We start from the raw sequence: 143,710 nt of genomic DNA, 5'->3' as shown, positions 1-143,710 counted from the left end.
GCATCAGGGTCTTTCCCAATGAGTCAGTTCTTCCCATCATGTGGCCACAGTACTGAAGCTTCAGCCTCAGCATCAGTCCTTCCAATGAACACCCAGCACTGATCTCCTTTAGGATGGACTGGTTGGATCTCCTTGCAGTCCAAGGGACTCTCAAGAGTCTTCTCCAGCACCACAGTTCAAAAGCCTCAATTCTTCAGAACTCAGCTTTCTTTATAGTCCAACTCTCACATCCATACTTGACTACTGGGAAAACCATAGCTTTGACTAGACAGACCTTTGTTGGCAAAGTAATGTCTGCTTTTTAATATGCTGTCTAGGTTGGTCATAGCTTGTAAACATAAACATAAAACCCTCTGAAAAGAAGCAGTGACACGAACTCCAAGAGAGATGAAATCAAAGAGTTTCCTGAGAGGTTCTGAGTAAGAACTCCACCCCTGAGACCCCTTCAACCCCCTAGAGCTGCAGTAACCCAGTGACAAGGGCTTCCCAGAAGGGCCACCCCACTGCCCCCCACCGAGAGGTGGTCGGGAGCCTGAGCCTCCCACCAAGGCCCAGCTGGGGTCCAGGGGTCTGTGGGGCAGCCTGACTCACACCTCATCTCAGAACCCAAGCTTGGCTCTGAGATCCTCCAACCCTCACATCCTGCTCATCCCCTCGGCCCCTGGTGCCACCTGAGGCCACCGCCTGACCGGGACCCACGTCCTCCTTGGAGCCTGGACTCAGAGCTCCCGGGAGTGAGCAGGTTCAAGGGTGAACTCTTCCTGAACTGGCTGGTCAGGCCTCCACCCTGTTCGTGTCAGGCGGTGAGCAAGGGGCAGGGCAGACGGGTGGCCCGAGCACACGAGGGCTGTGATGTGGGAAGAATGCGTGAGCGAGATGAGCTTCCTCCTCACAGAGAACAAGACGGCGTGTTTATCGGTATCTCCTGGGCCCCACCCGGTGCCTGCGTGCCTTCTGCTCACACCCACCGCCACTTCAGCTGGACCTGGGGGATGCGGCCACCCAGAGTGTCTGAGGCAGGTGTGCGTGTTCCGTCAGGTGTCGGCCCCAGGTGGGAGGTGGGGGGTCCTACGGAACCCGCGCTGAGAGCTCAGCTTCAGGCCCATCACGGGCCTGACCACACAGTTCCCTCTTGGAACACCGGGCACCTTCTGCAGAACCGCCGGGCCTGTGACCCGGGAGCATGTCCATGACAGCGGAGGGGAGCTGGTGGCTGCAGAACACCCCTTCCGTGGCCTGTGCCCCTGCCCACCCCCAGATACCTGCCCCCCTTCCCCTCTGAAAACACCATCCCTGGCTGTTACCCCACCTCACACAAGGCAGACATCTCCACCGCCTGCCCAGTGCACGTCCTGGCCCTCCACCTGAGACCACCCTTGAAGACCCCCTCCATTTCAGGGCCTCCCCTGTTCTTACAGCCCAAAGCCCTAAGCCTTGTGGGGAGGCTTCTTAGGGTGTCTGGGGACTGGGGTGAGGGCCTGGGCCTGGCCCCACAAAGCCACCACTTTGTCTAATTAGGTGTGAAGTGGGCCTCCGTGACCCAGGCTGGGGAACAGCCCAGCAAAAGTGATTCCTGTAGGAAACCAGTTCTGAATACTGAGCCACCGTGCGGAGGCGCAAAAGTTCAGGCTTCATGGCGACTTAGGTGCCGAGCAGAGGGCGAGAGCCACAGCCCAGGCCCAGGGTACCTGCCCTCCATGGGCACCGGCCCAAGCTGCTCTCCCAATGCCCCAGGGCTGCACCCTCACCCTCAGTCTGTATGCTCTGTGCCTCCCGCCACTCCCAACTCCCACTGCAGGTCACCAAGAGACTCGCTGGGCCAACAGAACTTTGAAAACGCGATCGATCCTCACTACTTATAGATTGATCACTTGCTAATTCACCTACTCTCTAAAACATGTTTCCCCCCAAATCAATACTCAGGGCTCTTTTGTTGTCCTTCACGAACACATGCAAAGTGGTGAAAATTGGAACCCTCCGACGGGGACATTCCCAGCTGACGTCACAAGGAGATGCTCTGCCTTCTCATTTCAACCCCCAAACTGGAAACAAGTATCCTTTTAGTGTCTCATCAGCGTCATGTTTTTAGAGTTTTTGTGCTTTTGTGTTGATGATTTCTCGAAGATGCTGCTGACGTGCCAGCAGGTGTTCCTAAGCATAAGAGGGCTGTGACTGGCTTTACAGAGGAAAGATGATCACTGGATGAGATCGCTTCCCTGATAGCTCAGCTGGTAAAAAATCCTCCTGCAACACGAGAGACCTGGGTTCGATCCCTGTGTTGGGAAGATCCCCTGGAGAAGGGAAAGGCTACCCACTGCAGTATTCTGGCCTGGAGAATTTCCATGGAGTCGCAAAGAGTCGGACATGACTGAGCAACTTTCACTTTCAGACAAGCTTTGGTCAGGTGCCAGTTACAGCGAGGCCTGTATTTCTTGTAGCCGCAAAGGTTCCGGGCCTGGCGGAAGCGGTGTGCCCGGATGTCCCCATCCTCTCAGAAGCCTGATGCCAACCACCTGGTCTTTCTGTCCACAGAGTTATATTTCGAGCAGCGCTTCTTCATTTACTTTTGGTTGAGAAACTGCATTTGCCCCGGCTTCAAAACCGGAAGAGCTAGATCAAAGGAGAAAATACACGAGGGCAGACAGCTGCTCCTGCCTGCGGCCCAGCGTCCTGCTACCCGTCCCAGCCGTTCTGTGAGGTTCTGGCGTCTGGCTCGGGGCCACCCTGTCTTCTGAGACTGTGCTCCCCTCCCCGTCACCAGCTGGAGATGCTAACCAGACCTCAGGTGTCACACGTGGGCCCAGGCCCCCAGTACGCTGCCCGTCACAGAGAGGTCCTCCGCACATGTTGGGTGTCTTTTTTAGTATTTATTTTTATTTCTTTAGGTGGCTGCTCCGGGTCTTTGTTGCAGCACAAGGGATATTTGACCTTCATCTCCACGTGCGGGAGCTTTAGTTGCAGCATGTGAGATTAGTTCCCCAACCAGGGATTGAACCCACCCTGCATGGGGAGCGTGGAGTCTTAGCCACTGGACCCCCAGGGAAGTTCCTCTTCTCTTCCCCTTAGGATCCACCTCCTGGGCTTTTCTGGGAGGAAGAAACAAAGACTCAGCCTAGTAACTGCAGCAAAAGAGGTTTTCTGAGAAAGAAAGGCTTTCCTGGAAAAGGAAACAGAAAGGCCCAGGATCCCAGGAGCCAGTCTCTGTCCCTCCCCCAAAGGCATTGGAGCCCCTGCCCCACTCTGCCCAGCTTCCACCCCGGTTCCCTCACACTTGGAGGTTATCTCAGGAGTGCTCCCCGCGGCGCCCTCAGCTAGCTCAGTTTCCGGAATTTTCCAAGGCAGGAACAGATGGGTCTCTACCTGGTCAGGACACAGTTGCTGGCTGGCCAGCCCTATGGGTCAGCCACAGGGGTGGGTGACCGCGCGGGGCCAGCGGCCACCCCGTGCCTTTGTCCTGCAAAGGTCCTCCCACCCAGGTGGAGGGACACCCAGACCTTCGGGAGGAGCCCGGCCCCCCAGAGCGCTCTGTGGGTGGAACAGTCAGCCGGCAGGAGGGTGGGATGGGGTGGGTGTGCGAGAGGCTGGAGCGGGGGTCTCATGTGTCCCCTCTCTCCCCCCTGTCCGTCCCCCCTGACACGTGGAGATCCTCGCAGGGAGGAGCTGAGAACGGACCCGGTGACCTCTCTGGGACAAGCTGGCCCCTCTTTCTCAACAGGGAGCAATTAATAACCACCTGCAGGGACACCTGCTTTTGATCATTCCAGGGCCCGAAAGGCCCCCAGAGGCCAGGACAGGGGCTGGGCCACCTGAGCCCGGTGAGGAGAACCTAACCGTGTATCAGGGGGGTGGCGGCCGCGGGAAGCCCAGGGAGGGCAGCATACGGAATCGTTAGAACCCAGGAGCAGGGGTGTCCGGGCAGGGTTGGGCCCAGACTTCTGAGGTGGGGGCGGGTCGGCTGGTGGGCTTCTCTGGGGTGGCGGGCAGGGCGACGACGCTGGTCCTGCAGCCTGGACTCGCTGCGGCGGCGTGGAGGAGCCCGGCTTCCGCGGGGAGAAGGCGGGGCAGCAGCGCGGCTCGCGGCTAGGACCGGGAGCCAGGCGCCAGGCTCCCTCCAGCGCGCCAGGCTGCTTCCAGCGCCTCCTACCCGCAGAGAGGCGAATCGCGAGCCGCCGCCAAAGCCAGAAGCTGCGTGCCAGTCCCAGACTCCGCGCCTCAGAAGGGGGACAGAGAGAAAACCAGCGCACCGAGAGGGGAAACCTGTTCTCCTGCACGTGTGGGTGTGCACACATCGATATACACGCACACCACACACATAGATACACGCATAGATATACATGCACCCAGCTACACATGTAGATATACACAGAAATATACACAGATATGCACATATACACACACCACACAGAGATCCACACATAGATATACATGCACACAGCTACGCACGTAGATACACACACAGATATGCACACACAGAGAGATATACACAGATATGCAGATATACACACACCACATACATAGATGCACGCATAGATATACATGAACACAGCTACACATGTAGATATACACACAGATATACACAGATATGCACATATACACACACCACACAGAGATACATACATAGATATACATACACACTACACACACTGATATGCACACACTACACAGAGATATATACATACATATAGATACAGACAGGTACACACAGGCACACATACGTCACACACACAGATGTACACACACACAACACACACAGATACACACAGATATGTACACAGTATACACAGAGAAATATACATACACACAGATACAGACAGGTACACACAGACAGGCACTCACGTCACACACACACAGATGTACACATACACAGACACACCAACACACACACACATATACACTCACCACAAACACAGATACACACCACACACAGAGCTGTGTACATACACAGAAACAGATACACACACAGATACACACATACACACATATGGGTACATACCACACAGATACACACACACTGAAACCGCAAGCTCTCTCCCTGCAGCCTGGATTGTGGGTCACACCCCTTGAGTGTCAGAACCAAGTCAGCCAATCTCATGCCCTTGACTGGGGTGGGGGGTACTTTTCTGACTCTGAACTGTCTGCCCCTGGACCCATTACCTCCCCAGCCCCAAAGAGCCCCCTGGTTTGAGATCCTGTATTAAAAGGAAGCTCAACATTTCCATCTCTGGAGGGACATCTTGGCCGATGGTGGGGAAGTGCCCACCCCTGTCCTGGGAGAGAATCCTCTGCATTTAAATTGCTCATTACACAGGAAACACAGGGAGACTCCTCTACCGAAAGTGAAAGCACTCAGTCATGTCTGACTCTTTGCAACCCCATGGACTATACTGTCCACGGAATTCTCCAGGCCAGAATACTGAAGGGAGCCTTTCCCTTCTCCAGCGGATCTTCTCAACCCAGGGATCAAACCCAGGCCTCCTGCATTGCAGGCGGATTCTTTACCAGCTGAGCTACAAGGGAAGCCCAAGAATACTGGAGTGGGTAGCCTATCCCTTCTCCAGTGGATCTTCCCGACCCAGGAATCGAACTGGGGTCTCCTGCATTGGAGGCAGATTACCAACTGAGCTATCAGGGAAGCCCCTACCAACAGGAGGTATGGGCTAAAAGTGTTCTTCTGGACTCCGTTTAAACATCGCCTCCTCATGGAGGCCTCCCCAGCCTGTTCCGTCTGATGGGTCCTTCTGCCACCCTACTGCTCTCCATCCCCTTTGGAGCACCTGTCATGGGGGGAGTTCTGTTTTTTGAGGTGTGTTGCCAGTCTCCTCCCCTAGACAGCAGACCCCCAGGGGCAGGGTCATGTCAGCCCCTTCACCTCTGCAGACTCAGGATCTGGCCCAGTGCCTGGCACGTAGTAGGTCTCTGTAAGTGTCTGTCAAATGACTCGACTTCACAATATCAAGTGGTTCTAGATGAACTGCGATGAACTGATGGATGACGGATCTATGAATTAGCGGTGTGGGTGGCATCGCCAATTCCGAGAAGAATGTCGAGAGAGGCAGTTCCTCTCCTCTCCCACAGACCATTTCCAGATTGAGAGGACGGTGGTCCGAGGACTGTCCTGCCCTCTGTGGCATTTCTGCCAGGCTTGTGGTACACCTGTACGCTCAGGGGGATGAGGGCCTAGCCTAGGCTTCTTGCACATCACCGCCTCACCTCCTGACCCTCCAAAGGCATTGGACTCCTTGAATGTGAGAACTGATGGGACCCCATAGATTCCGAAGACAGCTCCACAACACAACTACCTGGGGGACATTTAAGAACACCACTCTGGGACCTGCCCTGCTGGTCCTGAAGTTAAGACATCACCTTCCAACGCAGGGGCTCCAGGTTCAATCCCTGGTCGGGGAACTAAGATCCCACATGCCTCATGGCCAAAAAACCAGGACATAAAACAGAAGCAGTATTATAACAAATCCAGTAAAGACTAAAAATGGCCCACATCAAAAATATCAGTTAAAAAAAAAGTAAGTAAAATAAAAAGACCAATTTGTGGATCCTGCCAAGAGCTTAAGTCCTGACTCTGCCGCACACTTTGCGAGCTTGGGGAAGCTAATTAACCTCTCTGTGCCGTGATTTATTCACTTCTAAAATGGAAATAGTAATAATCCCAACCTCAGAGGTTTGCTGTACGGATCAGTCAGAAATGTACATAAAGCTCTTGGTGCGACACCTGACTCAGTAAATACTGAATAAACATAGCTATTATTGTCTTGATTATCTCATCACTAGTTAGCGACTGACGTGGGGCGAGCATCCAAGCCTTCTGATCCCGGATCCAGTGTTCTTTCCAACACGTCACTCTGAATGTGCACACGGTCTTCCCCCTGAGGCCAGGCTCACACTCGGCAAAGTGGACATATGGCCGCTGCCCCAGGACCCTTGAGTCAAACTGAATGGAAGGGAGAAACTGGACCTGGGAATGAAGGACAGCTCTGACCCCCGGGGAGCAGGCAGTCGGAGAATGTGGGGCTTCAGCAGGCAGCCTCTGAGTCCTTTGGGAAGCCCTTTGGCTGCTCCTGTTAGCATTTCATTATGGAAAAATTGGGAACCAAAAATAGATGTTCTTGAGGGGAGCTTAATCCTCAGGGCTTTGCAAAACAGCTGCTGGAGAGTTTCACGAATCAACCGCCAGGGGGCACTACCATCCCATGCAAGTGGTGGGCTGTTGGGCCAGAACTGGAGCATAAAAAGCCCAACACCTCAGCACAACCTCGTGCCCCAGCCTGTCCTGTTCAGGACGCGGTGGCTAGCGTCCTGGAAGATCACGCATTCCTGGTCCTCTTTGCAACTCAGCCCACCGCTCTCCTCCTCAGGGACCTGTAAGAGCAGGGTCTTGCCTGTTTTCCTGGCTTCTTTCCTTCACCTCATCCTGCCCCCAGCCTATCCCCAGGCCTACCACAGCCCTGGACACATAGCAGGCGTGTGTTTAGCCACCTGATGTGAAGAACTGACTCATTTGAAAAGACCCTGATGCTGGGAAAGTTTGAAGGAGGGATGAGAAGGGAACGACAGAGGATGAGATGGTTGGATGGCATCACCGACTCAATGGACATGAGTTTGGGTGAACTCCAGGAGTTGGTGATGGACAGGGAGGCCTGGTGTGCTGCAGTCCATGGGATCACAAAGAGTTGGACACAACTGAGCGACTGAACTGAACTGTTGGTTGGTAGATGGATGTGTGAAGTCCAGTGTCATTAATAAATTGTGGAAAGGAAACTGCCTATGCCCTGTGGGAATGGTGAGAGTGTGGAGTGATATGGATCAGAGAGAGGGTTATGGTTGATGATTAGGGGGAGGGTCATGGCTATTTGGGAAAACAGGGTAGAAGGCTTAGGCAAGGAATCATCAGAGGTAGCTTAGAGATCCGATAATGAGAGAATCCTCATTATCGATAGTGAGAGAATCCAGCTTGAATCCTTACCTCAGAGCCCTGGGCGGCGGCACCAGGATTCGGGGGTGATGAACCCAAGCAGCCCAGAACCGCTTAGCTGACCTCCAGGTGGGCATCACTGGCCCCATGACCATCGTTAGCCTCTCCTGCCTTTGGAGTGGTTTGTAGCAGCCACCATTAGGCTGGGAGCTCCTGCAGGTGGCCTGGCCCCCGCTGCCTCCCTCTGGGTGAAGCCCCAGGGCTCAGCACCCTGAACCTGTAACACATGTCAGTAGTCCACAAGTCGCATTCAAGAGACCCTCAAGGATTTGAGAATCTCTGCCTGTAGCCAATCATGTGTGTGCATGCTAAGTCACCTAGTCGTGTCCGACTCTTTGTGACCCTATGGACGGTAGCCCGCCAGGCTTCTCTGTCTACGGGATTCTCCAGGTAAGAATACTGGAGTGGGTTGCCATGCCCTCCTGCAGGGGAGCTTCCTGACCCAGAGATGAACCATCATCTCCTGCATTGCAGGCGGATTCTTTACCTACTGAGCCACCTGGGAAGCCCCCAGCCTAGCATTTTGCATTCTAATTCTACCTGCCCGGAGGTCAGCCTCCTCTGGAAGACTTGATTTTCAGGTAGAATGAGGCTGCGTGGAAAGAGCGTAGGGTGGAAATAGGACTTGCATTGGAATCCCAGTTCTCCACCCGTTAGTTGACTGTCAGAGGTGTGGTTTCCCTGACAGTTTCCTTAGCCTTCCTGAGACCCAGTTCATCACCCAGGACATGTTACTACCTCCTTGCAGAGGATCAGACGAAGAGGCGAATACCCAGCGCATAGCTCACGCCTGGCTCAGTGAACTGCCACTCACGATTGTCACCGACAGCAGTGAACAAGAGGTGCGTGGGGCCCAAGCATCAGTGACCAATGGGGTGAGTGTGCAGAGGAGGTTCGAGGCCAGGTCCAATCTGGAGGGGCGTGCACAGGGTGGGCTTGTCTCCATGGAGGTGACCAAAGTTTGTGGTCACCTCTACAAACTCAGTACCCCAGGAGGGAGAGGAAAGGCGGGTGGGGGGAGTCATGCTCAGGAGTGGGGAGAAGGGGAGCAGCGTGATTGATAGGCCACACACCCCAGCGCACCTCCCGGGCTGAGAGCATCCGCTTTCCCACCTCCAGCTACACTCCAGGCTCTGCCTCTCACCCTCCCCTCTCAGCTGCCCCTCTTCTTCCCTCTCTTGGTTCCACTGCAGCCCAGCTTCCCTCAGTCGCTCTGCCGCACATGCTGCTTCACCCTTCGGCCATGCTTTTCCAGATCTTTCCCAGCACCCTCTGCAGCTCCTGCCTCTGCCTCCCACACCCCAGGGGCTTCCAGAACCTCAAGTCGGCAGGAGCCCCAAGTCCTCTAGTCCCCCTGGAGGGGCCACTCGAGAGCGGTGGGGTCACAGGCATGGCCTAGACGGAGCCGAGAGGAGGTTTTGGCAGGAACAAGGTCACGGACCTGGCTGGAGGGTGGGCTTTGAAGTCCTGGGCAGAGACCCGAACAGTGCGGGTGAGGCCTGGGGTGAGCTCAGCACATGATGGGCATGTGTGATTTTAGGCCTCTGGCAGCAGGACTGGGTCTCCTGCGGGCAGTCCCCCATGAGAGGTCCTGGACGGGGGTGGGGGCGCGGCCGATGGAGGACCCCCAGTGACCCATGGGGCAGGGATAGGGCAGCCGTGTGGGGACGGACAGGGGTGGGTAGTCTGGGCAGAGGGGCAGCTCCTTCATGCATTTCTTCCCTTTGGGCATCAGAGTGAGTGGTCCTCAGGAATTCTGAGAGGAGGGGCAGCTCGATGGGCCCTGCCCAGCCCACACTGGACACCAACACTCAGGGCCCGGCTTCTTCCCTCCACCCTCAGGCTTTCTGAGACTGTCCACGCTGGTTTCCATCTGCTGCGGTGGTTGCCAAGGGAACCACTTATTATTTTTACATGTTCCCACATGACAAGCCTGTGGACAGGCGCAGGCGTGGTGGGTCAAGGAGGGACCTTGGAAGCAGCGATGCCCAGTGGGCTCTGGAGACCTTGATGGGAGGCAGGAGCTGTCGTGAGGCCTCAGGAGTGGGTCCAGGATTCAGATCTACATCCCTGGGGGCGGGGCATACCAAGGGGAGGGGTGCCCCAGGTGTGGGAACACCAGTCCATTCACTCACCCATTCATTTCATCAAACACAGAAGGTGCTGTGTGGTGGGCCAGGTGGGGGAGAGAGCTGAGAACGGGGTGAGTGCATCTCAGCCTGGTGGAGAGATGGACAAACTAAACACAGATGCTTCCACAGGGTACCATGGGTACCATCTTGGCAGAGAGGGATCCAGGAAAACTCCCTTGATGAGAGGACATCTCAGCCAGGATAAGGCTTTGCAGGCGATGTGGACAAGGGGTAAGAGCATTCCAGGCAGAGGGACCAGCATGGGCAAGGGGCCAGGGGAGACTGTGAGTGAGGCACCTTCGAGAACTGAAGTCACTTAACTTCGGCAGTGTGGGCGAGGGTGGAAGCTGGGCAGGGCCCCAGAGCATCAGGTGGAGGTGGGGTGGGACAGCTGCACCACAGCAGGTACCCCCAGGCACACCTGACATCAGGCCTCTGGCAGCATGCCTGGAGTCCACACAATGCCCTGGCAGGAGGGGGTAGGGAGGCGCACGACTCCCCCTTGCCCTTGGGACTCTGGGAGAATCTCCAGGGCTTCCGGGGAACCACAGAATCTGAGCTCTTGGAGGCAGATTCCATCAGTGGAGCTGGGTTACTGCTCATAGTTCTGGGCTGAGCAACTAGTGTCCCGGGAAAGGGCAGACAGAGAGACAGAAAGTGCCATAGCTGGTCAGCCTGACTTCTTCAACCCCAGCCTGTTCCCAAGACCCCAGACACACAGTTAAAGGTTGCTCTCACCTCGGTCCATGATCCTTCCAGAAAGTCCAAGAGGCCATCGTCCTTAAGTGGGGGTAGAAGGGGATGGACACGGGGAGACAAAGTGACACCACCCAGTGTCAGGAGTGCACTCTCACATACGTGCACACCTCATGCACATATGCAACCAAGCCTAATTCCTAGAAGCCTTGTGAAACAGGTATATTGGACCCCACCCCTCCACCCCCATTTTAAAGGTTAGGAAATGGAGGCTCAGAGAAGCTGAATAACTCCTCCAGGATCATACATGTAGGAAGTCATGAAATCAGGATTCAAACCAGGTCAGTCTGATGCTAAACCCTATCTCCCCACGAGATGAGTTACTCTACAAGGGAACTTACAGCTGCTTGCCAGGCACCAAGCTAAGTACTGCAAGCCAAAATGCAGACACCATCTCATCTCCGAGAATCTAATGAGATCACATGGGAGGAATGATCGCAGATTGTATTTTCCCAAAATGGCCCATTGCCCCCTGGAGCCAGGGTGGAACTCTGTGTCTGCCTTGGCAAGTAGAAGTCACGCCGTCTGGTGCTGAAGCTGGGTAATAAAAGGAGGCTCAACCCGGCCACCGCGCTGTGAGAAGTTACACGTGGAGAGGACTGGAGCTCCTGCTGGCAGCCAGGCTCACCACAGGCCCTGTGGTTCCCACTGCGCCCTCTCAGAGTTCCTCACACTGAATCTCTGAGCACTAAGAATAGCTGGTTCACACCACGGCCCCTGTGGTTCCCACTGTGCTCTGTCAGAGTTCGTCACACACAATCTCTGAGCACCAAAAATAGCCGGTTCGTGCCACTAAGTTCTGGGAGTGATTTGTAAGCCATGGTCACTGGAATGAGAGGTTCATAAACTGTAAAGTGCTATACAATGGTCAGATGTAGTTAGTAAACCTAAGTTTGGCATAAGGGGATTGTGTCAACGTCTTAGGAAGTAAATTTTGTCTTAACCAGGGTTCTCCCCCAAAAGCAAAAACGGAGCAGGGGCTTGTGTGCAGGGACCCACATTTTGGAAATGATCCATCGGTTCGCACAGTTCAAGGATGTGTTATGGGGAACTTCCACAGCGGTCCAGTGGTTAAGACTGGACTTCCGGCAGTGGAAGCATGGGTTTGATCCCTAGTCAGGGAACTAAGGTCCGGAATGCTTCACAGTGCGGCAGGAAAAAAAAAATGTACTATGGAGTGGATTCCCACTGTGCACAGCTGGGGCTCAGCATCTCCTAGGACCCCTGAAGGATGGGCCTCAGCGGGTGGGATTGGTCTACTGGGGTCAGCCCTGCTGGTGGAGGGCTGCCCCCTGGATGTTAAGTCCTTGCACTCGCTGTTGGGAATGGCTCGGAGCAGCTTGCCTGGCCGAGAGCCGAGGGGAGAGAGCTGAGTCCGCACTGAGAGCTGACACCACGTGTGCTGAGCTGACAGACTGGGAAGCGAAGCGTGGGAAGTGAACAGCAGCTGCAGCTTCAAGGCAGCGACCACCTCCGCTGCCCCGGACAGAGGCCAGCAGGACCAACCCCTGCCTGGACGGCTTCCCCACCGGCCGTGGGGCAGCCTGCTCACCTGTGCAGCTGCAGGCCCGCGCGAGGCCTGGAAGCCGCTGTCCCGCAGAAGCCTCTGTCTGCTGACAGAGCCCCAGCAGGCCATGCTTGCCAGAGCCTGGGGCTTTGAGGAGCAGCCTTTTGAAGGAAGTCAGTGTACAGGGTGAGACTGCTTTATTCAGACCCTTAGTTTTTCTCCAGGAAGCTTATGAGGTGGTGAGTAGAAACCTGAAGGACGGGGTGTGTGAGTCTGGGGGTCATCTGTCCAGGCTGGGACCGAGGCAGGGTGCCCTCTGCACGACCCCACCTCTCGGAGCTGGCTTGCTGATCACACCCTTCCGCCAGCTCCTCTGTGGGCTGGTCAGCTCCACTGATCTCCGTTATGGGACATTCAATACTTGATAGTCTTCCAAATGGAGAATGAGGTTCCCCGCTCCAGGGCCTTGCTTCCGGCCTGTCCGGCTTTAAGCCTCTTCGTCCTGGTTATGGGCCGGGAGCCGGCTCAGCACCACCTGCAGGGGAGGCCTGGGCAGCCGGGAGCACGCGGAGGGAGGAGGACCTGACTGTGCTCCCCCTGGGGGAGTGTGGAGGGGCTGCTGCTCGCTGGAGGAACTTAGATTTGGGGAAGGACTTCATGAATTACACCACCACCACCTAGCATAGGCCAGGAGCTGAGTGTCCCATCTGAGAGGTTGAACTTGAACCTGTGTGCTTAAGAACCCAGCCCCCATCCACTCTCCCATCACCTTTCCTTTACCTTCACTTCTCCTAAGGCTTGCTTATATGGGAGACCCCGTTTCAGCTCCTGGGTTGGGAAGATCCCCTGGAGAAGGGAATGGCAACCCACTCTAGTATTATTGCCTGTAGAATCCCATGGACAGAGGGGCCCGGTGGGCTACAGTCCATGGGGTCACAAAAAGTCAGAGACGACTGAGCGGCTAACACTTTTCACTTTCACACTCCTGGGTATAGGTCATGGGTCCTTTCCTCCTGCTTCATTCCAGGGTGATGCGTGACCTCCCCACTAGACCTGGGGTCCTCTGCTGGAAGGGGTTCTTGCCTCAGAGGCTGGTGCAACTCTGTCCCCCAGGTCTACTTAGGACTGAGGGGTTTCCTGGGATGCGAGAGTTTCAGTGTAAAACCCAAAAAGTCTGGCAAGTTTGGCCACCCTAGATGTTTTCATGTTTGGAGGAGACAATCTCATCAAAAGGCAATTACAGGGGCTTCCCTGGTGGTCCAGTGGAAGACTAAGACTGAGTTCCCAATGCACAGTGCGGGGCAAGGGGAGGGGAGAGGGTTCAATCCCTGGTCGGGCAACTAGATGCCACATACCACAAGTGAAGGATCCTTAGTGCCGCAACAGAGATCAGAGATCAAAGATCCTGCATGCCCCAACTAAGACTTGGTGCAGCCAAATAAGTACCATAAAAATGTTTTTAAAAACCCGGCAGTTATAAGGTGTGTGCTAAGCTCTACGGGACCCCAGAAGGGAAGGCTTCTTGGCAGAGGTGCATCCCGGCTGAGTCTTGAAAGAGGATATAAACCTTTAAAGTGAAAAAGACATGATAAGCAAATGTGGGAGAAGGGATAAATGGGGCAGCAGGCTTTGGGCTCCAGGGATGTGTGTGTCCTATAGAGGCCAGTGGTACAAATCCTCAGGCCAAGCTGTATCCCCTCCCCGCCTGCACCTCTCCCGCCAGCCCCCACCTCCAGCAAAGCCTGTCTGAGGTGCCCAGATTTCTGTGTGCTCAGCCCTGACAGAGGCTTACTTGGAATCTGGTGATGAGAGACAGTCTTATTCAGAGAAGACCCTTGCTGGGGTGTGGGAGGCGGTCTTTGAAGTGCAGAGCAGGGCAAGAGGCAGAACTGCCCCAGCAGTGGGGATCCTAAGACCCTGATGGGAAACTGTGCTGTGATGGAGGCGAGGGGAGAAGAGAGAAGTGGGGGAAACAGGAGTCCTGAAAAGTTCCCAGGGACTGGGCTTGGAGACCTCGCTCACCCTGCCCAGACGGGGCTCTAAGGAACAGAATCCTAACCCTTCCATTGCTTGGTGATGTTGGCAGTTGGTGGCACGTAAAGCAAAGTCATCTCTCGGGGGTCCCCAAGGACTTGTAACCATTATTATTCATTCACACATCATCTGTTTCAGGGCAAAATGTTCCAGTAGATACCGCCTTGGCAACATGAACAACTTCTTGAATTCCAGGCCACAGAGTCCTGCCTGATAAGGTCTAGACCCACTCCTCTTGGATGGCCAGTAAGCTCCCAGCTTCTTGGCTGGGACCCAGGAGTCCACCATTAGTCTGGACACACCAAAGAGTAAAGCAAAGGTCAAACCTGGACCTTAGTAAGGATGGGGATGAGTCCTCCCCGAGGTGACTGGTGAGGTAGTGCTCCTGAAAGTCCATCTGGGCCCAAGTGTATCACAGTCTCTAAGGGAGCTCATTATAAATGCCGTTCCCAGGCGGCATCCCAGAAATACTAAATGCTAAGCCTTGGGGGCAGGATACAGGAATCAGCATCTTCAACAGTCACCCTCGGAGAGTCTTCTGCTTAGTATAATATTCTCTCTTGAGGTGTAAGTGCTATTTGTTTTAATAAAAGACAAAGTTTTGTGTCAAAGAAATTCGTCTCTGCTATAAAATTTCCAGGATGAGTGTAACGCAGAATTGCTCAACCTGGGCACAACTGGCATTTTGGACCAGACAATGCTTTGTTCTGGGCACTGTCCTGTGCATTGAGGATGTTTAAAAACATCCCCACACACTAGCTACCAATAGCATCCTACAGTTGTAACAACCAAACATTTCAACTGGCAGCTCCAGACACTGCCAAAAGTCCCTTAAAGGAAAAATCCTGCCCTCAAAAGAGTCTTTCCTTATGAAATCTGAGCTGAGTTCAGTGTGTTGCATGTTCTTCACCATCGTTGGAATCACCTCCAGGCCAGGCCCTGTGCACATGGAACCCCCGCCCTCCTTACCACTTTCCAGCTGCAGGTGGGGCTAAAGCCAGTTCACATCATTGCTCTCCTGGTTGTGGCGAGGAGCCAGGCCCTTTAATAGCTCCCTTTCCCCTTCTCCCTTGTGGCTTGTTCCCTGGTGGCTCAGATGATAAAGTATACGCCTGCAATGTGGGAGACCTGGGTTCAGTCCCTGGGTCAGGAAGATCCCCTGGAGAAGGGCACGGCAATCCACTCCAGTGTTCTTGCCTGGAATATCCCATGGACAGAGGAACTTGGCGGGACAAGTCCGTGGGGTCGGAAAGAGTTGGACACCAGTGAGCAACTAACAGTTTCAGCTTCCCCTTCTCCACCCAATGCACCCCCTTTCTGCCACATCTCATGGATGCCTCTGCCGCCTGGCCCCCTCGCTTGCCAGGCAGACAGAAAGCAAGCCAGCAGAGACAAGTGGTGCTAATGAGGCTCCAAGAAATGCCCTGCAGGGAAGAATTCTCCTTTCGCAAAAACAGGAAGTTTATTTTGGTGCTTAAAGTACACACGGCCACAGTAGAAAATCTGACAAGTATAGAACAATATAAAGAAGATATAAAGGGCACTTGTAATTCCACTGCCCAAGAAGCCCCCGCTGACACCTAGGAGGCGTCCCCCCTCGGCCACCATGACCTCCCCGCTGGTATGCAGGCAGGACACCCAGGTGAACAGAACACTTGACCGAGGGTGACGAGAGCCATTCAGCGTTCCAGGTGAGTTGCGTGCTCTGTTCAGAGCCGGTGGTGACCAGAGGCTCTGAACGCCTGTTTTGCAGGAGATCTTGCGTTGGAGGGTCTCCCCACCTTGCCTTCCCAGGGCCAAGCTCCTGACGATCAGAACTCGTCCTTTATGTCGAAGTGGGGCTGGTCTTCAGGCTTGAAGTCCAGGTTGGGGCTGCCGTCCTCATTGAGGATTCTTCGGGCCGTGTAGCCGACGATTGGGTATTTGGCTTTGTACACTCTGGTGAAGACGTCGTCCAGGGATTCCAGCTCCTCAGCTGTGAGGCCCGTCTTGGGGAGAAAAGCCCGAGAAACCCAGGGTTGGGAATGAATGAATTGGATTTGGCCCTGGCCTCTCACACTTCCTCCCTGCTTTATTCTCCCCATATCCTTCAGGCAAGAGAAAAAAAATCTCTCGAAAATCAAATCGCGGACAGCTGACTTTTTAAGAGGCCAACCTGTGTGCTCAGGAGTGTTGGGGGGGAGGAGATGGGGGAAGCAGGGGCCACATCAGGGTGGGGGGTTTGATTGATGTGGGAATGAAAGGGTCCAGAGAGCTCCCATGCGGTGCGGGGGGCTCCCTGTGCGGTCTGCAGCCACCTCCTCCCCAGAATGACTCCCACTGCTCTCTACCCTCCCCCCATTACAGATCTGCACACCCTCCCCACTCCACAATTTCTTAATTTGTTTCTGTAATGTTGTCACTCAAGAGTTTGACTCATCTGAGTGACACTGGAGTGAATGCCAGCCTTTCTGTCAGGATGATTGAGATGACCCTGAAATGGTCTTTGTTAAGGCTTTTGTCTCCTTCACAGAAATATGAGCATGGGGGAGCCTCTGCTTCATCCCCTGAGCAACCAGGAGTGGCTTGGGAAGTGGGTCTCAGAAACGAAGAGCGAAGAACCCAGGGGCTTGGGGTGGCGGGGGCAGACTGTAAGGGGGATGGCACTGCCAAGGTAAGCGGGAGCCAGACTGTGAGGATCACTGAGCTTGATCGCAAGTGCCCAAGAGTCTGGCCTTGACTCTGCAGGCAGTGGGGAGCCATGGAGGATTTTTGAGCAGGAGTGTTAACAGTGAGATCTCTACTTTAAGAAAACAACCAGCTATCACACGGAATGGACTGGAATGTAAACAGACTAGTTAGGAAGCTTTGCTATTGCCCAGGGGTGTGTGTGTGTCAGGGGGAAGGCCATGGCCAAAGAGGTGGGGCACTCTGACAGAGGCTCAAAATCTGGCTCACAGTGTCATGGGTGAGGTCTGCAGGGTCCAGGGACATCTTGGCCACCCCTCTGGTGGAGTCCTTCCCGGTCAAGGCGTTGTAGGGGGCTCCTCGTCCATAAAACTCTGCAGTGGGGAGGACGGAAGAGGATATGAGCGGGTGTGCAAAGAGCAGCTAGGAGGGGGTGTGGGGGGGCTTCCGAGAACCTCCCCCTCCCGAGTCCTGGAGAGACTCCGGCCTGAGGGGAAGGTCGGCAGTGAGGAGGGGAAGTCCAACAAGCCACCCCAGCCATCTGCTTGAGTCCCACAGTTCAGAATATGGAATAAGTTATACATGCTGGGCCGACAGGTGACTTTTTTAAAAAATATAAGATGAAAACAATATCTTGAAAATATCTAAAATGTAAATAAGAGGAATGTCCTGTCTGCTAAATGCTCATGGAAGCCAAGTCTATTTCCATACATCTTTGGTTTGGTATCAAATAAACAATGAACCATTACAAGATAGCTTCCATGATATCAGCTACAGTTTCCATTACAGAAAACACAAAAGGGCATTAAAAAGTTCTACAGTGTTCTATGATCTCAACCCTTTGCTAAGTAAAGGGTTTTTTACTAAGGCAAATCATCCATTTTGACTCTGACTCTACAGGCAACAGAGAGCCATAGAAGACTTTTGAGCAGGAGCATGATATTATTAGAAAAACACTGCTGAAGAACAGCACCGACAAAGACAATGAGCTCAGGGACTTCCCGGGCAGTCTAGCCAGGGTTTGATCCCTGGTCGGGGATTTGAGATTTTGCAGGCCACACAGCACAGCCAAAAAGAAAAAAAAAAAAAAAATTATGAACTCACTCTGGAGGGAAAGGACTTGCCTGTGTTCCCTCTGCTCCCTCACTCCTAGAGCGCCCACTTTGGCCACCACACCCCCCAGAGGTAAGGGTACATGAAAGCAAGCCACTTACCCTTTCCAGAAGTGACATCGAACACCACCCCCTTGACTGCCATGTAGATGGGCTGATCTTCCTAGAAAGCAAGAGGGAAGGTGTGAGGAGGAAGCAGAGAGCCCTGCTCTTTTGGCTCAAGTTAGTAAAATCTCTTCCCATCAAGGGCAGTGCAGGGGGCGGTGGGTGAAGTTACAAAGCAGTCGCTGTCAGTCAGTCCTCAGCCAGCATATGACCCTACCTGCAGAATCATGCCTGCTCACAAAACCTGGGAAAAGTTACGAAGCTTCATGACAAGTCTGTGGCAATACCTTTCTTTTAAAGAAAAATCAGGAGCTAAAGCAGCTCAATTCAGATAAAAATTCAAAAGAATATTGAAGTTACTTAAATCAGTTTAAATTTCCTTTCATTTTCACCACACGTGGCTGTAATCAGTGCCAATGATCTATGATATGTTTTGCTTCTTATAGGTAATATTACTTCATACAAACCTTGTCATGTGTTGAAATAACTACAACAGCTGTCACTTAAACAGCTCTGCCGTATTTTAGTTATGCTGGACCTGTTTCCTAGTCTCCTATTCTGGCTTATCTGGATGGTTTCCAATTCCTTAGAACCACAATGGCAGCATTACGAATACCTTTCAAGTTACTTTCTAATGTGTTGAGCTATTTCCTGGAGGCCTATTTCAATATATCGAATTCTGGGGCCCAAGTAGATGAACAACATAATCACTTTTTATATTTTACCAGTTTGTCCTTCAAAAAGCCATCTATGGTGCTGAAATATACAAGCAATGCCGTTTCCTTGCAGCTGTAACCATGGGTTTTATATTTTACTTTTTGCTATATTTGTGGGTATTCAAAAGGAAGGATAGAAAATAAAATGTAGTTCCTAAGTGACAGGTAAGGACTCTGGAGGAATTTTAAGTTAAAAACAGATATTGTATATTAACACATATATGTGGAATCTAGAAAAATGGAACATGCTAAGTCTTTTCAGTCGTGTCCGACTCTGTGTCCCTTTGAACTGTAGCCTGCCAGGCTCCTCTGTCCATGAGGATTCTGCAGGCAAGAATACTGGAGTGGGTTGTATGCCCTCCTCCAGGGGATCTTTCGGACCCAGGGATCGAACCCGCATCTCTTGTGTTTCCTGCGTTGGCAGGCCAGTTCTTTATCACTAGCGCCACTTGGGAAGCCCCCAGAACACAGTAGGTTCTGTGAAAGACCCCAGCAGCCGGGACCCCTGTCTTTTGTGATCTCCAATCTGAAGCGTCCACCGAAGATTCTGTGCAGCTCCCTGCTGGGGGTCCGAGCTCTCAGCACAAAGTGCACTGCAGAGTCTGGGACAGGCAGGTCTGCCCTGGCGCACAACCAAAATGATTATCATACAAATGAGACCTCATCGCTAGGTGTTTCAGAGTGACTTGTTTACAAGGTCCACAATCCCACAGCAGAAACTCTTGGGGGTCAGATGTGTTTTGCAATTCAGAACTTGTCAGATTTAGAAAGGTGTCATGAGGCACATACCAGAACACCTAAGGGGGTCTGAGGAAGCACCCCGTCATCAGGGATATCAGTATTTCACAGTAAAGCATAAAGGTGAATAGTCATACTAGGTGAAGTGAAGTGAAGTCGCTCAGTCGTATCCGACTCTTTGTGACCCCATGGACTGTAGCCTACTACGCTCCTCCGTCCATGGGATTTTCCAGGCAAGAGTACTGGAGTGGGTTGCCATTTCCTTCTCCAGAGGATCTTGCTGACCCAGGGATTGAACCCAGGTCTCCCGCACCGTAGGTAGGATAAATAAAGTCTATAAATAGACTTGCGTAGCTCCAACAAGGTTCCATTACCAAAGGCGTTCAGATCAGGCAGGGTTTTGCGGTCAAATGATATTAAAAAAAAACCTTCTGCTTTTCAAAGCTTCTTTTCTTCGATTTCTGAACTGCGTAAGAGGATTACGGGTCTGTTACACTGCCTCTTGTTTGTATCTTTAACAATAAACTAATAAAAATAATATTAATACCAGCTAAGATTGTCTAAGGTTTACTGTGCGAAGACTACTCCAGGCTTCAGCTAAGCAGTTTGCACACCACCATCTCATTTAATTCTCACAAAACCCCCACACAGAGTAGAAACTCTTATTATAGCCAGTATGATGGCCAGTTTTATGTGTCAATTTGGATTGGTGACAGTATCCTTATTCAGCACTTATCTAGGTATTGTACAGAGGTATTAATGTAGATGCGATTAATATCTACAACTGTTGGCTTTGTGTACAGATTATCCTGGATAATCGAGGTGAGCCTGATACTATCAGTTGAAAGTCCTTAAGAGCCTTTGAGGTTTCCCTGAGGAGGAAGAAATATACCACCAGTGGACTGAAGAATCTGTTCCTGCCCAGAGGTTTCTCGCCAGCCCTTTCTGACAGCCTGACCTACTCAATTCAGACTTACCTAGCCAGCCTGCACAATCACATAAACCAATTCTTGCAATTAAAAAAAAAAATTATATATATATATATATATATAGGGATTTCCCTGGTGGTCCAGTGGTTAAGAATCCAAGCTTCCACTGCAGGGGGCATGGATTTGCTCCCTGGTTGGGGAACTAAGATCGTGCATGCCACGTGCTGCAGCCAGTGTATATATATATATATATATATATATACACACACACACACACACACACAATATATATATACACACACATACATATATATATATAATTTTTTAACTGGTTCTGTTTCTGGTGGAACCCTGACTAATAACAAGTATCACAGATTTAAAAAAAAAAATGAGATTTTCGCTATTTGCTCAAAGGGACTCAAACCCAGATATGATTCAAACGCCTAATGCTCTAATGAGCATTATACAAACAGTTAACACTTCTGACAGTGAAAGGGGATGCTATTAATAATTATCCCGGGACAAGAGGCATAAACCAGAACCACCCAGGGCAAACCTCAGCACAAGGCAGTTAAAACCAGCTGCACTGAACTGCTCTTTCCCCTCTTACTACAGACATCCTCTGGGCTCCATACCCGGAAACAATTTTTCCCTTAATCTGCTTCCATCTCAAGTTTCCCTCTCTCCTTCCAGCAGCTGAGCACCCATCAATAATACCTGCATAAAAAACTAAGGGTCTTTATCTTGCAGCCTAGGCATGACTGCTGGATATGATCGCCACTTAGAACTCTTTCTTCCCTTGGGTTCTGTGCTGGGGGGTCCCTAGGATTACCCCTAGATTTGGAGATTCATGAGAAGGACTCAGAGAATTTGGCAGAGTTGGACTCTGTTCCCAGGCTCCACAACCATCACACTGGGCCCCACCAACCAGAATGGTCTGGTGACTGTGAGCGGTATCCTGGAGTGCTGACCGGCTGAGGAGGGTGGGATATCTCTGTTTCTAACCTCCGATCTCCCCCTCTGCCGGCTCCCCCAGCTCTGGTCTAGCCGCAAGAGCACAGGTACTAAAAACCAGTTTGAGGAGTCCGGGGATACGGAGGCCAGAAGACAGAAGAGCAGGGAGAGACTGGAACACCCCTGGGCCTGCCCCCACGCCCGCCTAGCCCAGGGAATAGGCCTTGCTGCCCTCTCTCCCTTCCCCGGAGGAGGCAGAAGTGTCTGTCCCCAACTGATGCTCACACTGAAAACAAAAAAGTTTCTCCGTTTCCTGTACTGACTGCGAGTCAAAACGCGTCTCAAGGAAACAGCTCCAGGGAAGAGAGAGGGAGAGGCTCGGGGTGGGTGTTTCGGCCCGGGAAGCGGGGAGCCTGGCGCCCCCCCGGCTGGGGACCTCCCCGTGCCCCCAGGCGGCGATCAGGCCTGGACAGAGGGGCCGGGCAGGCCTCGCGCCCCGCTCGGGGCCGGGACTCCGGGAGGGGGCGCCCCCCGAGGCCTGTGCCTGCTCCCCCGCACCCCGAGATCTCTCCCGCGCGCCGCGGCCTCCCGGGGGTCTCCGCCCCCATCTCCGCTTGGCCGGACTCGGCTCAGTCCCCGGGCCCGCGCTCACCTCCTCCCCGCCGTAGCGGGCCAGCTCCTCCTCCGTAAAGAGCCTCACCGGGGGACCCCGCTCGGCGGGACGCGGCGCCTGCCCGGCCCCGGCTGTGGGGAGCCCCGCGGCCAGCGCCACGATCAGGGCCAGCGCGACCAGCCGCCGCCCGGGCGCGGGGCCCGCCATGGTGAGCGCGCCGAGCCGGGCCAGGGGCGGCCTGGGCGGCGGAGCCCTAGCGCGCCCGCCCCGCGGCCCCGGAGCCCCGCCCCGCGCGCGGCGGCCCAGCGCCGGGAGCCGAGAGCCGGACTCCGTGCCTCCCGCGCGCGGCGTCCGGCGCTCGCCCACCCCGAACCGGAGACCGGAAACTTGGAGCTGGGTTGCTGGGGTCTACAAACTACAGACTGAAAATTTCGCCAAAGAGTGGCACGTGTCACAACAGTCCCTTGTAATCTTAACGATTACAGAGTTGACTCAGCCCAGCATTCCAACACCTAGGAAGATGTATTTATAACCTAGGACCCCAACTTTCTTAATTCATTTTTACTTGGGGCTGATTTTTTTTTTCTTCCCAGTTGTGTTTAAATTTCGGGTCTCCAAAGTATTTTTGCAAAGGTGGGGCACATCAAAGACATACCCTGAAATAATAATTGCTAACATTTGTGCTAGGATGTCTTCATTAATTTATTCAGCAAATGCTTTTTGGGGTTTCCACATACCAGGCCACTGAAGACACATAGCTGAAGAAGGCAGATCCACGCCCAACGGAGTCTACCTTCTATGGGTGAAATAGACAAAAGGAGTACAGTTAGGTGGTGATGAATGCTAGAGAGGGGAAAAAATAGGCAACTGAACAGGGAGCATTGGGAACTGGAATTTTAAATAGGCTGTCGGGGGAAAGCCCCAAGGAAGACAGTATTTGTATAAACGTCTAGAGGAAATATGCTCAGATGGTAAAGAAAGTGAAAGTGAAGTCGCTCAGTCGTGTAGGACTGGTTCCGACTCCGTGGACTGTAGCCCACCAGGCTCCTCCGTCCATGGGATTCTCCAGGCAAGAATACTGGACTGGGTTGCCATTTCCTTCTCCAGAGGAATCTTCCCTACCCAGGGATCCAACCCTGGTCTCCCGCATTGCAGGCAGACGCTTTAACCTCTGAGCCAAGAATCCGCCTGCAGTGCAGGAGACCCGGGTTTGCTCCCTGGGTGGGGAAAATCCCCTGGCAAGGAAATGGCAACCCACTCCAGTATTCTTACCTGGAGAATTCCATGGACAGAGGAGCCTGGCAGGCTACAGTCCATGGGGTTGCAAAGAGTCAGACACAACTGAGTGAGGAACACACATACGCACTATGGGAAATGAGGGAGGTAGCTTGGGGGTGCGGGGAGCAATCCTTGCAAAGGGAAAACTGCAGAAATGCTGAGCAAGGAGAGTGCCCTGCTTGTTGGAGGTACAGCAAGGAGGGAAGAACGGTAGGGAGTGAGGTTGGGGGGTAAGGAGGTACAGGGGGCTGGAGGCAAGGGGCAGATCTTGTGAGGCCTCACAGCTTTTTTTTTTTTTTTTTTTTAATGACTTTGGCTTTTAGGCTGAGTGAATGCAACAGAGGAATGAGTTAAAATGTTCATGGAATGACTTCAGCTCCTGTGTGGAGAAGAGACAGAAGCGGGAGCTACTGTTATAATCCAGGCGAGAGATGATGGTGCTTTGGCCCCAGCCCATAGCAAGGGAGGTGATGAGAAGTGGGTGGATCATGGATTTGTTTTGCATGTGTGGCTCACAGGATTTGCTGACAGATGAGACATGGGGTCTGAGAGACAGAGAGGAGCCAAGGATGACCCCAAGGGTTTTTGGCCTGGGCAGCTGAAGGATGGAGTCTCCACTTACTGAGATAAGGAGAGACAGTAGGAGGAGCAGGTTTGGGTGAAGATCAAGATTAGGCTTGTTCACTCTGAGAACACTTAGACAACCAGGTGGAAGTATCAAATAGACAGTTGGCTGTATGAGTCTGGAATTGGAGGGAGAGCTCAGGCTAGAGAAAATTTGGAACCCTTGACATTTAGTTTGTATTTAAAGCCACCAAATGGATGAGATCATCAGGAAGGGCATGTAGATTGAAAGGAGGCAGGACTGAGGACTGAGTTCTTGAGGCTCGCCAACATTTTGTGGTTGAGAGAACCAGCCACCAAAGATGGGCTTGCTGTGTACTAAGCACTTTTACGTGTATTAGCTCATGGCACCCCACTCCAATACTCTTGCCTGGAAAATCCCATGGATGGAGGAGCCTGGAAGGCTGCAGTCCATGGGACCGCTGAGGGTCGGACACGACTAAGCGACTTCACTTTCACTTTTCACTTTCATGCATTGGAGAAGGAAATGGCAACCCACTCCAGTGTTCTTGCCTGGAGAATCCCAGGGACGGGGGAGCCTGGTGGGCTGCCGTCTATGGAGTCACACAGAGTCGGACAGGACTGAAGTGACTTAGCAGCAGCAGCAGCAGCAGCAGCAGTAACTCTGTGAGGCTCCTCTGTCCATGGGATTTCTCAGGCAAGAATACTAGAGTGGGTTGCCATTTTCTTCTCCAGGGCATCTTCCAGATCCAGGAATCAAACCAGGGTTTCCTGCATTGCAGGCAGATTCTTTACCGACTGAGCTACGAGGGAATCCCATTCCACGTAGTAAGTAAGAGCTGTTATTACCACCCATTTGCAAATGATGAAACTGAACTGCACAGACCTTAAGTGCCTTGCTCAGTGTCACACAGTAGGTGGAAGAGCCAAGATTCAAGCACGGGCCCTATGTCCCCGAGTCTGCCCCTGACCACCAGCCTATACTTCCCTTCCGTGAGTGTACCAAGTTCTCAGCCCTGTACTTCTTCAAGAGTGGGCTTTGATTACAGAGCAACCTAAACAGGACCTGTCCACAAACCATCTGAATCTTAATTTCCACATCAGTAACATACCAGCCTACCTCCTAGATAGGACTGTGCTAAAACTAAAAGTGATACAGATGTGAAAAGCTGTGCAAGCTGTGCAATATCCATGTTACACCGTGTCACCAGGTCTCCGGGTTAGAAGAGGCCCTGCTAAGCCTAGAATATCACCCCTTTCCTGATGCATCCTGTTCCTTGGCATACAGGGTGCAGCATCTCTGCTTGAGCCCTTTTCTCTCCCTACAATTGTATTGTTAGGAACTGCTTTGGGCCCAAGGAAACTCCCTATAATTTCTACTGATAAGATATAGCTTCCCCGTCCCAGAGACGCTGAGTGTGAGTCTATAATGGAATAGCATGTTCACATGCCCTTGGATTTCTCCAGGCATCCTCCTGATTGCTCTTTCCAGATTGAAGAGATTTCTACTTGAACCCAGATTTGTTTTCCCGAATGAATCAGCCAGTTACCTTCAAGGAAAACAGAAACTACTCTACGGCTGTACTGTAGGGAGTTGGTTATATAGGTGATGGAAGAGGCTAAGAAGCAACCCTGAGGGAGCCCAGAGATTAGCAAAACAGGAAGATTGGTAACATCCGGGAGTGTTTTAGAGCTTAGGAGCCTGGGTCACCTGACTGAAGCTAAAACCACACACACACACACACACACACACACACACACACACACAACGTTTGCATCGGGCCTAGAGCTGTGGAAGGGAAGCTGCTGGGGCAGAGCGCAAGGGAAAGAAAAACCCTGGCTTCCCGTTTGCCCAGTTCTGCTCCAGGCTTCCAGCAGAGCTTCCTCTTGGCTGAGCCCAGTGGAAACCCAGCCTTCAGGACTAGTCCCTGTAACCCAGAGCAGGAGAGGCAAGAATGGGATCTGAGAGCAAACAAGCCCAGGATCAGCCCAACCCAGCCTCCACCGACCTGGCTTCTACCTGCTCATCTTGTTACCAAGTCCAAGCTCTCTTGGCTCGCCGCACGACAGGCCAGTGAATCTGAGAGACCAGAGGTTGAGGCACGGAAGAGACTTTAATCGGGGAGCCAGCAGACCGAGAAGATGGCAGGCTAGCACCTCCAGATAACCATCTTATTGGGGTCTGGATGCCAGGTTCTTTTGTAAATCAGAGAGAAATGTCAGACTAGTGTATGCTGCTCCGTTCTGTCTTATCACAACAAAGATTTGGAGTGACGGACATTAAAGCCCCCTCGGCATGTCACAGCTCTCAGGTCTTGGACAGTCCATGTTATAGCTCTCAGGTCTCGAACGGACCGTGTTATGGCTCTTAGACAAATCAGTGTTATAGTTCCGTGTTACAGCTCTATTTTATTTAGATAATAGCAGGAAAATCCATCTTTGAGGCCTGAGGGCATGTCGATCCAAAGACGCGAAGAGAATGCCCCAGTGCGCAGGAGAGAGAGAGTAAGAGAGGGAGAGAGAAGGAGCGCAGGCAAGTGGGGTGGGTGCCGGGAGCCGGCGAGAGACATTCCACTCGTGACAAAGGTCATGAGGAAGGAGGCTCGACATACGCAAAGGCGGGATCGAGCCTCGGGAGTGCCCCCGGATATTCTCGAGCATCTACCCCCAAAAAACCAGAGTCTGCCTACTTTATTGCCTTGTGCTCTTACCTCTGACTTTACTGGGGGTTGTCCCCCACCACCATCTCGCTCTCTCTGTCAAAGAGTTAACTTACAGCTCCAATTAATAAAGTTCCTGGGCAATTAGGAGTGTTTAAATCCAAACCCCTCAGATGGCTCTCTAACTCGCCTGACAAGTTTACCCGGACACCTACAGCTATGCATACGATTGTTTACAGTCTCCCAGCCTCAAGAGGCACAGGAAGCTTAAGATATTCAAATAACTTAGAGCCTCTCAGAGAGTTAGAAACTGTCAGAATAAAACTAGTAAAAGATTTCATTGATGAGCCAATGTTTGTTGCCAAGTTTCCACATCCCCTGAATTGTATCCTTGAATGTGTATTAATTAATATAGTTGCTATGTAGAAAAAATAAGTAGTGGCCTTGGTGTTAGTAACTTTAGACCCTTAAGGTAATAAATTCTTTCCTTTGTAAACCCATTACACATCCGCCCTATAGGAATGCAATTTTATCTTCGAAAGATGGCGCCAAACCTTAAAATAATTACTCTTAGAGAAAATAAGTCTTTGTTGATAAGTCCTTGTCAAGAGTCATAAAATGTTAATAGGCCTTCTGTCCAGAAGATGATGTAAATCACCTAAACCATTTGTATACGATAACTTTGCAGGAAAGAAACCCTGGTTTTTGATAAGCATCAAAGACTGCTGACTTTGCATCCCCTATTATCCTCTATGTGTAACTTAGGGTATAAAAGCCCCTGTTGAAAATAAAGCTACGGGCCTTGCTCACCAACGCTTGGTCTCCCCATGTCATTCTTCCCTTTAACTTCCAGCTGAGTCTCCATCTGGAGCACGGAACCCACCATGCTTACTAATTATGCCTGGGCTTCTAAGATCCGACTGGGGAGGCCTCAGTGTCTCCTCTTCTTCGGGAGAACGGAAGCACGCCTGCGGCCTACGTAAGTGGTGCAAACTTCTTGTCTTGAAGTTTTATTGGTCTCCCGCGTAAACCAAGCTACTCAGCTTCTTTTCTCCACTGAAATTTCCTACTGAGCTATCCTCATTCTATTATTCTTTATATCTCTGAATAAATAAATAAATAAATAGGTCGCCTACTCCGTCTCCCCTTCGAATACCCTGGATCAGCCGGGGCTGGACCTCGGCAGGTGGGGGTGGGGGGCGGTGCAGGGAAGGGGGAGAGAGAGAGCCCTCTGGCTCTTTTTATATGTCATTTTCTTCCTCCTGGGCCTGAACTATGCAAATTGGGTTTAGCCCGGAGTGCTGTTCTACCTGAAGTCCTCACTCAGGTCCTCGGACCTTCCTTTGACCTTCCTTTGCTCTATTTTCGCAGGCTTTTCCCTTCCTTGTCTTTTAGCCACCGCCATTTTGGACTCCTGTTTTCTATTCTAACTACCTAACAGAAAGAAGCAATGAGGAACTAAAGTCAAAAGGCAGAGCAAAGAGGGAGAGGCAGTGGGGAAGTAAAGTGAAAGGGTCTACAGTCTTGCAAAACATCTCCAAGGGAATGGCCAGCCTTTGGAAGGGGTGTGTTAATCTCTTCGATTCACAGGTGGGCAGGGACAAACCATCACTCCAGGAGCTGAACAGAGGCGCTTTAGTTTACAGTCAGGCCGGGGGGCAGGGTCCCCCAGGAAAGCCAGGAAGTATAATTATAATAACAAAAGCAATGAAAAGCAAGTCAAAGGAACAGTTTCCAACACAGAGTCAGAATCGGCTTCCTTCCTGCAGCCATCTGACTGTCTCCTAAGGGCCCCTCCATCAGCCTCCTCCAGCCACATCACCTGTTTGGGTCCCAGCCTGGGCCTCTGTACTTGGGTACAAGTCCTCATGGGCCTGGGGCACAGGTCATCATGACCCTCTTGTCACTCAAGTCTCAACTCACAGGAATCTACCGTCTTGAGGCCTTTCTGGACTCCCCATGATCAGCACCCCCTCCCACAGCTGCCCTGGCACTCGCTATGCTATCCCATATTCTCTTTTCCTTTATTTAGAGGTCTGGTCACTATGTGAAATTACTTTGTTCATTTCTTTATTCAACTACTCTGGGTACCAGCAACTGCCAATCATATCCTTGTCGGAGGCCCTGGGATACAGAAATGAGCCAAACACATAAGCACCTCATCTTCAAGGAGCTGAAACAGTACAAGGAGGCTGAAAATATTGGTGGCCAAAAAGTTCGTACGTTTTTTTTTTTTTCCAGAATCTGCTACAGAAAAATCCTGTCGACTTAAAAGTACTCACAACCTAAAAGTTGAGAGTTATGTTTTATTCGGTGGGACTTTTTAGGACTTCCAGCCCAGGAGATAGCATCTCAAGTGACCCTGGGATAGCTGCTTTGAGGAGGCGAGGGGATGAGCCAGGTTATGTGGAAGTTTTGCAACAAAGGGCAGGTAGTGAACATCAAAAGATGATTGTTAATTAAAGAAAGCCAGATAACCCAATTAAGGAATATAGCTCTTTACTGTGTATGGGAAGATGCAAGATCTGGGCTCACTGAAATCATTCCTTTCATGTGCCCTCAGCTATCTGGGGCCAGTTTCGGTATTTTCACATCCTATGCTTTCTTTCCTCAAGGTTTACTGTAGGAAGAGGCTGCAGTGTGATGGCTGCTAGATGGCAGACACTCTTCTCTTTCCTGAGTTCCCTTAGGACTCACTGGCTCATTTGGGAGAGCTGGAATGGCTGATGACTATGATATCCTTGCATTCTTGTTTACTGATATAGCAGGAAATATTCAAATTTTCAAACCCAATATAAGAAACTCAGAAGGTGGTACATACTAGGGCAAAATTTAAAGCCGTGTAGGGGGATGAGCTGGCCGTGGGGTTTGCTGTTTTAACAGGATGCTCAGAGGAGGTGATACTGATATAGGTAAGGAGATATTGGGAGAAAGACCTGAAGACAGTGAGGAAGTGAGTCATAGAACTCCCAGGATTAGAGCAGTCCCAGAACAGGGAACAGCCGCTGCAAGTCTCTTATGCTCAGCATGTTAAGGTAAGGAGAGACAGAGTGAGGGGAGGAAAAACAGACAAGGTAGGCACTGCAGGACAGATCCTATAGTGCCTGATAGGTCCCTGTCAGGACTCTGGCTTTGGAGGAGGCGAAGCAGAGGAGTGACATGATCTGCCTTTGTCTAGCAGGCTGTCCCTGACTGCTGTGTTGGGAATTGGCCATGGTTGTAGCCAGGGTGGAAATAGAGAGGACCAGCTAGGATGCAACTGAAAATAACCTACAGGAAATGCTGGTGGTTTGTACCACGATGGTGATGAAAAGGGGCCAGATTCTGAATACAGTAGAGTTGGCAGGATTTGCTGATTTAGATGTGGAGTGTAAGAGGAAGAAAAGAAGCAAGGATGACTCCAGATTTCACCAAAGCAAATGGGAAGATGGAGTTTATGACGCTGAGGAAGCCTGAGAGGGGAGTGGGTTTGGGATAGGAAGATCAATAGTTCCCCTTAAAGCCTGCAGTAACCACTGACACTACTACACCGTATCCTTACAGTGTGCCTGGTGGCAGTCCAAGCACTTTACAACTGATGACTCAGTTAATCCTCTCAGAGCTGTAGGGATAGGTAGTAATATTCCTATTTTTCATGGCAGGTAATGGATGCACAGAGAGATTAAATAAAGTTCCCATTCAGTAAGTGGCAGAACCAAGACTTAGAACCAGGCAGTTTTTCACAGCTACCCTCTGCTGTTGCCAGGTGGACATCCAGTGGAGAAGTTGCTTAGGCACCTGGACGGGTGAGCCTGGGCTCAGGGGAGAGCTGGAGGCTGGAGATATGCATTTGAATTCATTTGGAATACAAAATTCACACTAGAATTGTGCTCTATTCCTAAGGCTGCTATATCAAAATGCCACAGACTTGGCTGCTTAAAATAACAGAAATGTATCCTATCACGATTCTGGAGGCTGCTGCTGCTGCTGCTAAGTCACTTCAGTCGTGTCTGACTCTGTGCGACCCCACAGATGGCAGCCCACCAGGCTCCCCCGTCCCTGGGATTCTCCAGGCAAGAACACTGGAGTGGGTTGCCATTTCCTTCTCCAATGCATGAAAGTGAAAAGTGAAAGGGAAGTCGCTCAGTCGTGTCCTACGCTTCCCGACCCCATGGACTGCAGCCTACCAGGCTCCTCTGTCCATGGGATTTTCCAGGCAAGAGTACTGGAGTGGGTTGCCATTGCCTTCTCCTTCTGGAGGCTAGAAGTCCGAAATCAAGGTGTAAGCTAGGTCATGCTCCCTCCAAGACTCTAGATGGAATCCTTAATTGCCTCTTCTTAGCCTCTGGTGGTGGCTGGCAATCCTCAGAATATTGCCCATTGCCAGGCTAAGGATGGAGCCTGGCCTCCTGAACCATGCACCAGCAGGTGAATTACAGCTCACCATGGACTATAGCTGCATCAGGCATTCTCCTGGGGTGTGTATCTTAATATCCTCTTCCATCTTCTTGTAAGGTCACGGGTTATAATAGATGAAGGGATTGCCTTGCTCAGCACGACCTCGTCTTGACTAATGACATCTGCCACAATCCTATTTCCAAGTAAGGTTACATTCTGGGATATCAGGGGTTAGGACTTCCATGTACCTTTTGGGGGAACGCTATTCAACCCATAACAGGAATTTGCAGGGTATAGGTGGTAATTCAAGCCATGAGACTACAAGAGACCACTTTATTAGTTCCTCAGGAGTGAGAAGAAAGATCAAAGACCTAGCTTGAGGAAGGCCACCCTGTAGAGTTGAGGGGATGAGGAGAAATCAGCAAAAAGGAGTCTGGAGAAGGAGCAGCAAGTGAGGTGGGAGGCAAAATGGGAGTACGTGGTATCCTGAAGCCAGAGGAAGAAAGTGTACAAGGAGGAGGGAGGAAGAGCTAGGCCAATGTAGTCGATAGATCAAGAGAGAGGAGGATGGGAAAATGGCCATCTGATTTGACAATTCAGAGGTCAAACCTTAAACAGCACCCTCTCAGTGGAGTGGAGAACATAAAAACCTGATTGGTGTGTGCTCATGTGGAAATGGAAGGAGAGCACTCGGGGACATCAAGGATAGAAAATTCCATTTACATGCACACAGCCTGTTTCTCAACTCTAGCATGGAAGAGCCACGAGAGCAAGGACTCTGGAGTACCCTATTCATGTCTATATCCCAGTGCTGACCACACTGTATTTAAACCATGTCAAATATTGTATTAATCAGTATCTCCTTCAAATGCAGGAACCCATCATTTTCCAATTTGGTCATACGAACAGAGTAGAGAGAAATGATAAGGCTGAACTAGACTTCTCTGGTTCCTTCTAGTTCTAAATTTCTATGATTGCATGACTTGTTCTATCAACCCCCCTTGGAGTAATGTAGGGCATTTAATGAGTTATTATTGTCTATTTGTTTTAGTAAGCTGTTAAATGAAATGGCTGGAATAAGTGTTCCATTCATAAACTTAGCACGTTTTTGCTGATTGCTTACTATGTGTTAGGTGCTATATATATTGTCCCATTTAATGATGTGAGAGGGGAGTTGGTGATGGACAGGGAAGCCAGGCATGCTGCAGTCCATGGGGTCTCAAAGAGTCAGACACAACTGAGCGACTGAACTGAACTGAGAGGGTCTAGGCTGGGGTGGAGTGGTCAGAAGAGGTGGTGGAGGCCTCCCACTAGGAACACTCTGGAGATTCAGGGCGCTCTGATGTGGCTGGTGCTATGGTGGTTGCCACTGAGGAGGGAAGAGGCCCTGAGTGGCTGCGTGCAGGGGTCTGTAGAGTTGCAGCTGCGTGGAACACAGAGCAAGCATTCACCAAGGCATAAGCAACCTCTATCTGCTGCACCACTGAGCACCCCAGGGCACCACACAGAACAGCTGTTCCGGCAGTGGGAGGAGGGGAAGATGTGAGTCCGCCCAGCTACAGGGCAAACACCCAATTTTACACCACATTCAGGCAGGAGGCTTTTGCTGCTGCAAACAGCACCTTTGGGTTTTGCTGCATGACCTATTTTGATTCAAAGAAGGATCTAGGAAGCAGGTAGCGTTTAGCAGTTGCATTCTAAGGTGAACCGAGGACAGCTCAGACCTGTGGGAGAGGGGCAGAGAGCCAGGATGAGAATCTAGAGGTTCTAACTCCAAGGGTTTGGCCCAGGAATAATGAAAGAACTGGGTTCTGTCGCTTGTTCCTGGGTTAAATAATCTTCATTTGTTCATGGCCTTCTCCCAATCCTTTCTGAAACAAGGTACCTCAGTTTCCTCATCTGTAAAACAGAAAGAAAAATGCCCTCATGGGGTTCGTCGCACGAGATAGAAGGTGTAATGGCCATGAACTTGCTCGGTAACAAATTGCTCTGCAGATATTTACAACAGTTATAAAGCACCAGGCCAGGCTTCCTCTTGCAATTATAGATTAGGATCTCCTACCAGTCTGACTTGGCCCCCTTGTTCCACTTTCCACTCATCTTCTCCGTCCTTCCCCCTCTAATAAAGAGAGGAAGTAAGAGATGAGGAAAGCACGTGCATCTAACGCCCAGGTGAAGCGTGGCTCTGGGTAACCCCCAGGCTTCGCTGTCCAAGGAAAGCGGAGCGCGGTCCCCTGCATCTAGTTCCATCACTTCATGGCAAATAGATGGGGAAACAATGGAAACAGTGACAGACTTTATTTTGGGGGGCTCCAAAATCACTCCAGATAGTGACTGCAGCCAGAAAATTAAAAGACGCTTGCTCCTAGGACAAAAAGTTATGACCAACCTGCTTTATTAAAAAGCAGAGACATTACTTTAACAACAAAGGTTCATCTAGTCAAAGTTATAGTTTTTCCAGTAGTCGTGTACGGATGTGAGAGTTGGATTATAAAGAAAGCTAAGAGCCGAAGAATTGATGCTTTTGAACCGTGGTGCTGGAGAAGACTCTTGAGAGTCCCTTGGACTGCAAGGAGATCCAACCAGTCCATCCTAAAGGAAATCAGTCCTGAATATTCATTGGAAGGACTGATGTTGAAGCTGAAACTCCAATACTTTGGCCACCTGATGCGAAGAGCTGACTCATTGGAAAAGACCCTGAAGCTGGGAGAGATTGAAGGCAGGAGGAGAAGGGACGACAGAGGATGAGATGGTTGGATGGCATCACCAACTCAATGGACATGAGTTTGGGTAAACTCTGGGAGCTGGTGATGGACAGGGAGGCCTGGCGTGCTGCGGTCGATGGGGTCGCAAAGAGTCGGACACGACTGAGCGACTGAATGGAACCGTCCCCCGCCCAGAACTACATTTTCCAGCAGGCCTTTTGCCGCCCCGGCGCCGTGGGGCGCGAGGCGCATGCGCTGAGTGCGGCCCCCGCCTTGGTCCCGAAGCAGCTCCTCCCTCCGAACAGGTTTCGCGTCGCCGCCGAGAGCCGGCGGATCTCGGGGCTGCGGCGGCCGTTCTCGGGGAGCTGCCTCTCGCGAACTCGAGCGGGCTCAGGTGTGCCTTAGCTCCGGTCAAGGCCATGATCCGCCAGGAGCTCTCCACATCCTACCAAGAGGTACACGCACGGCAGTGGCGGGGAGGGTGCTACAGCACAGTTTGCCGCGATGCGGAGCGGGTCTCGGGGGTCCGGGCGTTTTCTGGGGTGCCCGGGGTAGGGGGCGTCCGGGTGGGCAGAGCGCGCCTCCGAGGAGCGGTCGGGGGAGGGGTCCCCCCGCGTGCCGAGCTGCGGCGGAGCAGGAAGGAAGCGGAGCGCGGAGCCTCCTCCGGACGCGGCCGTGGCTGGGCCGAAGGATGGAGCCCCGGGGCCCCGGAGCCGCGACCCGTAACCAGCCGGTGACTGATTAAAAGCCTCGTCCGGACCCGGGCGGCAGCGCGGCCGGCCGGGCAGCACCCCGGGTCGCCTCGAGGACCGTGGGGTTCTTTGCAACAAGTGGAAGCACCCGCGCCCTTCTTTCTCCCCGGCCGGAGTAGAGGCGCGCTGGGCGGCAGCCCACCTCCACGCCCAGGGCCTCGTGGCCCCTCAGCTGCTAGCGGTAGCGATTATCACAGCCCGTCTGGATGGCTAGCAAGCTTTGAAAGTGTGCTTTCTCCCACAGAGCTGCTTCTCGCTCCGCTCCGTTTCTCTCCCGTTTCACCTCCTCCCACGACTGTAACTCTCACTTTCCAGTTCTTTGTCTCTTTTCTTGCCTGTCCTGAGCTACCGACGAGCGGTTCCAGCTCTTTCCCCCAGACCAGCTTCTCCTCCTGACTCCAGCTCTCCTGTTCCTCCTCGAGGGTCCCAAACCCTGGTCATCTCCGGTGCTCTCCCCTCCCCTGTGCCCCTCACCGTGCCCCCCTCTCTTGGCAAGTTCAGGCAGCTTACATCCTCAGGTTTGAGTCCCTAATTCTGCCCTGATCACCTCTCCCTGTTTGGTGTCTCCCATGCTGTGCACATTTGTTCAGGGTCCTACCTTGATCCTGGGCTTCCCTTGTGGCTCAACTGGTAAAGAATTCGCCTGCAATGTGGGAGACCTGGGTTCGATCCCTGGGTTGGGAAGATGCCCTGGGGGAGGGAACGACTACTCACTCCAGTATTCTGGCCTGGAGAATTCCATGGACTGTATGGTCCGTGGGGTCACAAAGAGTCGAACACGACTGAGCGACTTTCACTTCACTACCCTGATTCCAGAGCATCCCTTTATACATACACCTGATGCTGCCACTGGTCTGCCCAGAACAGTCCAGACTTCTTAGCAAGCTCTGACAGCCCTGCAGCCGTATCCCGTCATCTCCTCACCCACCTAGATTCTGACCACACTGGAAACACCATTTCAAAATGTGCCCCTGCTATGCTTGTGCTCACACTGCTTCTTCAAGTCCTTTGGTTAAAATTTCCTTATTTTACAAGGAGGGATCTCAAATCTCACGTGCTCCATGAGGTCTGACTTTCCAGGCTAGTCTGAAGTTTCTATCAGTCTCTCTCATTTGAGCGGCTGCTGCCTTGAGCAATACTGATCAATACTCATGTACATTTCACCCTTTGTAAATGATACTGTGTGGAGTCTGTAAAGCAGATGGCTTCGCCCTATAGTAGAAAGGGAAGTCAAGTTGACAACAGATGATATATTTACCTGAGGTTTGCCATTTTTTAATGCAGGATCCGAGCTAGAATCTGACTTTGGGACAAATTTCTGTGTTTCTCCTACCATTTCCTTTATCCCAAAGGAGCCTGTTGGATTTTAGCCAGTGCTTGGGATTTTGTGGCCCCTAGATTCTGTACCCACGGCAGTGGAGGAATCCTGGGGAATAAGTTGTGTCTTTTCCTGACTCTGCAAGTTTTCAGGTTTATAGGGAATAGAGCATAATGGATAAATACCACGACTTTAAATTTTTTTTGATTTCTTTATTTTTGGCTCTGCCGGGTCGTTGCTATGCGGGCTTTCCTAGTTGCGGTGAGTGGGGGCTACTGTTCGTTGCAGTACACAGGCTTCTCATTGCAGGGGCCTCTCGTTGCCGAGCGCAGGCTCTAGGCCGTGTAGGCTCAGTGGTTGCGGTTCCTGGGCTCTAGAGCACAGGCTCAGCAGTTGTGCACGGGCTTAGTTGTTCCTTGGCATGTGGAATCTTCTCCAACCAGGGGTTGTACCCGTGCGTTGGCACCACCCACTGAGCCACCAGGGAATCCCCAAATACTAGGACTTTTAAGGCAAAAAGCCTGAGTTCCTCCTATCCTTGCCTTGCCTCCTGCTGTTTGTGTGACTTTTGTCAAGTCACTTCTCTGAGCCTCCAGTTCATCTGTAAAATGAAGGTAGTCCTTATCTCATGGGGCTGTGAGGATTAGCTGAGTTGGTATGTAGGGTGCTTAGCTCAGTGCCTGGCAGTAGTGGCCCCTCAGTGAATGCTAGTTGTTATTAACAGGATGTGGGCAGCTCCTGCTTCTGGGAAGCACTGGGGTCCTGGTTTACAGGACCCTGTCGCTCATCATCCGCACGTAAACTCTACCATCCTCGTCTCAAGCAGGGCTCCTAACACGTTTGCTAAAACATAGGCAGTTATCCTGCTTGCAGGGTCAAGGCCAAGGGTGGATTCAGTTTCCGTTTCCCCATGGTGGAAGACACTGGAAGGACCCCTCCCCTGAGCTTCCTCAGTGGCCCATTCTGAAGGTCCTGTCTCTCACCTTCAGAAGAAGGAGGCCTCCTGACTCTTTCTTGCAGGCGTCATGCTGGGGAACTTGGCCAGGGCTGGGCAAGGAGGTGGGTTTATTATGGCTTCAGGTAGTCAGGAGGGGAGCTGGGTTAGGAGCCTGCTAGGGTTATAGGCTGAACCGTTGTGAAGCTTGGATCTGAGAGTGCTGGGCCTTTCCAGGACTTGTACCTCCCTTTTCCTTTGGCCAGCGAGAGCCCTGGGGCTCTCTTGGTCTGTGTTCCCACTGGGGGCCTGGGTCTCGTGGTACCTTCTTTAAGCTTCTAGCCCTCTTTCACGTATTGGTTTTCCTTTTCTTTTGGGCTTGGAAGGCTTTAAACTAGAAGTTTTCCCTGATTCTAAAAGGGCAGGCGTGGAGGAGATGGAAGAGTATTAGGTACGTAAGAGCTTTATTTTAGCTCAAGTCTCCTAGAGATGAATTTTTAATGAAAATGTCTTGAGGGACTTCCCTGGTGGTCCAGAGGTTAAGAATCCACGTGCCAATGCAGGAGACACAGGTTCGATCCTTGGTCTGGGAGGATCCCGCATGCCATGGAGCAGCTTAGCCCGCGCACTGTGACTGCTGAGCCAGTGTGCCTGGAGCCTGTGATCTGGAACAAGAAAAGCCGCTGCCATGAGAAGCCCAGGCACCACCAGAGAGTAGCCCCACTTGTTTCAACTAGAGAAAAAGCCTGAGCAGCAGGGAAGTCCCAGCGCAGCCAGAAATAAAGAAAGAAGTAAAATTATTTTTGAAAAAATGAGAAAAATATTAAAAAAAAAGAAAAAATCTTGAGACCTAGAGTGTTGACACTGGGAACCTAAGAAAATACTGGGACAATCTATCCCTGCCCCTACCCTTCCAGTCCAGGGGATTGCTGGCTGCTACCTGGAGTGAGACACTCTGGTCTTGCTGTTTCTTGCTCTTCTCCTTAATACTGTGGAACCTTGTCAGTTATCACTGTATCATTGTCCCCATTTGACAGGTGAGAACACTGAGGAAGTGAGGTGGAGGTTACCTGCATTAGGCTGCTAATTAGCACCTGTCTCTGGGGTGGCCTGCCCTCCCCACTTTGTTCTGCATTTGCAGCCTGAGTTGGTGGACTTTAGCTCTGATGCTGACTTCACTGTTCCATCCTCTGCCTCAGCAGACGCTAAGCTTGCATTTCCTCCTCTTCCGGAAAGTGATTAAGAGCGTGGGTTTTGGAACTAGACTAACTTGGATTTGGCTCCTGTCTCTGTGGCCATGGAAAGTCTTGTGAGTTGAATTGTGTTCCCTGAAAAGATACATTGACGTCCTCACCCCCAGCACCTCAGAGAATAACCTTATTTGGAAAGAGGGTTATTGCAGATGTACTTAGTTAAGACGAGGTTGTACTGGAGAAAGGCCCTAAATCAGCCTGCTTGGTGTTCTTATTAGAAGGATGACTGTGTGGAGACACAGACTCCATGTAAAGATGGAGACAGTTTGGAGAGTGAGTGCGTCTAAAAGCCAAGGAGCACGAGGAATTGCTGGCATTACCTGGAGCTAGAAGAGAGGCATGGAAGAGGTTCTCCGTCACAGCCTTCAGAAGGAACCAGCCTTGCCGTCACCTTGACTTCAGCTTGCTAGCCTCCATAACTATGAGGGGATAAATTCCTGTTGTTTTCAGCCAGCTAGTTTGTGGTGCTTTGTTATGGTAGCCCTGGAAGACTAACATATAAGAAGTTATTTGAAATTCCTGAACTTGGTTGTGTTCATCTGTAGAGCAGGTATAACATACCCTGCATCATGGGCTTCCCTGGTGGCATTAGTGGTAAAGAACGCACCTGCCCCGTTCAGGAGACGTAAAGAGACACGGTTCTATTCCTGGGTATTCAGGAGACGTAAAGAGACATGGTTCGATCCCTGGGTTGGGAAGGTCCCCTAGCGGAGGGCCTGGCAACCTACTGCAGTATTCTTGCCTGGCAAATCCCATGGACAGAGGAGCTCGTCCATGGGGTTGCAAAGAGTCAGACAGGACTGAAGCGACTTCACGTGCACGCATGCACATACCCTGCAATGTATGATTTTTTTTTGGGGGGGGGGTGATAATTAAGTGAGAAGCAGCCTCTGCTTTCTTATTTTAGTCTAGAAAGGCAAAACTGATGTAGCTGACTTCTTTGTGCTCTTTGTTCCTCCCTTTAGCTGAGTGAGGAGTTGGATCAGGTGGTTGAGAACTCAGAGCAGGCGGACGAGCGGGACAAGGAGACGGTCAAGGTCCAGGGTCCGGGGATCTTACCAGGTGAGTGGATTCAGCGCTGGGGGCGGACGTGACCGGTGCTGAGCCTTTGCTGCCACTGCAGGCCCCAGTCCAGCCGGACACCTGTGTCAGAGGGGTAGCCCTGCCCGTGTTGGATTTCCAGTGTCACCGTCATTTTGCGGCCATACATATTGGATGCAACGGCAGGGACTTTGCATCTCTGCTTTTCTGTTTCTTTTTCCCTGGGAAGCTGTCAGCAGTTGAGCCTCTGATACCTGGGTCACTTCCCAGGGCCCTCTGGGAGATTATCTGATAGGCTCACATCTCCGACAAGAGGCCTCTCCAGTTTCGTTGCCCAGCTAGCTGGTCCCATCAGTAAGGTGGCATCCTGCAGAGCCTGGCAGTGACAGCGTCTGGTACCTCCACCACCTCTTCCTCCTGCCTACACTCTGCTCCCTTAGCTTCCATAATGTGACACTGTACTTCTCCGACCACTCCTTGCAGCCTCTTTTGCTGTCACCCTCCCGCTCTTGGGTGTTAAATATTTGTCAGAGGCCCCCTTCTCTCAGTCTCTGGTGGGTGGCCTTGCCCAGGCCCCCTCCCCTGCTTCAGTCACTGTTTGCACACATGTGTCTGCCGTGGTTTTATCTCTGGCCCAGAGGTGCCTTTTTACATATGCTGTGTACCCTGATTCCCAGGTGATGGGTCTGCCTGGATGTCCTAAAGTTCCCCCGAACTCCACATGTCCAAAATTGACCTCATGGTTTCCCCACTGCCAGTGTGACCCTCTCCCAGCGTTTCCTGTTTCCAGGAACAATGCCATCACCACCCAGTTGGACCCAAGAGTCATTCTTTTCTCCTTCCTTACCCTCTTCCCCGTTTTCACAGCCCCTTGACCCTGCTGGCGTTTTTCTTCAGGCCTCGCTCAGGGCTTTTTTGTTGTTTTATCCCTCTGCCTGGAGTTCTGTTCTGTCTGTCATTTAGTTAATGCATAATCATCTTTCAGCTGTCAGCTCACTCTTTCTTTTTCCTGCAAAGCCTTGTCTGACTGCCTGGCTAGATCATGGCCACTGTCACCGGTAACCTCTGCGTCTCTGGCTTGCAGCTGTGGCTGATGGAATGGTGTAAGAGTTTGCCTGACTGTTGGTTAATGTCTGTGTAGTCTACTAGACTATAAACCCCACCAAGGTAGAGACCAGTCCCTTTTGCTTCCCCACTCAGCCCTGGCCGTGCAATAAGGATTTGTCGAATGAATGCCTGAGTGAGTGAGTGAGTAGAGTCCTGCCTGACTCCAGCTTCTTGGGTGGATTGAGGGAGGTGGGGTTCTGCTCCTTTGGACTCCAGTATTTGGAGGGGTGGGGATGGGATCGGAAATTCTGTGATTGTGCCTAATCCTTAGAGAAGACTTTGTAGAAGGAAGGAGGCAGGAAGGGCGGCTAACATTTACGGACTGCTTCCCCTGGGCCAGGCTCTGTCATCCCCATGGCCCATCTAATTCTCATGACAGCCCTGTGAGGCGGTCATCCTCTTGATTCCACTTGAGGCCCTAAGGCTCAGGGAGATTAAGTGCATTATGGGAGAATCTTGAAGCTGGCCTGCAGACTGACTGCATCAGGCTCTGTCTGACCCCAGATGCTTTCTACTGCACCTGTGATTTTTTTAAAAAATAACTTACGCATCCTTCTATTAAATTCCAATATGCTAAAGGTTGTGGCAGGACTGCGCCGACTCTGACTCTGGACATTGCCTCCGAGGGAGACAATGCCCTGAGGTCCTAGGGAGAAGGTTTTGAAAGCCTTGTGTATTCGTTTCTATCTTTTATGTAACAAATTACCACAAACTTAGTGACGTAAAACAGCTCAGATTTATTATCTGACAGTCCTGGAGGTCAGAAGTCCAAAATGAGTCTCCCTGGGCTAAAGTTAAAGTGTCAGCAGGCCTCAATTCCTTTCTGGAGGCTCCAGAGAAGAATCTATTTTAGTGCCTTTTCCAGCGTCTCAAGGCTGCCTGCCTTTCTCAGCTCATGTCCCTTCTTCCACCTTCAGGTCTTTCTCAGATCTGCTCGTTCTGACACTGACTTCTGCCTCCCTCTTCCATGTTTAAAGAGCCCTTGTGATTATACTGGGCCCATCCAGGTAATCCAGAATCATTTCCGTGTTGTTGTCTTTTTTTAATTAGTTATCGATGTATTTTTTGGTTGTGCTGGGTGTTCGTTGCTGCATGTGGACTTTGTCTAGTTGTGGCAGTAGGGGCTACTCTTTGTTGCACTGGCAGGCTTAGGCTTCTCTGCGGTGGCTTCTCTTGTTTTTGAGCACAGGCTTTAGGTGCATGAGCTTTCGTAGTTGGCGGCTTGCGGGCCCCAGAGCACATGGGCTTCAGTAGTTGTGGCGCACAGGCTTGCGGGTTCTTCCTGGACCAGGGATTGAACCCATTTCCCCTGCATTGGCAGGTGGACTCAGCCCCTGAATGGAAAGTCCCATTTCCCCGTTTTAAGGTCAGATAATCAGCAACTATAAGCCCATCTTTGCCCTGTAACTTGACATAATTATAGGTTCGAGCTTGAGGACGTGGACACCTGTGGTGGGTCATTATTTTGCCTGCTGCACCCTGCACGGCCCTCTTGCCCCGAGGCAGAAGAGGATGGATGGAGGCAGCAGGAAGAGAATGGAGGCCAGGCTTGGAAAGACGAAGTTTCCTGTTGTGCTTCCTTTCAGAGATAAATGCCAGGCAAATGAGGACATGGCCATGATGACCTTCAACCTTAGCAGCCTCTCTTTCTGCCTCAGATTCCTGGGGCCTCAAAGCCTGAGATGAGTCAGAGCAGGAAGCCAGCCACCAGGCAGAGTGGATTTTGGGTAGTCCATTGGCCAGCAAGAGCCTTCCCTGATTTTGGGAAACTCGGCTGGATATGTGTCCTGTTTAGACTGTAGACAGTCCGGTGCTCAGAAGTCCCTTCAGCCGGTCTCAGTAGTGACTTTGACGATGTGGGGTACAACTTTCCGAGCTCATGGCGTGCCTCTGAGTCCCCTCACGGTAATAAAACTAATGGTACTGATGACAACAGCCACGCTGGCTAGGTGCTTTCCTGTACCAGGCCTGGGTGGGGCTTTCTATATAGACTTTATCACTACTTTATAATCCTCCTAGCCACTTTCTGAGGGAGATGTTTAGTCCTAGTTGATAGACAAACCAGGGGCACAAAGGAGTACTGTGCTCCGACTGAATGAATGACGGGGCTCCCAATGAACCCAGGCCTGTCTCTCTGAATGTATTCTGACTCTGGCTCAGTTGTTCCTGGATGAGGGGCTTTCTTGTCCCAAACGCCTGCCTGACATCTGCCAGAGTCACTCACGGACTCCTTCATCTTTGCGCCAGATGCCAAAACCACAAAGAAGGGGAGTGAGACATGGCCTGCTTCCAAGAGCTCAGGCCATGTGGAGAGAGAAGGCAGGTTACCCCAAGAACGTAACCCTCCTTCTACAGAGCCTGCCCTGAACAACCGGATGGGGTCTGTTTCTCCCTGTTGCCTGCTTTCCTGGCGTTCATTACTGTTCTTCTGTAGCATGTAGCACAGCTGAGAGGGCGCATTTACTGACTAATTATTCAGTTGCATCAGCCCCTTGGGCCTGCCCCGGAGTTCTGGGAGGCATGAAGGCTTGTCCCCTCTACTCTCACTGTAATTCCAGTGCTTAGTAGCCTGGCCCTCTCTAGGAGCCCCATGTATATCGGTGCTCTGGGAGAGGGAGGTGGGGATTTAGAGCAGGAAAGCATCGTATCTAAGCCAACTTGAATGGATGAGTGAACGAAGGCCAAAGAAATGCTAGAGACAGGGGCTTCAGGAATTAATGAGCATGGGCTAGTTGCTGAAGGAAGTGGGATTAATCCAAGGGTGATGTATGGGTGGAAAAGAAGGGCTGGCCGGGGAGGAGGGGTGGCATGTGCAAGCACATAGCGGTGGAAATGAAAATAGGGCATTTCAGAATCAGTGGGAAGCACAGTGGTTGGACAGGGTTGATGAGAGAAGCAGAGGGAGGTGAGGTAGGAAAGCCTGGCTGGGTCAGACTGGGGCTGGGGTTTCAGCATTGGTGGTTTGGGCTTTCTCTAGGGAGCAGCAGTATTTAAAGGAATTAGAACAGAACAGTAAGGAATGAAGCGGGCATTTAAGGAAGGTGAGTGTGGCAGGGTGTGGGGCTGGATTAAGTTGAAGCAAGCCAACTGTGGAAAATTCTTAAGGAAATGGGAATACCAGACCACATTACCTGCCTCCTGAGAAATCTGTATGCAGGTCAAGAAGCAACAGTTAGAACTGGACATGGACCAACAGTCTGGCTCAAAATCGGGAAAGGAGTCCAACAAGGCTGTAAATTGTCGCCCTCCTTATTTAACTTGTATGCAGAGTATATCATGTGAAATGCTGGGCTAGACGAAGCACAGCTGGAATCAAGATTGCCGGGAGAAATATCAATAACCTCAGATATGCAAATGACACCACCCTTATGGCAGAAAGCAAAGAGGAACTAAAGAGCCTCTTGATGAAAGTGAAAGAGGAGAGTGAAAAAGTTGGCTTAAAACTCAACATTCAGAAAACAAAGATCATGGCATCTGGTCCCATCACTTTATGGCAAATAGATGGGGAAACAGTGGAAACAGTGTCAGACTTTATTTTGGGGGACTCCAAAATCACTGCAGATGGTGACTGCAGCCATGAAAGCTTGCTTCTTGGAGGAAAAGTTATGACCAACCTAGACAGCATATTAAAAAGCAAGACATTACTTTGCCAACAAAGGTCCGTCTAGTCAAAGCTATGGTTTTTCCAGTAGTCATCTATGGATGTGAGAGTTGGACTATAAAGAAAGCTGAGCGCCAGAGAATTGATGTTTTTGTACTGTGGCGTTGAAGAAGACTCTTAAGAGTCACTTAGGCCTCAAGGATATCAAACCAGTCAATCCTAAAGGAAATCAGTCCTTGAATATTCATTGGAAAGACTGATGCTGAAGCTGAAACTCCAATACTTTGGCCACCTGATGTGAAGAACTGACTCCTTGGAAAAGAGCCTGATGCTGGGAAAGATCGAAGGCAGGAGGAGAAGGGGACAACAGAGGGTGAGATGGTTGGATGGCATCACTGACTCAATGGACATGAGTTTGAGCAAGCTGAGGGAGTTGATGATGGATAGGGAAGCCTGGCGTGCTGCAGTCCATGGGGTCAGACAGGACTGAACAGCTGAACTGAACTGAAGGCAGCTGTGCCATGTCAGAGGCTGGAGGCTGATATGATAGGCTGCTTTGATGTGGGGGAGGGAGAAGCAAGAATCAAAGAAGATTCTGAGGTTTGAAGCCAGGTGAGGAGGAGAATAACATACAGAGATACAGTCCAGAGGAGCAAGTGGCTGGATGAGAAGACGAGCTTCAGTGGGTGTGGTGTCTGGTGGAGTTGGCCCAGAGGCAGTGAGAGCTACAGGCTTGACAGGAGAGAGGTGAGGACTGGACCCAGAGCGGGAGGGTTAGGGGCCTGGAAGAAAGCCAGGACACAGAATGTGGAATAAGCAGGGAAGGGCCATGAGCACGAGAAGGGTCCTCACTTGGAGGCCAGAAGAGGAGGTGGGCTGGAGCTCGGGGTAGCAAGACAGGAAGACAGTACAGGGATGCTGAGTGTTTGGCAGCCGAGGTTCGAGTTAAGCACCTGGCGTTCAGGATTGTATTCCCAGTGTTAGTCTCTGAGGGAAGTAATTCCATGCCATAATGTGGTTAAAGCCTCAGTCTGTTCATTTCCTCTCTAGCAGGGGAAGCACAACCACTTATTCTTTTCAAAGGAAAAGATGAGACAGGATGTGCTAATTGAATAAACAGTTTATGTATTAGGGATGTAATCAAACTGAGAACATTTGGTTAGTTAGTTCTCCACAGAAACAACTGTATATTAATAGAACAGACAAAGATAAGCAACCAAAGAAAAAATAAGGTAAATTGAACCTCATCAAAATGAAAAACTTGCACATCAAATGATATTATCACGAAAGTGAAAAGGTAGCCCACAGGATGGGAGAAATTTTCAAATCATATATCTGATAAAGGACTTGTATTTAGCAATTATAAAAAACTCTTATAACTCAGTGATAAAAGATACCCTAATTAAAAGTGGACAAAGAATGTGAATAATGTTTCTCTAAAGAAGGTATACAAAGGACAGATAAACACATGAATAGATGCTCAACATTGTTAGTCTTTAGGGAAATGCAAATCTAAACCACAGTGAGGTGTAATCTCATACCTACCAGGATGACTACAATCAAAAAGACGATGATAAGCAAGCTTTGGTGAGGATGTAGATAAATTAGAAACCCCAGACGTTGCTGATGAAAATGTATTAATAAAATGGTGCAGCTACTGTGGAAAATAGTCCGGCAGTTCCTCAAAAGGTTTAAATATAGAGTTAGCATATGACCCAGTGGTTCCACTCTTAGCTATATATCCAAGGGAAATGAAAACTGTATGTCCACACAAAAACTTGTAATGAATGTTTATAGCAGGATCATAATAGACAAAAAGTAGAAACAACACAAATGTCCATCCACTGAAGAATGGATAAATAAAATGCTGTGTTCACACAATGGAATATTATTATGCAATAAATAGGAATGAAGAACTGATACATGTTACGACATGGATGAATCTTCAAAACGTTCTGTCATGTGAAGGAAGTCAGACACAAAAGGTCACATATAGTATGATTCCACTTATGAGACTTGCCTGGAATAGGTAAGTCCATAGCAACAGAAAGTAGACTGTTGGTTGCCAGGGACTAAGATAAAGATGGAGTGACTGCTAATGGGTATAGAGTTTCTTTTTGGGTAATGACAATGTTCTGTAATTAGATAGTGGTTGTGACTGTACACTTTGTGAATATTTTAAAAACTACTAAATATATTCACTTTTAAAGGTCCATTTTATGGATATAAATTATATCTAAAAAAAAAACAAAATGAAATTAAAACAACAAACCCGTCACATCACTAAAAAGAAGAAAAGGATAAACCAAGAATTCATTTCTTCTTTGCAATCTGAATGCATCTTAGCCCAGTGCTGTCTGCAAGGTAGAGTTTTGCAGGGTTATGGTAGTCAGCCAGTTTCCTTTCCTGTGAATAAAGGTCTCAACGATGTTTTCAGAAATTGAGTTGTTCATCACACATCTTCTTAATGGACTGACTTACCAATACATTCTGGGACACGTTTGGTTTTTGAAACAGTTCTGTTATGGGTTTTACAAAACTCATAAATTACTTTTCTCAAGAAAGTCCTGTGCATTCCTTTTGTCTTTCTACTACTGTGAGTTTGCATATATATAAAGGATGTATGGGCTTCCCAGGTGGTGCTAGAGGTAAAGAACCCACCTGCCAATGCAGGAGACCTAAGAGGCGTGGGTTCACTCCCTGGGTCAGGAAGATCCTGTGGAGGAGGGCATGGCAACCCACTCCAGTATTCTTGCCTGGAGGAGCCAGGCAGGCTACAGTCCATAGCATCACAAAGAATTGGGCCTGACTGAAGCGACTTAGCACCGACACACGTACTTTTGAAAAGCATTCATCCAACTTGCCACAGAATAGCCAGTGTTTGGTTTTTCTGACTGAAGAGTACACGGGACATTTTATCAAATATCTAGCACCTTTTTAAAAATAATGGTAAAATGTAACAGTGTCTACTTTTAGCATTCAGTGAGTTCAGTCACTCAGCTGTGTCCGACTCTTTGTAACCCCATGGACTGGAGCACACCAAGCTTCCCTGTCCATCACCAACTCCGAGAGCTTGCTCAGACTCTTGTCCATTGAGTTGGTGATGCCATCCAACCACCTCATGCTCTGTCATCCCCTTCTCCTGCCTTCAATCTTTCCCAGCATCAGGCTCTTTTCTAATGAGTCAGCTCTTCACATCAGGTGGCCAAAGTATTGGAGCTTCAGCATCAGTCCTTCCAATGAATATTCAGGACTGATTTCCTTTAGGATGGACTGGTTTGATCTCCTTGCAGTTCAAGGGACTCTCAAGAGTCTTCTCCAAGACCACAGTTTAGAAGCATCAGTTGTTCAGCTCTCAGCTTTCTTTATGGTCCAACTCTCACATCCATGAAAATAGCTTTGACTATGCGGACCTTTGCTGGCAAAGTAACGTCTCTGCTTTTGAATATGCTGTATAGGTTGGTTATAACTTTTCTTCCAAGGAGCAAACGTCTTTTAATTTCATAGCTGCAGTCACCATCTGCGGCGATTTTGGAGCCCAAGAAAATAGTCTGTCACTGTTTGCATTGTTTCCCCATCTGTTTGCCATGAAGTGATGAGATTGGATGCTATCATCTTAGTTTTTTGAATGTTGAGTTTTAAGCCAGCTTTTTCACTCTTCTCTTTCACTTTCATCAAGATTGACTTCATCACTTTTACTTTATCACTTTCATCAGGATGAACTTTAGTTCCTCTTTGCTTTCTGCCGTAAGGGTGGTGTTATCTGCATATCTGAGGTTGTTGATATTTTTCCTGGCAATCTTGATTCCAGCTTGTGCTTCATCCAGCCTGGCATTTCGTATGATATGCAGAGTGACAGTATACAGCCTTGATGTACTCCTTTCCCAATTTGGAACCAGTCCTTTGTTTCATGACTGGTTCTAATTGTTGCTTCTTGACCAGCATACAGATTTCTCAGGAGGCACTGGAGTGTCACATATACCATGTGTGGATGATAAACAGTTCTATGGTTTTTTATTTACATTACATGCCAATTTGTAGATCAGTGAAAGCACTGTAAGACAGTAGGTGTTGCAAGAGGGCATCAGATGGCAGACACACTGAAACCATACTCACAGAAAACTAGTCAATCTAATCACACTAGGACCACAGCCTTGTCTAACTCAATGAAACTAAGCCATGCCCGTGGGGCAACCCAAGACGGGCGGGTCATGGTGGAGAGGTCTGACAGAATGTGGTCCACTGGAGAAGGGAATGGCAAACCACTTCAGTATTCTTGCCTTGAAAACCCCATGAACAGTATGAAAAGGCAAAATGATAGGATACTGAAAGAGGAACTCCCCAGGTCAGTAGGTGCCCAAATGCTACTGGAGATCAGTGGAGAAATAACTCCAGAAAGAATGAAGGGATGCAGCCAAAGCAAAAAGAATACCCAGCTGTGGATGTGACTGGTGATAGAAGCAAGGTCCAATGCTGTAAAGAGCAATATTGCATAGGAGCCTGGAATGTCAGGTGCATGAATCAAGGCAAATTGGAAGTGGTCAAACAGGAGATGGCAAGAGTGAACGTCAACATTCTAGGAATCAGCAAACTAAAATGGACTGGAATGGGTGAATTTAACTCAGATGGCCATTATATCTACTACTGTGGGCAGGAATCCCTCAGAAGAAATGGAGTAGCCATCATGGTCAACAAAAGAGTCCAAAATGCAGTACTTGGATGCAATCTCAAAAACGACAGAATGATCTCTGTTCGTTTCCAAGGCAAACCATTCAATATCACAGTAATCCAAGCCTATGCCCCAACCAGTAACACTGAAGAAGCTGAAGTTGAATGGTTCTATGAAGACCTACAAGACCTTTTAGAACTAACACCCAAAAAAGATGTCCTTTTCATTACAGGGGACTGGAATGCAAAAGTAGGAAGTCAAGAAACACCTGGAGTAACAGGTAAATTTGGCCTTGGAATATGGAATGAAGCAGGGCAAAGACTAATAGAGTTTTGCCAAGAAGATGCACTGGTCGTAGCAAACACCCTCTTCCGACAAACAACACAAGAGAAAACTCTACACATGAACATCACCAGATGGTCAACACCGAAATCAGATTGATTATATTCTTTGCAGCCAAAGATGGAGAAGCTCTATACAGTCAGCAAAAACAAGACCAGGAGCTGACTGTGGCTCAGACCATGAACTCCTTATTGCCAAATTCAGACTTAAATTGAAGAAAGTAGGGAAAACCACTAGACCATTCAGGTATGACCTAAATCAAATCCCTTGTGATTATACAGTGGAAGTGAGAAATAGATTTATTAAGGGCCTAGATCTGATAGATAGAGTACCTGATGAACTATGGACTGAGGTTCCTGACATTGTACAGGAGACAGGGATCAAGACCATCCCCATGGAAAAGAAATGCAAAAAAGCAAAATGGCTGTCTGGGGAGGCCTTACAAATAGCTGTGAAAAGAAGAGAAGCAAAAAGCAAAGGAGAAAAGGAAAGATATAAGCATCTGAATGCAGAGTTCCAAAGAATAGCAAGGAGAGATAAGAAAGCCTTCGTCATCGATCAATGCAAAGAAATAGAGGAAAACAACAGAATGGGAAAGACTAGAGATCTCTTCAAGAAAATTAGAGATACCAAGGGAACATTTCATGCAAAGATGGGCTTGATAAAGGACAGAAATGGTATGGACCTAACAGAAGCAGAAGATATTAAGAAGAGGTGACAAGAATACACAGAAGAACTGTACAAAAAAGATCTTCACGATGCAGATAATCACGATGGTGTGATCACTGACCTAGAGCCAGACATCCTGGAATGTGAAGTCAAGTGGGCCTTAGGAAGCATCACTACAAACAAAGCTAGTGGAGGTGATGGAATTCCAGTGGAGCTATTTCAAATCCTGAAAGATGATGGTGTGAAAGTGCTGCACTCAATATGCCAGCAAATTTGGAAAACTCAGCAGTGGCCACAGGACTGTTTTCATTCCAATCCCAAAGAAAGGCAATGCCAAAGAATGCTCAAACTACCGCACAATAGCACTCATCTCACACGCTAGTAAAGTAATGCTCAAAATTCCCCAAGCCAGGCTTCAGCAATACATGAACCGTGAACTTCCAGATGTTCAAGCTAGTTTTAGAAAAGGCAGAGGAAAATTGCCAACATCCGCTGGATCATGGAAAAAGCAAGAGAGTTCCAGAAAAACATCTATTTCTGCTTTATTGACAATGCCAAAGCCTTTGACTGTGTGGATCACAATAAACTGTGGAAAATTCTGAAAGAGATGGGAATACCAGACCACCTGACCTGCCTCTTGAGAAACCTTTACGCAGGTCAGGAAGCAACAGTTAGAACTGGACATGGAACAACAGACTGGTTCCAAATAGGAAAAGGAGTCCGTCAAGGCTGTATGTTGTCACCCTGCTTATTTAACTTCTATGCAGAGGACATCATGAGAAAGGCTGGGCTGGAAGAAGCACAAGCAGAATCAAGATTGCAGGGAGAAATATCAATAACCTCAGATATGCAGATGACACCACCCTTATGGCAGAAAGTGAAGAGGAACTCAAAAGCCTCTTGATAAAAGTGAAAGAGGAGAGTGAAAAAGTTGGCTTAAAACTCAACATTCAGAAAACGAAGATGATGGCATCTGGTCCCATCACTTCATGGGAAATAGATGGGGAAACAGTGGAAACAGTGTCAGACTTTATTTTTTGGGGCTCCAAAATTATGACTGCAGCCATGAAATTAAAACACACTCACTCCTTGGAAGGAAAGTTATGACCAACCTAGATTGCATATTGAAAAGCAGAGACATTACTTTGCCAACAAAGGTTTGTCTAGCCAAGGCTATGGTTTTTCCAGTGGTCATGTATGGATGTGAAAGTTGGACTGTGAAGAAAGCTGAGTGCCAAAGAATTGATGCTTTTGAACTGTGGTGTTGGAGAAGACTCTTGAGAGTCCCTCGGATTGCAAGGAGATCCAACCAGTCCATTCTGAAGGAGATCAGCCCTGGGATTTCTTTGGAAGGACTGATGCTAAAGCTGAAACTCCAGTACTTTGGCCACCTCATGCGAAGAGTTGACTCATTGGAAAAGACTCTGATGCTGGGAGGGATTGGGGGCAGGAGGAGAAGGGGACGACAGAGGATAAGATGGCTGGATGGCATCACTGACTCGATGGACGTGAGTCTGAGTGAACTCCGGGAGTTGGTGATGGACAGGGAGGCCTGGTGTGCTGCGATTCATGGGGTTGCAAAGAGTCGGACACGACTGAGCGACTGAACTGAACTGATCTGAAAGCCCTGTAAAGAAGTTAAATTTGGAGTCTAGGAGTCAGTATTCCAGGACCCTCATTTGTTGTCCATTGTTGACTGTGGGGCCAGCATCGCTGCACAAGGTATGGAATTGGACCAGATGGCTGTTTAGGTCCCTAACAACTCTTAGAAGATTCTATTCAGATGTTAGGCACCAATCAGTCATTCAGAGTTCCTTCCCTCTCATCTTGTGATCTTAGGATGCAGCACCCTGACGCCTGTTGCCACTGCAGTTACGAGCCACTCAGTGAGCGCGCTTTTGCCTGCCTCATTCTGAAGTGAACCTGTGGTCCCACGTGGACCGTAGGGGCTGGGAGTGCCTTCCAAGCAAAACGGCTGCGGGCGGGCCCCTGTGCACAGACCATCGTACTTTCCGTGGCCGATCAGGGATCAGCACCTGAGCGAAAGGAAGCCGTCTGCAGTGTGCAGAAGGGCCGTGTCTGTGACATGCCTAATGGGGATAGGTCCTATACAGGATACTCTCCAGGAGAAGGTCTGAATGCGAGACTAGAGAAAGACTCTGAGAGTAAAATGGAGCAGAGTTATGAGAGAGACACGGCGAGAAGGCAGGTGGCAAAGCTGTGAAGGAGGAGAAATTGACACAGTCCCTCGTAACAATAAGCAGCAGAAGTAGTATCAGAGAGAACGTAAGTTGAAAACATGAGTTAATTCCTTTTGCAGAACTGGAGCTGCTCTGTACCTTGGCTTCACTCTCAGCTACCCAAGGGGTTTCCTTGGGGCTTCCTGCTTCCTGTTAAACATCCATTGTCTAGAGTAACCTGCTCTTCACGACCTGAAGGAACCACACAAACACTTCTGCGAATTGGCATTCCTGTAAAGGAAGAATTTTTTAAACTTTGCTATTAATAATAAGGCACATCAATTGGTTTATAGTTTCATGTCCCTGAAATGTACTGACCAATTGAGAGGTAGCTAAGTTGGCATTGCACAGCTTAGTTCATCTGTTTTTTGGGCTGTTCATCCATTTAACAGACATGAGAACATTACGTGCCTACTATGTGAAAGACTGTGTTCTGTCCCGCCTCCACTTTATCTTCATGTATTTTTTCTCATTAATTATGAGATGGTTGTTTGATGGTCTTCATCTTTGCTGAGGGCTTCATTTTTTGCGGGCTAGAGGGTACAGTCTGTCTCTCCAATGACAGTAATTCATTGGGCAGGTACTCTGTCATGCATTTGAAGCAGATTTGTCATTTGCTTCTCTCAGAAATGCTAGAAAGCTGAAATGATTTCCTTTTCACATGCAGCAAGTGAGCCTTAGGAGCGCCAGATAGCTTGCTGTGGGCCACAGAGTAGTCATAGTCCGCAGCAGAGCTGGGTTTGCAGCCCATGCTCCCGCTGTGCCTCTGGGCTAGAGATCTGGTCTTCAGTTCACCAACACGTGACTGGTGAGCACCAGATGGTGTCTTCCTCAGAATCCTCCCGGTGCGTTAGTCCCAGAGCTAACGCAGTCTCCTCCACAAAGCCTCTGCTGACCTCTGCCCTGCTCCCTGACTCCCCTCCATCCCTCTGAGGAAAGGAAATCTCACAGTTTACATCTTCACAGCCTTCGGAGTTCTGTCACACTTGTAGCACAAACCATCAATCCTTCTCTCTTGGGATCCTCTCTCGGTATCTCCCTGAAGCACGTAGCACAAAGTGTTACATGTAGAGTTGGTGCTCGATGTTTGTTTGTAGACATAAAGTGAATGATTTCCTTCTTTCTGACCACCTAGGACCCTTTATAGTTCTGTGCTCCTTTTGCTTTTGTGCTTTTTAAATAAAAGAAAATGAGATAGTTAAGAGCAAATACTCTGTGTCTTTGTATTTAAAGTCCATCTCTTAATGACAGCATTTGGTTGGGTCTTGTGTTTAATCCAGACTGATAGTCTCTGCCTTTGCATTGGTGTTTAGTCTGTTTACTCTAAGTGTTGATGCGGTTGCATTTGGTTCTACCATTTTATTGTTCTCTGTCTCATATGTTTGTTGTTTCTCTGTCGCTTCTTTCCTGAAAGTTAGAAAATTTGCAGTATTGTTGTATAATTTTTGCGTTAGATAGCCTTAAATTTTTAAAATTATACAAATGGCTTTTTATATTTACCCACGTATTTACCATTTCCAGGGATCTTTATTCCTTCGTGTACATCTGAGAGTTACCGTCTAGTGTCATTTCAGAGTTTTCTTTAGCATGCATTCTAGTGCAGATCTGTTGGTAAGGAATTCTCTCTGCTTTTGTGTTTGAAAATACCTTTTTGTCCCCTTCAATTTTTAAAGGTTAGTTTGCTGGAATTTAAAAATTCTTGAGTTGATGGAATTTTTTTTTCTTTCAATGCTTTAAAGATGTTCCGTTGTCTTGTAGCAGTAGTGTTAGTCGCTCAGTTGTGTCTGACTCTGCGACCCCGTGGAGTGTAGCCCACCAGGCCCCTCTTTCCATGGGATTCTCCAGGCAAGAGTCCTGGAGTGGGTTGCCATTTCCTTGTCCAGGGGATCTTCCTAGCCTGGGGATTGAACCCGGGTCTCCCGCATTGCAGGCAGATTCTTTACCGTCTGAGCTGCAGGAAGCCCCCATTGTCTTTTGGCCTTCATTACTTCTGATCAAACATTAACCTGTTGTTAGATTTAATTTCCTGTATGTAATATGCTCCCCCCTCCTTTTTTTCCTGGGTGCCTTCAAGATTTTTTTTATCTTTGCATTGGCAGTTTCAGGATGATTTGCCTAGAATTGGTTTATTACTTATCCTGCTTGGCATGTATTGGGCTTCTTGAATCTATAAATTGATATTTTTTTTCCTCCAGTTTTTGGGAAGTTTGGGCCATTCTTTTTTCAAATATTTTTTGCATCTATTTTCTCTCTCCAGTTACCTTTTGTTAGACTGCTAGATATTGTCCCACAGTTATCTAGGCTCTGTTAGATTTTTTTTCAATCTTTCTTTTTTTAGATTGGATAATTTCTGTTCATTTAACTTCAGCTACACTGTTTTTTTGTTTTCCTGCCATCTTTTGCTGTTAAAGACTACGCAGTGAGTTTTTCATTTTATTTGTTTTTCTTTTCAGCTCTAGAATTCCCATTGGTTTCCGTATTTCTTCTCTGCTCATTCCTTATCCACACATTTTCTTGTAAGTCCTTTTGGTGCTGTAAAATTCCTGTCTGCGAATTGCAACATTTGGGGTCATCTTAGTGCTGGTTTGCATGTACTACTTTTTTCCTCAAGTGTGGGTCACATTTTCATGTTTCTTTGCATGTCTAATGATTTATTTTATTGAACACTAGACATTTTCCATGGGGTCATGAAGAGTCGGACACGACTGAGCAACTTCATTTTCACTTTTCACTTTCATGCATTGGAGAAGGAAATGGCATCCCACTCCAGTGTTCTTGCCTGGAGAATCCCAGGGACGGCGGAGCCTGGTGGGCTGCTGTCTATGGGGTCGCACAGAGTTGGACACGACTGAAGTGACTTAGCAGCGGCAGCAGCAGACATTTTCAGTGACACATTATAGAGGTTCTGAATTGTCTTACGATCCTGTGAAAAAATTTTTTTAGCAAGTAGATAAAATAGCAAGACTCCAGTTCTAATCGCCTATATTCCTTGCATGAAGAGCAGCTGATCTCTTCTCAATCTTGCAGTTTCCAGCTGCTGCTTTTTCCTGGTCTGCAGCAAGAACTGGAACATGTTTTGTTTGCAGATTTGCGAGTTCATTCCTCCTTGTGGCTCCCTCCCTTTCAGAGTTTCCCCCTAACTTTCTGGCTGCTCCCCCAGCCTTGGACTTTGTCCACTGTCTGCCTGCACCACACCTCATAGAGACTGTTCAGAGCCCTCAGGCAGAAAGCTGCAAGTTTACAAATCTCACCAGATGCAGTTTTTTTTTTTTCAAAAGGGGTAGATTCTCTTTTGGTTTCAGCTTGCTTTTGATCATTTTCCAGTGCCTTCAAATTATTTTAAATTATTTCATCCAAGTTTGTAATTGTGTTCTGTAGAAGGGTGGTGTGACCACGCAGCCTTGTCATTGTTGGAAGCCAGAAGCCAAGCCATGTACCTTCTGGGGCTTCCATTCCGACCCCGTTTCCTCCTCAGACTTGTGCTCAGCTGCTGGGGAGGAGACAGGCTTTTCCTCAGGGAGCCCACGGTTTCAGGAGCAGAGACCCTCCAGGAGCACTGTGGGAGTATCTCAGCTCGGCCTGTCCTAACCAAGTACCTCAGGCTGGTGGCTGAAGCAACAGAAATGTTTTTCTTGGTTACGGAGGCTGGAAGTTCAGGGTTCCGGTGTCGGCACGTTTGGAGTCTCCCGAGGCCCCTCTCCTTTGGCTTTCAGTCCGTGTGTTCTCATGTGTGACTTTTTCTCTGAGTGTCTGCACCCTCGTGTCTCTCCCTCTTCAAAGTATGGTTAATTTACCGTGTTTTGTTAGTTTCAAGCATACAGCAAAGTGCATCAGTTATGCACATATGTTCTTTTTCAGGTTCTTTTCCAGTATAGGTTATTCCATGATGCCGAGTACAGTTCCCTGTGCTATGCAGCAGGTCCTTGCTGTTTACCTGTTTTTATATAGTAGCGTGTATATTTCATCCCACACCCTAATTTCTTTCTCCCCACAACCCCTCCTGCTATCTCCTTTGATATAAATTTGTTTTCTAAGTGTGTGAGTCTATTTCTGTTTTGTGAATAAGTTCATTTGTATCATTTTTTTTAGATTCCACGTATTAATGATGATGGTGTTTCTCTGTCTGACTGATTTCACTTAATATGATCATCCGTGTGTTCATCCATGTTTGCTGGAAATGGCATTGTTTCATCCTGTTTAATGGATGAGCAGTGTTCCACTGTGTATGTGTACCACATCTTCTTTATGCATTCACCTGTTGGTAGACTTAGGTTGCTTCCATGTCTTGGCTGTTATAAACAGCACTGCAGTGAGCCCTGGGGTGCATGTTATCTTTTCAAATCAGAGTTTTCTCCAGATACGGGCCCAGGAGTAGGATTGCAGGATCATGTAGAATTCTGTGTTTAGTTTTCTGAGGACCCTCAGCAGTGTTCTCCGTGGTGGGTGTAGCAGTTTACATTCCTACAGTGGTGTAGGCCCTCCCTTTTCTCCACACCCTCTCCAGCGTTTATTATCTGTAGACCTCTTACAATGATGCTCATTCTCTACAGGTGTGAGGTGATTATGTCGTCGTGGTTTGATCTTGATCTGTGTTTCTCTAATAGCGATATTGAACATCTTTTCATGTGCCTTTTGGCCATCTGTCTGTCTTCTTTGGAAAAAAGTCTGTTTAGGTCTTTTGCCCATTTTTTGATTGGATTTTTTTTTTTTTATTAAACTATATGAGCTATTTGTATGTTTTGGAAATTAATCCCTTGTCAGTCTTGTAGTTTGGAAATATTTTCTCCTAGACCATAAGATTGCCTTTTCGTTTTTAAGCTTTTAAGTTTAATTCAGTCCCAATTGTTTACTTTTGTTTTTATTTTCATTACTTTAGAAGGTGGATTTAAAAAAATACTGCTGTGATTTATATCAAAGAGTGTTCTGCCTATGTTTTCCTCTGGAAGTTTTATAGTATTTGGTCTTAAGTTTAGGTCTTTTATCCATTTTGAGTTTATTTTTGTGTATGTTAGAGAATGTTCTGATTTTATTCTTTCACACATAGCTGTCCCAACAGTGCTTACTGAAGAGACTTTCTTTTTTCTTTTGTATGTTCTTGCCTCCTTTGTCATGGATTAATTAGCCACGCGTGTGTGGGTTTATTTCTGTGCTTGATATTCTGTTCTTTTGACCTGCGTTTCTGTATTTGTGTCCATACCATACTGTTTTGATTACCTTGTAGCATAGTCTCAAGTTGCTAGGAAAGGTGGAAGAAGGGAGGAGGAGGGGACGACAGAGGATGAGATGGTTGGATGGCATCGCCGACTTGATGGGCATGAGTTTGAGTAAACTCCAGGAGTTGGTGATGGACAGGGAGGCCTGGTGTGCTGCAGTCCGTGGGATCACAAAGAGTCAGATACTGAACTGAACTGATAGTCTCAAGTCAGGGGGTGTGATTCCTTCAACTCTGTTCTTCTTTCTCAAGATTGTTTTGACTGTTCAGGGTGTTTTGTGTGTCCATACAAATTGAAAATGTTTTGTTCTATTTCTGTGAAAAATGCCACTGGGCTCTTCCTCTTCTTTATAGACATTTGTGCTATTGGATTAGGGCCCATCCTTGTGACCTTCTTTAACTTCCTTAGCTGCTTGACCGCCCTGCTCCAAACACTGTCACCCTGTCTTAAATCTTCACCTTAGGTCTTTTGGGGAGGGGATGGCCTCAGGACACACCATTTAGTTACCGAAGGCCCGCTGTATTCCAGGCACTGCCTGAAGGGCTGGGGGTGCAGTGTGGACAAGAATGGCTCAGTATCCACCCACATGGAGCTCACAGCCTGGGGGATAAAAAACATGTAGACGGTGACATTGCAGAGTGATGACAAGGGCCATAGGGTGTCCTGGGAGCACTGAGGATGGGGTGCCAGTCAAGTTACAGGGTCAGGGGAGGCTTCCTTGAGGACCTGCCTTTCTAAACTGAAACCTGAAGGATGAGTTAGAAGGCAGCCGTTGGGAGAACAGTGCTTCAGGCCAGGCTTGGGGTGAGAGGGGCTTCAGGGCAGAGGAGGGCACACTGATAGGGCTGCTCAGGGGTGGGCAGTGCCCATGCTGGGTTGAAAGCGTCCGGGGGAGTCTCCTCCAGCTCGGGTCCCTGTCCTGGCAGAGCAGGAGTGTGGTGTGTGTTGACGGGTACCAGGTGTTGGGCTTTGGGGTGGGGGGAGGTGTGCAGATAGCCTCGCCTCTGGGGTGCAGCAGGTCAAGGGCCTGGAGACGCCCTCTGGGTCATGTGTGTGTTGTTGTCGCTCAGCCCTGGACAGCGAGTCGGCCTCCAGCAGCATCCGTTTCAGCAAGGCCTGCCTGAAGAACGTCTTCTCAGTCCTACTCATCTTCATCTACCTGCTGCTCATGGCTGTGGCTGTCTTCCTGGTCTACCAGACCATCATGGACTTCCGCGAGAAGCTCAAGCACCCTGTCATGTCGGTGTCTTACAAGGAGGTGGATCGCTACGATGCCCCAGGTAGCGTCTGCCCCAGGACAGGCATTGGGTCCCAGGCAGCGACTTCTAAATACCCTGAGCCACCGTTGCATTCCTGGCACGGTGCCGGGCACCATGGGCAGGGCAGGGGAATCTGAGACAGTCTGGGTGTGGGTTGCCCCACCCCATAAGCTGCCATTGGTACCCAGCCAGAGGGTTGTGTGCCGAGGAGGGAGGCAGACCGAGCCTGGAGTGCTTGCTGGCTGCAGGGCTGGAGTGGGCACCGAAGGCTTTGTTCACAGCAGGATTTGAGCTGGGCTTTGGCAGATGGAAGAGTTTCTCTGGGAGGCGGGTCCGTAGGAGCAGAGATGAACTTAGGGAGACAGGGCTTCTCTGGGGAGATGAGTCTAGCCTGGCTGGAGCTGGGGGCCAGTGACCAGGGGAAGTGGGAGTTCTGGGGGCCAGGGGAGGTGCGGCCATCCAGAGGTGGCTGGGGCCTGCCTGGAGTGGGGATCCCCAGGCCACATCACCCACCAGGAGCCATCTCTGCCGAAGAGGGGACTGTCCGCTCCAGGGTGGCGGTGCTGGTGCTGGCTTGTGGTAGCGTGGTGTGAACGGGGGTGGGGGGCGGCGTGAGGTCTGGGGGCTTGGGCTCTGCCCGCCCGGCCTGAGCCCCTCCCTGCTCTGCCCACAAGACGCCCCCGAGTGACCCTCCGGACGGACTGCTCACAGCGCAGAGCCGGAGTCTCGAGTCCTCCCTCCTGGGGGGCTCTTGACAACGTGTACTAGTCCCAGTGTCTTCGCCCGTTTTGTGATTGTCCCTCCTCTCTCTGTGTCCGCTGTGGTCTTTCTCTCTGTGGGTTTTGCTCTCTGTATCCGGCCCCTTTGTCTCTCTGATGTTGCCGGTGTCCCGCGTCCACGTGCAGCGCTCAGTGTGGTTAGAACAGCTGCCATCCTTGCGGCTGGGAGCGCAGCGCCTTGGCTGGGGAAAGGGAGGGACTTGGGAGATGTGACTTGCACGTGTGGAGCTTCCAGTCGGGGAGTCCCACCACCGAGGGCCGCCCGGTGAGCCTGCAGGTGGGCGGCGGTCCCGGGAGCCTGGCCTCCCGGCTTGGTCTCGGGTGCCCCCTGGGGGCACGTGGAGCAGGGCTCTGAATGGGGTGGGTGTTGCTGTAGGCACTGGGGAGGCTGCGTCCCTGGCCAGGAGAGGGGCTAACTGAGAAGGCCCTGGCCGCCTCCATGAGAGCGGGGCTTTCTGAGGGCAGGGCACGGAGCTCCCCACCCTCTGTAAACAGCCCTTTTCTTCCTCCTCTGCAGTCACCCTGGGAGTCCTGGACTTAGGTGATTGATGAGTGTGAAAAAATTCGCATGACATGGTTTTAGGGGTGTGTTCACTTCTCTCTGTTCCCCCTCCAGGCATCGCCCTGTACCCCGGTCAGGCCCAGCTGCTCAGCTGTAAGCACTATTACGAGGTGATCCCGCCTCTGAGGAGCCCCGGGCAGCCCGGAGACGTGAACTGTACCACCCAGCGGATCAACTACACGGACCCCTTCTCCAATCAGACCCTGGTAACGCTCGTCTCCCGGGCCAGGGCTGGGCAGCGCGCACCCCGAGGGCCCTGTCTTCTTTCTGCCAGCTAGCCTCCCTTGCCCTTGGGGTGGGCCCTCACCCACGGCAAATGTGAGGCTGTCCTCTGGGGTCTGGCCATGGCTGGCTCGCCTGCATCCAGGGCGGCAGTGGGCCTCAGCCCTCTCTGCGTGACCCTCTGCGATTCCCGGCAGTGTGACGAGACACCTGGTCCTGGATGGAAGGAGGCAGGGCTGCAGAGTGGAGCTGGTGTGATGTCGCCAGACGGGCCCCATACCCGCGTGCTCGACAGAACTGCCAGGATCGTTTCTGATAATACAGATTCTGGGTTCTACTTGGGCCCACCGGAATCGTGGTTCCTGGGGTCGGGGCCTGGGAATCCTGTGTTCTGGAATAATGGGGGCCAGTGTGAGAAGGAGCGCTGGTCCGGGAACAAGGACCCCGGCCCGGCCATCATGGAGGCTCTGCTCAGCAGGGGAGTGGACGACGAGGGTTCTGGAGACAAGGAAGGAATTCTGTGTACATTTACATCTTCTCCTTTGCATCCCGTAAATTTGTTTCCAAAAGGACAGGGCTGCGTTAAGTTTTCCAGCTCGAAACAAGGAAGGAAAGGGTTTCTAGGCAGAGGAACTCTGCACCAAAACATAAAGGGAGGCAGCGGCATGCTTGTTTGTGCCTCTGAGCAAAATTCCACAGGTGCGTGTCTCTGGAGAGCCAGGGGCCCCCAAAGGGCAGCAGATGGCGAAGCTGTGGAGAGAAGGACCAGCCGGACGAGGCAGCTTGCGTATCGAGTATGGAGCAGGACCTGCCTGCCCCTTGGGTGATAGGGAGGCCCCAGGTGGACCTTGAGATGAAAGAATTCCTCTGAGACTTTTTGTTAATATGTATTCTAGACCTCCTCCTGAAATCCTGCTGAAATGATTTCCACTCCTGCACACGATAGAGTAAGGTACAATATCGATAATAACCCTGTCAACCAAGAACAGATAGGAGGACCAGAGATTTTGAGGAACTGGTGTAAAGTATAAACAGCCCGTTGGATTAGATCGATGGAGCAGGGCCAGGGAAAGCCTGTGCCCGAAAGCAGGTGCCACGGAGTCCCTGCTGTTGAGGTGAAGGCTTTCCTCCCGCTCCCAGCTCTGTTTTCATCACGAAGAGCCGGGCTGCCCTTTGGGCAAGTTGGGATCCTGGCTCCAGGCCTGGCGGCCCGGCTTGCAGCCCCCATGGGCTGCTGGGGACGGTGTTTGCTCTGGGGGAAGGCCCCGGGGCCCTTCTCTGCATAAGCTCGGGGTGGGGAGTCCCTGCCTGGGCACTGGGCCAATGGAGAGGAACAGCAGAACTCGAGACGGGACATCCGCAGCGGAAGGAGGGGAGTGCTGGGGGAAAGGACTCTTCACGGGAGATGAGAACATGGAGTGGGCCCGCACGGCCCACTGCCTCGGGGCGTCTTCCCCGTCAGCCCCAGGTTGGGGTGAGCCTGCAAGAGCCCCGCTTAGCAGGAAGCCCACACCCCAGACCCGCGCGAGTCAGCCCGACCCCACACTCAGAATGGAGAATTCAGGGTCACCGGGAGACCAACAGCACAAAAGGCTGGAGAGGAACTGATAGAATTGACTCCAGGAAACGGGAGCTAATTTAAATGAAAAGAACCGTAAGAAATTTGAACGAGGAGCTGGATAGTACAGTGCAGACACCGTCCGGATGCCCCGCTCTCTTAGTTCTCTGGGTACCAGCCCGTGTCTACTTAGATGGCGCTGCAGATACAGGCTCCCTGGCCTGCCTTCCTCTTGGCTCCCCTCTGAGTGGGATGCTTACCAGGAGTCACTGTGGTCCACACCTGTCCAGGCCGGTTGGATTTGTTCAATAGTTGGGGTTTAACTGAGTAGCATAGAAATTCATGAAATGAGGGCTCAAAAGGAGAGTAGTTTCTGTGCAGACGGAAGCTGACTGCAGTTACTGTCTCCAGCCCAAGGTGGCTCCTTGCTGTCCACGGCCATGGACTAGAGAGGAGGCACCTGGTCCCCGGGCTGCGCATCCCACCCCACACCAGGCAGAGCAGTGGAGAAGGAGCAGAGGCCGCGGTGGAGCTCCCCCGAGAGGCACGGCCGCCTGCCGAGGCCCGGTGATGCCCCCGGGGTCGGACCTGTGACGTGTGTCCTGCCTCGGCCCCAGGGGAAGGTCGAGGTGGGGTGGGGGCCGCCCCTTGGCGGAGACTCCTGCGTCTTGGGTCTCCCGGGCCTGGTCCACTGGGGAGCCCGCCTCGGTGGGCAGGCACGTGTGCCCGGCTCCCCAGGCTGGCACTCTGGTCTCTCTGTCTCTGCAGAAATCCGCCCTGATTGTGCGGGGGCCGCGGGAGGTGCAGAAGCGGGAACTGGTCTTCCTCCAGTTCCGCCTGAACCAGAGCAGCGAGGATTTCAGCGCCATCGATTACCTGCTCTTCTCGTCCTTCCAGGAGTTCCTGCAGAGGTGCCCTTCAGAGCCTGCTTGACCCCCGGGATCTCACTCTAGCCGTGTGCATCCCTGGGCTGGGGGCGGGGGCAGGTGCGGGGAATCGGGATGCTAGGCAGCCGCCGGGCAGACGGAGGGCCCCCTGAGAGAGTCCGGGCAGCCTGGGGGGTGTTCTGACCCCACACACAGAGCTGGCTGTGCCCCGGAGGGTGGGCGCTTGGGTCCCCCGCTCCCTGATGGCACTGCGGAGGACAGGCCAGAGCTGCCCGGGTTCTGTGAGGCCCCGGGCGGCCAGCCTCTGCCCTGGACTATGTTCCCCTGGTGTCCAGGGACTGGGGCTGGCCCTAAGGGAGGTCCCAGTGCCCGCTTGCCACCCGTTTCTAGCAGGAGGGTGCAAGTTCCTGTTCATCTTGGGACACCCCTGTTGCACCATTTCTGGGGCCCAGAGTGGTTGTGGGCGGCGGGAGCGTGTCCTGCAGGGGGGCCTGAGGGGGTGGTGATTCAGATCCTCCAGGTCCAGCGGCTCTGTTTCAAGGAAGCAGGTCAGCAGCTGAGGCTGAAGGGAGGCCGCCCCCCTAACCCCTGGGCTGACGTGGCTGTGAGCCGCCTCCGCCGGTCACACCCGTGGCCCCGTCCTGGGTCTCAGGGCCTCCGCCTCGGCCTCTTCTGCCCCTTCTTCCAGCTGGAGCTCCCCTCCCTTCCCTGCGGACACGGGCCGCATCCCTGTGCCCCTCTGAGCGTTCTCAGCACTGCACTGTGGTTTCCTCTTGGCCGTGGGTGCTCTGTGACCCTTGGGCGGGCGCTACGGATGCCTTTTCTGGCCAAGAGCTCCCAAGGGAACCCTCCTCCCCTCTCCGGGCCTTTAGAGAGGCTGATGGCCAGTGAGGGCGCCCCAGGGCTGCTGAAGCTGAGTTCTCCAGGGTGCTGTGGGGCCCAGCCCAGTCTGCAGGCCTCTTTACTGGGAGCAGGTGGTGGAGAAGACAGGGAGGGGGTGGGTGGGGGCTTCTGCTGGGAGCTCCAGGGACCGCGCTTCGGCCTTGAGGCAGGAGACAGCTTCCCCCCAGCCGCGAGGGGGGAGGGGTGGGCCGGGTCCTGCCAGCACTAGCAGAGGAGCTGCTGGCCGTAGGGGCTGGAGTTTGAGTCTGGCTAAGTTCGAGCCCTGCCTGATAACACAGACCTTCCTTCTCTGCCCTACAAGCCCAGACAGGGCTGGCTTCATGCAGGCCTGCGAGAGCGCCTATTCCAGCTGGAAGTTCTCCGGGGGCTTCCGCACCTGGGTCAAGATGTCCCTGGTGGAGACCAAGGAGGAGGACGGGCGGGAGGCGGTGGAGTTCCGGCAGGAGGTAGGTGGCGCTGGGCTCGCCTTGTACCTTCCCTGGGTCCACCCTTGAGTCCCAGGTGCAGGGAGCCTTGGGAGGGGTCAGCTTCGCCCCGGGGTCTTAAGGGTGAGTGGATGTTCGACAGGAAGCGAGTGTGCCCGCCGCTGGGGGGTTCGCCGCGTGTTTCTTCTGCAGGCTCGGCCTGCCCCAGACCCTTTGCTTTTGTCCCAGCGGCTCCCAGAGCGCACACGGTGGAGCATTTCACAGAGCGGTGCCTGGTCCAGCTGGATCTGAGCTGGTTTGTAGCTCTGCTCCACTCCCTCCCATGCAGCTGGCAGCTGCATTTGAAAAAAAAGACTATTCACAGGGCAGAGGTTAGATGCAGGGATGGCCTCTGAAGTGTTAGGTGCATGGTGACCCATTGGGACACAGGAGGAAAATATCTTTTTATATTTTTAAAATCTCATTCTAATCAGTTTGGTTTTCAAAAAAAAAAACTCATTCTTTCTGTCTTTTTGAGTGTTTTAAAACACAGGTACCGTCAGGATAGTAATAGTAAATAATGTCACTTGTAAGAGAGTGATCAATGTGTTGGGTATATGTTCAGAACGCTTTGCTAATGCGAAGTGTGATACGAAAGCTTTCAGCCCTCTGACCTGAGGCCAGGAAGTATGCCGTGATCCAGACAGGAGAGTGAGAGGCTCCTGGAAAAAGGCGTGGAGCCGAGGTGGAGGGAGGGGACCCTGGGGTTGCCTCGGCTTCAGCCCCTGCGGGGGCTCAGTCCTCCCACCGGCATGCACGCCCAGGCCCTGACCACCCCTTGTGCTGTGTGTCAGTGGCTGGGGGCCTGCAGGGGCGTGGAAGAGACAGCTTTGTCCTCGCATCCTCTGCTCCTCCGTGGAGGGAGTTCCATTTGGGCTGGGCTCTGGGCTGGGCTCTCAGGGGCAGCGTTAGGAAGGGGCCAGGTTGAAGTAGGAGGACCCACTCCAGCTGACGAACGGGCCGACGGAAGCCAGGCACTCAGGGCCTCCTCTGGGTCTGCCCCTGCCCGAACCACGCTCCTAGGACTTCTCCAGGTGGGAGGCCTTTGGGAAAGGCTTGAAGCCAGTTTTCTTTAAAAGAGAGGCTTTTTTTTTTTTTCCTGTCATAGGTGGTGACGACCCCCTGGCAGTAGGTCCTTAAAATATTTCTCTTTTGCAAGATAGTTGTCATCGCCTGGGTTTTTACACCACGCTTTTCTGCCAAGAACTCCACAAGTTCTTTTTTATCTGGCCCCCAAATCAGCTGAGAAAGGAGACTCGGCGTGTCCACCTTACGGTTAGATCTTCACAGGCCTCCCTGGCTCCCCTGGGAGCTCGAGCAGTGATCTGAAACCAGGGGGCCAGCCCCCTCACCCACGAGCCTGTGCGCTGTGGAAGGTGCGCGTGCCTTTCAGCATTGTCTGCATGGGAAGTGTTTGGCAGGAAATGTGAACACTCCTTTGAACAAAAATGTTTTAAAAATTATTTTCTTAATGTTTTTATATCATGTTGTAAAGTTCAAAATGCTTTTCCTTTGTGTTGTTTTACGAGAGCCTCGCTACAGCTCAGTGAGATGGGTGTTTATGAGATGTCCTGTTTATGAGTGCAGAGGAAAGCTGACTCATTTGAAAAGATCCTGATGCTGGAAAAGATTGAAGGCGGGAGGAGAAGGGGACGGCAGAGGATGAGATGGTTGGGTAGCATCTCCAACTCAGTGGACATGAGTTTGAGTAAACTCCAGGAGTTGGTGATGGACAGGGAGGCCTGGCGTGCTGCAGTCCATGGGGTCGCAAAGAGTCAGACACGACTGAGCAACTGAACTGAACTGAACTGATGAGTGCAAAGGAGAGGCTCAGAGCAGATGATGGCACAGCCAGGCTTCTGCCCCTGGGACCTGTCTGCTCTCCATCTCGCCTCCCAGCCTCTGCAGTAGCTGTAACCAGACCTCACCAAGCACGCCTGCTAACTGCTTACAGGGAGTGCTTGGCTGGGCCAGTCTGTGAGGCTGCACTTTGTCCTGGAAGACTGGAAGGGTTGTAACACTCAGCTCTTCAGGTCAAGTATTCTGAAATGTGAGATTTTTATGTTGTGAGTTGAGTCTTACACATTACTTTGAAAATGATTTAATCAGGAGTACAGATATCGGGCTTCCCAAGAGGCGCCCAGTGCCAGAGACATAAGAGACACAGGTTCGATCCCTGGGTTGGGAAGATCTCCTAGAGGAGGGCATGGCAACCCACTCCAGTATTCTTGCCTGGAGAATCCATGGACAGAGGAGCCTGGGTGGGCTATGGTCCATGGGGTCGCACAGAGTCGGACACAATGGAAGTGACTTAGCACGCACAGGTATCTAGTGACAGGTTTTGGTGACAGTCCAAAACACCCACTGTGTGCTCCAGGTCCTATGGGAACCAGGCTGAAGCCTGGGCTCTGGGACCAGTCTCAGGACGTCGTGTAGAGGAGGTTTTTGTCTCTCTGCCTCCAAAAGATGGAGCGAGGGGAGCCGGGGTGTCAGATCCCCTAAACTGCCCTTTCCTCCCCTGCAGCCCTGGCCAGGGTGGCACACAGGCGCTAACACTGCTTTCTCTCCTCTGTACCTAGACCAGTGTGGTTAACTACATTGACCAGAGACCTGCTGCCGAGAAAAGCGCTCAGTTGTTTTTTGTGGTCTTTGAATGGAAAGATCCTTTCATCCAGAAAGTCCAGGATGTGAGTATCACCTAAGGTCTTGACCATGAGCTTCCTACCTGAGTCGTTTAGGCTTTAATCCTCGCGGGCTGCCCTCATCTCCTTCCGTAGCGCTGATGTGCCGCTTGTATTTATGACATGCTTGTTCTCTCTCATTTGTGTTTAATCTCGTCTTCAGCACTAGACTGTCTTCCCTGTGAACATGGGGGCTTCGTCTTTGTTTACTGTTTAAGTGGTGTCCAGCACGGTGCTTAGTCCGGAGTAGCCACTTAGCAGTGGTAGTGAGTGAGTGGAGTAGAAAGCACGAAGTTAATCATCTAGTTACTGCTGCTGGAAGCCGTTTTTGTTTTTTTTTTTTTAATTGCTTCTCTGTAAAATAAGAATCTTTAATTTGTCATAAGTCAAAGTAGAAAGGTACTTTTCAGGGGACTTCCCTGGCAGTCCAGTGTAGTTAAGACTCCATGCTTCCAATGCCAGGGGCGCTGGTTTGATCCCTGGTCGGGGAACTACGATCCTACCTGCCCTGTGGTGTGGGGCCAAAGAGAAAAAAGAAAGGTACTAATCAGAAATTAAAGAGAGCATCAATTAATGTCAGATTCTAGACTCACCGTCTCAGAAGGGGAGGAATAATGGGACAGCTTTGCCAGAACATTCCTGAGACGCCATCCACCAGAGCCAGTCCCGTATCTGATAAGCAATTTTTGTTTTAAGATCATCATAAAGTATCTTGATGCGGTTGTAGGCTGGGGGAAGACATCGCAGAGCTGAGGCTCAAACCCGGAGGGTCTCTGTGACATGGTGCGTGATCCCACCACGCTATTAGCTGTGGGCCTGGCTGGGCCGTGCACACATTAAGTGTGTGCGGACACCCTGAATAAAAGACGCCACGTAGAAGAATGAACGCCTTTAGTGCCACAGGGGAAGTGTGTGATCAGGTATTTTCTAACCTGCTGTGCTCAGTGTTTTAAGTCCTATCCCGGGCCATGTAAAGCCCTGAGCTCAAGGTCTCTTGACTTAAGTCGTCCATCACGTTCACAGCCATCCTGAATGGTGGTTGTGGAGAAACCCCTTTCATGGATGAGCCCGAGGTCCCTCTGCTGAACCGGGACTTAGAAGTGCTGTGTGTTGACCAAGCGGGGAACTCAGACATACAAGCCGTGACCTCGGCCTTGAAGGAGTTTCAGTGGGTCAGAGGACCGCCTAAGCCATAAAGGAAGTAATTGCAGACCGTGAGGAACTGCCAGGGGAGGTTGTGGGAGAAATCTCTCTGCTCACATGGAGAGGGTTTGGCTTAGTGGTCAGTGGGAGCTGTGAAGGGCCTGGAAGGATCAGTGACTCGGGGAAGCGGCCAGGGCAGGTGAGTCGTGGGGCCTGGCCTGCAGGCCGTCAGTGTTGTTTGGAAGCAAGGTCGCGTTGTGAATTAGGCCAGAAATTTAAAACTCAGCACTGATTATCTTATTTGTGCAGAGCTTTTTTGAAAAGTTCTTTTTTCTTCTTCTTCTTTTAGGATCGCTTTATTATCAAGAGGGACTAGTATTTTTCTCCTCAAACTGGAGCTATGAACAAAGTATAGAGTTACAGCAATTTAATAATTTTTTGGCTGCACCAGGTGCCATGCCGAATCTTAGTTTTCTGACCACAGATGGAACCCGTGCACCCTGCTGGGGAAGCATGGAGTCCTAACCACTGGACAGCCAGAAAGTCCCAAGTTACGGTGGTCTTAAAAACCAGTTGTTTTTCTTGTTGTGCCAGTAATTTGGGGGGCTCTTTGACAATAACACTGAGAATAAAAAATGGAAGCCAACTGAGAAACTTGTGTTTGTTTCCATTTCACAGATAATTACCGCCAATCCTTGGAACACAATTGCTCTTCTCTGTGGGGCCTTCTTGGCATTATTTAAAGCTGCAGAATTTGCCAAACTGAGTGTGAAATGGATGATCAAAATTCGGAGACGATACCTTAAGAAAAGAGGTCAGGCAACAAACCACATAAGCTGAAGTTGCCAGTGTTCTTCGTAGAAACTGCCCGAGTTGATGGAAGTTCTCATCTTCCACTTTGGTAAACCAAGGTGCCAACGATCCAGTCCTCACTTGAAGAAAATGGGCTTTGCCGGGGGCCTAGCCTGTCACACTGCAGCTTCTAACCTGGCCCCCCAACGAGACTGTCTTAGAGCCCAGTGGAACAGATCCAGTGGATGACCTAAACGTTATTTAAGTATTTAAATTATTAATGACCATTTTTTGACATATGACATGAATATGTCAAATGGAAGATGGACTCAGATAGAATCCAGTTTTCTGAAGGTTTGTGGAAGCTGTCTTCCTTTCTTCTTGGTTTGGTGTATAGTTAAGGTCTAACAGGATGATTAAGGTTCTGATTTTAGGTTTTCTCCTTGAGATTTTTTTTAAATGAACAGAAGTGTGTGTGACTTTCTTCTCCCCCACTGGTGACTCTCCGGCGGTGGAGGTCACAGTGTGGAACCAGTGTGCTATTCATGAGAAACACAAAACCCATCATATCTCTGGTGCCATGTGCGAGTCTCTGATGCACTCACTCATGTGTTAAATATTAAATGAGACTGTTTTTTAAAACTACTGTGGAAACTATAGTAATTAGATTGCTTGTGGACTGAGCAGCCACCTACCTACCTGTCTGGCTAGAATATTGACTGATGGATGTTATGAGTTTGGTGTGATTAACATGCAGAAGCGCTAGGATATGTGTGCAGAGTAGGTCCCTCCTCAGTGTGTTCTGATTTCATTAACAGGTGAATAAAAGTTAGGTTAATATAGAAGGAATCAGTGAGCCGGTGTGTGCATCTGCTACATCAGCAGGCACTGGTATGCTTTTATCCTGTGACCTCCAAATAAAAGGGGTGTGAGCCTGGACTCCCAAGGTATGTCACAAGCACGTGCAGGGAAGGGCAGGGTGGGCAGGAAGTGGCGGTGAAGCTCCGTGAATAAGCTGGATTAACGCTTCTGTCCTGCAGCCCACCCATCTGAGAAAGGCACCCTCAGCATGGACCCTCAGAGCTTTCAGCCTAGGCTGAACAGAGTACCGTCTGGGTATTTTTCACATGGTAGCCTTTGACTGACTTAAGGTTTTGGAAATTATTTTTGGGAGTTCTAAACTGTTTACATGACCTTTGCATCCAGAAAGGACTTGAGTAGCATTTCTTCAATTTTGTGGGTAGCACTTCAATTTCATAATTTAGCTTTAGGTAATTCAAAGAGAAAAACTCCAGTGTATGAGGGGGCCAATTTTAATCTCATGTCTAACTTAGCAAGAAACTGTGGTTTTTGGTTGAATTATTAAAAGTGAACTTGTGTAAGGGAATATTCTGTGCTGTTTTTTTGTGGCACTGAAGCAGGCATACAAACTTTAACTGAGGTCTTGTAACACCTTTCTGGAAGGCAAATGCAGAGTCTGGTACAGAAGCTTACATTAACAGTACTAAAAAACAAGTGTGTGTGTTTTTAAAGGATTTCTGAAGTTGACACACCATTTTCATACTAAGTATCTCACAAAATTGGCTCCAATGAAGATACTGCAACTGCACTTCCTGTTATTTTAGGAAGTTGAGAGGCCTCTTGAATATGCTTTAGAGTGAGTACCTAGATTGGAAGTGAGCGTTTCTAGCTCTTTAACAGCTATTAACTGCAGCCTGTCAAAACCTGCTCTAGCTGCTCTTAGTAAAGGACAAGACGGACAAGACAAGACATTTAGACCCAGCCTTCACTCTAGGGGGGCTGGGTTTACCTTTTGTGGTGTTCAGCAGTAGGATCCCTTTTCTTCTGCGTGTGCTGCCCCCAGCTGTCAGTAATCCTAGCTGGCCTCAGGTTAGCGTGGAGCGTTGGGCAAGAACACTGGGTCTGGATGGTTGTGGTAAGGCTGCCACTTGTAAACTGTAAAATATGAGCCGTATCCCGAAAGGAAGTTTCTCCTGGGGCCACAGTGAGTGGAATGAGCTGCTTTCGTAGTGACCTAGGAATAGTGTGCTAGAATTTTTGCTAGAGCTTTTTATGGTTGTGAAAGAGCAGAAGCAGTATCAGTAGTTGAAAGCCTGGTAACAGTTTCTGATTCTGCCACAATCTCCCTGCCCCCATAAAAAACAGTGCCATTACTTACAGATTTTGAGATTTTGCTCCTGGGTCTGTTTTAATTAACACTGTCTGTGTATTTGTACACATTTAAGGTAAGTTAAACCCATCCTGTGAACATAAAGGGACATGAAGGAAAATGGAGAGATATCCTCAAATTTAGAATTTTATGTACAAATTCTATAAAATAGAAAACTTTGGTAAATGGCTGGAACACTCGACTCTGGCACACAGTCTTCCTATTTAACTGGCACACAACCTGCAGTTTGCCTTACAGGTTTTGTCTATATAATGTATGTACATATGTATGTACATATATATGAATGAATGGAGGGGGCGGGCTTCTGGATGTCTCAACTCAGTGCTGAAAAAAGCACAGGTGACGTAAGGCAAAATACAAACATAGACTTTATTAAATGCTGCTCAGTCCCCCAATAAAGATCTTTCATTACAAAACAGTTTTCCACACAACTCCAAGTTAAGAGATTGGAATGGTACTCTGATAATAAAATGTGAGAAATACTTGACCAAGTAAAAACATACATGACTTCTACAGGCCGCCTTTTCAGAACCCTACAGAGGAAGCCTACTGCATTTCCTTTACGTAAAGCCAGGCAGTGACAGCGCGCTCTGCACCACCACACCGTGGGAATCAAAGCCTCCGTCCCTGTCGGGAGGGGCCAGAGAAGGGCAGGCTGTGAGGACTGGGAAGGCCCTGCCTTCAGCCTTTGGGAGGAAGAGGAGGAATGAACTGAGAGGCAGGCTGTGTTCACTGTGCTGCCTCCACTCGTCTGTGCTTATCACCCTGGGGAGTTGCAGATGAAGGGGGAGCTGCATAAGGACTGATCTGAAATCTGGTTTACTTTCCCAGCTTTTATTTATAATTTGTGCTTTTGAAAGCCTGGAAATTAAGTTTTTGCTCAAATTCCAGAGTACAGTAATATATCAAAAGGAAGGCTTAGGGCAAGTAGTTCCCTCCATCATACTTCTGGAAGAGATGAAGGAAAGGATAAGAATTACACCTTAGTTTTAGTTTAGGAAATCGTCTTTTTCCTAGGATGTAACTAAGGTCTGCAGCGATGTGAAAAGCACATTATCAAAGGGAAAAATATACAGAGCAGACGACTACACCTGTGTGCAACACAACCCAAACCAGGATTCAAGCCACGACTCCTACCACTCCCGTAATTATCTCACTCATCACATCGATGAGAAAGCTCATTCATTTCTGTGAAACTTCAGAAGTGACACAAATCAATGATTAGACAAGGGTTACAATATACTGTGGCCATGATACAGCACAGGGCTATGTTTAGTCCATATATTTTTTCATTTACAATTGCCAGGAAAAAAATTGGCCTTTTAATTATATTATACTGATGAGGTTTGTTTCATAATTTTTACATATTTCAAAAAAGTGTACAAAACTGCCTAGCCAACAGAGGTGGCAGGCTTTTTTTTTTATCCATCATTTGTATTGCTGAGAATACTGTGCATGTTGTAAGCACTGTTCTGCTTTTCTAGAGCTTTCTTTAGCTTTAGCTCCTCCAATTTTTTCCATAATTCTTCTCGCTCCAATTCCTTCTTTTTCTCCCTGTAAACAAAGCAGGAATTTTGTAGTTAGAAACTTATTTCATAGCTTGAAGAAACATGCTGTTTTGGCAGTTTCCTGGAAATAGACTTACTGACTCACATTTCACTTAAACCCCTCCACCTAAAGCATTTGAGAGTCAGGTTTACCCAGGGCACTGCGTTATTCGCCATTACCCTCCTCAGTGTAATTAACCATGTCCGTGCGTCTCCTGCACCAACTGAAATGTATCAGCATCGCCACGGCCACCGTGTTAGTGCTTCATGGTTGACAAACCACTCAACGTGGACTCAGTCACATAAACCCCGTGCAGTGGCTGTATCGTCACAATTGCTCTTTTGCCAACAGACTGACAGGCTGGCCGCGAGTCGGTCTGGGGCCGTTTCCTGGTGGACCCGTATCCTTCCGCATCCCATCTCTAAGCTACCGACCAGTCTGTGTCTTACAATCTCTTGTCTCTTGCATGTCAGATGGAAAACTTTAAACTCTGAATAATCTCTTAACCCCACAAAACTCAAAACATGTTGCTTCGACTATTAATACTTAATTTCTGTTCTAAAGAGAACATTTTTGAATAATGTGGATCAAACTATTCTGAAGGGCTATATAAATGTGTGAAAAACCCACAGGCTTACAGTTCCACAGTTACATATGCTTTAAGGGGACTAAAGTGCTGATTTACGCAGATAGCGAGATACAAGGATTAGTCTTAGTTATTTGACGCATTTTTCAATGTAAGTTTCATATGATCCCAGTCATCTCTTCCTTCCTATTGCTTCCAGGGCTCCTAATTTGTATTCCTGCCTGCAAGGTGCTATTTAAAAGAAATAACGCATTGAGTTAAGTTATTGATGGACTAGGATGACCTTGAAGAAGAGAGATCCTTTCTCTACTTGACACCAGAACACCAGGACTAGGAACTTACAGTCAAAGTAGATCAGTTTTTCCAAACATAATAGGTGATACAATTATTAGAAATAAATGGGCTCAGGTACCTCAGTTAATGTCCACTTTAAGTTTAAATATTGTGCAAGGAACAGCTAAAGAATAAGCTCACTACGGAAGCCCACGTGGACCAAAGCAATTCTCATAAATGTAAAACTAAAACTGAGTAAAACAGTATTTAAAATTTAATATAAAATGTATTTTACAATGTAGATGTTACCAAGATTGATGAAGTCTAAGGCTCACAATGAGATCAGAATTTATGATCCACATTAAAACCATCTAACCATTAGGAGTTTACCTGCATATGACTTTAAAGTATTTATTACTGTTGTTGTTATCGTTTAATCTCTAAGTCCAACTCTGCAACCCCCTAGACTGCCAGGCTCCTCTGTTCATATGCATTGGCAGGCGGAATCTTTACCCTGAGCCACCGGGGAAGCCCATAAAGTGTTCATTATGCTAAGCCGCTTCAGTCATGTCCGACTCTTTGTGACCCTACGGACTGTAGTCCACCAGGCTCCTCTGTCCATGGGATTCTCTCCAGGCAAGAATACTGGAGTGGGTTGCCATTTCCTCCTCCAGGGGATCTTCCTGACCCAGGGCTTGAACCTGTGTCTCTTCAGTCTCCTGCATTGGTGGGCAGGTTCTAAACCATAACACCACCTGAGATGTTCAAATTTTAATGGCTGATGTAATTGGCTTTTTAAACATAATTTTAACTTAGAATACCTTACTGGACTGAATCACATTCAAGTAACCTAAAATGTACAGTTAACTTTGTAATTAAAAATGTCAAATACCTTTGTCTTTCAGCTTTGTATGAGCTAGTAAGGTCATCGAAAAGCTTGCCGTTCATCTCCATGAGGGTTTTCAGCACATTGTACACCAGTGCTACAATGGTCCTGAAAGGAAAACAAGCCAGTGCTGGGTTACTGATGCTACTAACAGATGGGAAATGTATCACTATCATCTCTGAAATGGCTTTGACACTGATTCAGTCAATCCACTAGTGAGGATAAACTGAAGCTCAAGAAGTTCAGTAATTAAAAAAAAAAAAAAAAGAAGTTCAGTAATTTGTTCAAGGCACCCAGCCAGTGGTAGCAGAGATGGTCTATCTGATTCCAAAATTCACATTTTTCTCACTGTGTCATGCTTGGGTTAAACCCTAAAAATGTTATGGCCAGCTTCCTGTCTGCTCTCGAGTCTGATTTGATGATTTAGTCACCAAGTCGTGTCCGACTCTTGCGACCCCATGGACTGCAGCCTGCCAGGCTCCTCTATCCATGGGATTCTCCAGGCAAGAGTACTGGAGTGGGTTGCCATTTCCTTCTCCAGGGTATCTTCCCAACCCAGGAATCGAACACAGGTCTCCTGCACTGCAGGCAGATTCTTTACCAACTGAGCTATGAGGGAACACAGGGACTACTCTAGAGTCTACTATCACAAACCCTGAATAATAGTATTAAAAGCAGCTGAAAAAGATGCAATTACTATGACTTGTAAGAAGAAAAGTAGACAACAGGATTAGGATGTTATAGAATTTAGAACATAAGCAATCTAAACATCACTGATGTGACCCTGAGCACTGACGCTTCTCCCTGGGCTAAGCCAGCTGAGATGTGAGCCTGGATACTGGCAGAATGTCATACCAGACAGTCCCTAGATTTGCAATTCTAAACTGAAATTAAGAACATGCAGGAGTTCAGAGTTTTTAAGGATAAGCCACCCCATTCTTTTCATTTGGCCCTGCAATAAACCTTTCTCTGCTACAAACAAACAAACATTCAGACCCACATATATGTACAACTTCATAAAACTCACTGCAGAATAGAACCATGTGATGTAAACCTTGGGAGTTCCAAATCTGTATAGGTTTCCTATGTATGGGTTATGAGATCAAATGACAAAGATGTTAGAAAAACAAAAATGACACAATCAACATAAAAGACACTTACGGATTCCAGTGTTCTTTGGAAATTTTGTACAAACTGCCAAACATAATTGGCAGAATTTTATCAATATTCTCCTCAATCAAACTAAGAATATATTCATTGTTCCAGAAGTACAGTGCCCTTTCTGCAACCTAAAAAAGACATTCAGAAACATCAAAACTAAGAAAAGTAATAGTGTAAAATAAAAATGGCTTCACTGAAAACACCATACCTGAAAATGAGAACTGGACACACACTTGGATATCTGCTTAAAAAGAGGCTCTTCAATTTTTTTGAATTGTGTTGGTTCAATGACATCTAAGATTTCTTCAATTTCTCCTAAAAACATCACCTAGGTTAAAAAAATTTTCTTTTAAGAAACATAATATGACAAATTATATGATGTTAATATAGAAAACACAAATGAGAAGATTAACAGTGGACGAAAATACCTTGACAGTATATGCAACTTACCATAATGGACAGCTCTTCCACCAAGTTTCTCTAAACCCCACAGAACAGTGTCCACTTGGTAGTTAGTGGTGGTGATACCCGCAACCCAAGGAAGCACGGTTTATAGCCCTGAGATTGAAAAGTTGTAATAAAATGCACTGTTTTTGTTAAACAAAACTCACCTCTTTCTGACTGCATGTTTTTGGCCAAAATTTCAGCAATCCTCTGATCACCTGCAAAAAAGGGAAAAATTTGGCATGAATTAAGCAATGAAGCTGGCTAACCTCAGGAAATTTTAAATAACTGTGATAATATCAATATTCATTCTGAAGTAGAAGAGAGTATTATTCAATACCTCTGCATCTCCCCTTACTCTGCTCAGCTTTATTTAGGCTTTTACCCATTCAACAGATACTTGTTGAGTGCCTTTGTACCAGATACTGTTCTAGATCAGGGACACACTGATAAACAAGACGAAGACGGTCCCTGATTTTCATGAAGCAGGAAGACTGACATAGTTAGCAATTAAACTTATAAATAAAGTAATTTTAATAGTAGTAAGGGCTACTTCCTACTAAGTATGAGATAATGACTTGGTGGGGGGAGGAAGGGAGGTTATTTTATGGAAAAATTAAGGAACAGATAATTCCTATTTTTTAAACCATCATGAAGCACCCCCCAAAAGCCAGAAAGCTTCCAAATTTATTTCATGGCTAGCACAGTTCTGATAAGCCAAATACAGTGAGACAAGAGGTCATGAATTCAAGTAAACACAGTTGTAAAAATCTGTATTAAACTGAATATAACAGTATATAGGAAAAAGAGTATGTATTGTCACCTTGTTTATTTAACTTATATGCAGAGTACATCATTAGAAATGCTGGGCTGGAAGAAGCACAAGCTGGAATCAAGATTGCCGGGAGAAATATCAATAACCTCAGATATGCAGATGACACCATCCTTATGGCAGAAAGTGAAGAAGAACTAAAGAGCCTCTTGAAAGTGAAAGAGGAGAGTGAAAAAGTTGGCTTAAAGCTCAACATTCAGAAAACGAAGATAATGGCATCCAGTCCCATCACTTCATGGCAAATATGATGGGGAAACAGTGGCTGACTTTATTTTTGGGGGCTCCAAAATCACTGCAGATGGTGATTTGCAGCTATGAAATTAATAGATGCTTACTCCTTGGAAGGAAAGTTATGACCAACCTAGACAGCATATTAAAAAGCAGAGACATTAATTTGTCAACAAAGGTCCGTCTAGTCAAGGCTATGGTTTTTCAGTAGTCATGTATGAATGTGAGAGTTGGTCTATAAAGAATTGATGCTTTTGAACTGTGGTGTTGGAGAAGACTCTTGAGATACCCTTGGACTGCAAGGAGATCCAACCAGTCCATCCTAAAGGAAATTAGTCCTGGGTGTTCTTTGGAAGGACTGATATTGAAGGTGAAACTCCAATATTTTGGCCACCTGATGCGAAGAGCTGACTCATTTGAAAAAGACCCTGATGCTGGGAAAGATTGAGGGCAGGAGGAGAAGGGGACAACAGAGGATGAGCTGGTTGGTTGGCATCACCGACTCAATGGCCATGAGTTTGGGTAGACTCTGGGAGTTGGTGATGGACAGGGAGGTCTGGCGTGCTGCAGTTCATGGGGTCCCAAAGAGTCAGACACAACTGAGTGACTGAACAGTATATTAACAGAATAATACTATCTACCCCATAAGTTAGTCCAGAAATTCCAGAATGATTCAACTCATTATAGGTTAAAAGGGATGAAAAAAACCCCCAAAACTATATGATCATCTCAAAAGATTTTGAACAGTTGTTTGATTGACTATATATTTTGATAACAATTTTGTAAGCTTAAACTAAGAATTTATCAGAAACCATCAGCAATCAACTTATGATTCCTGGAAATAGGCAGTAAACCATTTGGGTGCTTTGGCAGAGGTAAATCTTTGACAGTCTTTTAAGTAAGTTTATAGTTATTGGTCTCGTCCAGTAATGAACACTCATTCAAATTAAAACTGAATTAGAACACTGTTCTGGAGCCGATCCAGTAAGAAGAATTTGATAAATAATGTTGGAAAGGAATACCAGAATTATACTTACTTGCCTAAGTGTATAAATATTAAAAGAACTGAAAAAGTACTAAAATGAATAGGAAAATTCAGTATGTGGTTAGATAAAAGATAAATATATAAAAATCAATACCTTTAAAACAAAATATCAGTTATAATAATCAGATAATAATTAAAACAGTAAGGTATTAGCATGGAAACTGACAGAAAAGATATGACATAGAGGAGTGTCTAGACAGACTCAAGTACAAACAAGGCTTAATATAATGGCACCCCACTCCAGTACTCTTGCCTGGAAAATCCATGGACGGAGGCGCCTGGTAGGCTGTAGTCCATGGGGTCGCTAAGAGTCAGACACAACTGAGCGACTTCACTTTCACTTTTCTCTTTCATGCATTGGAGAAGGAAATGGCAACCCACTCCAGTGTTCTTGCCTGGAGAATCCCAGGGACGCGGGAGCCAGGTGGGCTGCCGTCTATGGGGTCACACAGAGTCGGACACGACTGAAGCGACTTAGCATATAATATATGACAAAGGTGGCATTTCAGTTCTGGAAAACAGCTAAATTAGTCAATGAATTGGTGGTACTTGAACTGGTGGGTCACCAGTTAGAAAAAAAATGTAGCTCCTGTGGGAGGCAGATGCCTGAAACAATCTCCTATGGTCCTGATTTCCTGAACTCACCCTCTTGTGTAGTCGAGCCCTTCCCTTAAGTGTGCACTGGCCTGGGGACTTGCTTCTAACCAACAGAATGTGGCAAAAGGGACAGAATGTCATTTCCATGGGAAAGTTACAAAAGATTGTGACTTCCACCTTATGAACAGATTCTCCTGGGCCTTCTTGTCTTGTAGCTTTGATACAGCAAGTTTGCTATGCTGGAGAGGCCCATCATGCTAAGTTGCTTCAGTCATGTCCGACTCTGTGCGACCCCATGGACTGTGTCCAGCCAAGCTCCTCTGTCCACGGGATTCTCCAGGCAAGGATACTGGAGTGGGTTGTGCTGACCTTCTCCAGGGGATCTTCCCAACCCAGAGATCAAACCCATGTCTCTTACATCGGCTGCACTGGCAGGCATGTTCTTTACCACTAATGCCACCTGGGAAGCCAGACAGGCCCAAGTACCAAGGAACGGAGGGTGGCTGCTCGCCAACTTCCAGTTAGGAACAGCAGTCCAACAGCATGTGAAGAACTGGATGCTACCACCAACCATCATGTGAACTCAGAAGCAACTCCTCCCTCATCTGAGATTTTACCCGTCCAACGCCTTGACTGCAGTCTTATGAGAGACCCTGAGGCAGAGGATCCAGCTAAGTCGTGCCTGGATTCCTGACTCACAGATACTATCCAATAATAAATGCTTGTTGTTTCAAGCCACTAAACTTTGTGACAATTTGTTATGCAGTAATAGAAGACGAATACAATTTCTTACCCTTGTCACATGAAAATTTCAGTTTCCAACAGTGTGGTGGGTTGAATGGTGGCCCGCAATCAGATACGTTCATGTCCTAATTTCTATGAAATCTATGAATGTGACTTATTTGGAAAATGGATCTTTACAGATATAATTAAGGATCTCAAGGTGAAATCATTCTGGGTTATCTGGATGGGCCCTAAATCCAAAATGACAAGTATTCTTATAAGAGATAACATTGGAGGAGAGACAGAAGAAGGGGCAGCAAGGTGATACTGGAGAGATGCAGCCACAAACCAGGAATGCCTGGAGACACCAGAAACTGGAAGAGGCAAGGAACCGAATCACCCCTAGAGCACCTGGAGGGAGAGCAGCCCTGCTGATACCTTGATTTTGGACTCTGGCCTTCAGAACTGTGAGAGAACACATTTCTGTCATTTTAAACCACCAAGATAGTGGTAATTTGTCATGGCAGCTCTAGAAAAACATTATAGATGGAATAAAGTTTTTACATGTAAAAACTAAATCCGTTAAATAACTAGAACATAATACTAGAGAGTGTTTTTATAATCTCAAAAGGTAGGATTTTACTTAGCATGACACCAAAGCCAGAAGCTATAATGATGAATAGATTTCCCAACATTAAATTTTTTTTTTTAGTTCTTTAAAAAGGCAAATATTAAAAACAGTATATTCAAAGTTAAAAGGAAAACTCCAAATGGTTAAAAAAAATACTTACAAAACACAATAGGCAAAGGCTTAAAAGTAGGGAAAGGACACAGAAATATAAATGACCAATAACTTTATAAGAGAATGGCTGTGATAATTTTAAAAATCCAATTAAAATATTTCATACCTATCAGACTAGCAAAAATTTAAAATATTCAGTACCGGCTGATGTGGGGAAACAGGCACCATCACACATTGTACTCTGACCCAGAAACAGGTTTTAATTTCAGTAACTTGGTTTATTAAAAATGTTACATACAGTAAACTTTATCTTTTTTTGGTGTGCAGTTCTGAGGCTATTTAATACATACATTAAGATATATTTGGTAAGCAACACTATAAACAGGACAAAGAATAATTCCAACACACTAAAACATCCCCATACCCAGCAACATGTTAATAACAAAAACTCCATAACTTAAGTGTCCATGAATTGAGGATGAATTAAATATGTTATGTCAATCCATACAATGGAATTTGATGCTACCAATGAAAATATGAAGCAGAGTAATACGGCAAGATATCCATGTTATACTGAGAGGTGAAAAAACCCAGTCAGCATTTCCCACTGTTTAACTTTACACAAAAATATACATGCAAAAAAATTTATAGAAATGTATTCACCAATTTGTATGGTTTATGGTTATCTTCAGGGGAATTTCAAGGAATTCCTTCACATTATACTTTATGGTTTTGTCTTACGTGAATCAAATTAACACACTACTTTGATAAATGGATGTAACAATAAAGTCATTTCCATTCTGGAAAATAAAATAATTTCAATACAAGATCTAAGAACATAAAGAATGTAACAAACCAGCCAAACCTCTGACTTATTTACAATCTATAGGAAGCTTTGATATGAATGCCAGGCTTCTAGAAAATGATTATTAGGGCTCAAACCCAAGTACTATGGCCATAATTTTGGTGCTAGGATGGCCTAGAATAGTAATTGCAAGATCTCTATTATCTGCAGATCTTAATGAATTGAAAAATATTCTCCTTTGTCAACTTGGACATTTTACCTCCTCATGCAGCTCCTATTTCTATTAACTCAACTCACCTAACTCAAATGTCTGGCCCTCATCCCTCTCCCTAACCTTTCACTCTTTAAAAAGAAATCAGCTATCTCCCAAATCCACTCCATATTAACTTAACCATATTTAATGCATATCTGTTTATTAGCCACCAAGCATAAACCATATTATGGGGCTTTCTTTCTCTAAATTCTAATATGTTATCATGGATTTCTGAGTTTTAATCCACTTTAGAGGTTAATGTGGTTTCATGTAAGTACTGGGCTTCTAATTCTATTTGTCTTTAAAAACTGTTTTTAGCTATTAGAAAGAACTGCAAATCTAAAAAGTCTAAAGCTCTAAATATCAGCGAGTGGAAAAATACCTTTTGTTCCTTTACACACACAAAACTCAAGTCAAAGGAAGACCAAGTATGTAATTTTTGCAAGTGCCCCTAGCCTCAGAAAGTTCTAATATGAAGAAAATCATATAATTTAAATCCTTCAAACCCTGTGCTATTTGTCAAGAACTCTTTAACTATTTAGATTTAGAATACCTAGAAAACACTCTCTCAGAATACTTATTTCACCAAGGTTAAAGGATTGTTTTCTAAGTGTTTATCCTTTTCTGTTTCTCCCTAAACTTATCTTTTGTTTTTCTTCAATCTTCAGTTAATTTTCATGGTAATATTTTTATTCTCTCTTGAATCTTAGTAAGCAAGAGAATTCTAAAGACTGAATTGCTATGCTGATTCATAAAGTAAATAATCTTTACTCCAAGATTATAGCTCAGTCACCAAAGACAAGGAAATGTTTTCAATCCCTATCACATGGTTTATCATAAATAAGAGGGAAAATCCTATTCCTAAAGATAAAACAAAATTCAAGGAAATAGTTTTGGAATCCTTACAGTATGTTTTAATGTTAAAAGGTGAATGAAGATGAAAAAGACTACCACTGAAGATAATAAAGGTATAAATGATTTCACTGTAGTCATTTGAGCCTGTCATCACACATCTTAACTACTATATGTTAATTTTAACCTATATTTAAGTTATTTAAGATACACAATTCATGAGAACTTGCCATCCCATTCTTATTCTTTAAATACAGATTAACCTCACTTTTCTTCTTCCAAATGATTTTAATTTAAAATATAGTACTACGACTGTTTGGTAGAGCTCTAAAAGTATTAAGGAAGCTAAAATAAAATGCTATGATGTAGACCAAAAACATAAAAATAAGTAAAACACTTACAGGTTCTGTTAGTGTTGTATCTTTCTCCAGGAACTGTACAACACAGTAGGCTAGCTAAAATGCAAGGGACAGTTTATAAATATTACTGAATGAAATAACATTTAGTAATACAGGATTTTTATATTTAGCTAACAAAACTACTTCATTTTAATAAACTTCAGTTTATGGCAATATATAAAAATAAATATACCCATAATTATGTAAATAACTTCTACTTAAAAAAGATGTCCTTTTTTCAGTATTAACTTCTGAATATTAAGTTAACTGAAATATTAAAGAAAATGTAGTTGGGCATATCAATCTTTCGATATCATTGAGGCAGTAGACCAGTTCTTTGGGGAATTAAAATTAACAATCTTTGTCTTATAAATCAGAAATGTAACCATAGCCCACTAAATAAAGATAGATAAATAAATCTGAGTGAAATAAGACTAGCGCTAACATTTTAGTTTTTTAGCATGTTTCTAACATGTATGCCTGTGCTGATATGATATTCTCTGAGTGTTAATAGAAGAAACCAAAATCATTCTCTAACTAGGTCATGCAGGCTAGACAGAACATTCTGCAAATATGTGGGATGTATTCAAAGTCACACAGTTAATTAGGTCAAGGCCTGGACTAGAAAAGAACTTGATTTTTCCTATATCTATACTTAAAATGCATTGAGCTTATTTAAGAGTACTAAATATCATCATGCTTTAAAAATTATGATATAATTAAAAATTTGCTTTCGGCAACCTACAAAGCAAATTGCTTAAGTATACTTAAAATTGCCACCTCTGTATTTCTCAGTTTCTCTGCCTTTATATTGGTTTTTGAAACAATGTTCATTTCACCTGAAATCTGCTACTTACCTGAGCATGAAACAAAGCTAATCCTTTTGCAGTATGCATAGGAATAAGAACCTTCATTAGAAATTGTTTATGTTCTGCTTTCAGTGGCAATGCAAAGCCATTGATAATACTGGAGGGGAAAAAAAGGCAGGGGAAGGGTTACGTAGTTACTACTTTATTTCTAAGTTATTACATCCCCAAGTACATAGGAACTGCTCTGCTTCAGACCTGGTGTTGAATGACTTATCTGCAACCTAAATTAGACAGACTATCACTAGGAAGCCTGTTCCTCTAAGTCATGCAATGGTCCCAAAAGAAAATGAGAACTGCCAATTCAATGTCCCACTAAGAAATTTTACGTTTTCTATAAAGCCTATCACTTATTGATGCCTTTATTTTTCTTCTCTAAAGTACAGGAGAGTCAGTATCACAATATTGTTATAATTTTCAATATATCCTGAAGTAAATGGGTAGTTTCTCTTACTTTATTGAAAGTTCTGAAATTAAGAACAGTTCTCTCTATAATCATGCCTTAAATATTAACAGAGGAGACTAAAACCATTCTTTAAATACAGGGTCTAAACTCTCAGGTTAACACTGCTATGTGGTGAACAAGAAGGCAACAAAGCTCACAGAACTAAAATCGAAGGATATCGATTCTTCTAAAAAGAACAGATGTACAGGAATGGTCCATCAACATTGGAACAAGAACTCCTGTAACTTCATCAAAGATTCACTATAGCTTATTTCATCCCTTCCCAGTCAGATCCTGTAAATTTCCGAGGCAGTCTGGCAAGATTAGGCATAAAATATGCCACCGTTTCAAAAGCAGGAAGTCCACTCTGAAACAGATGCTTTGTGTGGCACTACTTTAATATGCTGACCCCCTAAAAAGCTACAGTAAGAACTCAGTTGAGAAACTATGCCTTATACTGTATATTCAAATTCTAAAATGTGAAATAATTTCTCTAATCCCAGCTAATATTTTAATACATAAAACATTCAAAGTTACTTAATTCTTAAAAAGAACAAAAAACTGACTTACCTTCCTAAAATTTCAAGGAGTTCAGCAACACCATTGAAATGTTCTGTTTCATATATAAACCTGAATTTAAAACAAAGATATAAAGAAAAACATCAGAAAACTAAACTGAATGAAAGATGCAGGAAGGTACAAAGATTAAAGCAAAACCCCCTAATCTGAAGCACCTACTTAATGATTTCATTTATAAAGTAGTCAAGATAGGGCCCACATACATTTAATTAGCTTTGTCAGAACATCAACTGAAAATACTTTAAGAGCTATTGATTTAAACAGTATTTATACAGGATTTTTTAAAACAAGTGCTCAAACAGACAAATTCTTCTCTCAATAAAATTTAACTATGAATATCATTTGTATTATCTATTAAAAACTGTCATTAAAAGTTAGATGCAATCAAATGATATCCACAAAATAGGCTAGAAATGACTCAACTACTATCCCCTGGAGAAGGAAATGGCAACCCACTCCAGGACTCCAAGACTCCTGCCTGGAAAACTCCATGGACTGAAGAGCCTGGTACGCTACAGTCCATGGGGTCGCAAAGAGTCAGACACGACTGAGCGACTTCACTTCACTTCACTATCAGTTAAGTTCATAAGTTTCAGACATTAAAAACTAACCTAAAGAAATTGGAATAAAAAAAATACGGAAGGGAAAAGAAGTGCTATACATGAATATACAAATAATATACCTGAGGAAAATGTTGTTAATTTGTTTTCTGATGAATGCTCTTAATCCAAGAAATTTCCCATAAATTCGATGTAGAACAGTCTTCAGGAAGTCACGTTCTCTGGGATCTTCACTATCAAAAAGCTCCAGGAGCTTTAAAAAAAATCTGAGAAATTACTTTTTAAAAATAATCGAGCTAACACTTCACTCTATTCTAATTTTGATTTTAAGATAACCCACAAAATCTTTAAATTTTTAAAAAAGACTCTGCGCCTTATCAGATTGACTTTATTATTGCTAAATAATGGCACTAAAAAAGTGGCACTGAAGAATGGCACTAAAGCTTAAGGAGTATTTCTTTTATTTCATTTTGAAAAAGAATGCACAATAAATCAAATAAACACTTCAAAAAAAAAGTGTAATTTTTTTTTGCCTTCCCATTCATTTTAAAATTCTGTCCTACTCTTGACTACTAAACATAGCTTATAATTTTAAACTGTTGAAATCTGAGATTTTTTTTTAATGCTTTTAGAATCTTAAGCCTGTAGATTGCAAATTGTTAAATAAATAAGTTTATATTACTGTGTTTTAAATAAAAAGTTGGATTTTCTTAGGAAAAAATATAAATCTATTTATAAAATACAATTACCTATGATGTCATCAAGGAATTTCATGTTCTGTACTTTGGGATTGTTATTAGATTGGTGCAAAAGTAACTTGTTTTGCACTCTTGAAACCTGCTGTTTGATATTGGAATACATTTTTAAGTAAATGTGGTTATGCTATACATTATTTTAATGTGTGTTTCTCGCTTTATATTTTTTGCTAATAAAAGCCCAATGACTTATTACTTGCTGTTTATTTCATATTTATTTCAGACTATGGAAATGACGTTAGACAAAAAGCAAACTCGAGTGATTTTTCTATTTGAGTTCAAAATGGGTCGTAAAGCAGCAGAGACAACTCACAGCACCAACAATGCATTTGGCCCAGGAACTGCTAACAAATGTACAGGCCGTGGTGGTTCAAGAAGTTTTGCAAAGGAGATGATAGCCTTGAAGATGACAAAGACAGTGGCTGGCCACTGGAAACTGACAACAACCAGTTGAGAGCAATATTGAAATGGATCCTTTTACAATGACATGAGAAATTGCTGAAGAACTCAACATTGACCATCATATAGTCATTTGGCATTTGAAGGAAATTGGAAAGGTGAAAAAGCTCGGTAAGTGGGTGCCTCGTAAGCCGACCACAATCAAAAATATCATCATTTTGAAATGCTGTCTTCCCTTATTCTATAATACGTCAACGAACCATTTCTCGATTGGATTGTTGACGTGTGACGAAAAGTGGATTTAAACGACAACCACCGATGACCAGCTCAGTGGGTGGACCAAAAAACAGCTCCAAAGCATTTCCTAAAGCCAAAATTGCACCATAAAAAGGTCATGGTCACTGTTTGGTCTGACCCACCACAGCTTTCTGATTCCCAGCGAAACCATTACACTGAAAAGTATGCTCAGCAAATCAATGAGATCACCAAAAACTGCAGTATCTGCAGTCAGCATTGGAACAGAAAGGGCCCAATTCTCCATGACAAAGCCTGACTGCAAGTCCCAAAATCAATGCTTCAAAAGTTGAATGAACTGGGTTACAAAGTTTTGCCGCATCCTCCATATTCACCTGACCCTCTGCCAACGCACTACCACTTCTTCAAGCATCTCGACAACTTTTTTCAGGGAAAATGCTTCCACAACTAGCAGGAGGCAGAAAATGCTTTTCAAGACTTCGTTGAATCCTGAAGCATGGATTTTTACAGGAATAAACAAACTTGTACCTCAGCAAAAATGTGTTGATTGTAATGGTTCCTATTTTATTAATAAAGATGTGTTTAAGCATAGTTGTAATGATTTAAAATTCACGGTCCAAAACTGCAATTACTTTTCCATCAATCTAATAATTACTGTCATGATAGCAAGCTCTGAACCTTACAGTTTTTTTTCTATTCTGTCTTGAATTATATGTAATTGTTAATTTGTGTATCTCTTCTACAAGAGTGGGTATTCTTTGAGAATAGTGATGACTTCAGTTATAATCCTAAAGTATCTTGCTTATTGTCTGCATTTGGAGTTTGCCAGATTATTAAGTACTGCATGAGGCTCCAGCTAAAAATATCCATAAAGCATGAGAATTTGTATTATTATACCTAATTAAGTCACTTCAAATTATTCTAATTATAATAGCTAAACTATTCACTTAAGACATTCAAATACAAGTTTCTGATGTTGAGTTTACTTGGAAGATATGCTTTGAAATTAATAAAAGCAATCCTTAATTATTCAGGTCACTATGTCTAATTCAAGAACAAATATAATGTAATACAAGTTGATCCTCAGGGTCAATGTGAAATATTGAGAACAGCTGTTAGCTAAGTAGAAAATCTATTTAAGTAAATATTTTGAAATATTATAATCTAAATAAAATAATTTGTTTTATATAATCACATTTATAATCTATTTTTATATAATTAAATCCTGATTGTGCCATCTTCTAGCTCTGTAAATTTGGACATGATCTAGCTCTTTATGTAACAGCAGATAAGGACAGTGCCTGGCACATAAAAAGCACTAAATAATTCTTAGCTTCCTCCTTCAGGAAATGATTTGAGCACAACCTGGAATGATATACTTGTTTTCTTCTCTTGCAATAACAAATGTCCAAATTTATACTTCAGATTTTTCTCCTGTACCTCTACATCTTAAACTTACCACCTAATTAAATAATTTCAAAATATAAAAGCTGAGAAATGTCATAGTGGTATTTAATGAAGCAACACACTAAGAATACCTCAGAGTAGTGATCTGTGAAAGCACAGTGATGTACTGCTAGAAACAAATTATGGGGCCTTGGCTTCCTGGATAGTTCAGGCATTTAGAGTAGACGGCAGAAAATGGGTCCTATCCTACCAGTATTCTTCCTGCTCCCCCCAAACCCACTGAATAATCCAGCAGCCAAAATACCTCAGACTCCAGGGTGAAGAAGCCCTACAGCAATTGTTCCACTCAACCTGCTATTATCTTAAAGACAATTTAGCACAGCATTACTAAAGTTCCTTAATACACTGTATTTCTTCTATAGCACATGAGAGCTACAGAAGGAAACATGCATTCATCTCTAATACCAAAATTATACAACTCCATTTAATGACTGCTTCTAACTTGGTATTGAAATGAAATTAACATTTTACAGTTAACACACACCTAGTATTTCATCATAGTTTATGAAGAACTACTTAAAAGGTTAAAGGACAATGACAATGTTCTTATCAATACTTCACAGCACTAGTGAAAATACTTTACGTGGTAGCTACAGCAGATGACCAGAAATTAACTCCAATATGTGGAGCTCATGAGCTTTATCCTAGGGGACACATAATGGTGGGAAGAAGGCAGCAAAGGTCCTTGTAATTATCTTTAATCCTGGCCTCAGCACTTCATTACTACCCTTCCACTCATCCTCTGCCTTTCTTTAAAATGCTAATTACTTTAGAAAAGGAGAGTATCAAATTCATAATGAGATCTAACTCACAGCTAAGTACTTCAAAAGAGAAAATGGACCCAGAGAAGTTTGGTCTACTTCACAATCTTGTCTAGGGCCAGTAAAGTCCTTTGTATTTGAAAGATGCCTTTAAGTTATTGAAAAGATTTTGAAAATAAAAATGAACACATTCTAAGAAACTAATTTTAAGTAATAGATTCCAAAATAAAAAATCCCCAGCTAACAATCAACTTATAAAAAGAAAGAAGGTATCACATATATTTAGCTCCTTTCCTTCTTAAATATTTTATCTGTGGTTTAGGAACTGGGTGGCTAGAATTCGTAAGGTGGGAAGGAGTAGGGGAGAAAAGGTAGTGACATAAAACCCAAACTTCTAAAAATAATTCCTTATTTTTTTTCCCCCTCTCTGTCACAGTGCTTAGAACTATGTCAAGTTCAAGCTCAAAGACTTAAAAATTTTTTAAGGGGAAAGGGAATTTTTTAAGGGAAACTAAGGTTTCCCCTTAGTTATACCAAATTTTCTAAATTAGATATTCCAACAAGGCTTGCTTTTCTGGTCTTTATAAAACAACTATGAAAATTTAGGATTTAGACAGGATAATTTAATTGATATAACAGAAGGCAAACTTTGATTAAAAATACCCCTGTATTCTCAAAGCTACTTTACTTTTAGTTCTCATCATCTGGCAAGAATATTAAGTACTGTTAAAAAGAAATCCTTAAACTTTTGAAAGACTATCTTAATCACAAGTTAATAAATCATTGCTGAAATGAATATAAGGAAATTTAAGACAGAAAAATTCCTTACCTGTTGTACAAATTTCTGATCAATGTATCGCTTTGCAATGCTAGGCTGGAAATCAGGGCTCTCCAAAAATCTCAAGAAGAATTCATACACCAACTGTAGGACAAAATGAAATAACAGCCAAGATGAAGCCTATAAAATTTTACCCTATGTGAAATTCATATCAAAAACATACCTCCCTTAACAACTTAGTAATGAGATTTCAGATCTCATTATAAAATGTGATGAATTGGTAACATTTTTTTCAGAACTAAATACATACACAATTTGGTCTCCCAAGTTGGTACATTTTTGATTTACTGCTTTGCATCATTCATTGAAAATATTACCTTACAGGAGCCAGAAAACAAAGACGATGCCTATAAAATATTTAAGTTAGAAGACTTTGCACTCCATACTCACTGGGAACCTTTCTTCAGTGGTCTGCTAAACTACCTCATCTTAATTTCCAGAGTTCCTCAAATGCAGGATCAGAAACCTCCAGATAAGAATAAACTGAATTGTAAGGGACAGTGTATCAGTATCAGTTTTAAAAAAGAGAAAAACTTCAAGTCCTTCTATAAAACTGCAGTGGGAAAAAAGTAACTAAATCGAAACCACTATCTTATCCACACTTTAGAAATAATTAACCAAATCATATAAGTGCAGGGCTCAGAAATAAATGTCTGTGCACCACAGTGAATAAACTAAAAGCCCTAATAAATCTCTACTTAAAAAGTGCTAAGCATCGTAAAAATACAGTACTGCCCTCTTAACCTGGAGTGCTAAGTTCTAAGCACCACCTCCCCATGACTGAATGGCACTGGACCCTTTTCTGTTCATGGTTTCCATCCACAAATTTAATGCCTTTTCCAGCTTAAGTGAGCACTTACCACACACTGTGGCCATAGCTTTTGTAGTCTGAGGTGTAACAGCAAAACCAGCGTGATTTTTTTTTTCCTTCCTCAGAATTTCACAGATAGAAAATTTATTACCACAGATCGCAACATCAGCATATGCTTTTTTCCTTTCCTTATCCAGTTGAGAACTTTTATCTTTTCCTTAAAGCACTTCACAGCTTCTCTCTGGCATCCCTAAAGGTTGTTGTTTAGTCACTAAGTTGTGTCCAGCTCTTTTGCGACCCATGGACTGTAGCCTGCCAGGCTCCTCTGTCCATGGGATTTCCCAGGCAAGAATATTAGAGTGGGATGCTGCTTCCTTCTCCAGGGGATCTTTCCAAGCCAGGGATCAAACTCCTGCATTGGCAGGTGCATTCTTTAGCCCCAAATCAGGGTTACTTGAAGACAAGTATTGCAATGCCGTGACAGTCAACTTGGTAACAGAGGTAGAGTGGGACACGACTTAGCGACTGAACAACAATCACCACCACCTGATGGGACCATCAGAAACCCTAAGCAAAGGGGTCTGAAGAATTTCTGGGCTGGTGAACACATCAAAGTGCTAAGAGGGTGGCACACAGAAAACCTGAGCCCTTTGCTGCACCTTACCACCGCATGCCTATCTTCTATTTGGCTGTTTCTGAGTTTTATCCTTTATAATCAACTGGTAACAGTAAGTAAAGTGATTCTTTGAGTTCTGTGAGCTCTTATAACAAGTTACTGAACTGGAAAAGTGGGTCACGGTAACCCCATATTTATGACTATCATCTGCAGTGAGGAAGAGTCTTGATGGACTGAGCCCTTCACCCTAGAGGTCCTTGCTAACTGTGGGTAGTTAGTGTCAGAACGAATAAACTATAGGACACACAGTGAGAATTGGAGAATTTCTTGGTGTAGAAAATCGATGTATTTGGCATCAGAAATGTTGGGGGTATGGAGAAGGCAATAGCACCCCATTCCAGTACTCTTGCCTGGAAAATCCCATGGATGGAGGAGCCTGGTAGGCTGCAGTCCAGGGGGTTGCTAAGAGTAGGACACGACTGAGAGACTTCAGTTTCACTTTCCACTTTTATGCATTGGAGAAGGAAATGGCAACCCACTCCAGTGTTCTTGCCTGGAGAATCCTTTGGATGGAGAAGCCTGGTAGGCTGCAGTCCATGTGGTCACACAGAGTCGGACACAACTGAAGCGACTTAGCTTATCAATGTTGGGGGTAGAAAAAACAAGTCTTCCTTTAGCTACGTTTAGTATGAACAGATAGTAGGCACTGTAAAGCTCATTCACTTATTGGGGAAGTAAGACAAAACTACAAACATATAAAATGGTATATACACAAGAACTATATGACAAAACTATGAGTGCAGGAGACATTTAGAAAAGGGCTGTATCACCGTGGCATAAGGTCAACAGGGCAAGTTTTAAGGAGGACACACAATTTGAGCCCTGCATTAGATTTAATTTTGAACAAGAAGAAAGAGGAGGGCTTTTATAAGGTAAGTAGAACCTGTCTCAAGAAGACAGCGTAGGGTAGAAGCTGGTGGGTATGGAATCAGAGACGCGGAATCCTTATGCAGATTCCGAGTTAAAAGCCGTGGTAAGGTGGGACCAAGTCAACCCTGAGTCAAGTATGGCATGCATTAACCTATACACTTTACCTCTTGAGATGTGCATCAGAAATGGAGGGCTTAAGGCTTATTAATTTTAACAGCAATAGCATGTCTTCTGGGAAACTTACATGACATCAAGCTCCAGATCAAAATGCACCCTCTAAATCACATACCCAGTTGAAACCTGCACCTATCACAGATATGACACGTTATTTCTTACAGAGCTTTCATCAGCACTGTTTACCTGACACAGTGAACATTAATTAAGTGACCAGTAAGGATTAGCAGTGAATTGCTTTTATGCTACCAACTTAGCACCACTGAAGAGATGATGACAAAAAGTTAAACACATGTTGAATAATCCCAAATAGGGGCAGAATAAACACGAGTGATCTACAGAGCTAAAAATCTTCAATGTGGCACAACTAAGACTGCATTTCTATAAAATTGCGTCCTGTCTCCACAGTCACTCTCCCTACACCCTTTATCCTGCACTATTGTTTTTTTTAATTGTATCTATCACACCCTGACATAGTATGCTATTCTTTCCCCCAAGAATGTAAGATAGTTTGCTTATTAGTTCAATACTAAACCCCCAATATTTAGAATAATGCCTAAAGACAACAGATGCCCAGTAAATATTTGCTGAATGAAATATCACAGTTGTTGAGAAATTGTATTTCTCTATTAAAGTTTCTCTATCTTCTTCCACATGAAAAATTGATTTGCCCCAAGAACCTCAGAAACCATGCTGCAAAGAACAACAGATACTTTCAGCAATGAGTTTTAATTCTCTAATAAAATGGCAAACTTGATGCACAAGCGGTGTATGGCTGGTCTTCCTATTCCTATAAGCCAAAAAGCACCCTAAAAATGGTAACTAAGATAACTAAAAACTATAAGGAATGAAGGATAATCTTTCCTTTCTACTCAGTACTGACTGTGTCTTTCCTATGGTAGGTAAAATATATAAAATTCTGGTCTTTACCAATAAAAGATTTTAGAATGTACAACACAAAACAGCAAAGATTATTAATGTATTTGTAATGTATTACTGTATTTGAAAATAAGACCTATACCAAAAGCTAAAGGAACTAGAAATATTTGACCTAGAAAGGTAAAGATTTAAAAGCAACTTTAATGATTTACAAATATACAAAAGGCTCTTTTTCAAGGAATATGTTGACTGAATGTTTTCCAACCTCTATTAAGAGGAAGCTAACTTAAATGGAGTTTTAAAAATTCATCTAATATTTGAAAGAATTTATATAAGAATTAACATATACTAAGCTAAATGAGAGATAGTAAGGGCCTAGAACATTGCCTGCATGCATGCTAAGTCGCTTCAGTCATGTCCAATTCTGTGCGACTCTATGGACTGTAGCCCACCAGGCTTCTCTGTCCATGGGATTCTCTAGGCAAGAATACTGGAGTGGGTTGCCATGCAACCCAGGGGATCTTCCTGACCCAGGGATCAAACCCACATCTCTTACGTCTCCTGCATTGGCAGGCAGGTTCTTTACCACTAGTGCCACCTACTGCCTAGGACATAGCAAACACTAACAAAATCTTAGTTCTGTAAGAATCTTTTTCTCCCCTCTGTAATCCTTTTAAAAATAAGACATATTCTGCAGTGAACCCTGAATAGCTTATATAGGATCAACCTGTTTTCCCTCCGGCTTTTTAACTATAATAATTAAAAAGATAATTAATAACAAATAACTATGATAAAAAGGTTAAAGTAATAAAATGTTTATCAATCTTAAATAAAGATAAAAGATGTTTCTTTTCTATTTCTGTGTATAAGTGTTAGTGCATTAAGCTATGGTCCCCTATAATTTTAGATTCTTAGAACATGCAAATATTTAAAATACAGTATCTGGTCAAGAAGTATTTGAACATGAAGGTGTATATTATAAAATATGTATGTCCCCAGTTTAAATTTCTACTTATACAGATCATAAAGAAGAGCCTCTAGTTCCTAAAGCCAAGTTATCTTAAAAAGGTCTATGTTCTATTCAGTATCCTACATAACTGCATCTTAATTATCTGTGCCAAAAAGAAAATTGATAAAAGAAAACAAAAATAGTACATAATCTGCCTGTATTCCAGGCTAGTAGAGCAGTCATGCCTCTCTAATTATCTAAAACTAGGTACATAGAAAATTACTATCTTTTTGATCTTCAATAAATGTAAAGCATAATATTTAGGACAAAAAATTTTAAAATAACACAACTGTTTTATATTAATAATTATCATATAATATTTAGTAAATTAAAAGATATGACCAATCCACCAATCCCCTAGTACTGAATGGCCTTTCTTTTGTTCTTTTCTTCTGTGTTTCTTTATTCCATTGTTCATTAGTATGTCCATTACAGTGTGAAAAAAAGTAAAAAGAAATTGTAAATTAGCACACGTTAAGAAAACTCATGAAAAGGTTGAAGAAACAAAATTTTGAAAGGTTTTGAAATTATTTGAGATTATTCCCCTCACTGACTAAATTTAATCTTTATTTTTCACCCTACCAAGTTAGTTTCTAGCAGCAAAGATCCAATAAGCTACATGTATTAATAAAATGCAAACTTAGTACCAAACAAAAAATTTCAGGTGAATTGATTCAAATAATATTAACAAACAGGACAGAAATTTTAATTGAGCAAATTTCCTCAGTGCTACACTATAATTTCATTCATCAGAACAGCTTTAACATTTTACTGTAGAGAAAATATGATGACCAAAGAGTAACAAATCCTACCAATCAGTTCACTTCATATTTACCAGGCCATCTGACCGCCAGATTTAAAAACTGTATACCAAATTTAATTACTAGAAATATTTTAAACTATAAACACATATATACAGACCAGAGCCTTTTAATCAGAAGACTATGGATGTATAATATTTCTTGTGTGTCTCTGTGAATTTGTCTCAGAGAACACCCATTTTTAAAAATCATATTTTGAAAGTAACTCACCATCCCCTAAAATTTAAGAACCACTAGTTTCAGCAAATTTAAGTGAAATCTCAAATCATACCAGTGAAAAACAGAAAGCACATTGTATGTATGGCTGAAATTTTACAGTTAATTCTCAAAGGCATATAAAAATATCTTAATAGAAAAACTGTTTTTCAAAATTCAAAGACTGAAGAGATTCTTTTGAGATTATCCAACTACATGTGATTAAAAATATGTACAACTTAACAGCTAATGAGAATTTCATGCTTTTAAGACTTCTGTATTATTAAACCCGGTATTGCTAGTTTTACAAAAACCATGGCATAAATTTCAGATGAACTGTGTGCAGTGCTACTAAAAAGTAGTTTACCACTTCAGATTTTCTATTCTATAAGCTCTAATGTGCTGATAAATCTTAAAAGTTTTATCAATTTACACTAATCCTAGGATTCCTCTTTCATTCTATTTGGACGTATAGGTGCTATTGCTATTGCTAAGTCACTTCAGTCGTGTCTGACTCTGTGTGACCCCATAGACGGCAGGCAGCCCACCAGGCTTCCCTGTCCCTGGGATTTTCCAGGCAAGAACACCGGAGTGGGTTGCCATTTCCCTCCCCAATGCATGAAAGTGAAAAGTGAAAGTGAAGTCGCTTAGTCTTGTCCGACCCTCAGCGACCCCATGGACTGCAGCCTTCCAGGCTCCTCCATCCATGGGATTTTCCAGGCAAGAGTACTGGAGTAGGGTGCCATTGCCTTCTCCAGTATAGGTGCTAGGCAGATCAAATAAATAATGAAGCAGACTATTGCTTTAAAATGTCCCAAGTAGTTTAGAATATAAATTTCTTTCTCTTGTCTTTTATAATAAAATATAAAATGAAATGTCACTAAAAAAATTCAAGTCCTTGCAAAATAAAAATCAATAATATAATCTGGGGGAATTCCCTGGCGGTCCAGTGGTTAGGACTTTGCACTTTCACTGACAAGGGCCTAGGAGGAACTAAGAGCCACATGCAAGCCACATGATGCTGCCAGAAAAAACCCAACCTTCCCCAAACCAAACAATATATAATCTGAAGCAACACCGTGCACCCATATATAAAGCACGGTTCTTCTCTATCTCCCAGGGACTATGTAGAAAATGCTGATATTATCTATCCTATTGTCATTAACAAAGCTATCATTTTTCATTTTATTCAGGACAGACTCTTGTCTCCAATGGTTCAAGCCTGTGGCAGGCATTACAGATAAGGCAATATAACACCCATTCCCTTCCCCCCATATGTCTCTACTACTGAAGCAGGAAAAACTAAATATTCATTCTGTCAGTCTGCCTTTCAACTACAGTAATGGAAAAATGAAAGAGTAAAGAAAAAAGAGAAATTAAAAACAATTCAACAAAATAAAGAAAGAGATGAGAAAAACAAAAAGATTTCAAGGGAAAAGATACAGAGAGAGGAGAACAGAATCAACATGAACAGCAGAAAGAAGAAAAACAACGTGGTAGAATGAAATAAATAATAAAAAGTATTACTGAAGAAATCGTTTCAGAAATAAAAGTGGGCTTTTTACAGTGAAAGAACACCATTCAACTGGGAAAACTGATGTAGAAAAGTCAACACTTACATATAGCTCAATAAAAGATATTTTAAAGGAAAACTATCTTTTGGGCATCCAAGCAAAACCACTAAGAATATGAAAGGAAAAAAAAAATCAGACTGAAGACAATGGAATATTTAAGGTACTTAAGGAAATTAAGGAAAGAAGCTGAACCAAGCATTTTATATCAATTCAAGCTGATCTTTAAATGTGAAAGCTACAGACAAACTGCTATGAAACACGCAAGAACTCAGGAAATAATGTTCACATGAGACCTTCTACTAAAGAATGAGCTTCAAATTACCAAGAAATTATCAGAAAAATTTTTCATAAGGATTGACAGTAAATATTAAATATATTTCCTGTAGAACTAATGACAAGTGATAAGCATATAGGTATTTACTGTGAGAGTAAAATTGTATTACTTTACACTAGATGCTAGAGAGGCAGGAAGTGGAGGAAGAAAAGACTACTTATTAATTTCAATACTGTTCATTCTAGAGAATCAATAAACTAGCTACAAAAGAAAGCACCAAGGATATTTCTTAAAGGTATCAGCATAAAGGCAACCATTATATATATATATATATATATATTATATATATGTGTATATATGTATATATACACCTCTTTCTAAATATCAAAAGTATATCTTTTTAAAAAAGGGAGAATGCAAAGAAAACAGATACTATAGTTTTAAAAAAAATTGTGCCATGTTTTGTGCATGTGTTATCCCATTCAATTTTTATACAACCCTGTTTAATGCCAGCTTTGTAAAGGAGGATGCAGAGAAATTTAGCAGCTTAATTAAGGTCATTTCCACAGGTAAGTTATCAAAACTGAGATCTGAGTAGAGGTCTGTCACCAGGATCATTTCCACTTCACCATACTTTGTAATAATATTTTTCTTGTATCTTGTTAGAATATGTATATATAAACTTCTATACCATTTAACCATCTGTACCTGTATAATTATACCTTTAAAAAGTCACTTATGAGGGCTAAAAAAAAAAAGTGATAGCTAGTGGGAGACCTTATTTAATGGTGTTAAATGAAGCTAAAAAGGTATGAATTAAAACTTCATAAGAATTTGTATATATCTGTCTTGGACCATAGATGGTATCTAGGGGAAACAGTAAAGCTTAATAATGCAGAACAAGGACACTGGAGCAATATTTTGCTATAAACCTTATCCTACCACTTACTTTTTGTATAATCCTGGGCAGGATTCTTGATCTATTTTAGCTTAATCTTAAGCTTATCCATAAAATATGAACAATATCTACTTTTTATAGTATTATTACACAACCTGCTCCAGTATTCTTTTCTGAAAAATCCCATGGACAGAGGAGACTGGCAGGTTACAGTCCATGGGGTTGCAAAGAGTTGGACACGATTGAGCATACACACAGAGACATACATAATTACCTAAATACGATCAGCAAGCCATCTGATAAACTAATATTATTGGTTGGATGCAGGCAAATACACTCAATTCTCTAGAAACACACTTCATTGTGCTTGCCTGCAGATTTTTAGGTCACTAACACTATCTTAGCTGGTTTCAGAAAAGGCAGAGGAACCGGAGATCAAATTGCCAACATCCGCTGGATCATGGAAAAAGCAAGAGAGTTCCAGAAAAACATCTATTTCTGCTTTATTGACTATTCCAAAGCCTTTCACAATACCAGACCACCTGACCTACCTCTTGAGAAACCCATATGCAGGTCAGGAAGCAACAGTTAGAACTGGACATGGAACAACAGACTGGTTCCAAATAGGAAAAGGAGTACGTCAAGGCTGTATACTGTCACCCTGCTTATTTAAGTTCTATGCAGAGTACATCATGAGAAACGCTGGGCTGGAAGAAGCACAAGCTGGAATCAAGATTGCCGGGAGAAATATCAATAACCTCAGATATGCAGATGACACCACCCTTATGGCAGAAAGTGAAGAGGAACTCAAAAGCCTCTTGATGAAAGTGAAAGTGGAGAGTGAAAAAGTTGGCTTAAAGCTCAACATTCAGAAAACGAAGATCATGGCATCTGGTCCCATCCTTTCATGAAAAATAGATGGGGAAACAGTGGAAACACTGTCAGACTTTATTTTTGGGGGCTCCAAAATCACTGCAGATGGTGATTGCAGCCATCAAATTAAAAGACGCTTACTCCTTTGAAGGAAGTTATGACCAACCTAGATAGCATATTCAAAAGCAGAGACATTACTTTGCCAACAAAGGTCCATCTATAGTCAAGGCTATGGTTTTTCCAGTGGTCACGTATGGATGTGAGAGTTGGACTGTTAAGAAAGCTGAGCGCCGAAGAATTGATGCTTTTGAACTGTGGTGCTGGAGAAGACTCTTGAGAGTCCCTTGGACTGCAAGGAGATCCAACCAGTCCATTCTAAAGGAGATCAGTCCTGGGTGTTCTTTGGAAGGAATGATGCTAAAGCTCAAACTCCAGTACTTTGGCCACCTCATGAGAAGAGTTGACTCACTGGAAAAGACTGATGCTGGGAGGGATTGGGGGCAGGAGGAGAAGGGGATGACAGAGGATGAGATGGCTGGATGGCATCACTGACTCGATGGACGTGAGTTTGAGTGAACTCTAGGAGTTGGTGATGGACAGGGAGGCCTGGCATGCTGTAATTCATGGGGTCGCAAAGAGTCGGACACGACTGAGCGACTGAACTGAACTGAACTGACTGAACACTATCTTAAAAATATACAAATCATCCTTTCAGAATGGCTATCATCAAAAAGACCACAAACAACAAATGTCGGTGAGGATATGGGAAAAAAAAGGAAGACTTATGCACTACTGGTGGAAAGGTAAACTGATAAAGTCACCGTGCAGAATAATATAGAGGTTCTGCAAAAAACTAAAAACAGAATTACCATACGACCCAGCAATTTCACTCCTAGGTGTATATCCAAGAAAACAGAAACACTAATTTGAAAAGATACATGCATCCCAATGTTCACAGCAGCAGTATTTACAATATACAAGATAGAATGGAAGCAACTTAAGTATCCATCAACAGATGAACAGATAAAAAAGATATAGTGTGTGTGTATATATATACACACACAAGGGAATACTACTCAGTTATAAAAAGAATGAAATTTTGCCATTTGCAACAACATGGATGAAACTGGAGAGTATTACGCTAAGTGAAATAAATGAGAGAAAGACAAATATATGATATCACTTAAGCATGAAATCTAAAAAATAAAGCAGACTAGTGAATATAACAAAAAAGAAGCAGACTCACAGATATAAAGAACGAACGGGTGGTTACCACTGGGGAAAGGAACGAAGGAAGAGAAAAGAAAGGGGTAGGGGACTACAAGGTACAAACAACTATTTATAATATAAATAAGCTACAAGAATATATTACATAGCACAGGAAATATAGCCAATATTTTATACCTACAAATGGAGTATAATTTATAAAAAATACTGAATCACTATTTATACATCTGGAACTAAAACAATATTGTAAATCAACTATACCCCAATAAAAAACATTAAAGTCATTATAGTTGAAGCATTAGGCAAGAGTACCTTTCACTTTCTCCCTCAAAGCTTTGCTTATTTTACAAGTAAGAAAATATCTGTAAACGGAAGGCATCATATGGGTCTTCTCAGAGCATTTTAATTAGACACTCTGGAGAGCAAAAATAAAACCTAATGTATACAATAAAAAAACAATCATAAAGACTAGCCATATAAAAACATGTGCAAAGAAACCCTGTAAGGGCTTCCCAGTTCGATCCCTGTGTTGGGAAGATCCCCTAGAGAAGGAAATGGCAACCCACTCCAGTGTTCTTACCTGAAAAATTCCATGGACAAAGAAGCCTGGGGGGCTACAGTTTTTGGGATTGCAGAGTTGGACATGACTGAGCAACTGAGCACACACACCCCCCCCCCATGCATGCATGCAGAAGAAACCCTAAACACACGTAAGTATATTTCATAGCTATAATGGAACCTTTGTAACAGTTTTTAAATACAGCATAATTACAATATGTTCTGCTCTGAATCTTATCTAAAGAGCCCTAGTTACTTAAGTATTAAGTGTGGTAGCACCAATGTGATTCAGTTAACTGGGTGAACCTCAGATGACCTTATACTAAAGCCATGTATTTGAGGGAAATGTTTGAATAAAGAAGTTAGGGCTAGAAAGAATTGGCTGGAGAAGGTTTAATGGAAGAATTGGTCCTTCTCATAAAGTAAGTTTTTATTACCAGTTTTCCAATAATTATGAGGAATGAGTTGTCACACAGTGGCATTAGGGCAGGAAGACTATCCCTCCCTCAGTCTCAACTAAAAAGATGTGCTTCAGAGAGAACTTCTGCAATGGCAGAGTGAGGACTTCAGTAAATTTGCTTTCCCACAAAAAAACAATGAAAAACACTTTGAGTTGGCAGAGAGACAGGTCAGTAGAGATTATCTACTTTGAGGTGCAAAAATAAAAACTGAACACAAAATGAACAGAGTTTCAAAGACCTGTGGGATACCATCAATCATACGGACATACTACACATAATGGAAGTCTCAGAAGGAGAGGAGAAAGAGGAAGAAATAACAGTTGAAGAAATGGCTAAAAACAAATCAAATTTGATTAAAAGTATTAATTTATACAATGAACTCGGAGCTCCAACTAGAATAAAGTCAAAGAGATCTAGAGACAACATAATCAAACTGACAAAAGTTAAAGACAAACAGAAAATTTTCAAAGCAGCAAGAGATAATGTATCACCTACATCAGATCCTAGTAAGATTAATAACTGACTTGGACAGAAAACCATGGACACCAGAGGATCAGTGGGAGGAGACCTTCAAAGTGTTGAGGGGAAAAAGCAGTTAACCAAGAATTCTATATTCAGCCAAACTGTCCTTCAAAAATGAAGGGAAAATTAAGATATTCCCAGATTAATCGAATTGCCTTACAAGAAATATTAAAGGGAATCCTTCAGGCTGAGACGAAAGGACACCATACGTAACTTGAGTTCATAGGAACAAAGGAAGAGCATGGGTAAAGGTAACTACATAGGTAAATATGAAAGAGTGTAAATGTATTTTTATTTATAACTCTTTTATTTTGTTTTACAAGTCAACCACATAAAGCAGTAATTATAAAACTGGGTTGATGGATGTACAATGTACAGGCATACTTCGGAGATATTGCAGGTTTGGTTCCAGGCCACTATAATAAAGTGAATTTTGCACTAAAGCAAGTCACATGAATTTTTCTGGCTTCCCAAAGTATATAAAAGTTATGTTTACATTATAGTCTATTAAATTTGCAATTGCATTATGTTTTATAAAAACAATGTACATACCTTAATTTAAAAATACGTTATTGCTAAAAATGCTAACCATCATCTGAGTCTTCAGCGGGCTGCAATCTTTTTGCAACAACAACATCAAAGATCACTGATCACAGATCATCATAAAAATATAGCAATGTAAAAGTTGAAAATATTACAAGAATTATCAAAATGTGACACTGAGACATGAAGTAAGAAAATGGTGCTGATAGATTTGCTTGACTGACACAAGGTTGCCACAAACCTTCAATTTGTAAAAAAAAAATGCAGTTATCTGCAAAGTGCAATGAAGTAAAGTGCAATAAAATGCCTGCATAAAGATCCAACCTGTATGAGAATAACAGCACAGAAGAAGGGGGAGGGAATGGAGGTATACTGGACCAAAGTTTTGTATACTACTAAAATTACTAATACTACTAAAATTGAATACTACTACTATTCAACCAAACTAGTTCATTTTAAAATGTAATCCCTAGGGTAAGTACTAAGAAAATACCTCAAAAAAGTATAGTTAAAGAAACAAGAGAATTAAAATGGTACTCCAGAAAATCCGTATTTAATACAAAACACAGTAACGGAGGGGTAGAGGAATGAGAAAGACATAAGACATAGAACAGCAAAATGTTGTTTAGTTTATATTGTGTTCGATTCTGTGACCCCATGGAGCGTGCCAGGCTCCTCTGTCCATGGGATTTCCCAGGCAAGAATAATGGAATGGGTTGCCATTTCCTTCTCCAGGGGTTCTTCCCAACCCAAGGATAGAACCCACATCTCCTGCATTGCAGGCTGATTCTTTACCACTGAGCTAACAGGGAAGGCCAAAACAGCAAATGTAAATTCTGCCTTACCAGCAATTACATTAAATATAAATGGATTAAACATTAGTCAAAAGCAGAGACTGTCAAAACTGATTAAAAAAAAAACAGGTTTCAACTACATGCTGTTTACAAGAGACACTATTTATTTAGCCACACTGTGTGGCTTGCAGGATCTTTGTTCCCTGACCATGGATTGAACTTAGGCCCTCAGCAGTGAAACTAAAAAGTCCTAACCACTGGACCACCAAGAATTCCCAAGAGACAAAATTTACATTCAAAGAAACAAATAGATAAGAAGTCATGTACAGAAAAGATATATCATGCAAACAGTAACCAAAAGAGTTAGACAGTAGCTGTAAAATACTATATATAGTATTTATATAGTGGCTATAAATTTATGTAATATTTATATATGTAAATTTATTAGTATTTATATATAGTATTTAAATAGTGGTTATAGAATACTATATCAGACAAAATGTATTTTAACACAAAAACTGTAAAATGATTATAAACATGATTTATAAGACCCCAAAATACATGAATCAAAAACTGACATAACAGAAGAGAGAAACAGACAATTCAACTCTAACAGTAGGAAATGTCAATATTTCATTTTCAATAGTGGAGAGAACTAGACAGAAGGTCAACAAGGAAACTGAAAACTTAAACAACCAACTAGATCTAAGAGTGAATCAGCACAACACTCCATCCAGCAACAACAGTATTCACATTCTTCTCAAGCACACATGAAACATTCTCCATGATAAACTATATGCTAGGCCTAATACATTTAAAAGGATTGAAAACTTCAAAGTATATTCACCAACCACAATGAAATAAAATTATAAATCAGTAACAGAAAGAAATATGGGAGCCAGAAATTAAGGTGAAAGTTGCTCAGTCTTGTCCGACTCTTTGTGACCCCATGGACTATAGTCCATGGAATTCTCCAGGCCAGAATACTGCAGTGGGTAGCCTATCCCCCCTTCTCCAAAGGATCTTCCCAACACAGGGATTGAACCCAGGTCTCTGGCATTGCAGGTGGACTCTTTACCAGCTGAGCCATCAAGGAAGCCCAAAAATACTGGAATGGGTAGCCTATCCCTTCTCCAGTGGATCTTCCTGACCCAGGAATTGAACCAGGGTCTCCTGCATTGCAGGCAGATTCTTTACCAGCTGAGCTACTAGGGAAGCCCAGTCCCTCAGTTGTACCCAACTCTTTGTGACCCCATGGATGATAGTCCATGGCATTCTCCAGGCCAGAGTACTGGAGTGGGTAGCCTTCCCTTCTCCAGGAGATCTTCCCAATTAAGGGATCAAACCCAGGTCTCCTGCCTTGCAGGCAGATTCTTTACAAGCTGAGCCACAAGGGAAGCCCAGAAATTAAACACATTCTTAAATAACTAATGGGCCAAATAAGTCACAAAGGAAGTTAGAAAACACTCTGAAATCAATAAAAATAAAAACACAACATGTTAAACAAAAACTTACACATTCATACCAATTCTAGTCACAAAGGCCAAAAAATAGAAACCACCTAACTGTCCATCTACTGATTAATGGATAAACAAAACGTGGTATGTCCACACAATGGAATATTATTCAGCCATTAAAAGGAATGACATATTGATAGATGTTACAATATTGATGAACCCTGAAAATATTATGGTAAGCATATAAGGCAAATCCACAGACAGAGAGTAGATTAATAGCTGCCAGTGGCTGGGAGGTAGGGGGCAGGTAAAGAATGGGAACTGATTGTTAATGACAAGGGTGTTTCCATCTGGGGTGATGAAAAGATTGTGAATGATGAAAAGGTAATGAAAAGGTGCCTATTACACTAGGTAATAGTGGTGGCTGCATAGCATTACAAATGTACTTAACGCTATGGAATATACTTTAAAACAGTTTAAAAGGTAAATGTTAAGTGTAATTTACTATTAAAAAAATGAAAAGCAATATTTTGGGAAAAGGAAATGTTAAGAAAATGTATTAAAAATCTAGTACTTTAAATAGACACTCAAATCTAAAACAGAGTTCCATGATTTCAGCAGAACAGCGTAAATGTAAAAATTTTCAAAATAAAATTATGTTCCATACTTGTATGTGAGGCCAAGAGGCCTCAAGTGTGGGTTCATCCTCTTCTGGATCAAAATCTGGATTATCACTTGGAGGAAGAGTTCGGAAGATGTTAGCACTGATCTGTAAAGAAAAATAAATTTAGACTTCTCTGTTGTTCAGTTAAATTTAAAAATGCAAAATGAAATATTTTAAAGATAACTTTAAGAAAAAAGCTGTGACTATAAGTTTAGCTCAAAACCTATAAACCTCTTCAAGATATGAAGGCAGCCATTTATTTCTTTATTTTCTCTATCCCATAACTCTGACCTCTACAGACATCAAATTTCATACAGACTACCTCCAGATTCCTCTTCTTTAAATCACAAATTTTTTTTTCAAAGTTTTGCTTAAAAAAAAATAGTGGAGGGGAGGAAATTGAGGGAGGGGAGCATAAAGTTCCTACCTCTCCCTATCCCTAACTTCCTCTTTTCATCTTTCCACAACTTCTCCCATACTTTAACCCAGACTTTTACTTACCTTATAACCCAAAAGAGTTTGGTAAAATATCTCTAGTCTTATACACACACCACATTTTATAAAGCGGAGGAGGATGGGGGTATATGGCCATTACAGACATAGTTTATAATACGCCATGATGATTTGGCACCACTGACTCAATGGATATGGGTTTGGGTGGGACTCCAAGAGTTGGTGATGGACAGCGATGCCTGGCATGCTGCAGTTCATGGGGTCTCAAAGAGTCGGACACAACTGAGCGACTGAACTGAACTGATGATGATTTGATTTAGATAATTTGATTTCATTTACTCTGAGCCTTTTAAAAAATACTAATCTCTCTGAAATAAAGGTATGCTTTGAGACTCTTCATTTTAGATTCTAACTCATCTTTCACACTGTCTTAGTACCAAAGTACATTACAGTCCTTCTTTAGCAAAGAATAGATTGTGAGCCCAACTCAAAAGGGTTTGAAGAATGATGAACAGACTGACAGACCAAATGGTTCAGTAACATAAGGCCCTAACACTTGAGGCATCGGTCATTTAAGATAAATTACGTGGGGAATACAGGATGAGACAAATGTTGTTTGGTTCAGTTCAGTTCAGTTTAGTGGCTCAGTCATGTACGACTCTTTGCAACGCCATGAATCACAGCATGCCAGGCCTCCCTGTCCATCACCAACTCCCGGACTTCACTCAAACTCATGTCCATTGAGTCGGTGATGCCATCCAGCCATCTCATCCTCTGTCATCCCCTTCTCCTCCTGTGCCCAATCCCTCCCACCATCAGGGTCTTTTCTTATGAGTCAACTCTTCACACGAGGTGGCCAAAGTATTAGAGCTTCAGCTTCAGCATCAGTCCTTCCAGTGAATACCCAGGACCGATCTCCTTTAGGATGGACTGGTTGGATCTCCTTGCAGTCCAAGGGACTCTCAAGAGTCTTCTCCAACACCACAGTTCAAAAGCATCACTTCTTCAGCGCTCAGCTTTCTTCACAGTCCAACTCTCACATCCATACTGGAAAAATCACAGCCTTGACTAGACGGACCTTTGTTGGCAAAGTAATGTCTCTGCTTTTCAATATGCTATCTAGGTCGGTCATAACTTTCCTTCCAAGGAGTAAGCATCCTTTAATTCCATGGCTGCAATCACCATCTGCAGTGATTTTGGAGCACCCCAAAATAAAGTCTGACACTGTTTCCACTGCTTCCCCATCTATTTCCCATGAAGGGATGGGACCAGATACTATGATCTTCGTTTTCTGAATGTTGAGCTTTAAGCCAACTTTTTCACTCTCCTCTTTCACCTTCATCAAGAGGCTTTTGAGTTCCTCTTCACTTTCTACCATAAGGGTGGTGTCATCTGCATATCTGAGGTTACTGATATTTCTCCCGGCAGTCTTGATTCCAGCTTGTGTTTCTTCCAGTCCAGTGTTTCTCATGATGTACTCTGCATAGAAGTTAAATAAGCAGGGTGACAACATACAGCCTTGACGTACTCCTTTTCCTATTCGGAACCAGTCTGTTGTTCCATGTCCAGTTCTAACTGTTGCTTCCTGACCTGCATACAAATTTCTCAAGAGGCAGGTTAGGTGGTCTGGTATTCCCATCTCTTTCAGAATTTTCCACAGTTTATTGTGATCCACACAGTCAAAGGCTTTGGCATAGTCAATAAAGCAGAAATAGATGTTTTTCTGGAACTCTCTTGCTTTTTCCATGATCCAGTGGATGTTGGCAATTTGATCTCTGGTTCCTCTGCCTTTTCTAAAACAAGCTTGAACATCTGGAAGTTCACAGTTCACGTACTGCTGAAGCCAGGCTTGGAGAATTTTGAGCATTACTTTACTACTGTGTGAGATGAGTGCAATTGTGCGGTAGTTTGAGCATTCTTTGGCATTGCCTTTCTTTGGGATTGGAATGAAAACTGACCTTTTCCAGTCCTGTGGCCACTGCTGAGTTTTCCAAATTTGCTGGCATATTGAGTGCAGCACTTTCACAGCATCATCTTTCAGGATTTGAAATAGCTCAACTGGAATTCTATCACCTCCACTAGCTTTGTTTGTAGTGATGCTTCCTATGGCCCACTTGACTTCACATTCCAGGATGTCTGGCTCTAGGTGAGTGATCACACCATCGTGATTATCTGGGTCATGAAGATCTTTTTTGTACAGTTCTTCTGTGTATTCTTGCCACCTCTTCTTAATATCTTCTGCTTCTGTTAGGTCCATACCATTTCTGTCCTTCATCGTGCCCATCTTTGCATGAAATGTTCCTTTGGTATCTCTAATTTTCTTGAAGAGATCTTTAGTCTTTCCCATTCTGTTGTTTTCCTCTATTTCTTTGCATTGATCGCTGAGGAAGGCTTTCTTATCTCTCTTTGCTATTCTTTGGAACTCTGCATTCAGATGCTTATGTCTTTCCTTTTCTCCTTTGCTTTTCACTTCTCTTCTTTTCACAGCTATTTGTAAGGCCTCCTCAGACGGCCATTTTGCTTTTTTGCATTTCTTTTCCATGGGGATTGTCTTGATTTAAGGAACTAGATCTGATGAACTATGGTTGTTTGGTGGTATAAGCAAATTCGCAACCATTCTGATGAAGTGGCATCTATGGTATGCCAAATAACTGTTAACTGTCAATTACAATAAGGGGCTTCCCCAGTGGCTCGGCAGCAAAGAATATGCCTGCAATGCAGTAGACACAGGGGATGTGGGTTCTATCTCTGAGTTGGGAAGATACCCTGGAGGGGGCATGGAAACCATTCCAGTATTCTTGCCTGGAGAATCCCTTGGATAGAGGACCTTGGAAGGCTACAGTCCACAGGGTTGCAAAGAGTTGGACACAACTAATCTGACTTAGCATGCACACACGCACAACCATAAGACTTAGAAAGTAAAAATCTAAAATTTGATTTGCTAAAACTCAAAACCTATATATGGGGAAGAGCCAATAAATAGTTTAATAGATATCAATTTCACAACAAGTGGCCAAAAGTCATAGCTAGAACTCAAAAAGGGAATATATCCCATAGAAGGGCATATTTGCCTTTGAAATCATACTTATTATTGTTGGTAGTAAAAGAAAAAGTATACTTGTAGCCACCAGTAAAATTAACTGTGTATCCCAAATACACCAAAAAGCTTTAAAGAACTAAGTGAGTAGGCTTCTTAACTAGAAATGAAGTACCCAGAAGTTAAAAAAAAAAGTTTTTTTAAGACAAAAAACACACCTTTTGCTTGGGAAAATGAATTAAATCCCAGAATATATTAACATATGGCAAATTACAGAATAATTTGACTCAAATATGTATGTATAGCTTATTTTGTTGTTGCCCAGTAGCTAAGTCATGTCTGACTCTTTGCAACCCCATGGACTGCAGCACACCAGGCTTCTCTGCCCTTCAGCATCTCCTGGAGCTTGCTCAAACTCATGTCTATTAGTGATGCCATCTAACCATCTCATCCTCTGTCAACCCCTTCTTCTCTTGTCCTTAATCTTTCCCAGGATCAGGGTCCTTTCCAATGAGTCAGCTCTTCGCATCAGGTGGCTAAAGTATTGGAACTTCAGCATCAGTCCTTCCAATGAAGATTCAGGGCTGATTTCCTATAGCATTGACTGGTTTGATCCTCCAACACCATAGTTCAAAAGTGTCAATTCTTCGACACTCAGCCTTCTTTATGGTCCAACTCTCACATCTGTACATGACTACTGGAAAAAACCACAGCTTTGACTAGATGGACCTTTGTTGGCAAAGTAATGTCTCTGCTTTTCAATATGCTGTCTAGGTTGGTCATAGTTTCTCTTCTAAGGAGCAAGCATCCTTTAATTTCAGGCTGCAGTCACCATCTGCAGTGATTTTGGAACCCAAGAAAATAAAGTCTGTCACTGTTTGCATTGTTTCCCCATCTATTTGCCATGAAGTGATAGGAGCAGATGCCATAATCTTAGTTTTCAGAATGTTGAGTTTTAAGCCAGCCTTTTCACTTTCCTCTTTCACCTTCATCAGGAGGCTCATTAGTTGCTCTTCACTTTCTGCCATTAAAGTGGTATTATCTGCGTATCTGAAGCTGTTGATATTTCTCTCCGCAATCTTGATTCCAGCTTGTGATTCATCCAGCCCAGCATTTCACATGAAGTACTTTGCATGTAAGTTAAATAAGTAGGGTGACAACATACAGCCTTTCCCAATTTTGAAGCAGTTCGCTGTTTCATGTCCAGTTCTAACTGCTGCTTCTTGACCTGCATACAGGTTTCTCTGTAGGCAGGTAATATGGTCTGGGATTCCCATGTCATTAAGAATATTCCACAGTTTGTTGTGATCCACATAGTCAAAGGCTTCAGTATAGTCAATGAAGCAGAAGTAGATTTTTCTTTGGAATTCCCTTACTTTTTCTATGACCCAGCATATGTTGGCAAAACACCCTCCTCCAACAACATAAGAGATGACTCTACACATGGACATCACCAGATAGCCAGTATCGAAATCAGACTGATTATATTCTTTGCAGCCAAAGACAGAGAAGTTCTATATGGTCAGCAAAAACAAGACTTGGAGCTGACTGTGGCTCAGATCTTCAGCTCCTTATTGCAAAATTTAGGCTTAAATTGAAGAAAGTAATGAAAACCACTAGGCCATTCAGGTATGACCTAAATCAAATCCCTTGTGATTATACAGTGGAGGTAACGAATCGATTCAAGGGACTAGATCTGGTAGACAGACTGCACAAAGAACTATGGGTGAAAGTTCGTAACACTGTATAGGAGGTAATGACCAAAACCATCCCCAAGAAAAAGAAATGCCAGAAGACAAAGTGGCTGTCTGAGGAGGCCTAATAAATAGCTGAGAAAAGAGAAGCAAAAGGCAAAGGAGAAAGGGAAAGATATACCCAACTGAATGCAGAGTTCCAGAGAATAGCAAGGCAAGATAAGAAAGCCTTAAGTGACCAATGCAAAGAGTGTAAATTAGTTTAGATCATACTTGCTATAACTTTCTGTGTGTTAGTAGCTCAGTCATGTCTGACTCTGTGGAACCTTCCACAACCAACACAAGTTTAAACTGTGTGCCTGGTGACTCTAATTATTCCAAATGAATTTTTTTATATTTTGTTATGCACTAAAATACAAAAATCATATGTCCTAAACAAATTTCTACAGTTTGAAGAATATGGTTAAATAATTAATAAACAGTACCCTGAACAATCTTTCTTCAATAGTTTTTTTTTTTTTTTTCCCACAACAGATATTTCAAATGTTTGTTTATATCATTTAAGGGTCCTGAGTTTTGATTAAAATTCAGTGCTAGAGAAGCTACATATATGATATCAAAATGTCCTAAATAAGAATGGTCTATATTTGACTCCCTTATCCACTTCTGAGATGTGGAGAGCCCCGTATTTTTTCATTAGTCTTTTCTTCCCCCTTTAGCTATTCTTTCTCCTTTCAGCTGCATGACATTAATTACCTACCAACCCATATAATCTTTTTTTTTTTTTTTTTAAACTTTACATAATTGTATTAGTTTTGCCATCAACCCATATAATCTTGAGCTTACATCTTTCTCCTAAGTTCTAGATCCACACTCTCCAATGTGGTAGCCACCAGTCATTGTGGCTACTGAATTCCCAAACTATCATAAAGCAATGACAGCATCACTGGAATGGATAATCTTTCAAACGGACTATTTTAAAAAACATTCTTTTGAGTACATCAACTATTGTACATTTACTAAAAATAAATCTCATTAAATTGTAATTACACCTCAGATCTTACTTGAATTTATATAAATCTGAGGAACTTAAGTCTAGAAGCTTACCATTTTTACTATATCAGAATACGCTGATTCAACAATTACACCACGATTAGTTGAAACATACTCAACCAGTTCATTCAATGTTGCTCTTTTAATTTCTTTGCTCTTCAAGTCTGAAACAGAGTCCATGAAATCAAACAGTATGCAACACTGCTGCAACTTCTGACAGAAAAGCTCTTGCTGTTCATTTGAGGTGGCATCTATAAATAAAAATAAAGAGAAACTTAGAAATGACCTACTCAGAAGTTACCTTCATATGTTTACTATTTTGCAGAAGCTATTCACATACATAAAGTAAAATTTCTCTCAAAAGCCTAGTGAGAAATTTACCATATAATCCCATTATTCATGCCAGGAATGAAATTTTACCTTCCTCCTATCTCACTACCATAATCAATCATTAAGTATTACTGATTCCATTTTTTATCTGGAATCTATCCTCTTGTCACTCCCTCTGCCACTTTAATGACTCACACATTTACCATTTAGACTACAGCCGTGACATCCTAGGGCTTCCCACATGATGTGGTGGTAAAGAATCTGCCAGATAACATAGGAGACTCAAGAGACATGGGTTCAATTCCTGGTTGGGAAGATCTCCTGGAGTAGGAAATGACAACCCACTCCAGTATTCTTGCCTGGGAAATTTCATGGACAGAAGAGCCTGGCGGGCTACAGTCCATGGGGTCGCAAGAGAGTCAGACATGACTTAGAGACTAAATAACCACCACCACCTACCAGTGCCCTCCTCCGAGGGATCTTCCCAACTCAGAGACGGTTCCTCAAGGGCAAGGATCATTCACTGAGCAGACTTTCCTTTTTATCTCTTTACTACTAACATGGGATATACAGGGGGTTTCCCAGGTTTTTTCCCCCAGTGCTCAAGAATCCACTGGCCAATGCAGGAGTCGCGAGTTGAATCCCTGGGTCAGGAAGATCCCCTGCAGAAGGAAATGGCAACACACTCCAGTATTCCTGCCTGGGAAATTCCATGGACAGAGGAGCCTAGTGGGCTAAAGTCCATGGGGTTCTCTTATATGACAGGCTAGTAGCTTACAGCTAACATGTTCGAAGACACAATATGATCTTCAAGACTAGCAAATAGTAGATTCAGGAACATGTTACATATAAAAAGTAAGTTTCTTTTTCTGGGCACCTATCTCTTCAGCCTCCTCTGAGAATAAATTCATGTTTTTCATAGCTTCTCAATTCCGTAATGTGCTACTTAGCCTAAAGACTTCTTTCAAGTTGCTTTCTCCTCCAGAATTATGTCCCAGCATTACCTAATATTTGGATGGAAGAGGTCACCTTTGGATTTTACCAAACATTAGATATATTTAGAAAGCAGTTAACATTTCAACTCATTTGGCACTGAGTTAAAATACAAATGTCCAGTCCTCAAATTTTTGTTAAGTATTGAGGAACAGAAAAATCTTTTCTTACCTAAATACCTCCTATAAGTACATGTTCTATAGAGTAGTCTGAACATAATAAAACATAATGCTGCTAACATTAGCATTTCCTTCATGCCAAATACAATTCTAAGTCTTTCCTATGTTTATTTATTTAACTTCAAAACAGTCCTTTGAAGCTAGTTTTGAAAGTTAGGGATGATTTCCTGTCTTCAAGAGCTTAGAAACAAGTTGAAAAGGCAAGATCAGATCAGATCAGATCAGATCAGTTGCTCAGTCGTGTCCGACTCTTTGCGACCCCATGAATTGAGCACGCCAGGCCTCCCTGTCCATCACCAACTCCCGGAGTTCACTGAGACTCACATCCATCGAGTCCGTGATGCCATCCACCCATCTCATCCTCTGTCGTCCCCTTCTCCTCCTGCCCCCAATCCCTCCCAGCATCAGAGTCTTTTCCAATGAGTCAACTCTTCGCATGAGGTGGCCAAAGTACTGGAGTTTCAGCTTTAGCATCATTCCTTCCAAAGAAATCCCAGGACTGATCTCCTTCAGAATGGACTGGCTGGATCTCCTTGCAGTCCAGGGGACTCTCAAGAGTCTTCTCCAACACCACAGTTCAAAAGCATCAATTCTTCGGCGCTCAGCCTTCTTCACAGTCCAACTCTCACAATCCATACATGACCACAGGAAAAACCATAGCCTTGACTAGACGAACCTTTGTTGGCAAGTAATGTCTCTGCTTTTGAATATGCTATCTAGGTCAGTCATAACTTTCCTTCCAAGGAGTAAGCGTTTTTTAATTCCATGGCTGCAGTCACCATCTGCAGTGACTTTGGAGCACCCCAAAATAAAGTCAGCCACTGTTTCCACTGTTTCCCCACCTATTTCCCATGAAGGGATGGAAACAGATGCCATGATCTTTGTTTTCTGAATGCTGAGCTTTAAGCCAACTTTTTCCCTCTCCTCTTTCACCTTCATCAAGAGGCTTTTGAGTTCCTCTTCACTTTCTGCCATAAGGGTGGCGTCATCTGCATATCTGAGGTTATTGATATTTCTCCAGGCAATCTTGATTCCAGCTTGTGTTTCTTCCAGTCCAGTGTTTCTCATGATGTACTCTGCATAGAAGTTAAATAAGCAGGGTGACAACATACAGCCTTGACGTACTCCTTTTCCTATTCGGAACCAGTCTGTTGTTCCATGTCCAGTTCTAACTGTTGCTTCCTGACCTGCATACAAATTTCTCAAGAGGCAGGTTAGGTGGTCTGGTATTCCCATCTCTTTCAGAATTTTCCACAGTTTATTGTGATCCACACAGTCAAAGGCTTTGGCATAGTCAATAAAGCAGAAATAGATGTTTTTCTGGAACTCTCTTGCTTTTTCCATGATCCAGCGGATGCTGGCAATTTGATCTCTGGTTCCTCTGCCTTTTCTAAAACCAGCTTGAACATCAGTAAGTTCACGGTTCGCATATTGCTGAAGCCTCGCTTGGAGAATTTTGAGCATTACTTTACTACTGTGTGAGATGAGTGCAATTGTGCGGTAGTTTGAGCATTCTTTGGCATTGCCTTTCTTTGGGATTGGAATGAAAACTGACCTTTTTCAGTCCTGTGGCCACTGCTGAGTTTTCCAAATTTGCTGGCATATTGAGTACAGCACTTTCACAGCATCATCTTTCAGGATTTGGAATAGCTCAACTGGAATTCTATCACCTCCACTAGCTTTGTTTGTAGTGATGCTTTCTAAGGCCCACTTGACTTCACATTCCAGGATGTCTGGCTCTAGATCAGTGATCACACCATCGTGATTATCTGGGTCATGAAGATCTTTTTTGTACAGTTCTTCTGTGTATTCTTGCCACCTCTTCTTAATATCTTCTGCTTCTGTTAGGTCCATACCATTTCTGTCCTTTATCGAGCCCATCTTTGCATGAAATGTTCCTTTGGTATCTCTGATTTTCTTGAAGAGATCTCTAGTCTCTCCCATTCTGTTGTTTTCCTCTATTTCTTTGCACTGATCACTGAAGAAGGCAAAATACAAAACCTTAAAAAATATAACCTGGAGTCAAAAAGAATTTGAGAGTGCTTACAAGATTAAATATAAACAGAACAATTAAAAATAAAACCAGGATTAATTAAAAGCAGGAAAGCTATACAAGGTATCTGACTGTTGTATTTAAGCACTCTGCATTGAGTCTCTTAGAAGCTAAGGTAAAACAATGTTGGAAGAGTTGATCAGACTGTAAAAGGTTAAGTGAGAGAAGAGAGGATGCTCCTGTCATCTACTATTGGTTGGCCTACTTCTAGGTTCAAGACACATAACATTTTTATATCAGTCAAATTTTTATAATGGTTATCCTAGTAAGAAAAGATCAATGGTTTCATCATTAAAAAATTATAAAATAGATGTTTAATATAGCCTAACTCTTAGGGATCTTTCTGAAACATCAATTTTCAGAATTTTCTCATAAGAAAAAGAGACAAAAAATGTATTTCAATAAGCTGAAAAAATAAGACTATAGCTTGGCTGTATTTCATAAATATGTATAAAAAATTATTTGTGAGAAAAAGAATGTATAATAATTTTGTTCACTAAATGTAAAAAGTACTGACAGTGTCTACACTGATGACTTTATACTTCAGTTTCCCCATTACAAGCATGCTTGCAAATGAAGCATACTCAGTGGTGTTTCAATATGGCAATGTAGTACTTTCAGGTGGTAAGGTCACATATTGTTTTTCCTTGGCTATTTTTACTAGGCCAATGTAACAGACTTGAAATACCAATATATTCATACTTATTGTCATCGCTTCAAAATACCTCTGATATTGATAACAAGGTTCAGTCAGTTCAGTCTCTCAGTCATGTCCGTCTCTTTGCGACCCCATGAATCGCAGCGCACCAGGCCTCCCTGTCCATCACCAACTCCTGGACTTGACTCAAACTCATGTCCATCAAGTCAGTGATGCCATCCAACCATCTCATCCTCTGTCATCCCCTTCTTCTCCTGCCCCCAATCCCTCCCAGCATCAAGGTCTTTTCCAATGAGTCAACTCTTCGCATGAGGTGGCCAAAGTACTGGAGTTTCAGCTTCAGCATCAGTCCTTCCAATGAACACCCAGGACTGATCTCCTTTAGGATGGACTGGTTGGATCTCCTTGCAGTCCAAGGGACTCTCAAGAGTCTTCTCCAACACCACAGTTCAAAAGCATCAATTCTTCGGCGCTCAGCTTTTTTCAGAGTCCAACTCTCACATCCATACATGACCACTGGAAAAACCATATGACTAGACGGACGTTTGTTGGCAAAGTAATGTCTCTGCTTTTCAATATGCTATCTAGGTTGGTCATAACTTTCCTTCCAAGGAGTAAGCGTCTTTTAATTCCATGGATGCAATCGCTGCTCTAAAATCTGCAGTGATTTTGGAGCCCCCAAAAATAAAGTCTGACACTGTTTCCCCATCTATTTCCCATGAAGGGATGGGACCAGATGCCATGATCTTTGTTTTCTGAATGTTGAGCTTTAAGCCAACTTTTTCACTCTCCACTTTCACTTTCATCAAGAGGCTTTTTAGTTCCTCTTCACTTTCTACCATAAGGGTGGTGTCATCTGCATATCTGAGGTTATTGATATTTCTCCCGGCAGTCTTGATTCCAGCTTGTGCTTCTTCCAGCCCAGTGTTTCTCATGATGTACTCTGCACAGAAGTTAAATAAGCAGGGTGACATTATACAGCCTTGACGTACTCCTTTTCCTATTTGGAACCAGTCTGTTGTCCCATGCCCAGTTCTAACTGTTGCTTCCTGACCTGCATATGGGTTTCTCAAGAGGCAGATCAGGTGGTCTGGTATTCCCATCTCTTTCAGAATTTTCCACAGTTTATTGTGATCCACACAGTCAAAGGCTTTAGCATAGTCAATAAAGCAGAAATAGGATACAGGTTCAAAAATGGTGCTTTCAGACATGCAACTACTTGGAAAACTTAGCACCCTCAAACAACCTTTTATAGGAAATTCTGAGGACATGACGCAGCAATAGGGAGAAAGGGAAAGGAATGGAATCCAGGGATTATGGAAATTCAAGAAAAGCAGACCTAGAGAAAAACTGGATCAGTTTAGAACAGGAGGAAAGAAGGTCCTAAGAAACTGGTCTCTAAAGCAGAATCATTAGGGTATCTTATCACATGGAGATTTGGAGCAAAAAACTGAGAGTATGTTAAAGGTGGGGAAAAAATTGACAATTAGAAATTCCAGGAAATACTTAAAAAAACTAAATAAGAAAGGAAATATATTATGCAGCTCTGGAGCCTATGCAGTCACACATAAACCCTGCCCACTGGCTTTCAACTTTTATAATTAACAATTCACATAAAACTTAATTATGGCCATCAGATCAGATCAGATCAGTCGCTCAGTCATGTCCGACTCTTTGCGACCCCATGAATCGCAGCATGCCAGGCCTCCCTGTCCATCGGTGAGGAGATACCCCTCGTCCAAGGTAAGGAGCAACGGCTGCACTTTGCTGGAGCAGCCGTGAAGAGATATCCCATGCCCAAGGTAAGGGAAACCCAAGAAAGACTGTAGGTGTTGCAAGAGGGCATCAGAGGGCACACACAGTGAAACCATACTCACAGAAAACTAGTCAATCTAATCACACTAGGACCACAGCCTTGTCTAACTCAATGAAACTAAGCCATGCCCGTGGGGCAACCCAAGACGGGCGGGTCATGGTGGAGAGATCTGACAGAATGTGGTCCACTGGAGAAGGGAATGGCAAACCACTTCAGTATTCTTGCCTTGAGAACCCCATGAACAGTAGGAAAAGGCAAAATGATAGGATACTGAAAGAGGAACTCCCCAGGTCAGTAGGTGCCCAATATGCTACTGGAGATCAGTGGAGAAATAACTTCAGACAGAATGAAGGGATGGAGCCAAAGCAAAAACAATACCCAGCTGTGGATGTGACTGGTGATAGAAGCAAGGTCCGATGCTGTAAAGAGCAGTATTGCATAGGAACCTGGAATGTCAGGTCCATGAATCAAGGCAAATTGGAAGTGGTCAAACAAGAGATGGCAAGAGTGAATGTCGACATTCTAGGAATCAGCGAACTCAAATGGACTGGAAGGGGTGAATTTAACTCAGATGACCATTATTTCTACTACTGTGGTCAGGAATCCCTCAGAAGAAATGGAGTAGCCATCATGGTCAACAAAAGAGTCCAAAATGCAGTACTTGGATGCAATCTCAAAGACAGAATGATCTCTGTTCGTTTCCAAGGCAAACCATTCAATATCATAGTAATCCAAGTCTATGCCCCAACCAGTAATGCTGAAGAAGCTGAAGTTGAACGGTTCTATGAAGACCTACAAGACCTTTTAGAACTAACACCCAAAAAGATGTCCTTTTCATTACAGGGGACTGGAATGCAAAAGTAGGAAGTCAAGAAACACCTGGAGTAACAGGTAAATTTGGCCTTGGAATATGGAATGAAGCAGGGCAAAGACTAATAGAGTTTTGCCAAGAAAATGAACTGGTCATAACAAACACCCTCTTCCAACAACACAAGAGAAGACTCTATACATGGACATCACCAGATGGTCAACACCGAAATCAGACTGATTATATTCTTTGCATCCAAAGATGGAGAAGCTCTATACAGTCAGCAAAAACAAGACCAGGAGCTGACTGTGGCTCAGACCATGAACTCCTTATTGCCAAATTCAGACTTAAATTGAAGAAAGTAGGGAAAACCACTAGACCATTCAGGTATGACCTAAATCAAATCCCTTATGATTATACAGTGGAAGTGAGAAATAGATTTAAGGGACTAGATCTGATAGATAGAGTGCCTGATGAACTATGGAATGAGGTTCATGACATTGTACAGGAGACAGGGATCAAGACCATCCCCATGGAAAAGAAATGCAAAAGAAATTATGGCCATAGAAAATATTAACGTTAAAAAGTGTAAAGATGACAAAAGCTGAGGGTGAAAGGAGATAAGGAGAAACTAGGTGCACTACCTTTCCAACTTCACTTCCCATCATTCCCCCTTTACATCCTAAGTTCCATTCATGCTGACAGTTCCAAGTTCCCTAGGCGGCCCGTCTGCATATGTATTGGCTGGAATGCACTTTCCCATCATTATTTCTTCATTTTCTTTAGAAGCAAATAAAGACAGTGCCCATGCAAACACTACTCAATGAGTAAAAAACTTTATTTGTAAAATTTTTAATTGGGAGGATACCTGCTTTACAAGGCTGTGTTAGTTTCTGCTGTACAAACAGCATGAATCAGCTCTAAGTATACATATATCCCCTTCCTCTTGAGCCTCCCTCCCACCCCTCTAGGTCATCAAAAAGCACTGAGCTGAGCTCCCTGTGCTACACAGTAGCTTCCTACTATTTACCCATTTTAAACATGTTACTGTATATATGTCAGTGCTGCTTTCTCAATTCATCCCACTCTCTCCTCTTGCAGTAAAAAACTTTAGTCAAAGGATTTTAAGTCTACCAGGACCATTAAACACAACTATACCCTGTACTGCGAGACAGAGAATCAGGATACGTTAAGCCTAATATCATTAATTTATAAAACTTCCTTTGTACTAATTTCAAGCTTATCAAGTGGACTGTTTAAGTGTTAAGTCTCTCAGTTGTGTTGGACTCTTACAACCCCACAGACTATAGCCCACCAGGCTTCTCTGTCTATGGGATTCTCCAGGCAAGAATACTGGAGTTGGGATGCCGTTTCCTTCTCCAGGGGATCTTCCTGACCCAGGATAGAATTCAAGTTTCCTGCAGTGCAGGCAGATTCTTTACCGTCTGAGCCACCAGGGAAGCCTAGAACTACTGCAAACTATCAAGCGCAGTAGTTCTAAAATTTGTCCACAAATTATTTGATACTCCTTTCTTCAGAAGGTGGAGTCTACTTCTCCTGCCGTCAATGTGGGCTGGACTAAAGTGACTTGCTTCCAGGGAACAGAGTGAATACTGCGGAAGTGATGCAACATGACTTCCAAGGTGGATTCTTGCTGGAGTCACAAGGTATCTCAAGGTTCACAGAATAAACTATTTGAGAAAAAAGTAACACCTATGTAGTTAAGTACAGAACCTAGCTGATCACCTGACTCATTTGATATTAGTGAACTTTTAAGGAGTTTTTAAAGTAAATTAGAGTCTTTAGAAAAATGTAAGGAAGTTTTACACTGTATTCTTTGGTGTCGGTTTATGAAACCTATAAAGACTGTACCACCAAATTAACAGGTATTTAAGACAAGGTCAGGTTTTTTAACATAGTACAAGTTGTATCTGACTACCTAAGTATCATGGAATACATGAAAACTTCCAATCTCAACCACATTGGTATGTTAATTCATTCTCAAGAGAAGAAGGTCAGTTTCTCAAGAAACATGGTGTTCATGATGAATTTTCAATGAGTTTATTCCTCGGCCTTATACATGCAGATACATGGTTTCTTATCATATACAATACAAATTAGCCAAGCTCATGACATAGTAACAAATGCTAATTTATTAACTTAGGATGAGAAATTATTCCAAGTACTATATCTGTCCATGGGATTTCCCAGCCAAGAATACTGGAGTGGGTAGCAATTTCTTCCTCCAGGGGATCTTCCCAACACAGGGATTGAACCCACGTCTCCTGCATTGGCAGGCAGATTCTTTACCACTGAGCCACCAGGGAAGCCCAGTTAAACCTTAAGCAGACCTATCAGTTCAGTTTAGTTCAGTCATTCAGTCATGTCTGACTCTTTGCAAACCCATGGACTGCAGCACGCCAGGCTTCCCTGTCTATCACCAACTCCTGGAGCTTGCTCAAACTCATGTCCATAGAGTCGGGGATGCCATCCAACCATCTCATCCTCTGTCACCCCCTTCTCCTCCTGCCTTCAATCTTTCCCAGCATCAGGGTTTTTCCTAATGAGTCAGTTCTTCACATCAAGTGGCTGAAGTATTGCAGTTTCAGCTTCAGCATCAGTCCTTCAAATGAATATTCAGGACTGATTTCCTTTAGAATTGACTGGTTGGATGTCCTTGCAGTCCAAGGGACTCTCAAGAGTCTTCTTCAAGACCACACTTCAAAAGCATCAATTCTTCAGTGCTCAGCTTTCTTAATGGTCCAACTCTCACATCCATACATGACTACTGGAAAAACAATAGCTTTGACTATGCGGACCTTTGTTGACAAAGTAATGTCTCTTCTTTTGAATATGCTGTCTAGGTTAGTCATAACTTTTCTTCTAAGAAGCAAGCATCTTTTAATTTCATGGCTGCAGTCATCGTCTGCAGTGATTTTGGAGCCCCAAAAAATAAAGTCTGTCACTGTTTCCCCATCTATTTGCCATGAAGTGATGGGACTGGATGCCATAATCTTAGTTTTTTGAATAAGTTTTAAGCCAGCTTTTTCACTTTCCTCTTTCACTTTCATCAAGAGGCTCTTTAGTTCCTCTTCGCTTTCTGCCGTAAGAGTGGTGTCATCTGCATATCTGAGGTTACTGATATTTCTCCTAGCAATCTTGATTCCAGCCTGTGCTTCATCCAGTCTGGCATTTCACATGATGTACTCTGCATATAAGTTAAATAAGCAGGGTGACAATATACAGCTTTGATGGACTCCTTTCCCAATTTTGAACCAGTCCATTGTTCTATGTCCAGTTCTAACTGTTGCTTCTTGACCTGCATATAGATTTCTCAGGAGGTGGGTCAGGTGGTCTGGTATTCCCATCTCTTGAAGAATTTTCCAGTGTTGTGAGCCACACAGTCAAAGGCTTTGGCATAGTCAACAAAGCAGAAGTAGATGTTTTTCTGGAACTCTCTTGCTTATAGGAGAAGCCAAATCATAACCAGAATGGTATCCAGTGTATTAATTTTCTACTGAAAGTGAAAGAAGTGAAGTCACTTAGTCGTGTCTGACTCTTGGCAACCCCAGGGACTGTAGCCCAGCAGGCTCCTCCATCCATGGGATTTTCCAGGCAAGAATACTGGAGTGGATTGTCATTTCCTTCTTCAGGGGATCTTCCCGACCAGGGACTGAACCCAGGTCTCCTGCATTGCAGGCAGATGCTTTACCTCTAAGCCACCAGGGAAGCCCAATTTTCTACTGCTTAATAAACAAATTATCCCAAACTTTAGAGGCTTAAAACAACAATAATTATTATCTCTCACAATTTCATTGGGTCAGAGATTCAGACAACTTATCTTTGGTTCACGATATCTAAGGCCTCAAGCTAAAAAAACTAGAAAACTAGGGACTGCAATCATATGAAGGCTCAATCACTCATATGTCTTATAGTTGATTCTGGCCTCTGGCTGAATGACTAGTTAGGGCTAGTGCCAGAACTCCCATACGTGACCTCTCCATATGGCTTAAACTTCCTCATGATATGGTGACTTGGTTCCAGGGGCAAGTGATTTGAGAGATCTAACAAAGAACAAAACATGACTTTTATGAGAAAAATTATAAAACTCTGAAGAAATATATCAAAGACATAAATAACAGAGATACATTTTGGATTACAACAGGGTGTTTTGCTAGAACTTGAAGAGTTGCTCTCACAATTCATCTGGAAAAATAAACAACCAATAATAGCCAAAATGATTTTCAAGACAAAGAAAGGAACAGTGATCTTATCACACAAGGTAATTAAAACTAAATGGTATTGTGCAGGAATAGACAAAAAGACCACTGACCAGGGAAATAAGGCACCTACAAACATGTGCACATACATAGAAGATTAATATACAATAAAATTGGTGTTTTTTTTTAAAAAAAAGTCAGTGGGGAATTTCAAAATTATGCAAGGACAACTTGCTATTCATATTAAAAAGTTAGATTCCCTCACTTATTTATACATTTAATTCCAAGAGAACTAAAAAACTAAATGTGAATAGGAAAATTATCAAGTATTTAGAGTTTTCTAATCAACTCTGAATGGCATCCAGCACGCACACACACAAAAAATCTATAAATCAGTAAGATAAAGAAAATAAACCTATAGAAAGGCATGCGAAACACAAAGCACCAATAAAGAAGAAAAGATTTTTAACCACACTAGTTAAGGAGAAAAATGTAAATATATATAAACTATATATATGAGTTTATGTATGAAATGCCATATATCATTTCATACTTATTGCATAAGGTTGACAAAAAGTGTGGGCAAGACTTCTGTTTCTGGCAGACCAATCTTCCTATAGTAAACTACAAAAAACTGGACAAAATACATGAGGTAATTGTCTTCAGATGCTGGAAAACAGGTAGTACAGGACTGCTATTCCTGAGAGAAGGAAAAGAGAGTGAGTTTCACAACTGTAACAGCTCTATCTGTAACTGCAGTATAGGAAAAAACAATACAGGTTCAAAAGAGCAAAAGCCAAATAGACTGAGCTAAATAGACATTGCAGATCAAGGCTCCTGAATGGCTGGAATTTGCATGGAAAAGTACTAGAGAGAAGCTAACTATACAGAAAAGGAATTTCTACTTTTCTATTTGTACTGAAGTAATAATAGGACATTTTTATTCTATCAATATTTATTCAGCAAATCATTTTGAATGTAAACCAACCTTAGCTTCCTGGCATAAATCCCACATAATCATGATGTATTATCTATATGCTGCTAAATTCAATTTACTAATCTTCTGTATAAGATTTTTCCATCTATGTTCATAAGGGATATTGGTCTGTAATCACCTTTTCTTGAACTGTCCTTGCCAGGGTTTTTAATTAGAACTCAGTTAAATAGATGTAAGACTTACTCAGACTTTTGTTTCTTCTTGTGTCAGTTTGAGAAAGCTGTTTGTTTATTTCAAGGGGTTTTCCCAACTCCTCTCCTCTAAGTTTTCAAATTTATTGGCATTATTATATACCTGCAAGCTATGAATTTCTAGATAATTGTAAGGTGCAAATTATTACTATAAAAACAGCTAAATTTTTTAGTCCACAGGGAGATCAACTTTTAGCAAGACAAGCTTAAGAGCTCCACAGACCTGCTCTCCAGTGAAACTGATGAAAATCATTTTAAAAATAACTTTAAAGCCTCTGGAAATGATCCTAAGGCGAAAAGTAAATAAGGAATCATCTATCCAAGAGTATCTATGAATATCTGAAGCGAAAAGCCAGTCTTAGTATCTGAACCAAGACAGCTTTCTCCCTTTCTCCTGTCAGCTCAGCTAGGCAGAAATTCCACTCTAGGGAGGTACACCCAAGGATCCCTCTACCTCCAGCTCCCAGTCAGACAGCTTTCTTCAGGTGTGGAGCAGAATGCTGGCAGTTCTCATTCTGCCCACAGCTACCTGTTGCTGAGGTCAACTCCCAGGCCAGTGTTGTCAAGAAGGGTAGAAGTCCTTCTCCTACCTGGGTAGAAGTCCGATCTTCTACCCAACCTCGATCCATGGGACAAAGACTCTACTCTTGGTGCAGAACCACTGAGAACCCTGGGGCTCCAATTACCTTAGTCCTGGACTGTAAGGTTGTGGTTCCATACTGGAAGATGAAAGCCAAGAAAATCTCAGACGCCTGCCCCCTCTCCACCTCACATTCAGCTCCTAAAACGGGTTGTTCCTCAGAGAGAAGCATGCCATTTTCCCCACTCCCAGCTCCAGAGCTCTGGCTCACAAGATTTTGCCTGGGGAAGGGGGAGAATCAAGCCATAAATCGGTTGTTTTGTCTCTTCCCAAAGGAACTGGCTTCATTTTCAACAGAGCATGAAAAGTTCAAGCTAAAATGTAAGCTGAATCTCTCAAGACAGTGGCAGTTGTGGTAAAAGGTAATAGAGAGATCTGTAGATTCAATGAGGATATAAAGCTAAACTCTAGGCTGGAGAGTTTGCAAGACAATACCAGATAAAGGAGCAGCTTAGAGGAGCCCTCCTGGTGTCAGAACAAATATCGAACATTAACATCAAGAACTATTCCTTCAAAGGAGCCTGAATTTTGATTGGACTGCTGAACAATGATGCTCCACTGCATTGTTGAAAACAAGATAGCAGTTAGCTGAAAGTCACTGGAATTTAAAGTTGAGGCTGTGGTCAGGAAAAGACAAAAAGTCCTCGCTCAGTTGGTCAAGAATCCACCTGCAATGCAGGAAGATCTGCTGGGGGATAGACTACCTACTCCAGTATTATTGGGCTTCCCTTGTGGCTCAGCTGGCAAAGAATCTGCCTGTAATGTGGGAGACCTGGGTTGGATCCCTGGGTTGGGAAGATCACCTGGAGAAAGGAAAGGTTCCCTACTCCAGTATTCTGGCCTGGAGAATTCGTGTCTAGTCTGGGGTTGCAAACAGTCCAACAGACTGAGCAACTTTCACTTTCACTTTCTTTTCCTGTCACAACTACTGCCATTTCCCTGGAGAAGGAAATGGCTACCCACTCCAGTATTCTTGCTTGGGAAATCTCATGAACAGAGGAGCCTGGCAGACTACGGTCCATGGGGTCACAAAGAGTCAGACACGACTGAGCATGCCAAAAAAAAGGGGGGGCCGTAATTGTATGCTTCCTTCCATTCATACATGTTTAGAATAGGGAAATCTATAGAAACAGAACATAGGTAAGTGATTGCTTAGCGTAGGGATGGCAGGGATGAAGGGATAATGGAGGTAATAAAGAGTATAACATTTCTTCTTGAGATAATGAAAATGTTCTAAATTGACTATAGTGATAGTAGCACTTATCTGTGAATATACCAAAAGCCGCTGAATTATATACTTTAAAAGATGAACTTTACGGTACATAAATCATATCTAAATAGAGATGTTTAAAAAATTTAATCCAGTCCTGATCTCTAAAATACTTTTATGTCAAATACCTAAGATATTATTCAAAGATAGTAAAAGTTTAAAGATAAATTACAGTTTAAAGATCATATACACATAATAATCACATAAACTTCATTCCACCATAAATGTATATGTTTACAACAGATGCTTAGAATATTCCTGTTTTGACTTTATGTTGCCTATACTAATCTAGCATACTAAATTAGAAATTTTCATGGAACATGTAAATGAAAATTAAAAACCATCATGTAAGAGTTAATAATAACACAGGCAAAACATTCTCTGACATAGATAAAGAGAAATACTGTATGACATTCCTTATATGTAGAATCTAAAAAGAAATGATACAGTTGAACTTATAGAACAAAGAGAGAGAGACCTACAGACTTGGAGAATGAACTTATGGTTGCTGGAGGGATGGGATAGTAAGGGAGTTTGGGAAGGACAAGTACACACCACTACATTTAAAATGTATAATCTACAAAGACCTATATTATGTATAGTACATGGAACTCTGCTCAACATTATGTGGCAGCCTGGATGGGAAGGGAGTTTGGGGGAAAATGGATACATACGTAAGTATGGCTGAGTTCCTTCCTTGTTCACTTGAAACTATCACAACACTCTTTGTTAACCAGCTATACCACAATACAAAATAAAAAGTTTTAAAAAAAATTCTCTGACAGAAATTTTACTGGGGCTTCCCTGGTGGCTCCAACTGTAAAGAATCTACCTGTAATGCAGGAGACTGGGGTTTGATCCCTGGGTTGGGAAGATCCCCTGGAGAAAGAAATGGCAATCCACTCCAGTATTCTTGCCTGGAGAATTCCATGGACAAAGGAGCCTAGCAGGCTACAGTCTACAGGATCACAAAGAGTCAGACATGACTGAGCGACTAATTTTCTTTTCTTTTCTGACAGAAAAAATATCAGTGATTGGTCAGTCTCCCAAAGCAACCGAAATAAAAGCAAAAACAAACAGGACCTAATCAAGCTTATAAGCTTTTGCACAGCAAAGGAAACCATAAACAAAATGAAAAGACTGCCCATGAAGTGGGAGAAAATATTTGCAAATGATGCAACCAACAAAGGCTTAATTTCCAAAATAAACAAATATTAAACCAACAGCTTCTACAATTCAGTAACAAACAAACAACCCAATTGGAAAATGGGCAGAAGACCTAAACAGACTTTTCCCCAAAGACATACAGATGGCCTAAAGGCACATGAAAAGAAGCTCCTCATCACTAGTTATTAGAGAAATGCAAATCAAAACTACAATGAGGTACCACCTCACACAGGCCAGAATGGCCGTCATCAAAAAGTCTACAAGTACTTCCCTGGTGGCTCAGATGGTAAAGCATCTGTCTACAATGCGGGAGACCCGGGTTCGAGCCCTGGGTTGGGAAGATCCCCTGGAGAAGGAAATGGTAATACACTCCAGTACTACTGCCTGGAAAATCCCATGGACAGAGGAGCCTGGTAGGCTACAGTCTATGGGGTCGCAAAGAGTCGGACATGACTAAGCGACTTCACTTTTCACTTTTAAATTGTTGATGGGAATGTAAATTGTGCAGCTGCTATGGAAAACAGTATGGAGTTTCCTCAAAAAACTAGAATTGCCATATGATCCAGCAATCTCCCTGTTGGGTAGATACCCAGACAAAACTATAATTTGAAAACATATGTGCCCACCTATGTTCATAGCAGCATTATTTACAATAGCCAAGACATAGAAACAATCAAAATGCCCATCAACAGATGAATGGGTAAAGAAACTGTAGTATTTTATATATACACACACATACACGCACACACAAACAATGGACTATTATTCAGCCATAAAAAAGAATGAAATAATGTCATTTGAAGCAACATGTACCTAGAGATTATTATAATAAATGAAGTACATTAGAAAGAGAAAGACAAGTATCATATGATACCACTCACATGTGGAATCTAGAATATGACACAAATGACATATCAAATGCAACAGGCTACAGATATAGGGAACAGACTTGTAGTTGCCAAGGGGAAGAGGAGAGTGCGGAGGGGAAGGATTGGGAGTTTGAGATTAGCAGATGCAAACTATTATATATAGGATGGATAAACTACAAGGTCATATTTTATAGCACAGAGAACTATAATCAATATTCTGATAAACCATAATCAGTTTCAGTTCAGCCGCTCAGTTGAGTCTGACTCTTTGCGACCCCATGGAATGCAGCACGCCGGGCTTCCCTGTCCTTCACCAACTCCCGGAGTTTACTCAAACTCATGTCCATTGAGTCAGTGATGCCATCCAACCTTCTCATCCTCTGTCATTCCCTTCTTCTCCCATCTTCAATCTTTCCCAGCATCAGGGTCTTTTCTAGTGAGTCAGTTCTTTGCATCAGGTGGCCAAAATATTGCAGTTTCAGCTTCAGCATCAGTCCTTCAAATGAATATTCAGGACTGATTTCCTTTAGGATAGACTGGTTGGATCTCCTTGCAGTCCAAGGGACTCTCAAGAGTCTTCTCCAACACCACAGTTCAAAAGCATCAATTCTTCAACGCTCAGCTTTCTTTATAGTCCAACTCTCACATCTATACATGACAACTGGAAAAACCATAGCCTTGACTAGACAGACCTTTTTTGTCAAAGCAATATCTCTGCTTTTTAATATGCTGTCTAGGTTGACCACAGCCCATAATACTAATGATAATGTATAATATTATCCATAATATTAAACCATAATATTAAAGTTAATATATACATATATATAACTAAATCACTTTGCCATACAGCAGAAATTAACACACTGCAAATAAACTATACTTCAATAACATTTTTTTAAAAAGAGATGATAATAATAGTTTATTAATATGGCCATGTTTTAATAAGGCTGGTTTTAAGAACAGTACTGAATAAAATAATTATATTCAGAACAGTAATATAACTTGGAGTTTTCCCTTGTCATATGGTTTTATTGGTACTGTCTTAAATGAATATTATCAGAAAATCTAGTCTACATTCATTTCTTTCAAGACCTCAAATACTGAGAACATTGAAATCTTAAAATATTCATTATCATAAAATCTTCCTCTTCTTGTTCATTTTCATAAAAGTTAATGTGATAAACTTCATAGCAATAGCTAAATTATTTCAAGTTGTTCATTATTTTACATCTAAGAACAGTTTGAAGGTCTAGGTATCAGAAGTCATAACAGAAGTAACAGTTTTATAGGTATAATTTTTCTTAAAAGAAAAAAGGTAACATATTCCCAATTACTGCTGCTCATATATTTGAAATCTAAAGTCGGCGCTCATATAAGCTTCATGCTACAAATTATAGAACAAGCACCGTATCATAGCAACCCAGCAATACCACTACAGTGACACGCTGAGGATGCAATCCAAGATTCTAATTTAAGAAACTGGCACAGAATATAGGACATGTAGCTTTTTTTGGCAATACCCCTAGAACATTAATAACTAGGAGTCTGAAATCAGCTTTTATTTGAAACTTTAGAGGATCAAGCTATTACAAAGTAACAACGGAAATGTTTATTAACAAATGATTCATAGCATTGTAACTAAATGTGACTTAGTTAAGGATCTATGATTTCCTTAAAATTGAAAATGCTGGGGAAATTGTAGATACCACATTTTAGGAATCTGAATATATGCACCCTACCAGTCTGATAATGCATTCTAATATACAACTGTATATACCATTTTAAGAAAACCCCTAGAACACTATCTAAAACTTTAAAGAACATAAATATTAACATGTCTTACTCAACTACCGTTCAAATATGAGTATGTCCAGAACTACTACACTAAAGAAGGGTTAAAGTAACTGCTCAATCTTTATCTCAAAAAATTCACTATTTTTTTTTTTAATTAAAAAACCACTGTAAAGTAGGTAAGAACAAGAAATGAAGATAAGCTAGTGGGGCATGTTACGTGGATTTCTTGGAATGTAGAACCTTGAGAAGCAGAACACTGAAAAACAGGCTCCCAGGAGAATAAATGGAACATCTCTATCAATCTGCTTAATTTGATTATAAAGCCTACTGTTCATTAAATACAGTAAAGGTTTTTAGAAGCACACTTGTTGATGAAAGAGAGTGAAAAAGTTGGCTTAAAGCTCAACATTCAGAAAACTAAGATTATGGTATCCAGTCCCATCACTTCATGGCAAATAGATGGGGAAACAGTGGCAACAGTAGCTGACTTTATTTTTCTGGGCTCCAAAATCACTGAAGATGGTGACTGCAGCCGTGAAATTAAAAGATGCTTACTCCTTGGAAGGAAAGTTATGACCAACCTAGACAGCGTATTAAAAAGCAGAGACATTACTTTGTCAACAAAGGTCCATCTGGTCAAGGCTATGGTTTTTCCAGTGGTCATGTATGGATGTGAGAGTTGGACTATAAAGAAAGCTGAGCACCGAAGAATTGAAGTTGAAGAGTCCCTTGGACTGCAAGGAGATCTAACCAGTCCATCCTAAAGGAGATCAGTCCTAGGTGTTCATTGGAAGGACTGATGTTGAAGCTGAAACTCCAATACTTTGGCCACCTGATGCAAAGAGCTGACTCACTGGAAAAGACCCTGATGCTGGGAAAGATTGAGGGCAGGAGGAGAAGGGGACGACAGAGGATGAGATGGTTAGATGGCATCACCAACTCAATGGGCATGGGTTTGGGTGGACTCCAGGAGTTGGTGATGGACTGGGAGGCCTGGCGTGCTGTGGTTCATGGGGTTGCAAAGAGTCGGACACGACTGAGTGACTGAACTGAACTGTTTCATTTGGGGCCTTTGGGGAACAAGAAGTATTAAGCGTTTTTATAGATGGTTCTGATAGCTGTGATGAGTTTTGTCTTTCAGCTAACCCTACCTGCACCCCCTAAGAAACACCTGCTATTGTGTTAAGAAAAAGGATTACCTACTTTAACAAGGTTGTTGAAATTTCTAGAGCAAGGCCTATGATAGTCCACAAAATACCCTACCCACTCCCCTCCTCTATCTGACCAGAGATGGGCTTCAGGGTGGTGGTGGTGCAATTCAAGGACCCTGAAATTATATATAAAATATTATATGTATTTTCTGAGAAGATGATGGATTCCTTTAGATTTTCTAAGAGATCCATGTATAATCTCCCTAAAATAAAGTACCACTACTCTTAGAAATTATTTTCTCTCCTTTTATGGATAACATAATAAATTTTCATAATCAAGGTTTAAAATTATTTGACTCAGCATTTCCAAAAATAATATAGTCAGAAACAATTCTAAATAGATTTCATTTTTTGTTTAAGCAATGTGCTATTTATAATATTTTATTAAAGTCAAAGTAATGAATTATAGAACAGCATACATTATTATATGATCTCACTAATGGGAAAATCTAAGAAGATGCTCAAAATTTTAGAAGTTTCTTCTGGCTGGGGATTTTTACTTTCTATCTTTTAAGATTCTCTTTTGGCTTGTTTTTTAAGAGTGAGTCTGTAAGTTTATACAAAAATAATAAAGCCATTATACAAGAAATAGGGAAGTTAAGAATATGACATTTCTTACTGCATAGTCTTTAAATGAGTTTATTTTAGAAAACCATGAAAACTGAGATTACTCATGACTCATTGCAAGTATTGTATCCTAAAATAGTCATTCTTATTCCACAGAAGAAACTACTTTTCTAGATTTTTTTTTTAAAGCAGTTCTCAAAATATTAAAACATGTCATGTGTAAGCTTACGCAGGTGATACAAATTAAAAACAGAATTATCAAACTATATGAAGTACCAAAATCAGTGCCTAGGTATCTGGTAGGTATGTAAAAGCTGGGTTATTTTTTTAACCTCTCTTACATGAATCATAGAAATTTCCTATGAAGAAAATACAACTGTGAAAATTAAATGCACCTTAAATATATTTCATTGTTACATTTGCTACTTTATTTCCACTTCTGATTCAAATTTAGTCTGGGAGCACAAATGTATGTAGATAACCACTTAAGGAGATGACATATTGTCTAATTTCAGTTTTGGGGGGGGAATTTAGCAGGAGAATAATCAAGTCAAGTGATAAGATGAATTGGCCCAGTTGACTTTTATTATTATACTCAAGCCTCAGTTATCTGGCTCCAATTTATTTTCCTTCCTTGAATTGGGAAATAATGATTAGAAAGTACAATGTAACATGGTCACAGTTAAAAAATTTTTTTTCAAAAACTATTTGTACATAGCACGTGTAGTGGGGAACAGAGAGGAAAAAATAAGTGGACAGAATTTAACCAGTTTGTGATATCCCATAACAATTCCGTAATTCCTCAAAGCTGCTAATTATAGATTATAACTTTTAACTGAGTAGAGACACCAAATCATAAATCTAGCTGACACAAATGTGCTAACTGATTTAAAAGTTCACTGCATCTTGCTTCTCAGTACTCATTCATAAAACAGATACTCTTCAATTTCTTCTACAGGAAAATTTTATGTTACTTAAAAAATGGAAGAACTGTGCTAAAAGGAAGACCTGCAAAGAAGATCAACAAAGCATTTTTATACCAGGATAATTTAAGACGTAAAGATCTTTTGCTTTACAGGGTCTTGGAAAAACCTATGTTCAGTACTGGCCTACCTGTCCAGGTCCTGTAACAAATCAGTATCTTTCTTGTAAGGCTCTCAACTATTTCTCCTTTGCACTGTTAGAACACAAAGTGCTAAAAATAAAAAATAAAGTGCTAATTTTGCTTTACTGCAGACAATACATATCTTCAGTTTCATATTAAAGAGGAATTAACTGAGAAGATGAAGTTATAAATGACTTGCACAAGAATATAACCTATATGTTTTGGTTTCTTCATCAACAAAATGCTCAATTTGGAGCTGTATGTAAACTATCACTCAATTATAAATCATTATAAAATTGTAAATTACTGCATGGCACAAAATGGTGTTTTTCTTTAAATCAATTTAATAGCACTTGCTTCATTATTTTACTCAATAAATATTAAAACCAAGCACTGAATGCCTGAATACTGGGAAGGAAGTTATGGATCTTAGGTCCTAAAGTATTTAACTTCTAGTCTAAAGGCAGAGAACAGTCAATTAAGTAACTTACCCTATTTATGCACCTGTCCCAACATATTTTGTGATCACCTCACACATATATCAAGGATATCTTACCACTGTATGATGTCTTGTACAGACATTGCACTCAATGGGGCTAGATAATCCCATTTTGGCCAAAAGATATAGTGGTCAGCATCTCAAACTACCAACATTTTCTAATAAACAATCTCAACATCTTTTAATTCATGTTTAGAAGTTACAGAAATTACCAATGGGCACTCTGTGATTCACACATCCAAAAGTCTACTTGATATTTATACCCAGGTTTCCGAAAGACATCTCAAACTTAGAATGTCTAAATTATAACCCTGAATTTTTCCTCTTTATCAGTTCTTTTTCTAACGTATTCCTTCTCAGTGGTGGTAGACCTACCCACTCAGCTAGCGGTCCAAGCTAAAACACCTGGGAAATCTCTCTGACTCCTACCTTTGTCTGTCCATCTCCTCCATACAATTCATCAACAGGTCCCAGTTAGCTGTACTTTGAACACATCTCTTTTTCTCCAACTTTATTGCTACCACCCAGACCTAGCCATATCATTTCTCATCTAGCCTTTTAAAACAAACTCTTGACTGGTCCTCCTCCTAAAAATCCAGTTCTGCTACAATCCATTCTCCACCCAGCAGCTCGAGTGATACTTTTTTTAATTGTCAAGCTTCTTGAAAGAGATGTCCATACTTACTGACTTGGCTCTCCATTTCCATTCACTCCCCACCTTAGAGAACTCTGGTTTCAAGATCATCAACCCTCTGAAATGCATCACGAGTCACCAGTGTTGCCTGAAGACTACCAAAACTGAAGCTTTTCAGTTCTTAAATATTGGACCTGTCAGCAGCTCTTCTGACTGCTACTAGCCCCACCTCACCCCTATTTAAAAACACATTTTCTTCGTTTGACCACCTTGTCCCTACTCTCTCCTGTCCCTACTCTCTCCTATCTTCCACTCAAGCTGTTGCTCCTTTTCCTCTGATCATCATCTAAATGATGATATTCTTTGCCCTTTTCTTGTTCTATACATTTCCAGTAGGCGGTTGCTTCTATTTCAATCTCTTCAAGAATCATCTTTAAAGTTTCTAAATGCTGATTCCTAGCCCAGCTCTTTCTACTTAGCTGCAGACCCAAATATCTAATTTCCTACTTGACTCTTCACTTCTATTTCCACAGGTAGTTCAACCCGTCCCATGTGTGGAACCACTATCTTCTCCCACATCTGATCTACTCTTTTTCCCTTTCAGTAAACTGCTACCATACATCTAGTTGCCCAAGTCAGCAATGTATCATCATTGCTTTTTCCCTCTTTCCAAGTCCCTGCTGTGATATCACTCACTCCCACTTCGACAAGGAGACCATTACCTCTTGTTTGTATTACTGTGCCAGCATTAACTAGGATTCTTCATTCTCATCTCCCAATACATTCTTCACACTACTGTCAGGAATAACTGCTGGACATAGCATCAAAGCTGTTACCTAGACCCTAAATGTTGCTCCAATCTCTTCTCTAGCCAGTTCCCTATTGTAATATTCTTTATCACAGTCACAGGCTTCCCTGTTGGCTCAGATGGTAAAGAACCCACCTGCAATGCAGGAGACCAGGGTTCAATCCCTGGGGGGGGGAAGATCCCCTGGAGGAGGGCATGGCAACCCCCTTCAGTATTCTTGCCTGGAGAATCCCATGGCTACAGCCCATGGGCATGCAAAGAGACGAAGCACATCACAGCCACTTACTTACCCTAAGGATGGCCACGTTGTCCTTGGCAGGCCTCTTAGAACCCACCTGTCTTGGTCTAACATGTCTAGCCTTGCAGGTCTAAGCTTACCTGTCACTTTCTCCAGGGAGATTTCCCTGATCTTTCTCCTCACACACAAAATTGAGTTGGGTCCCTCACACACTCCCTTAGGCTTTTACTGCTTACTCTTATCACAACACTTGTCGCTAATTGAAACCACCAGTTTACATGTCTAGATGTACCCCACCAGACCACAAGCTCCTAAAGACGTTTCAAAAGAAAAAGCATTCATCATTTTATTAACTTTACTGAGTAAAATTTTAACCTCTACAATGGTTCACCTAAAATTTAAGCCCTATGAACATCAAAGATGAAAATATTTCTGTACTAGATTTTGAAAGCAAAGCATATTTCCAGTTTCACAGCAGGCAAACAAAATATTTTTCCTCTGGCTAATTAAAAGAAGAATGGTACTACAAGTGGGGAAAAAAGCATATATTCCTATAGAAGTTTTATTTTATTTTACTCATGACTTCAACCAGAGAAGGCAATGGCACCCCACTCCAGTACTTTGCCTGGAAAATCCCATGGACGGAGGGGCCTGGTTGGCTGCAGTCCACGGGGTCTCGAAGAGTCGGACACAACTGAAAGACTTCACTTTCACTTTTCACTTTCATGCATTGGAGAAGGAAATGGCAACCCACTCCAGTGTTCTTGCCTGGAGAATCCCAGGGACGGGGGAGCCTGGTGGCTGCCGTCTATGGGGTCACACAGAGTCGGACACAACTGAAGTGATTTAGCAGCAACAGCAGCATGACTTCAACAAATGTTTATCTTTAGAAAAGTCTGTTTGGAAAATTGTTTTAAAGACACCCGTCTTTGCTAAATCAAAATTCAGAGCTTATGACAAAAACTGTCTCATTTTTACTTTATAAATTTAAAGGCACTGGATTAACCATGAGTTCAAACAATCATCATCTCCTGATAATAATTATAATTCTAGAACATCCTTTATCAGTGAGTGCGAATCAAAGGCAAAGACCAATCAAACAGAGAAAGTGTATCATTTCTGAAGCTAGAGTTAATATTTTATACTCCTTTACTACAAGTTAAGTCCAGTCTTTAAAAAATTCTGGTTTCATATAGCTAACATTTTTTTAGTTATTGTCTGTGCAGTTTACTCACTAACTAAGCAGATTCTGAGGGAGCATCTAAGAGCTTAAAAACCCTATACTTTTCCTCCCTACCTTAAAGAAGGCGTTTCTGGTGAGAAAATAAGATATTTATTTTGTGTGTGTGCGTGTGGTTTTAGTCACTCAGTTGTGTCCAAGTCTTGTGACCCCCATGCACTGTCGCTCGCCATGCTCCTGTCCATGGGGAATTCCCCAGGCAAGAATACTGGAGGGGGTTGCCATGCCCTCCTCCAAGAGATCTTCCCAACCCAGGGATCGAACCCAGGTCTCCTGCATAGGTTTTTTTTTTTGTTTTTTTTTTAAGAACAGTGAAACTCTTTCCCAATGAAAGCTAAACCAGAATGACTCCTGAGGTCGCATTCAGCACTGGAAGGCTCAACTAGATACAACAGCGCAGTAAGGGAACTATAAATGCAGTCAGCATCACCATTCCAGTAGGAGGAGTGAGTTCCCAAGGAATCCCTTGCCTTCAGTATCCAAGTTAGAAATAGGTTCTCTGGATTTTATAATGTGAACCTATGATACTCAGCAAACTACCAGAAAATCCTAATAGGTTTCTTTAAGAAATACGGATCAAAACTGCAGGATTTCTAAAATCCACCATTACTCACACAAAAACCCACATGAATAAATTTCTTCAGGGAAGAGTTCAAAAACATATACATAAAAAGTGGTCTGAAACTGCTTATTAGTGAATATCCTGCTCAGACAAGTACAGCTTATTTCACATAAACGTAGCCTGTCGTGTAAAACTCTTTTGGTACATCACGTGGGTTACCTGTTACATAATAATGCACTACAAGTAATTATATATTTAAAATCTGTTCCTTTCATCTCCTTCAAGGTCCTTATAAATAAAGACTGAACCTTAAATTTAGAAATTACTGGAAATTAGTTATTTCAGTTTATCTGAAATACAGCTGTCCACATCTGGACGTCAACACAGTATTACTTTTCTACACAGATCTTACACAATACCTTCCCTAGCAATAATGTTACATGTCACACCAGTCACTGGCAAAGCCCCAAATACAGGAGCAAACAATCATCTGTTTCAAAACTGTATCTCCTATTTACCATGGTATTAAAACCCCAAAATTAATTTACTTTAAAAAACCCTGAATAAAGGTGTAAAGGGAGGGCTAACAGGTAATTTCTTAATCAAAACAGTGACTGTCTACATGATCACACTTGTTATGCACAGAACACTGTATTTTGGTCCTATAACAGGATATGAAAACACAGGTGACTTCTGCTTTCACAAAAATCTTACCATCTCATTCTGCAGAGAGGACTACATAACGACTGAAACTGACTCAAAACAACAAATCAACAAACACGGGTACTGTTCAAACTGGCTGGCAGAAAGGCCAACGACAAGAGACGGTTATAAAATGTAAATGGCCCCAGGTCATTGCTGCCCTACCTTCAGTTAAAGACTATGGTCAAGGTTTAGAGAATAGATGTGAAAACCCTCTGAAGAAAAAATTTCTTTCTCTCTCCCCCTGCCCCAAATGCTCTGTTTATTCTGCAAAATTCTGAAATGCTTCACAAATATGTGTCATCCTTGTGCAGAAGCCATGCTAATCTTCTATAGTTCCAATTTTAGTATACGTGCTGCCAAGGCAACCACAAGAAAAACATTACTTGATGCTAAATAAATATAAGGCGTTACCAAAAACACAGTTATGATCAACAATATCTCATTTGTTCAACACCTAGTAGTCAATTTATACAGTAGTTATATTAGTTCTAAATCTTCAAGAGGTGGAACAATGCTGTGAACATACAGCAAATAGTTTTACATTCCAGATTGGTTGGGATTATGTTACCCTGGATGATGGGATTAAAACTAGGCAAACTGCTTTCTTATGTTCTCACTTCTGCTTGACAGCTCAGCCACAGCTCCAAAAATTACAGAAAAAAAAACAAACCTGATCACCTTGTATCAAAGGATAACAGCGGAGTTTTAATTACGCTAACTACAACAAAATACAAAAGATCACACCTAAAACTCCAGAATCCAACAGCATTCTCCCTCTTCAGGAAAGCAGCTGATTAGCCATAGGGGGCAGCAAAGTTAAGAGTGAAAAGTAAATAGCAGCAGGTGAAGTAAGGGCAGGAAATGTTAACAGGCTGGGTAATGAGCCATGAGAATCTAGAGAAAAGGACAAAGTCTCAATTAATGAATTAAATCAATACATAATGTCAAACCAGTGATTCTCAACCCTGGCTGCATATTAGAATCATTCTGGGAGCTTTCAAAAATACAAATGCCTGCAACCTACATTAGACCAATTTATTTAGAGTCACTTGAGGGTAAGACCCAGGCACTGATGTTTTTTAAAACTAAGAGCACAGCCAGGGTTGACAACCCTGCTAAACACATATAAATAAAAATAAGCTAGTCTTCATCCCCGACTTTTTACAATTTTTAAAAAGTTAAAATTCAAAGAATATTCAAAAATCTGTTATTTCCCAAATGTATCATTTTTGTTGATAAACCTGTCTTTGTCATCCAAAGTCTTTAACTCACTAAAGACTAATTCATCTTTAAGACTGTTTCAAGGGAAAATACTATTCTTACAAGTAAAAATGATTAACTGAAGTTCAGAAGGGTTAACCAACCAGCCCAAAGTGACTGTGAATCATCAATAATGCAGGAAGACAACTTCAGTCTATTTACAGGACAGTACTCTGTCCCAGTGATCATACTATTTTACTAAAGCACATTTAACTTGAGTCTTACTTTACAGGCACTTCATAAAAGGATCCAAAGTTCAATTAAGAATCAGAGGAGGTAATAAAACTGGGGGAAAAAGAAGTCTGACCCTAAACAGGAATTCTGAAAATGTTAAATTAAGACTTAAATGGAAAAGTTTTTCCTTCATGTGAAGGCCAACAATGACACTATATTAATTTCTCTAGAGGTATATCCTAAAAGTTTTTAAAAATTAAAATATAGGTTGACTACAAGAAATATGGTATTATTAATACTGCCAGAAGATAGCTGTAAAATGACTAAAACGTTATACATTCCTTTGTAAACACATTTTTAACATATTCAGGGGAATTTCAACTCTCCTTTAATGCTATCCCAATTACTAAAATGGGTTTTGGGTTTAGATGAATGAAATTAACCTTGGGGAAAAAAAATCTATAAACCTTAAAAGTTGAGTGAGTAGTGCTCCTCACCAGCACAAAAAAAGTCACTGGTTAGGAAATTTCAAATCATGTCAGTATTCTTGTACCAGATACCCAAAAGACCACATCAGTTCAGTTGCTCAGTCATGTCCGACTCTTTGCGACCACATATATCAGGAAAAACAAACAAAAAAAAGTGTTCCCTAAAGACAAGGGAACACTTCAGATGAACACCACTATTACAAGCCTCGATACCTCCAGGAGGATCAAACCTCTAAGAATATAACAACCAAGAAACTGAGGAAATTTGGGAAATGCTTTACCTCATCTGAAGGGGACTTTAATCTCAACGCCAGTTTCATTCTGTTCTTTGCCATTTACGGTCTGTCTCCTATGAGAGACGCACACCTATATAATTCTACTAGTTAATTCAATTTCTTTGCTTGATAAAAAAAACTTCTAACTATAGCATTCAACATTTAAAAAGTCATTCTACCCTATTTCCATATCCACACTTATGCTGATGCTTCACCTCAGTGCACATAGATCATATCTGAGATCTGATTATAAATAATTTATACTTTACACTGGGAAAGTTTTACTATTTATGTGAACCCTTCATTTAAAAAATACTTTTAATTTGGATTTTCAAATATCAAAGAGAATGGGAACTAATATTCTTTGTCTATTTTTAGGCACCAATTACATTATTTCACATAAGCCCCACAATCCTAGGGAGATAGAAGGTTTTATCCCCATTTTACAGATAAGGATAGCAACTCAGAAAGATTAAACTTTTACCTTTGACCCAGGGCTGACCCCAATGACCCAACTCGATTATCATCCTGCTCCAATGTTCATAAAGCAGGTTAACAGCAAATACACTCTAATCATTTAACCTGGGTACCAGTGTCAACTGCCATCCAGAGAAATAATCACAGGCCTGAAACTAAGCTCTCTAAGTCTCAACGTCACATCTGGGAATAATATCGGTCTTGCACAGAGCTGCTGGGATGACACAATGATATGTAATTTTTGTAAAAATACAGGGTAGTGGATTCTCCCACAACATTACCTCAGTAGGTGTGAAAAAGAAACAGATACCTGGGATTAGATATTACACAACCTTCTGGACTGTTTCACTTATTTCAATTATGATCGATATTGTTCTTATAATTTTAAAATGTAAAGAAAAGTATAAAATAATTAATAAATGCCGTTATATAACTGTGTAACATCTATTATTCTACCAAACCAATTCTTTCAGAGACACAAAACAGGTCAAACAGACAGAAAAACTTCCCATTAACAGGTTATTTTTTTTTTTTAAGTTGTAAGTTTCCTAACTGTTGGTTACTAGAGGAAAAGTTTAAAGTAGGAAAATTAAGTACAATACTAATGTAAATATAAATACAGAGAAATGATTGATAGACTGTCCCTACATTTATTTTCTCATACTTAGTCAGAAGACCGTACAGAACTAACGTAACAAATTTCAAGTGTTTTGGAAAAAAAATTGTTTTTAAGCTATACAAGGCAGATTGAGGGCCTATATAACAGTTTCTCATTTTTAAAAACTCCTTTTAACAAGGCTTGTTTTTAAAATACTTTCTCCAATAAAACATTATTTTCTCTGAACATTTTTACCATTAAAATTCTGCAACCCACTTACTTATTCTGCACAAATAAACTTCTTTAGATGAAAAAGTGGGATTATTTTGTTAATCTTTACCCACAGTATGCTTTGAGGAAAACAGCTGGCACCTTTCCAGCTCAGATCCATGTGGACAAAGTATAACATAAGCAGGTTGGTATAAACACTGAAAAGATCTTGGATGCCCACAGATATCTGAATCACTCCACTGTAAGATGGTATTTCAGAGCAGGAAGAAAAATTCTCTTTCATACACACATTACAGGGCTTTCCACTGGTTTTTGTTAAGGCCACAAATGGAAAAAACTACTACTGACAGAAAAAGCACACAACATGTGGTATCAAGGACACTGCCAAAGTTCTAAGTGAAGCAACTACATTTTTAAAAAACCACTTTTCAAGCATTTTGGCATCGGGAGTAAAAGTCATTTTTCCTAATAGTGGGTAATCTAAGTAAGAATCTTATTCCTCAATTAAATTTACATCAATTTATCCTGAATACATAAATTTCCTTATAAAGAGTACTATATTTTAATGTGAAAAACATAGATTAAATCTAAAATTTAATTTTTTTTCTCTACTAGTGAGCAAAATACTATAAATAAAACATTTAATGGCATCTTCAACTTGTTGAACTATATACACCATATAACTTAGATGATTACTGACTGTATGTTTTTGCTAGGCTTTTAAAAGCAAAATATATTAAAGTTGCATCTTCTGGCTTGAAGTAACTATCAATATATGTTTAATATTTAATTACTTTTATTAAATATAAAATATTATATATAAAAGGACAATATAAGATAAACTTATTTGCAAAGCAGAAATAGAGATACAGAACAAACATATGGACACCAAGCAGGGAAGAGGGTGGTGGGATGAACTGGGAGATTGGGAATGACATATATGCACTACTATGTATAAAATAGATAATGAAAACCCACAGGGAATTCTACTCAGTACTTTGTGGTGATCTAAATGGGAAGGAAATCTAAAAAACAGACGATACATGTAGAACTGATTCACTTTGTTGTACAGTAGAAACTAACACAATATTGTAAAGCAACTATACTCTAATAAAAATTGATAAAAAATGAAAAAGACAATATAAAGAACCACAATATCTCTCTGAAAAGCAAAGTAAAGACATATGAAAGAAAGACACTAACACTAGCACCAAACCTTCAAACTGCAAAAATAATTTGCCAATTTAATGGGGAAAAAACCCAATAATGTAAAAATAACTACAATGTTTTAGTTAAGTTTAAAATTTAAAATTCATGAATAGCAGTTCAATGTCCTAACAAGTAAGATAATATTGTTTTATAGCTATGACATCACTCAAGAATTAAAGTCTTGGCAACATCTACCATTCGTGGTCTACTGTAGGCTATGATGCCTATGTCTGAACAATTTTTGTATACTAAAGAGCAAATGATAAACGCAGTACCACAGGCTACTCATCTTAAATAAAACTTTCTTTCAAAAGCCAGTGTGATTCTGGTGGTGGGATGCTTAGAAGAACCCCAAGAAGCACGATAGTAGTGTAGGATGTGAATGGGGCTCCAAAGTTACTGCAGGTCAACTGTGATTTGATCTGGGGTTTTCTTTAGACTCCTGGCCAAACTAAGACTGGATTCCTAGGCCTAAAGACAAATCAGAACCAGGCTGGCCTTGAACCGGATGCTGGAGCTCTTTGAAATTGATCGAAAAACCTCCTGAACATTATCTATTTCGATACAGAAACTTTCATTTCCTGATCCTGCAAAACAGATGATCTAGATTTCTATCAGGTTTCTTTTGTAGGAAAAAAAAAATTCAAATGTTTAGGACCATTATCATCTTGTTCCATGACAATGTTTATCTCATAAAAAGCAAAGACGTTAAAATTATAAAATTAAAAGGTAGAAATCCACACACAAAAAATAAACCAGAACGTCAGGAACCAATTTCTTTTCTTTTTTTTTTTTTTTTTTCAATCCTCTAAACCTAGTGGGAAAAGTAAGTGAGCCAGAAGGAGTGCCAAGTTCTCTTGTAAGGCGTTAGGCACGGACACCAATTTGAATTACTGTACAAACCTACAGAGTCCCTGGAATCACTGCTTGGCGAACTAAGTTCCCATTTCATTGCAAATATTCAGACAATATTTTAAATCTTTTCATTCTTTGGGCTAAAGAGTAACATTTAAATCTAATGACTCAGTAAGTAAGACACTACCCTGGTCAGATTTTTAGGCTTTTTCTTTATAAATCAATCTAAAGGCAGGTAAAGGCAGGTAACTCTTAACCGGTGTACGCATTAGGATTTCTGGTCCTAAGACTCTTTGGAAAGATCAAAGGGAAGTAAAAGTTATAGTGTGCGCAAAGACGCTTTATAATTGGAAAAGCAAAAGCTTAACTGAGAGAGGCCGAAAAGAGGAGGCAGGTCTCAGAAAAGTGAAGGTCGGAACGTAAGACAGGTTGTTACAACAAGATGGGGAAGGGCAAGACTCGAGGAAGACTGAAATAAGAAAAAGTCTACCCCTCCAGACTCAGCTGGAGAGTTGCAATCCCAAGGGCAGGAACCCGAGCGCGCAGGTGGGGAGGGAGGGGTGCTGGCCTCCTCCAAGAAGGGAAGAGTTAAAGTGAACCCAGATAAGTGAGGGGGGAGAAAAAGCACGACTCTTTTAACATCAAACCTGTCTGAATCATAAAGACGGTGGGAGGACGCCAAGGAAAGTTGGGGAACGCGAGCCCCAGGTGGACAGAAGGAACCCCCCACCCCCGCGCCCGAGAAAGCAAAGGCTCCGGCGGCGCCGAGGAGAACCCGCGCGTTCTTCCCCGGGCTGCGCCCTCGGAGGTTACCTACCTTTGAGTTGGGGCAAGGGGTGCAGCTCTGGCTGGCTGCACTGGCTGCGGAACTGCGACGAGCCCTGCGAGCGCTTCTGCCTCTGCGCCTTGCGCACCGATTTCCGGGTGAAGCCGTCCACTTTCTCGGCGGCCGAGATGGCGGCGCTGGCAGCCCCCGCCGGCGGCGGCGACGACGACGACATCTCCGCGGCCCTGGCGCTTGGCAGCTCCCGCTGCGGCTTGCACGGAACGGGCAGCGCCAGGAGGAGGAGGCGGGGGAGAGGCGCCGAGGAGCTCGCGCCCCTCCGCCCCGTGCCCCCCAGCCGCACCGCCCTCCTGCTCCCGGGCGCCCGCCGAGCTCTCTTCTCGCCGCCCGCCGACGCCTCACGGCCACATCTCAGGGCCGGAGGTTCCCGGTCCCCGCCGCTCGGCGAGCTCCCCGGGGCTGGCGGGGGCGGAGAGGGGGTGGTGTGTGAAGAAGTTGTTGACTCCCGAGTTCCTAGGGCGGGTGGACAGGAGCCCGAAGTTCAGACAACTGAGGCGAGGGCGCGAGGGTGCGGACGTCGAACGCGCCTCTCGTCCCTGACGGCCCGGGTCCCCGGGCGGCCGGCCCGCCAGCACCTCAGTGGCCGCTGCCAGGGCAGCCCGCCCTGTCTCGAGCCTCCTCCCGAGGCGCTGCCATCGCTGGGCCCCTCCGAGCCGCTGTCTCCACCGCCGGCGCTCTTCCCTGTCAGCGCCGACCCCTCATCTCCCGGGGCGGTGACCCGCCGCCCCGGCCCTGGGCACGCGCCCGCGCGCGCGCATACACACAGACACACACACTCACAAACTCGCTCCTCGAAGCGCCCAGCGGTCCGGACCCCCTCCCCCACGCGCCCTTCCGCCGCCCACAGAGAACCCCTGGCGAGCGGCCGCTACAACTTGAGAAGGTGCTGGGAGAGGCGAGGGGCGGGCGGCGGCAGGGGGAGTGCGAGTGCGTGTGCGCGCGCGCGTTGGGGGCGCGCGGCCCGGGGGCGGGGCCTCGCGGGGGATGGGGAGGGAGGAGATTGACTGACAACTTCCGCGGGGTCCGGCTAGCCTCTCGGAAGCTCGGTAAGGAGTTGCGGGGTGGGGGGTGGGAAAGCATGCCAGCTCCCTTAGCCAATCGCAGGGCGAAGCGGTCCAACGGGCTGAGGCGTGGCCTCCTGCAAGGTCTTATCAAATTGGGAGGTTGGGCGGAGGGAGGAGGCGTGGTTGCGTGACGGACCTCGGCCACAGCCAATCGTAAGTGAAGACGGTTTAGCAGCGTGCCCCTCTCACGTCAGAACCGCGTAACTCTCGAAGGCTTGAGGGGCAGTGAGAGTATGTGCACGTCTGCGCGACAGCTCAAGACTATGGGTTCGTGAACAGCCTATGAGGAGACCGGGAAACTAGACGAGGGAGTTTAGAGAGCAAAAGAGAAGACCCGTACCCTTTCCTCCCCTCTCTGCTAGCCAATAAGGAGCTGAAGCGACTGGTGGGGAGTCGCTTCAGCGACTGGAGGGCTGGAGCGAGAAGGCGTG

General features: G+C 44.2%; 4 protein-coding genes and 1 pseudogene across 8 annotated transcripts; 2 read left to right on the top strand and 3 right to left on the bottom strand.

Moving 5' to 3' along the window:
• Positions 1-15,853: 15,853 nt before the first annotated feature.
• NENF (neudesin neurotrophic factor) lies at positions 15,854-22,506 on the bottom strand. The gene is made up of 4 exons (XM_006073095.4): positions 22,290-22,506; positions 18,298-18,358; positions 17,354-17,457; positions 15,854-16,404 (listed from the first exon to the last, which is right to left on the bottom strand). The coding sequence occupies exons 1-4, from the start codon at positions 22,455-22,457 to the stop codon at positions 16,228-16,230; spliced, it is 510 nt and encodes a 169-aa protein (XP_006073157.4). The 5' UTR covers positions 22,458-22,506; the 3' UTR covers positions 15,854-16,227.
• Positions 22,507-34,117: 11,611 nt separating this feature from the next.
• PACC1 (proton activated chloride channel 1) lies at positions 34,118-69,631 on the top strand. Of its 4 annotated transcripts, XM_044942686.2 has the most exons (10): positions 34,295-34,310; positions 39,078-39,174; positions 41,178-41,267; positions 41,847-41,971; positions 58,065-58,274; positions 59,649-59,800; positions 62,143-62,285; positions 63,466-63,610; positions 66,208-66,315; positions 68,131-69,631. In XM_044942686.2, exons 5-10 carry the CDS (start codon positions 58,163-58,165, stop codon positions 68,290-68,292), a joined length of 822 nt encoding a protein of 273 aa, XP_044798621.1. In that variant the 5' UTR covers positions 34,295-34,310; positions 39,078-39,174; positions 41,178-41,267; positions 41,847-41,971; positions 58,065-58,162; the 3' UTR covers positions 68,293-69,631. The 4 variants fall into 4 exon arrangements, with proteins under 4 accessions (XP_044798623.1, XP_006073150.1, XP_044798621.1 ...); XM_044942687.2 differs by lacking the exon at positions 41,847-41,971; XM_006073088.4 differs by lacking the exons at positions 41,178-41,267; positions 41,847-41,971 and having other exon boundaries at positions 34,121-34,310.
• On the top strand, positions 59,870-61,923 carry LOC102406769. 2 transcript variants are annotated; one of them, XM_006073087.4, is made up of 3 exons: positions 59,870-60,610; positions 60,713-60,768; positions 61,786-61,923. In XM_006073087.4, the coding sequence occupies exons 1-2, from the start codon at positions 59,939-59,941 to the stop codon at positions 60,722-60,724; spliced, it is 684 nt and encodes a 227-aa protein (XP_006073149.4). In that variant the 5' UTR covers positions 59,870-59,938; the 3' UTR covers positions 60,725-60,768; positions 61,786-61,923. The 2 variants fall into 2 exon arrangements, with proteins under 2 accessions (XP_006073149.4, XP_006073148.4); XM_006073086.4 differs by lacking the exon at positions 61,786-61,923 and having other exon boundaries at positions 60,713-61,460.
• A 1,149-nt stretch (positions 69,632-70,780) lies between the features above and the next one.
• PPP2R5A (protein phosphatase 2 regulatory subunit B'alpha) lies at positions 70,781-142,553 on the bottom strand. Its single transcript, XM_006073085.4, has 13 exons — positions 142,189-142,553; positions 110,305-110,501; positions 104,017-104,118; positions 88,725-88,817; positions 84,381-84,511; positions 83,690-83,749; positions 82,666-82,774; positions 81,812-81,865; positions 75,501-75,551; positions 75,098-75,217; positions 74,890-75,017; positions 73,735-73,836; positions 70,781-71,989 (listed from the first exon to the last, which is right to left on the bottom strand). Exons 1-13 carry the CDS (start codon positions 142,370-142,372, stop codon positions 71,857-71,859), a joined length of 1,464 nt encoding a protein of 487 aa, XP_006073147.1. The 5' UTR covers positions 142,373-142,553; the 3' UTR covers positions 70,781-71,856.
• LOC112585379 lies at positions 136,073-136,173 on the bottom strand (annotated as a pseudogene).
• Positions 142,554-143,710: the final 1,157 nt, after the last annotated feature.

Source organism: Bubalus bubalis, chromosome 5 (genome assembly GCF_019923935.1).
Source record: "Bubalus bubalis isolate 160015118507 breed Murrah chromosome 5, NDDB_SH_1, whole genome shotgun sequence".
Classification (NCBI taxonomy): domain Eukaryota; kingdom Metazoa; phylum Chordata; class Mammalia; order Artiodactyla; family Bovidae; genus Bubalus; species Bubalus bubalis.
The sequence above is the reverse complement of the archived record's forward strand: the minus strand, read 5'-3'. Positions and strand labels throughout refer to the sequence as shown.

What these genes read in the sequence shown, in the direction of transcription:
- PPP2R5A (XM_006073085.4), bottom strand. Translation starts at nt 142,372, where the DNA reads ATGTCGTCGTCGTCGCCGCCGCCGGCGGGGGCTGCCAGCGCCGCCATC. An exon ending in ATTCTGATATAGTAAAAATG is followed by an intron (nt 104,119 to 110,304) that starts GTAAGCTTCTAG and finishes TTTTCTTTACAG; the next exon opens with ATCAGTGCTAACATCTTCCG. An exon ending in TGTCCAGTTCTCATTTTCAG is followed by an intron (nt 75,018 to 75,097) that starts GTATGGTGTTTT and finishes TGTCTTTTTTAG; the next exon opens with GTTGCAGAAAGGGCACTGTA.
- NENF (XM_006073095.4), bottom strand. Translation starts at nt 22,457, where the DNA reads ATGGCGGGCCCCGCGCCCGGGCGGCGGCTGGTCGCGCTGGCCCTGATC. An exon ending in CCCGCTACGGCGGGGAGGAG is followed by an intron (nt 18,359 to 22,289) that starts GTGAGCGCGGGC and finishes CTTGCTTTCTAG; the next exon opens with GAAGATCAGCCCATCTACAT. An exon ending in CAGACCTCACCCATGACACT is followed by an intron (nt 16,405 to 17,353) that starts GTGAGCCAGATT and finishes TTTCTCCCCAAG; the next exon opens with ACGGGCCTCACAGCTGAGGA.
- PACC1 (XM_006073088.4), top strand. Translation starts at nt 34,275, where the DNA reads ATGATCCGCCAGGAGCTCTCCACATCCTACCAAGAG. An exon ending in CCTTCTCCAATCAGACCCTG is followed by an intron (nt 59,801 to 62,142) that starts GTAACGCTCGTC and finishes CTGTCTCTGCAG; the next exon opens with AAATCCGCCCTGATTGTGCG. An exon ending in TTCCAGGAGTTCCTGCAGAG is followed by an intron (nt 62,286 to 63,465) that starts GTGCCCTTCAGA and finishes CTGCCCTACAAG; the next exon opens with CCCAGACAGGGCTGGCTTCA.
- LOC102406769 (XM_006073087.4), top strand. Translation starts at nt 59,939, where the DNA reads ATGGCTGGCTCGCCTGCATCCAGGGCGGCAGTGGGCCTCAGCCCTCTC.